Consider the following 104,623-nt stretch of genomic DNA (forward strand, 5'->3'; position numbering starts at 1 on the left):
TTTGCCTTGCATGCGTCCGACTTGGGTTCGATCCCCAGCATCCCATATGGTCCCCCAAGCACCGCCAGGGGTAATTCCTGAGTGCAGAGCCAGGAGTAACCCCTGATCATCGCTGGGTGTGACCCAAAAAGCAAAAAAAAAAAAAAAACCAAAAAACTAAGACTGTAGTTTCCAAACAACCCAGTGATTTCATTTCTTGGCATCTGCCTCAAGAATACAAAAATGATAAGTCAAAAGATGTGTGTGTTGAAAAAATAAATGAGTAAAGAAGTGTGTGTATATATATATTTATATACAAATATAAAATATTCCAGTTTTCACAACTTGAATGGCAATAAAGGGTATTGTGTCAAGCAACATTGTCAGAGGGAGAAAGACCAATAGAGATAATTTCACTTAAATGTGGTATAGAGAGAAAGAAAACAAGGGAATGGACAGTATCAAATAGACAGTAACAAACACTCAACCTTTGATTACAAAACTGAGGTGACCAAGCAGTGAGAGGATAGGAGAACTGGAAGAGACATAAGAATCATGGTTGAGGGACTGGAGCAATAGCACAGCGGGTAGGGCGTTTGCCTTGCATGCAGCCGACCCAGGTTCGATTCCCAGCATCCCATATGGTCCCCTGAGCACCGCCAGGGCTAATTCCTGAGTGTAGAGCCAGGAGTAACCCCTGTGCATTGCCAGGTGTAACCCAAAAAACAAACAAACAAACAAAAAGAATCATGGTTGGGTCAGGGGATTTCTCAGGCATTTTGGTCGTGGTGATGTGCAGTAGCTTTGTACAGTGTCACTGTCACTGTCACTGTCATCCTGTTGCTCATCGATTTGTTCCAGCGGGTCAGCCACATGAAAGGCGAATGCCCTACCGCTGTGCTATAGGTCCAGCCCCTTTGTACACGAGGGGGTCTATAAACATTAGCATGATTGTTACCATCTAATCTGCAGTAAGTCAGATTTACAGTGAAAGGAGGAGGGAATATCTGTGATGAACTCTCCTGGGTCTAGGTTATAGCTCCCAAGCATTTTTTTTTTTCTTTTTGGGTCACACCTGGAGATGCACAGGGGCGACTCCTGGCTCTGCACTCAGAAATTACTCCTGGCGGTGCCCAGGGGACCATGTGGGATGCTGGGAATCGAACCTGGGTTGGCCGAGTGCAAGGCAAACACCCTACCCGCTGTGCTATTGCTCCAGCCCCTCCCAAGCATTTCTCGTAGCCTGAATTACTATCATTCAACTGAGACACAAAACAAGGGGGCACAGTGAAACTGTAAAAGAGAACTTTCTCTGGAAGCACTCCACTACAAAAAAAAAAAAAAATCACCAAAGGAATGTGTGTGAGAAAGCTGTTGGCCACGAGGGGCTGCTACCAGCACTGGGGGCTGACTGACTGATGCTGGGTGGGAAGCGCTGTGTCTGAGATTAGAGCAGCAGAAACAGAAATCGTCCATTTCTCTTGCATCTCTCGCGCCCTCTAATGGCAACGCTCAGTAGTGTCAGAGGGTTCAGGGAACAGTACGAAGGACTCGTCTCCATGGTTAGAGAGCTGGCCGTCAAGGCTGGATTAGGAGCTAAATGACATGATACACAATTTCCACGTGCCAGAGAAAGAAGGAAGGAAAGAGTGTGGCTGAAATAAGGAAAAGGAAGCTGGTCATTCCAAGTTTGCAGACCCAGGCTGAAGAGGGAAGAAGCAAGACCCTTAACAACACAAGTATTGAACCACTGTAACTTAATGGGGGTCATTTTCACTGGGCACTTCATGTCTCCAAGGAGGTTCTGGTATATCTGGAGCCAGGCGCTGCTCTGTTCTTAACCCCATGTGCCCCTCACTATACTTAGTGACCCCTCTGCCACTTCACAAAGACTCAGGCATTCTAAAAATAAACTCCCTCTAGTTTTGCTCTTAAATTAATATTCTATCTTGTGTTTTATTTGTCCTCTGCTTATAAGTACTAATTCCTTATCTGGGGAATCTTTTTCCTATAGATTTACTTGTCGATTTTCTTCCAGTATCATCTCTTTTCCTTCTGTCCTCCTAATAACTTTGGGGACTTCCAAAGCATACTCAGAAACCAAAAGCCGTTCCCAGGATGACTGTAAACTGGGTTGACATCTCACTGATCAGGTCTGGGGATGTGATGCTGCTGAGAGTCATCATAGGCCCCCCCCAATGATATTTGGGGGATCATGAAGTACCATAAATGGAACTCAGAGCCTCCTGCATGCAAAGGGTGCTTTCCAATCCGTCCAGTTTCCCTATTGGCCCTGTTAGTATCTAAACACCTTTGTGACCTTAATTTAATTTAATTTTTTTTTCTTTTTGGGTCACACCTGGCTATGCACGGGGGTTACTGCTGGCTCTGCACTCAGGAATTACCCTTGACAGTGCTCAGGGGACCATATGGGATGCTGGGATTCGAACCCGGGTCGGCCACATGCAAGGCAAATGCCCTACCCGCTGTGCTATCGATCCAGCCCCTGTGACGTTCATTTTAAAGAACCTTCCCTAGATGTAGGGAATTCCCCCTCTCTTTCCTCTACCTCCTAGCCAAAGTCTCTTCAACAAATCCTCTGCTCTTCCTGGTTTGATCCCTAGGGCCACATGGTCCCTGAGCTGCCCACTGCTGCCCCCTCCCCTTCCAAATTGAGACTTTGATGGAGGAAGTTTTGTTTTTGAGCCACACCCGGCAGTGTCAGGGCTGACTTTTGGTTCTGTGCTCAAGGATCACTCCTTGAAGGGATAAATCAAAATGAGATGTGGACTGTGGGCTCTCCACTCCCTAGAAGCCTGTGTTCCCTTGGGTATGTTTCTTTACTTCCCCCTCCTTAACTCCTTTTTATTTCCTAATAAACGGTTACGCTTCAGGACCCGAGCCCTGGGTACAGAGGGCAGGGTGTCGGCCTTGTGTGCAGTCAGCCAGGGCTCAATCCTGGGTGCTCCTTGTGGTCTCACCAACACCGCCAGGAGTGACCTCTGAGTACAGAGCTAGAGGTCAGCTCTGAGTACTACTGGATATGTCCCCAGAAGTACATAAATTTGTTTTACTTCAAAAAGAAATTTTAGGGGCTGGAGTGATAGCACAGCGGGTAGGGCGTTTGCCTTGCAACGCAGCTGACCCAGGTTCAAATCCCAGCATCCCATATGGTCCCCTGAGCACCGCCAGGGGTGATTCCTGAGTGCATGAGGCAGGAGTGACCCCTGTGCATTGCTGGGTGTGACCCAAAAAAGCAAAAAAAAAAAAAAAAAAATTTCATTTCTTTTTTTAAAAAAAAACCATTTTATTTTATTAGCATTTGGGGTCACACCCAGCGATGCTTAGGGGTTACTCCTGGCTCTGCACTCGGGAACTATTCCTGGCGGTGCTTAGGAGACCATATGGGATGCCGGAGATTGATCCCAGGTTGGCCACGTGCAAGGCGAACACCCTACCCGCTGTATTATTGCTCTGGCCTCAGAAAGAAATTTTAAAATGAAAGGACCCAAATAGAAATACTCCACAACACAGCCTAATCAAAATGAGAGCCATGAAATATTGAAAGCAGCAAAATCAAGTAAGGAAATGACACCCAAAGGAGCACCGTTAAGATTCAGAGCAGATTTGGCAAGTGGGGCCCTGTGGGCCTGAAGACAGTGGTGAGGCCGAGTGAAAAGCAGCAGCTCAGTGATGAACTTGGTCCTTCCCAGCAGGGGGGTTTCTTTTCCTTTCCCTTCCACTTACCAAAATAGAAAAGGCTCCATGAAACAAACACCTCACCAGGAATACTCAGCCAGACTGTCCTTCAGATCTGAAGACTCAAAATGAACGTTGAGGGGCTAGAGCAACAGTGTAGTGGTTTATCTTACACGAGGCCAATTCAGGTTTGAGTTCTGATACCACATGTGGTACTCCAAGCCCTGCTAAAGTGCTCTCTGAGCAGAGCCAGGAAGAGGCCCTGAGCACCACCAGGTTAGACTGAAAACAAAAAGTAAAAGAAAAGGGTCACACCCTGTGATGCACAGGGGTTACTCCTGGCTCTGCACTCAGAAATTACCCCTGGCGGTGCTCAGGGGACCATATGGGATACTGGGATTTGAACCCGGGTCAGCTGCGTTGCAAGGCAAACGCCCTACCTGCTGTGCTATCGCTCCAGCCCAGAAAAAATTTTTTGTAAGAATAAATGAAGGGGTTTCTTTAAGACAAGGCAAATTTCAAAAGCGCACTAAATTCCTACAGAAAGATGACCAAGAAATCTCCACAGTAATAATCTCACTCACTGTCAACTGCCTTATGCACCAATTAAGAGACTCAAGAGACCAGAAATATAGTACAGTGGGGAGGGTGCTTGCCTTATACACAGTGACATGGGTTCAATCTCTAGCATCCATGTTACCACCAGCAGTAATTTCTGAGCACAGAGTCATAAATAACCTCTGAGTATTGCCGGTGTGACCCAAAAACCAAAAAAAAAAAAAAAAAAGGAAAATCTTGCATAAGGTCACACACAAGAATCCTGGCTGAGGGCCAGAGAGAGTACAGAGATCAGGCACTTGCTTAGCTGAACTGAATATAAATATAAAACTGAAAAATGAAATTAGATTGAATAATGGAAATAGATAACACAGAATCTTAAAAATTCAAGAAAGAGCTTGGTCTTCACATACACTGAAGACTTTGTATATTCTTTTTAATCATGGTAGTGGTTTGGGTTTGGGGCCATATCAGGGGATGCTGGGGTTACTCTCTGCATGGTGCTCAGGTAATGTTCAAGGGAGCATGCCCTGCTGGGGATTGAGCCCTCAGCCCCCAGCCCCGCTTCTTTCCCACCTCCCATGCACTCCAGTTCTCTGAGCTGTTTGATTGATCCCTATTACACATTCTTAAACCAGAGATTGGACTATCTGACACAAATAATGAAAAAAAAAATTTAAACATGAACAAATTAGACGGGTACTGTGAAAGAAACTTGGATTAAATAAAAACACCAGGGCTGGAGCGATAGCACAGCGGGTAGGGTGTTTGCCTTGCATGCACGCGGCCGACCCGGGTTCGAATCCCAGCATCCCATATGGTCCCCTGAGCACCGCCAGGAGTAATTCCTGAGTGTAGAACCAGGAGTAACCCCTGTGCATCGCCGGGTGTGATGCAAAAAAATAATAAATAAATAAATAAATAAAAACACCGAGTGGGGCTGGAGTGATAGCACAGCACATATGGCATTTGCCTGGCATGCAGCTGACCCAGGTTCGATTCCCAGAGTCCCATATGGTCCCCTGAGCACTGCCAGGAGTAATTCCTGAGTGCAGAGCCAGGAGTAACCCCTGTGCATTGCCGGGTGTGACCCAAAGAAGCAAAAATAAATAAATAAATGAATAGATAGATAGATAAATAAATAAATAATAAAAACATCAAGTGCCACTGCAGCCAAGTCCTCCCAGGTAGCTCTGGTCTCAGGGCTGAGGTCACTGAAGCCTTTCCGGGACGGAGGCCAAGTCCCCACCTGCTGGAAGACCCAGCACCCCACCCACATCTGACTTCCTCCTGCATATAAACGGCCCAGCTTTATGACTAATCTCACAGAGATGCCACGCTGCTCATGATTCAGCAGTTCCACCGCTCCAAATTCCACAGTACTGACAGTCCAGTAGGAACACAGAAAATTAGGTGGAAAGTTGCAGAGAAACCCACTAAGTTCAGTGAGTGAAAACATTAACGCGGAAGGCCAAACTAGCACCTAGCAGCTCCAGAATACCTCAGACAATGACTTTAGTAACACTATTGAGAGATATAGCCTGTAACAAACAATATAAAGTAAATTATTTTGTGCCTGCTAAGGGACTAGGTTAGGTGGGTGGGCTGGAAATTGGGGCTATTGGTCGAAGGAAGGTCACACTGGTGATGGAACAGTGCATACCTGAAACAACTATGTTATGAACAACTTTGTAAATCATGGTGTTGAAAATTTCAAACATGAAAAAAATGTTAAAACAAAAGCACACCACACTGAAAGGGAGAAAATATTTGCACATTATATATCTGGCAAAGAATTGATATCCTAGATACATAAAGAAGCCTCAAAACTCAACAACAAAAGAGCAAAATCAATAAAAATACCTGGGAGAAGAGTTGAAAAGACACTTCCTCAAAGAAGACATGCCAACAAACATAAAAAAAGTGCTCATCATAACTGATTTTCAGGGAAATTCAACATCAAAACACCAATTAGATATCACCAAACCAGTGAGAATGGTTTGTATCAGAAATCTTGGTAACAGCCTTTGCTGGTGGGATTTGGTGTAAAAGAATATCCTCATTCACAACTGGTGAGAATGACCCAGGTCAAAGCAAGCACCAACCCTCTGCACTATCTCTCCAACCCGTGTTTATTATTATCATTTAAATTTTATTTTAGTCACTTTGATTTACAATCCTGTTAATGACAGGATTTCTAGCACACAATGTTCCAACGCCACACCCTCCCACAACGTGCCCTCTTCTCTACTTCCCACCAAGCAAACTTTTATCTATCCCTCTGAATGTATGATATTTATTCCCTATGACAACTTCTTTTATTTTTTTTCTTGTTTAGTTTTTGGGCCACAAAGGTAGTGCTCAGGTTTTCTGTCTCTGTGTTCAGGGATCACTTCCGGTGGTGCTTTGGGGACCATATGTGGTGCCAGGGATCAAATAACTGGGGCTTTGGGAGAGCATATGATTTGGGTGGGTTAGGGCACCCCTCGCAGTACTATGCCAAGGACTGGAACCCGGACAGCTGGGTGTGAGATAAGCACCTTGCCCACTATACTTACTCTCTCTCTGGCCCCAAACCTCTGTTATTATTATTATGAGGCATGTACGAACAGACAGGTAGAAATTCTTTTTTTGGGGGGAGGGTGGCACTAGGAATGCTCAGGGTTCCTCCTGGTTCTGCACTCAGAAATTACTCCTGACAGTGCTGATGCCAGGGATCAATGCCAGGGATCAAACCAGGTTGGCGTGTGAAGGCAAACACCCTCTGTGCTGTACTATTACTCTGGCTCAGGAATTCTTATTTTTATAGTTCCTTATACAAGCATTAATCAAATAAAAATTGAAAATTAAATATACCATAAGACCAATAAAATGTAAATGAACAGTATTAGTTTAATTTGATAGATGTTTTTGAAAAGGGAAATATAAATTACACCCGCAATGAGATCATTTCCTACATACGAGAATGAGTAAGATTGAAAACAATGACAATACTTATCTCTAGCTGGCAAGAAAGAGGAATGATTGAAACTGTCACACTACTGGAAAATAGAAAATAATGAAACACTGGGAAATTTTGGATAAAGTCAAAAATTTGACAGCTTCCTTTTTCCACAGCGTTTTTATTCACTGGGGGCAATACTCAGGGTTTACTGCTGATTCTCTGTTCAGGGATCCCTCCTGGAAGTGTTTATGAAATTCCAGGGATCGAACTGGATTGTACTATCCCTCCAGGTCCCAGCGTCTTTATTATTAATAGCTCGAAATTGGGAACACCTCATGGCCTATCACCAGGAAAATGGATGAAGTACAGTATGCTAATATGACTTCTACTCAGCAACAAAACTTAGAAGAATACCAAGTAAATAACTGCCAGAATAGTTGAATATACTAATAACATTTTTTAACTCAAGTAAAGGGCCAGAACAACCGTAGACTGGGTAAAGCACTTACCATGCAACCCAGGTTTTATCCCAGGCACCCCACATGCTCCCCTGTGCCTCGCCAGGAGTAGAACCAGGAGTAAGCCCTGAGCACAGCTGGGTATGGCCCAAAAACCTAAAAAGAAAGAAAGAAACAAAACAAAACAAAACAAAAAACTCAAGTGAATGAGTACTTAATGGTGCTTTTGCGTTTTATCGTATAAAATGCACTGCCAGAAGTGAATCCTGAGTGCAGAGCCAGGAGTAACCCCTGAGCACTGCCGGGTGTGATCCAAAAAGAATATATATATATATATATATATATATATATATATGTGTGTGTGTGTGTGTGTGTGTGTGTGTGTGTGTGTGTGTATTTCAGAAGAAGCAGTCTAAACTAGCAAAATGTTTGTGTGACTGTCACTTTAACATACACAGCACTGTGGATGCAGGGAGAAAGGGACCCTCATTCATTGCTGGTGGGAATGCCGACTGGTACAGCCTCTTTGGAAAACAATATGGATGTCCCTCAAAAAAACTAGAAATTGAGCTTCCATATAACCCAGCAATACTACTTCTGAGAATATACCCTGAGGGCACAAAAACACACAGCAGAAATGCCACCTGCACTTTTATGTACATTGAGCACTATTCACAGTAGCCAGAATTTGGAAACAACCCGAGTGCCCAAGAACAAACGACTCATTAAAGAAACTATGGTACATCTATACAATGGAATACTACACACCTGTTATGAAAAATTGAAGTCATAAAATTCACTTATCAGTGAGGGGCCAGAGTGAGAGTACAGCAGGTAGGGCATTTGCCTTGCACATGGCTGACTCAGGTTCAATCCCCAGCATCCCATATGGTCCCCTGAGCACCTCTAGGAGTGATCCCTGAGCACAGAGCTAGGAGTAAGCCCTGAACACCACCTAGTGTGACCCAAAACCCCAAAGCAAAGGAATAATATGATTGATTTTTTGAAATTTCTGATCATGTTGCAAGAAAAATGAAAGACACAGACAGTACAGAAGATATTAGAGAATCAAGCTATGTTTAGTAAGAATGATACCAGCAATGTTAACGAAGCATAATAATATCACATGATAACACAACTTAGAGAAAAGTTAATACATATGAAAGGTTGATGAAATAATCAGCAGTGCATATATTCGTAATGAAAACCACATAAACTATGAAGAAACTGCACAAATATCAGCAAAGTATATCTTTGCCCATGATCTATTGACATTCCTGAGTGACAACAAAAAATTTGTCTTTTGAGTCACACCCGGTGATGCACAGGGGTTACTCCTGGCCCATGTACTCAGGAATTATCCCTGACGATGCTCAGGGGGCCATATGGGATGCTGGGAATCGAACCCAGGTGGGTCACATGCAAGGCAAACGCCCTACCCGCTGTACTATCGCTCCAGCCCCGTTTTTTCTTTTTTTAAAAAGAATGTACCCAACCTGTATCATATTAATGGACCCTCACTACAGTTCCTGATGCATATGACTACACCATTTTAAATTTTCACCAGCACCGAGTGAGAATTTCTATTTTCCCACATCCTCACCAGTACTTTGTGATGTTTTGAAAATCAGTCTTTCTTAAAGATGTGGATTGCTTCTTTGTTGTTTTCATTGTAATGCCATAATAGCAAAAGAGCATATTTTATGGGCATATTGGCATATTTTCTTTAATAAGGAGGGTTTTATATATATATATTGCTTTTGGGTGTGCTCAGGGCTTACTCCTGGCTCTGTGCTCAGTGATCACTTCTGGCATTGCCAAATGCTGTGTGAGGAATCAATCAAGGGTCAGCGTCATGCAAGGCAAGAGCCTTACTCCTATCCTATCTCTTTTTCCACTCTTAGATTGTCAAATTTATATAATTCTTTATATATTTTTCCAGTCAATACTTTATTAAACATGTTTTGCAAAGATTTTATCCCAGTCTTTGGCACGAACCATGCTTTCAATAGTATACCTAAAAAGTCATTGCCAAATCCAAGTTTCCTAGACTTTTCTCCTATGTGATAGGAGAATCTGTGTCTCCTACGTCTCCTCTAGTTTTGCCAGCAGCAAAGGACAGAGAATAATAGATTCGCCTGCTCGAGTAAATCGATGAGCAATGAGATGACAGTGACAGTGATAGGATAAAAGAACCATGCTCTGTACACTATAATAATGGGCACATCTTAAGACATTTGTCAAAACACACAGAATGGTCTTTACAAAGAGCTAACCCTCCAAGAGAAACTACTGGGCTGTAGATAATGATAATAGATCAATAATAGTCACTTCAATTATAACAAATGCGAGATGGAAACTGAGGGGAAAGGGATGTGGAAACTAATTTCTAACTGGTTTTTATGTAAACCCAATACTGTTCTTTAAAATGTATATAAATGTAAGCATATATAAATATATACATATATAAACATATATCATGAATCACGAAATCCCCATTAATCGTCGATTTCTTGAGCTGGCTCAGTAATCTCTCCATTTGTCCTTTCCCTGAGATCTCTTGACTCGGCCCTCCCAACGATGTCGCACTGGAGGCTCTTTCAGGGTCAGGGGAATGGGATCCAGCTTGTTACTGGATTTAGCATATGAATACACCATGGGAAGCTTGCAAGGCTGTCCCATGTGGGCAGGAAACTCTCAGAAGCTTGCCAGTTTCTCCCAGAGGGAGAAGTAGGCTACAAGATATCGCTCTGGGAGCTTGCTTTTAAGTCTCTGGGTACTGACCGTTGATGGAATTACACACTCGTGGGTCCCTCTGCCGGTACCTTCATGCGTGAGGCTTGTCCGAACGTGTGGAGAGGGACCTCGAGCATGGCTGTAGCTAGGTTCCAGTGGTCTTCGGCCGCTGGGAGCTCTGCTCAGGGTGGGGAGGGAAGCTGGAGCCCATCCCCTCCAAGGGACCGTGGGTAAGATAGCCAGGTGTGCGGGCAAGAGACTATATATATGTATATAGCTGCTTGCAAGCCAGATTGATAGTACAGCAGGGAGGGCATTTGCCATGAATGTGGCTGACCTGGGTTCGATCCCCGGCATCCTATATGGACCCCTGAACACTGTCAGGAGTAATTACTGAGTGCAGAGCCAGGAGTAATGCCTGAGCATTGCCGGGTGTGAATCCCCTCCCCCCCCCAAAAAAAATAGCAGCCAAAGCAATAGTGCAGTGGTTCTTACGTTGCCCAAGCCTTGCCTTGCACACAGCTGACTCTAATTTGATCCCTGTCACCACATATGGGCTACTGAAAACTTCTGAGTATAGCCCAGAACTAAAATAAACAACAATCATACAGCAGGCAGACACACTAAGCCAGATTTGATCCCCAGAACCCCATAGGACCTCCTACGCCCTACCAAGAGTGACCTCTGAGCACAGAGCCAGGAATAAACCCTGAGCACCGCTGCTTGTGCCTCCTTCAAAAAGTAATGTTTTAAAATTACAGGCATCTTCAAAACTACCACAAAATAAGCTGTCACTGTCACTGTCATCCCATTCTCATCAATTTGCTCGAGCAGGCACCAGTAACGTCTCCACTGTGAGACTTGTTACTGTTTTTGGCATATTGAATACGCCACAGGGAGCTTGCCAGGCTCTGCCATGCAGGTCAGATTCTCTCAGTAGCTTGCCAGGCTCTCCGAGAGGGACAGAGGAATCGAACCCAGGTCGGCCTCATGCAAGGCAAATGCCCTACCCGCTGTGCTCTTGCTCAAGCCACCACAAAATAAGCAAGTACTATAAAATGATAATCAGTTCAAGAGGGGGCTTGCAAATAATTGTGAGAATATGTACTTCTATCCAGAATTGGGAGCACTGCACACACACTATTTTTGAAAGTCTATTTTAAAAGATAAACTCCTATTACCTTAGTGCCCTATCCACTGTACTATTACTCCAGCCCCGAGAGACACTGCCTTCTGTGATTGTTTACCATATTCAGCTAACAAAGTTCAGTATTGTGCCAGTTGACAAAGAAAAAAGAAAAAGTACTGGGGGGGGGGCACGGCTGGAGTGATAGTACAACAAGTAGGGCATTTGCCTTGCATGCAGCCAACCCAGGTTCGATTCCCAGCATCCCATATGGTCCCCCGAGCACTTCCAGGAACAATTCCTGAGCAATTCCTGGCTCTGAGCCAGGAACAACCCCTATGCATCTCTGGGTGTGACCCCCCCAAAAGAAAGAAAAAAAAGTACTGAAATGCACACCAGATTAATTTTTGCACAAAGAGTAATGAGGGGTCAGGGTTGGAGAAATAGTACAGTGGACACATCCTTGCTTTATGTGTATATGACTTGGGTTTGCTCTCTGGCATCCCATATGGTCCCATGAGCACTGTCAAGAGTAATTCCTAAGTGCAAAGCCAAGAGCAATCCCTGAGCATCACTGGGTGTGACCTAAAAAACAAAAAAAGGAGGAATGAAGAGTATATTGGAAGTCAAGGGACAATAAATTGGTAACTGTCACAGACCCCACTGTGAAGAAATCAAATGTTTATATGATTTCTCCTTCTTCTATCCAGAATTGGGAGCAGAAAAACAGGTAGATGAAAAGTCTAAACCAGCAGCTGGTAAACTTAAATCTATCAGCCAAATTTGGCCTTCTGCCTGTTTTATGAGTAAGCCTTAATGGAACATATACATTTTCTTTTTTTTTTTTTTTTTTTTGCTTTTTTCGGTCACACCTGGCAATGCACAGGGGTTACTCCTGGCTCTGCACTCAGGAATTACTCCTGGCAGTGCTCAGGGGACCATATGGGATGCTGGGATTCGAACCTGAGTTGGCCACGTGCAAGGCAAATGCCCTACCCACTGTGCTATCGCTCCAGCCCCAGGAACATATACATTTTCATTGTTCACTGTCTATACATATTTTTATGCGAGGGTGTGGTTGACTAGCTATAGTCAAGATGATGGTTCTCTCTTTTCCCTTCCTATCATATGACTGGCCACCTTTTCAAAAATTACTTTTTGGGACCAGAGCAATATTTTGGCAGGTAGGGACAGGCACATTACAAAGTTCCAGTAGTTGCAGGTTGGAGCTCATGTTTTCAGTTTTCTTGAGTGTGTTCTGAATATACAGCTATACTACTTGCTCATATCACCAGTATAACTGAAGCCCTGAGGCCTGTTCTTCTGTTATTTCCCTTTCTCTGCTTTCACACTAGATTTCTTTTTTTCTGCTTTATTTTTATTTATTTATTTATTTTTTGCTTTTTGGGTCACACCCAGCAATGCACAGGAGTTACTCCTGGCTCTGCACTCAGGAATTACCCCTGGTGGTGCTCAGGGGACCATATGGAATGCTGGGAATAGAACCCGGGTCGGCTGCATGCAAGGCAAATGCCCTACCCGCTGTGCTATCGCTCCAGCCCCTCTCGCTAGATTTCTTTCCTTCTCTGTCCTTCTCCTCCCTAAACATGGAGTCCAGAGTATTCTAGACATCCTCCTTTTACTATGTTTCCTCTTCTGGTATTCTGCATTCCACAGATAAGTGAATTCATCCTGTGTTTGTCTTTCTTCTTCAGGCTTACTTCACTCAACATGATATCATGACATCTTCCAATTCCAAACATGTTACAGCAAGTTGCATGTTTTCATCATTCCTTGCAGCTGCATAGTATTCTATTGTGTATCTATACCACATTTTCATAATTTATTCATCCATCATTTGACGTTTAGATTGATTACATATCTTAGTTACTGTATTGAGTGTAGCAATGAATAATGGTGTGCACATGTCCTTTTGAGTGAGTGTTTTTATTTTCTGGGGGTAGACGCTCAACTATGGAATTGCTGGGTCATATGACAGTTCAGTTAACTGAAAACTCTCCATACTTTTTTCCACAGGGGTTGTACTAGACAACATTCCCACCTACAGTGGATGAGACTTTCTTTTTCCTATTTCCTTAGTTCTTTGGGGCTTTTTTCTCCGTAGCTCTTTCAGCATACTTAAGAGAGCTTTTTTTTTTGTGGTGGGGGGGCTTTACTCTTTTCATGGTTTACTTTTAGTTCTGCACTCAAGGATAACCCCTCTTAGAGGTCAGAGGACTGTATGAGGCTGTGGGGATCAAATCCAGGTTGGTTCTATGCAAGACTAGTGACCTATCCCCTGTACTATCTCTCCAGTATCTTCAAGATAACTTTTTTTTTTTAGTCACACCCAGTGTTGCACAAGGGTTGCTCCTGGCTCATGCACTCAGGAATTACTCCTGGCCGTGCTCAGGGGACCATATAGGATGCTGGAAATCGAACCCAGGTCGACCACATGTAAGGGAAATGCTCTACCGCTGTGCTATCGCTCCAGCCCTAAGATAACTTTTTTATAGTCACTGTTACTGTCATCCCATTGCTCATCGTTTTGCTCTAGTGGGCACCAGTAATGTCTCCATTGTGAGACTTGTTGTTACTGTTTTTGGCATATTGAATACGCCATGGGTAGCTTGCCAGGCTCTGCTCTGCGGGCGAGATACTCTCAGTAGCTTGCCGGGCTCTCCGAGAGGGGCGGAGAAATTGAACCCGGGTTGGCCACGTGCAAGACAAATGCCCTACCCACTGTGCTAGTATGTTTAATAAGTTTAATGTCTGTATTTCTTCAGAGATGGTTTCTACCTTTTTTATGTGGGGAGGGTCTCTTAAATTGTTCTTTAGTGGTCTAGGGGCCACTCGCAGAAATACTGGGTCAATTAGGTCAGTGGTTCAGTCCTGGAATCTGAGGTTGAGGTACTGCTCAAGTGGGACAGGGCCACACCCTGTGGTGACAGGGCTTCCGGGTCTATGCCAGTGATGCTCGAGAGACTGTACGGTGTGCGAGAGCAAGCCAGAACCAGGTGTATGCAAGGCATGTACACTAATCCCTGTATCATCTACTAGGCCCATCACGGCTCTCTCTGGCACTGTGACAAAGAAGAGCTTCTCACGGCCTCCTTTTACTTACTTTCCTACCGTATACATCACTAATGAATTCAGTATAGGGAGGGAAATCATTAACAGAGAAAAAAGGAGTTTACAGGATAAGCATATCACCAAGATATCAAAGCATACATTGTCCTATCAGATCTGTGAACCAAATGGCTACAATCTCCCGGGAGAAACACAAGGTAGGCTCCATATGTCACCACCTCTTCACACCTGGAGTGATAAGTGGGAAGAGAGAATGTTTGCATTTAAAAGCTAAGCTGGGGGTTGGGGCTGGAGCAATAGCACAGCGGGTAGGGTGGTTGCCTTGCACACAGCAGACCCAAGTTCGATTCATCCCATAGGGTCCCCTGAACACCGCCAGAAGTAATTTCTGAGTGCAGAGCCAGGAATAACCCCTGTGTGTGTGTGACCGAAAAAGCAAAATAAATAAATAAATAAATAAATAAATAAATAAATAAAAGCTGGGGCTGAGTGATAGCACCTCGGGTAGGGCATTTGCCTTGCATGTGGCCAACCCGAGTTCAATTCCTCTTTCTCTCTCAGAGAGCCTGGCAAGCTACGGAGAGTATTCCTCTGCCCCGCATGGCAGAGCCTGGCAAGCTACCCTCGGTGTATTTGATATGCCAAAAACAGTAACAACTGGGGCTGGAGAGATAGCACAGCGGGTAGGGCGTTTGCCTTGCACGCGGCCGACCCGGGTTCAAATCCCAGCATCCCATATGGTCCCCTGAGCACGGCCTGGGGTAATTCCTGAGTGCAAAGCCAGGAGTAACCCCTGTGCATCGCCAGGTGTGACCCAAAAAGCAAAAAAAAAAAAAAAAAAAAAAAAACAGTAACAACAAGTCTCACAATGGAGACTTTACTGGTGTCTGCTCGAGCAAATCAATGAACAACGGGACAATAGTGCTACAGTGCTACAGGCACCAACACCTATCTGCCCCTTTATTATTATTTTTTTATTTTGTCATGTGTTTTTGTTTCTTGGTTTGCCTTGTAATATTTTTTAATTATTAAAAAATAATTAGGAGTTTGAAAGCAGACTGCTAGACTGTTCTGGAGCAATCTTTTATTACTCACCCAAGTTTTCTCTGAGCCTTAGAATCAGGCTGCGGCTCCCAGATCATTTTTAAACACATGTCTTCCCCAAACCTGTGTAGTTCATGATGACATTTTCATCTGCACAGCTACTTTTTTTTACTTTGTTCGATTGGTTGGTTTGGGTTTGGGGCCATGCCCGGCAATGTTCTGGACTTAATCCTGGCTCCTCACTCTGGAATCACTCCTGGTGCTCGGGGGACCATACAGCGTGGCAGGGTTGGCCATACGTAAGCGCCTACCTACAAACCTTGTATTATCATTCTGGCCCCCTACACTCTGCTTTTGAATGTCTTTTTTGTTTGTTTGTTTGTTTGTTTTTTGCGTCACACCCGGTGATGCTCAGGGATTCCTCCTGGCTCTGCACTCAGGAATTACTCCTGGCGGTGCTCAGGGGACCATATGGGATGCTGGGAATCAAACCTGGGTCGGCCGCGTGCAAGACAAATGCCCTTTCCGCTGTGCTATCACTCCAGCCCCTGAATGTCTTATTATTTCCAGAATTTCATCCAACCTCTCCTTATGTTCCTTAGAACATGTAGTTTTTCCTTATTTTTTTTAATTTTTTTTTTTAGTATCTCTGATTCTCTTATGGCCCTGCAGCTTTCCTGAATGCTCCCTAATATCGTCTACCTAAACTTCAAGTTAGATGAATCACATCAGTCCCTGAGCCCCCATGAAGGTTCCAAAGTGGCAAATAAAACACACTCCCTCTAGTATGAGAGAGAAAACTGAAAACTGAGCTGCCACTTTCTACACCCTGAAATCATCGCTGTGCCATGAAAGAGTCAGATAGAGCAAACAAAACAGAACAAATTTTCCTCCTGCTGTGAAAGTGACTTTTTGAATAAATATCTGCGTGGCTGTTGCAGATCGTATCTTCTCGGGGGCTATTCTAACCAGTTGCGGGTTGTTGGACAATTTGTGTGGAATCAAGGACTGAGGTTTTCTCACTCCCCCTTAGCGCTCTTCATTTGGGCCTTGGATGTAATGCACCTTCTCAAAAATATCTTCCAATTTTTCTGCCTGAAATATCATAATCATTATATTGCTGTACTTCATATTGCATTTACCACCCAAAAACCTATTTTTTAAATTGTATGCTTCTTTGTTTAATATGTATCATATTTATGAAAGCAGGGAACTTTATCCAGAAAGTCAAAAATAATACTGGTACATGGCACATGCTTAATAAATACATTTTGGATGAATGAGACTTAAACGGCTCCTTAAATTGACCAACTTTCATTACTATTTGAATGTGGTAGGGAGGTCTCCCAAACAGTGCTCAGAGGGCACTTGCCACTCTGAGAAGCACTCAGTCTAGTACTGCTTAGGTCCAGGAATGCTGGGATTTGAACCTGGGGCCTCCCCATGCCAAACATGCGCTAAAGTCCTTTGAGTTATCTCCTTGGCCTTGTTTTGCGTTTTTGTATATTTACCTGTGTGTATATTTAGCAAGCATTTATTTATTTGTCACAATTATTTTGTCATTGCTTTTGATGCTCAGGAGACCATATAATGGGGCTGGAGTGATAGTACAGCAGTTAGGGTATTTTTCTTATATGCGGCAGGCCCAGGTTCAATTCCCAGCATCCCATGTGGTCCCTCAAACACCGCCAGGAGTAATTCCTGAGTGCAGAGCCAGGAGTAACCTCTGAGCATCACTGGGTGTAACCCCAAAAGCAAAAAAAAAAAGAAAAAGAAAAGAAAAGGAGACCATATAAGGTGTCAGGGACAGAAATGGGGTCAACTGCATGCAAGGCAAGTTCCTTAACCCATAATATCTCTCTGCGACTCACCTCACCCCCCCCAGTATTTATTTTATATTTTGCTGGAAACACAAATCAAGAAGAAAAAGTGTTTATAATCTTATAGGGAGCTAGAGAGATGCACTATTTGTGCAAAGATAAGCATAAATGGGGATATGAGAGGAATGTTGAATGCAGACACTATCAGTTTACAAATGAGCACCGTTAGCTGGAGAGATAGTATAATGGGTAGGGTGCTTGCCTTTCACACTGCCAAACTGGATTGATCCCCACCATCCCATATGGTCCCCTGAGTACTTCTGGGAGTACTCAGGAATGAGTACTGAGTGAAGAGTAAGGAGTAACACCTGAGCATCACCAGGTGTGGCCCAAAATCAAAAAACCAAATCTACGTCTTTAAGTCTGACCTGAAAGATCTAGCAGACAGTTCCAAGCTGTACTAAGGCCTACATGCAAACACAGGAAGTCACTTCACTAGGGAACATGACCAAGTCATATGCCCTTACATGAATATGTTCCTCTTTTTCTTTTTTTGCTTTTATTTGAGTGGAGGGGGGTGGAATCACACCTGGCGATGCACAGGGGTTACTCCTGGCTCTGCACTCAGGAATTACTCCCTGGCAGTGCTCAGGGGACCATATGGGATGCTGGGAATCGAAGTTGGGTCGGCCGCATGCAAGGCAAATGCCCTACCTGCTGTGCTATCACTCCAGCCCCCGCTGTGCTATCACTCCAAAAACAAATAAATTTAGGAAAGCTGCTAAATTATTGCCTCATCTAAAAAAATTGGAACAGTAATATTTCACACAATTCTTTTTCTGGGTTGAGGGCAGGGACGTGCTATACCTGACTGGGCCCAGAGCCTACTCCTGGCTCTTGACTCCAGAATTAGGTTTAAACCCAAGTCAACTGTGTGCAAGGGAAGCTCTCTACCCACCATACTCTCTTCAGCCCTTAATAGTTCGTGAAAAGATCAAGAGACATAAGACACTTAGTAACAGTACTCTTGTCTTTATATTCGCCACACTAAGACGACTCAGGGCTCTTTGAAGAAATAACTGATTCCATATCTGGGGGTTTCCGAGTGGGGTGGAGGAATCAAACCCAGGTGGGCCACATGCAAGGCAAACGCCCTACCCACTTGCTATTGCTCCAGCCTGGCAAGCTACTGAGAGTATCCTGCCCACACGGCTGAGCCTGGCAAGCTCCCCGTGGTGTATTCGATATGCCAAAACCAGTAACAACAAGTCTCACAATGGAGACATTACTGGTGCCCACTTGAGCAAATCGATGAACAACGGGATGACAATGATGACAGTGATATCTGGGGGTTTATACACAGGATACACAGGCATTCCACGTCTAGAGTACTATGTCTAGAACATCTTGGTTTATTGGAAAACAAGGACTTCCTCCCAAACCACTCAGTTCATTCTAAAAGAACAAAGGAAATGAGTCACCACTGGCCAAAGATAGAAGACTGAGCATTGAAACAGAAGAATGGGGCTGGGGGAAGGTGGGACTGGAGAGATGGTACAGTGGGTAGGGCACTGGCCTTGCGTATAGTCATTCCAGGTTGGATCCTTGACGCTCCATATAATCCCTCATCAAGTCAGGAGTGATCCCCAAGCACAGAGCCAGGACTAAGTCCTGAGCACTGCCTGGTGTGGCTCAAAAACAAACAGAAGAATAAAATGAATGAGGGGCTGGAGCGATAGCACAGCGGATAGGGCATCTGCCTTGCAAGCGGCCAACCTGGGTTTGAATCCCAGCATCCCATATGGTCCCCTGAGCACCGCCAGGAGTAATTCCTGAGTGCAGAGCCAGGAGTAACCCCAGTGCATTGCCGGGTGTGACCCAAAAAGAAAAAAAAAAGTTAAAAAAAAAAAGAATAAAATGAATGAAACTGAAACTGATCAGAATACAATGACTTCGGTTTTTGTTTGTTTCTAAATTTTGGGCCACACCTGGCTATATTCAGGGCTTTTCTCTTGCTCTGTGCTCAGGGGTCACTTCTGGTGTGGCTTGGGGGAGCCACATGGGGTGCTGGGGATTAAACCAAGGTCTGACGTGTGCAAGGCAAGTGCCCTGCCCACTTACTATGTCTCCACCGCCCGATGTCTGTATTTCTAAAAAATACACAAATTCAATATAATTGTTGAGAAAAAATTGAAATCCATTAGAATCCTAAAAACCCACTCCAGGGAAGAACTAAGCTTCTGTTTTACCTTCTTGTCAAAGTATATTTAAATTAATAAAATAGTCTTAAATCATGAGGGGAAATTCTAGCTGATTAATAAATATAGAAACAATGATTAATTGGAAAATTAGCATTTCAAGCCCAGGAGCTTATAGCCTAGCTTCTTAAAATGTGGGTCATAGCCCTAAATGGGGTCTTATAACTAAATATGGCAGTCCCACAGAAACCAATCTCGGAATGCAGCGGCTGCTGGCAGAAATACCTCTGGACTTAATATCAGAATTCCAAAACTGGGCGGCTGCCTTCGCGACCGTGCAACATCATATGCTCTTTGTGACCAACAATAGAAAACATACAATCTAATGATGCCATTCCGACAGGTCTGACTGTTCGGGGGAAAACTCCAAATAATGATAGTGAGTTTCCTGTCGAAAATTGAATGTAATCAAAGTAAGGAAAGAATAAAGTGAAAATCATCTGCCACACAGGCATGGGAGGAGTGGGAGGTGGGGGTATGCTGGGGTTATTGGTGGTGGAACATGTGCTCTGGTGAAGGGATGGGTGTTTGAGCATAGTATGACTGAGACTCGATCCTAAAAGCCCTGTAACTGTTCTCACGGTGACTCAATTAAAAAAATTGTTTTGAATTTTTTAAAATTTAATTTAAAAAAATTTTAAAATAAATATGGCAGTCAAAAAGAATTGGCAACAGTATAAGTTTTCTGAATATTCAACAACCATAAATTAATTAAAATCAGGGCCAAAGCAATGGTACAGGGGGCATGGCATTTTCCTTGCAAGTGTCTAACCTGGCTTTGGTCCCTAGCAACCTATATGGTCCCCTGAGCATTGTGGGGAATAACTTCTGAGTTTGGAGTAAGGAAAAACCTCTGAGTGTTGCCAGGTGTAGCTCCAAAACAAAACAAAGTCAAACACTAAAGAATCTGAGGTGCTGGGGCTGGAGCTATAGCACAGCGGGTAGGGCGTTTGCCTTGCACGCGGCCCACCTGGGTTCAAATCCCAGCATCCCATATGGTCCCCTGAGCACTGCCAGGAGTAATTCCTGAGTGCAGAGCCAGGAGTAAACCCTGTGCATTGCCGGGTTTGACCAAAAAAGAAAAAAAAAATCTGAGGTGCTCTGGCAGCACTTGTCTCTGTTGCATTTCTCAGACAAAATGGGGTTGTAAGAGTGCAAAAGGTTTGAGAAGCCTTGGCTCTGAGTGCCTGCACAGCAAGTCTAGTTCAGTCTCTTCAGCACATGCAAGCACGATTCTGACGTCTCTGCTGTCTGAGCCTCGCATGTCTGCTGTCGTGAGCCCCGGCACCAACCCAAGTCAGCTAGCTGTACGTGAGATCCCTGGTGAGCACCATAACCAAGAAGTGAGACAGACTCCTGAGGAACTGCTGTGTGAGCACAAAAGCACCCCCCGGTGACCACTACAACCAGAATGTGTGTGAGCAAGATAAGTTGTACAACCCTGCCAAGCACTGACAGAGGGCCTGCCAAGCACTACGAGTAAATGTGAGAGAGCACCCCAGTCGGGCTGTGTGCGTCTGTGTATATGCATGGTATCTCTACTAGCAACAAAACAATAGAGAAGTGGGGTGATCAGCCTTTCACAATCTCTAGTTTATGAACACAGTCATAATAAAGCAAAGGGCTGGAACAAGAGAGTTAATGCAGAAGTTAAGGTGGTTAGGACAGCCTTGCACACGCTAGTTCTATCCTCAGCACGACTGGCTTAGCCCCTGAACACAGTGGGTGTGGTCCAAACAAGCCCCAGATAAATAATGAAGTATGGGTAAACCCATAAAAGTTTAATGTGAAATTTTACAGGGAGAGACCATGTCCACAATAGATCTCACTGAGTAGAGAGTGCCACTAAAATTGGAAAATAGGGACTGGAGCAATAGCAAAGTGGGTAGGGCGTTTGCCTTGCCCGCGGCTGACCCCGGTTCAATACCCAGCATCCCATATGGTCCCCTGAGCACCGCCAGGGGTAATTTGTGAGTGCAGAGCCAGGAGTAGCCCCTGAGCATTTCTAGGTATGATCCAAAAAGAAAAAAAATAGAAAATAAAGCCAATACATAACTTCTTAGGAAGTTGGGCCAGTGCAATAATACAGAGTAAGGTGCTTACCTGGCACATGGCTGAAAGGGGTTTGATCACTATGTCACATAGAGTCCCTTGAGCTCCACCAAAGGACAGAGTCAGAAGTAAACTCTGAGCACAGTTGGGAATGGCCAAGGAAAACAAAAAAAGAAAACAAAGTTTTCTTTCAAATTCAATATGAATATGAACAAAAAATATAAAGAGAGGCCAAGAGATATTACAGTGGGTAGGGTGTTTCCCTTGCAAATAGCCAATTCGGGTTCTATCCCAAGCACCCTATATGGTCTCTCAAGCACCACCAAGAAGTGATCCCTGAGCACAAAGCCAGGAGTAAGCCTGAGCACAGTCAGGTATGACCCCAAAATCCAAATATATATGATAGGAACAACTTAAATAACACCACCACAATGAAGCAAATGAATCCACAAATTGGGACATTTTATAGGACAGCTGACCTAGTTTCTACAATAAGTCATTGTCAAGAAAAATATAAATGGACAGGCAGACTGTCCTGGCATAGGAGAGATATAAGAAGCCATACAAAAAAATTTCACGTATAGATTTTTGTATTCTGTGTTGTATATATTCTGATGTATTTTAGGCAATCAGAGAAATTTTATTCTGAACCGGGTATTTGACAAGTTGATTTTGTAAGGTGTGAAAACTGAGTTGTGATTATATAATAAATAAGCATAGTTTGTTTTTTTTAGAGCTGTATATTGAGAGATGGGAAGAATGATGATACCACCATTTGATCTATAATGCTGACATAGAGGAAAACAGAAAAGTAGAACGGAGCAATGTGATAGCATCTTGATAATTTTTTAAATCCTTGTGGAAGAGTATAAAAGTTCTTTACTCACTTCACCTTTTTTTGGGGGGGGGGTCACACCCAGCAATGCACAGGGGTTACTCCTGGCTCTGCAGTCAGGAATTACTCCCAGCAGTGCTCAGGGGACCATATGGGATGCCGGGGATTGAACCCAGGTCGACCGCGTGCAAGGCAAATGCCCTACCCACTGTACTATCGCTCCGGCCCTCACTTCACTTTTGTGTTTGTTTTTTAGGTCACACCCAGCTGTGCTCAGGACGTCAGAGCTGAGAGCTATGCACTCATGGACCTCTCCCAGCAGGGCTCAGAGACCATACGGGAAGTGAGGGATCCAACCCGTCAGCTGCATGCAAGGCAACCACCCTACTCACTGTACCCCCTCATTTCATTTTGAAGAATGAATATTTTCATAACAAACTCTAGAGCTTTTTCAGAAATAGAATGTGTGGAAGATTGGGGTAAAGGATAAATTTTCATTTCTTTCATTTCCAGCAACAGATTTAGCCCATTGGAATGGAACAGAAAATATTATTACATTTTTAAAAATATTTAAAACATAATTACTTAAAACATGTTCATTAAAAACATTCTCATGTCAGGGAGAGAGCGCAAAGGGCTAAAGCTCAGGCTTCACATGAAGGAACACGCAGTTCATCAGGCTTCTGCTACCCGCATCAGGTGATCTAGCAGACAATATGTCATTTTAAATCTCACCAACGTGAAGGACAGTCAGTCAGAAAGAAGATGGACATGGCTAAGCAGTGGAATTAGTAACACTTTAAAGGAGAACACAGTTCAACCAATGTTCTCTCTTTGATGCCTTACCTGTGTCCAGAAAGCAGCAGTTCTCACACACTGACATGTGGCCTCCCGGACAAAGCTGCTGATCTAAGGATCTAAGAGAAAGGCTGCTTCAAAAACCTTCATAGCCCAATTAACTGCCACGCTCACGGCCAATCTCCACAGGCTCTGATGAGCCTCATCCATGAATGAATTTGTTGAAAAACTCAGGTTTTGTGACCAAAATCTCGCAATTCTCATGGGCAAGGTGACTCCCCCCATCTCCCTGTTCTTCCAGTAGCCTGGCAGTCATGCCCATGAACTTCCTCTGGTGCGAATAAGTTCATTAACCTGCCATGGTCCAGAGACTCACAGATAAATCTCAGAAGAGATCAACAAGCTGCAGAGATGCCTCCAGACCCCTCCAGACCCCAAAGTCACCCCAAAGTCACCATCCAACTAAAAATTTAACTCCAGCTCTATCACCTTAGCTAAAATTTTAGAATTCCTGGAGCGCAAGGCCACATATCATAAATGTGCGCAGTAGCACACACTGGATAGAATGTTAAGTAGAAGGCAACCAATCTTGACTAAAAACATATTATCAAACAAGGCTCAACCTGTAACAACATGTTCTTAATCTCTTATACAAGGGCTCAATGGCTCCAGGGTGAGATACAACAATCTTCACATTCTTCTAAGGAAATCTTTTTTGATCATTCTTAGAGAATTCCTCATAACAAGCAATACAAAATAAATTATTTAGGGCCTGCTATTGGGGCAGCGTTGGGTGGTGGTTGGAAAAATTCAAAATAATGTTACTGGGAAGGTGTAATGGTGGTGGGATTGGTGTTGGAATATAGACTATAATAACTTATTATTAATGATTTTATAAAAATTAAATAAAATTTGGGCTGGAGCAATAGTACAGCAGGTAGGGTGTTTGCCTTGCACACGGCTGACCAGGGTTCTATTCCCAGCTTCCCATATGGTCCCCTGAGCACTGCCAGGAATAATTCCTGAGTGCAGAGCCAGGAGTAACACCTGTGCAATGCCAGGTATAACCTAAGAAGCAAAAAATTAAAAATTAAATGTTTAAAAAAGAAAGAAACCCTCCTGAATAAGAGGAGATTAAAAATAAAAGTGATGGGGCCAAATATACAAATGATGAATAAAAGTGGAATACACACAGACACACACATAAAAAGGAAGCCTGCTGGAGTCCCAGCACCAGACTCCAAGCACTATCAACAGATCAGGAGAATAGCAGTGGGCTTGGAGAAACAGAACCATAAAGTACCAATGGACTCAGAACCAGAAGGAACCAGTGTGAGGCCTGAACTGTGTACATGAGAGAGTCAAACTACCCTCTTAAAAAAACTGCTTTTGGGCTGGAGCAATAGTACAGCGGGTAGGGGTGTTTGCCTTGCATGCGGCCAACCTCGGTTCGATCCCCAGCATACCACATGGCCTCCTGGGCACTGCCAGGAGTAATTCCTGAGTGCAAAGCCAGGAGTAACCCCTGTGCATCGCCAGGTGTGACCAAAAAAGCATAAATAAATAAATAAATAACTGCTTTTGGAAGCCAGTGATAGCACAGCGGGTAGGGCGTTTGCCTTGCACACGGCTGCCCCAGGTTTGATCCCTGGCATCCCATATGGTCCCCTGAGCACCGCCAGGAGTAATTCCTGAGTGCAGAGCCAGGAGTAACCCCTGAGCATCGCTGGGCATGACCCAAAAAAGAAAAAAAAAAAACACTGCTTTTGTAAATTAACTAACTTCATAAACATCTGGAGTTTTGTGTGCTAATTTTACATGCAAAATTCAAGGACCCAGGGATCAGAGAGAGTACAGCTGGAAGGGCACTTGCCTTATCTGGAAACCCAGGTTTGACCCCTACACTATGGTCCCCCAAGTTGTGACAGACATGATCCCTGAGCACAGAACCAGGGTTAAGTCCTGAGCACCACTGGGTGTGCCCCTCCCCGCACCAAAAACAACAGTAATAACACCCAGCACCAAGTACCCAGCCAGGAGTAGCCTTATTTGGTGTGACCCCAAACAACAAAAATAAAAAGAAATAAATAAGAATGAAATTACTCTCCTGGGACTCACTGATTTAAGAAATCACCAGAATTGCCCTCAGAGTGTGGAATTCAGGCCATACTGGAGGAGGACTCTGTTTCAGATGGAAAAACTCAAATCAGCAACTTACTCAGAGATAGTATCTGAGATCTTATTATTTTTTGGTTCTTTATGAAGTAGGGAATTGTTTCCAACCTATTAAAAATAAATACCAGAGGGGTGCAGCTACAATTTTTGTCGGAAGACAATTATCTGTTAAGCCAAAGCAAAACAAAGGTTTTCTTTCCGAGAACTCCCGGAGAGCCACATTTAGGGCGCCGTAATTGGGTAATTAGGGCGGCGCCCGGAGTATGCTTAGTAGCATAATGACTCCCCGGACTCCCGCTCCGCCTTCAGCCACACTTGGGAGCCCAGCCCAGGCGTTCCCCTTCTCGCCTCCTCTGCCACGACAGCACAGACTGCAGGGCGCGCTGCCTGGCTTACTCGGTGTCCTCTGCTCCCCAGCTTTGCTCTCCAAATAACCTTGTTTGTGCATCTCCTGACAGGAGGGTTTTGAGCACCGTGATGAACTGAGTTTGTGTGTGGTTGCTTGCAACAGGCAGGATATCTTCTCCGGGTTCTTGTTGCTGCTGTTGTTTTAGGTCTTTTGGGAGGTATTTTGTTTGTTTGGGTTTTGGTTTTGGTTTTCGACCACACCCTGCTGTGCTTAGGGCTTGCTCCTGGCTCAGCACTTAGGAATCATTCCTGGTGGGGCTCAGGGGGGTTATAGGTGGTGTTTAGGATTGAACTCTAGTCCACTGATTGCAAGGCAAGCAATTTACCCGCTGTACTGTCAATCCAATCCCTACTTTAAAAAAAAAATTAGAAGCTACTTGGGAGTGAAGAGATAGTACGGAGTTAAGGTGCTTGCAATATACGCAGCAATACACCTGGTAAGCTTCCCAGCACCCTGCACCCCATATGGTCCCTCAGTAGCACTAAAAATGATCCCTGAGCAGAGTCAGGAGTAAGCCCTGAGCACAGCCAGGTGTGCTTCCCTCCCCCCCCCCAAAAAAAAACTAGGAGCCACAAAAAAAAGTAGGGGCCACACCAGCAGTGGTCATAGGGTAGCTGCCAGGACCAAGCCCATGGCATCAGAACTTTGCACTTGCCAAGTTCATCCACTGCCATTTATTTGGGGTACCAAAGATCGTGACCCAACAAGGGACCCAATGCATGCAAGTCATTAGCTTTACCTTTGAACCATACATCCGTCTTGTATGCTGGATCTGTCCTAACTGCACTCAATACAGTTGAGATTCCTTGCTGGAAGGAACTGTGTATAGTAACAGATGAGCCCCAAACACCGTTAGCATTTTGAAAAACTAATCTAAATCTTTTATAGACAGCGTGTTTTTTGAAATATGGTGTTGATACCTCTTCAGAACAGTTTTCCCTTTACGTCAACATTGGGCTTTCTCATGTTCTCAAGTCCCCTAGAGAATATTTATTGATGGTGCATGTCATTCGAAGAACGCACAGTTCCAGTTCTACACTTTCTGTAAAGTAAAAGCAGCACTTAGCTGTTGTATATTCGAATAGTTTGTTGTTGTTGTTGTTGCTTTTTGGGTCCCATCCAGCGACACTCAGGGTTACTGCTGGCTTTGCACTTCAGAAATTATCCCTGGCGGTGATCGGGGGAACACCTGGGATGCCGAGGATTGAACCCGGATCGGCCGCTTACAAGGCAAACGCCCTACCCGCTCTGGCCCCCCGAATAGTTTTCAACACAAAGTGCTTGGCGTGAATTTGCCAATTTTGCCAGTTGCCACCCGACCCTGGTTCCAGCAGAGGAACTGCCCGAGGTTCTCTGGAGCCTTGGGGCTGTGTGACGTCACCCATAGCCCCGCCCCGGGGAGGAGCCAATCCAAGCGCGGGGCGGGGCCGGCCAGAGGCGCGGCGCGCGGGCAGGCGGCCCCGCGGCCGGCGCGATGCAGCCGGCCGAGCTCTGCAGCCCGTTTTTGTCCCAGCAGCCGCTACCCGACTCGTGGCCGCCCGTCGAGGAGGAGCTCTACGACTGCCTGGACTATCACTACCTGCGCGACTTCCCCGCCTGCGGGGCTGGGCACAGCAAGGGCCGGACGCGGCGCGAGCGGGAGCTGCACACCAACTGGACGGTGCCCGGCGGCCACGAGCGCAAGGTCGCGCAGAAGCTCCTCAACGGCCAGCGCCAGCGTCGCCAGCGGCAGCTGCAGCCGCGGCCGCGCACTCGGCTCACCTGAGTCAACGCCTCCCCCAGGCTCCACGCCCCCAACGCCCCGGCGATCGCCCTGACCGCGGCTGCAAGACTGAGCCTTTGAGAGTTTGGGGTCTGGGCTAAACGGACTAACTCGGAAAGACAGAACCTAACGTTTAACAAATGCAAGTGAGAGATTTCGGACCTAACAGACTAACGTGTTTGTTTTTGTTGGATTTCCTGCAGAACACCTGAAGGGCTGTTTAAGTTTTGTTTTTTTTTTTTTTTTTTTGTCTTTCTGGCTCCACCTGTAACTAGTGGCGGTCCGAATTCATGTTAGTCGACAGTTCTCTTTGCCATCACTTAATTTGACTGTTTCAGTGTTAAGTACCGATTGTTAATTTCTTAGCAACCAAGTAGGTATGCCTTTTGGGCGCTTTTAATTAAAAGAGAGAAGCAATAATAGCATTTTAACTCTTCTGGTTTTGTTCTGAGTTACTATCACTGTATCACTGTCATCCCGTTGTTCATCGAGTTGCTTGAGCGGGCGCCAGTAACGTCTCCGTTCGTCCTAGCCCTGAGATTTTTAGCGGCCTCTCTTTCTCGTCCTTCCCAACAGTGCAGCATTGGAGGTTCTTTCGGGGTCAGGGTAATGAGACCCATCATTGTATTTTTGGCATATGAATACACCACAGGGAGTTTGCCAGGCTCTGCTGTGCGGGCAGGATACTCTCGGTAGCTTGCCAGGTTCTCAGAAAGGGAGAACTAGACAATAAGAGGTCGCATGGCCACAAATGCCACACTCTACTACATACAATATATAATATTGCATGTTTGTGTAATATAGAGAACCAGTTGGGTAATATGCACACAATCTTCAACAAGGACCTATTTGTGGCATCAGTCATTCAAGAATAGGATGATAACAAGCAATACAAAACAAATTGTCTAGCATTGGAGTGGTGGTGGGACTGGTGTCGAAACATCGAATGTAACCAAAGTAGAGAGAGAGTACGGGGAAATTGTCTACCACACAGGCAGGGGAAGGGTTGGAATTGGTGTGGGGGGATGCTGGGGGTTTGGGTGGTAGAAAATGTGTACTGGTGAGGGGATGAGTGTTTGATGATTGTATGACCAAAGCTCAAACATGAAAGCTTTGTAACTATCTCATGGTGAATCATAGGGTGAAATTCAATTATGAGAAAAGCTAGTCTTTTTGCTTGTTTGTTTGGGGGGTTACACCTAGAGATGCTCAGGGGTTACCTGGCCCTGCGCTCAGGAATTACTCCTGGTGGTGCTCAGGGACCCCTATGGGATGCCGAGAATCAAACCCAGGTCAGCCATGTGCAAGGCCAACACCTGGTTACCCGCTGTACTATCACTCTGGCCCTGAGAAAAGCTAGTCTTACTAAAAAAATACCAATAAACCCACAATTTGGTGACTGCCCATCAGTATCAAGAACTGCTCCCATGTACCTCCCTAAGTCCTCGCTTCATTTGTGTAAAACTATCCTACGGGTAAGATGGCATCATCCCGTATTCAAGACAAGAAAAACGAAGCTTTGAGAGGCCCACAAGTGGTACACATAAAGTAGGCGGGGAACTGCACTAGGATGCTTTTCTTTTTAAAGGGGGGCAGCTGGAGGGAGTTGGAGGGTCACACGCACCCTGCGGTGCTCAGGGGCTATTCCTGGCTCTGTGCTCAGGAGTGAGTCTGAGCAGTGCTGGGGGACCACGTGGTGCCATGGATCAAAGCAGGCCTGTGGCTACAAGGCAGGTACCTAACCCCTGAGCTCCCTCTCCAGCCTCAGGGTAGGAGTCTATTATTTATTATTAGTAGTAGCAATATTCATTACTATTACATTACTATTATAATTACTATTATACTATTACTGAGTTACTATGGTAATTGAAATCTACAGTATGTTGAATTTTGTGTAAAGAAGAGGTCACAGAAAAAAAAAAAGAAGAGGGGGCTGGAGTGATAGCACAGTGGGTAGGGCGTTTGCCTTGCACGCGGCTGACCCAGGTTCAAATCCCAGCATCCCATATGGTCCCCTGAGCACCGCCAGGGGTAATTCCTGAGTGCATGAGCCAGGAATGACCCCTGTGCATTGCCGGGTGTGACCCAAAAAGAAAAAAAAATAAAAATAAAAATTAAAAATTAAAAAAAAGAAGAGGTCACAGGAATGGACAAAGGGAGAACAGTGATTAAAACATCCACCAAATTTCAACTTATGTCATAGATTATGGTGTAGGCGTTAGCTTTGTTTTCCAGTATAAGAATACTTTCAAATATGACTATTTTGAATACTTGCTCTCCACCTTAGCCTTTTACTATCTACTTTTTATAATTCAGGTAATGTTCCAGAGGTCACAGCTAGTTAGAAAGGCCAGACATTAGGGGCTGGAGTAAAAGCATTGCGTGTAGGTCGTTTACCTTGAACGCGGCCGACCTGGGTTTGATTCTCAGCATCCCATATGGTCCCCTGAGCACCGCCAGGAATAACTCCTGAGTGCATGAGCCAGGAGTAACCTCTGTGCATCACCGGGTGTGATTCCCCCCCCCAAAAAAAAAAAAAGCCAGACATAATAGATCTCAACAGTCTTCACTCTAGGGCCTGGAAACCTAGTATAGCAGGTAGGGCGCTTGCCTTGCAAGTGACCAACCCAGGTTCAATCCCCTGAATCCCACGTATGGGTCCTTGAGCCTTGCCAGAGCATCTGAGCAACTGCCTGTTATGGCCCCAAAACAAAGTCTTCGCCTCTTAGATGCATTCAATCTCCCAGCACCACATACGGTCCTGAGCACCACCAGAAGTGACCCCTCACACAAGAACCAGGAATAAGCACTGAGCACCACCAGATGTGATCCAAAAAGAAAAGAAAACTTTAATATCTACCTACATGAGCCTATGCAGCAGGCTAACCAAGTGTCTTTATGCTGAGATGTGCTAGCTATTTTTTCCCAGAGCAAGTGAAGTAAGAGCAAGGAAGTCACAGTACTGTTTATGACCTAGACTTCAAAGCTACACAACACCATTTTGCTCTTTTGTGTGTTTGGGGGCCAATCCCAGCAGCACTTGGCTGGAGCTCAGGTTCTGCTTTTAGTGTTATCCAGAGGACCTGAGATACCTCAGATTCAGCCTGGGGAGCACTCATGCAAAGCATGCCCCCCAGCCCTGTTTGCCGGCTCCACAATCCCCACTTTTACTTTTTCCTATTCATTATAAGTTCATTATAAGTGAGTTACTAATGGCCATGACCCACAGACGCAAATAAATCTTGGAAGAGAGTCACAAGTTGCAGAGATGTCTGAAGACCCCGCGCCAGGCTGAGTCTAATATGGCAGAAAGCATGTGATCAAAACAGTTATATTTGAAAGTATTCTTTTACTAGAAGACAAAGCTAACACCCACACAATAATCTATGACATCGGTTGATATTTGATAAACATTCTTCTTAAATTCTTAAGTTCAGAGCCATGGCAGCTGAAAAACCCCAGAGCCTTATCACCGCCATGCTCACAACCAATCTCCAACATGCTCGGGATGAGCCTCATGAGGCATAAGAACAAATCTGCTGAAAAACCCAGGTATGCGGGATTTGTGACCGAAATCTCCAGGCTTTCATGGAGTGGGGGAGTAGACGACCCCCATCTCCCTGTTCTTCTGTAGCCTGGCAGTAACGTTACACCCATGAGCTACATCTGGTGCCCTGTAAACCCTTAACGCATGACCCAAAGACTTGCAAATAAATCTTAGAAGAGAGTCACAAGCTACAGAGAATCCTACAGACCCCAAATTTGCCATCCAGTTGTGACCAGATAAAAATTTGACTCCAGTTGTATCACCCTATCTAAAAGTTTAGAATTCCTGGAGCATGCAGCCACTTGACATTTCATTCTCTAAGCCACTGATATGCCAGGTGTAGCACACCGCATTTGATGGGGTGTAACGTAAAAGGCAAGCAATATCGATCAAAAAATATATATTAGCACACAAGACTCAACCTGTAACAACATGTTCAGTAATCTCTTATACTAGAGTTTAATGTCTCTAGGGTGAGATACAACAATCTTCACACACTTTCCTCTAAGCAAGTGTCTTTGGGTCATTTTTAGCAGATTATTCATAACAAGCAATACAAAATAAATTATTTAGAATCTGCCTTTGGGGCAATCCTTGGTGGTGGTGGTGAGAAAATTCGAAATAATGGTGGTGGGAAGGTGTAATGGTGGTGGGACTGGTGTTGGAATAAGGAATATAATAAATTATTGCGAACAACTTTATAAAAAAAATAAATCCCGTCCACACTGAGAAGGGGAGAAGAATTAAGCTTTATCTCTTGAAGGAAATGTCAAGAATTTGTGGACATACTTTTAAATCACCATAGTATGTTGTTAGAGAAAAAAATGTATTATAGAAAAATTGGAGGGGGCTGGAGCGATAGCACAGCGGGTAGGGCGTTTGCCTTGCACGCGGCCGACCCGGGTTCGAATCCCAGCATCCCATATGGTCCCCTGAGCACCGCCAGGGGTGATTCCTGAGTGCAGAGCCAGGAGTGACCCCTGTGCATCGCCGGGTGTGACCCAAAAACCAAAAAAAGAAAAATTGGAAAATATCAACAAGCTGAAAAATAAATAACTTTCTAACTTAGTTATTTAACCTAAGTAATCTAATTACTTCCTAACAGCATCATCATTTGGGTATAGGTAATTCCCACTTGTAAACATACTTTCTTAAAATATAAACATACTATGTATTATTTTAAGAGTTTTTTGGGAGGCTGGAGCAATAGCATAGCGGGTAGGGCATTTGCCTTGCATGCAGCTGATCCAGGTTCAATTCCCAGCATTCCATATGGTCCCCTAATCACCGCCCGGGGTAATTTCTGAGAGTATAGCCTGGAGTAACCCCTGTGCATCGCCAGGTGTGACCCAAAAAAAAAAAAAGTTTTTTTCACTGAATCCTGTGAAGATACTTATTTTGATTTTGGGCCACATGTGGCAGTGCTTAGAGCTTACTTCTGGTTCTAAGCTCAGGGAATATTCCTGGCGGTGCTCCAGGGAACATACAGGAGGTGGGGATCAAACCCAGCTGCATGCAAAGCAAGCACCTTATCTGCTCTACTTTCTCCCGATACACATCCTCCCAATATTACACAACATTTTAAATACCCAAATAACATTTAAAATATATGTATGTGTTATAATTCTATATTGTAGGACACTTAGTTTATTTATAAGTTTCTCCTGATTTATCTATTTGGTAAAGCAAACATCCTTATAACTAAATTTTTTGTATAAGTATGATATTTCTTAAGTTCCTAGGTATGGAATTTCTTTTATGGGGCTTACACTACTTTATTTTATTTATATATTTTTTACAATAGTCTTAATGTTGTCCACCCAACCCTTCCCCAATCTCTAGTCAGTTTTTTTTTCTGTAAGAATCTTTTATTTTATTTTATTTATTTATTTTTATTGAATCACTGTGAGATAGTTACAAGCTTTCATGTTTGGGTTACAATCTCACAATGATCAAACACCCATCCCTCCACCAGGGCACATTCCCCACCACCAATATCCCCAGTATACCCTCCCTTGCCTACCCTCCACCTGCCTTTATGGCAGACAATATTCCCCATACTCTCTCTCTACTTTGGGGCATTATGGCTTGCACAGACACTGAGAGGTCATCATGTTTGGTCCATTATCTACTTTCAGCATGCATCTCCCATCCCGACTGATTCCTCCAGCCATCATTTTTTTTAGTGTTCCCTTCTCTATTCCATCTGCCTTCTCCCCTCCGCTCATGAAGCAGTCTTCCAGCTATGAGGCAATCCTCCTGACCCTTGTATCTACTGTCCTTGGGTGTCAGCCTCATGTGATGTTGTTCTGTACTCCACAAATGAGTGCAGTCTTTTTATGTCTGTCCCTCTCTTTCTGATTCATTTCACTTAGCATGATACTCTCCATGCCTATCCATTTATAAGCAAATTTCATGACTTCATTTCTCCTAACAGCTGCATAATATTCCATTGTGTAGATGTACCAAAGTTTCTTTAACCAGTCATCTGTTCTAGGGCACTTGGGTTGTTTCCAGATTTTGGCTATTGTATCTATTCAGTTTTTAAACTTCTGGGTGGAAGTGAATGAACAGCGGGTAGGGTACTTGCCTTGTACAAGGCCAACACAGGTTTGATTTCTGGCCTCTTATTTGATCCCCCTTGCCCTGAGCATCACTGGGTGTGTTATCCCAAAATAAAAACCTTCTGATACCACTAAATTGAGTAGAATTCTTTCCCATTTCACACCCTTTGTTGTGTTGTTGCAATGTCCGGGGTCCCATATTTTGATGTTGGGAATCACACACTTACAGTGTCAGGGATCCCAAGAGCAGAGCAAGGCATTTGGCAGTGTGGTGAGGTGCCAGGGATCAAACCTTAGGCTTCACACAGGCGTTCTTGCCACTGAGCTGCATCTTTGAGACCCTTGTTCAAATTTTGGTCACCATTCTGTTACAGTGTGATCACTGAGCGTTATGAAATGAGAGCTGTTATATAAATTTTACTAATGAACTTCAGCATATCTCTGAAAAGTACACATATATAGCAGAATTCTAGTATTTTCTTTCAATTCTGCTTTTAAATTAGTTTTAGCTAACCGTTTATACATACTCATAATTTATTCTCTGAAATATTAACTTTCAAAATCCAAAATAGACACAAGCTCTCCTGCTTGGAGGAAACAAACTATCAGCTGCAGAAATTTTATGCATACATAATCGGTTTTTTTCTCACAATTTTATATAAGTACATACTATATTTGATCCTGCCCTGGGTTGTTTTTTTTTTCCCTCTTCACAGTTTATTTTAGAGATAATTTCAGTAATAATATGTAGAGAGGCTTTTTTTTTCTACCTAAAAGAAAAGAACTGGTGTGCCATTATTACTATTTTTTTCTTTTTTTAATTAATTAATTTATTTTTTAATTAGTGAATCACTGTGAGGGTACAGTTACAGATTTACATATTTTCATGCTTGTGTTTCCCTCATACATAGAGAGTCTTCTTATTTTATTTATTTATTTATTTATTTTTTGCTTTTTGGGTCACACCTGGCGGTGCACAGGGGTTACTCCTGGCTCTGCACTCAGGAATCGCCCCTGGCAGTGCTCAGGGGACCATATGGGATGCTGGGAATCGAACTCAGTTCAGCCTCGTGCAAGGCAAACGCCCTACCTGCTGTGCTATCACCCCAGCCCCCCCCCCCAGAGGCTTCTTTATTCATTTTTATGACTTAAAATTATGTGTGAAGATGTATCCCCATCCTTTCCCCCTCTGGTGCTGGGGAATAAACCTAGGGCTTCAAAAAGCAAGGCATGTGCTCTGCCACTCAGACATATTTCTATCCCCGATACACCCCCCCACTCCAAATCAGTATTTCCAGTAACAATGTTGTAACAATAGCAACTGTTATTTCCAGATTTTCTAACGATCACAAATTAACCTTATAAGCCGCTATTAGGGGGCTGGAGCAATCATACAGTGAGGAGGGTTTGCAAATGCCATGCACGAGGCTGACCAGGCTTCAATCTCGGGCACCATATGGTGAGGCCCCAAAGCAGGTTCTTCAGAAGCCAGGACAAGCTCCAGCCAACATTCAGTCTCAGCGAGGCCTCAGTTTCTGTTTTCCCCAAAGCAGGATTTGCAGTTTCTGGTAAACTCCCAATTGAGTCATTCCCCTAGATAAGAAACTGGGCAATCAGATCTGGCCCGTCATGAGGGGTCCCCGCACCCTTCTTGGAAAGAACCCCAAACCGTTACTGGTACCTGCTGTTTAATTGCTGACCACTGTTGCCGTAGGGCAACGCTGAAAATAGACCAGTATATAAACCGCTTCTTGACTGAACCCTATATAAACTGCTTGTGATTCAGAGTCTGGGGTCCTTGTCAAGACTCCACTGCGTTGGATAAGACTCGGACCCTAGCTCGAGCTAGCGCTGGCTCTGGCTGGTAATAAAGTTCCTTTGCTTTTGCATTATCATGTGTGGAACTGGGTCTCTCTGCAATTGGGGATCTGAAACTTGGGCACAAGATCTGGTGCCTTGGCCGGGAATCCCTAGCGGTTGAGATGCCTCCCCATACGATATAGGAACTATATCCAGGTTTGCCAGATTTAGAAAAACTGGACTGAGCAGGATCTTTCTTCCATAGAAAACTAGCAGGACACTAGTCAGGGGGACTCTGGGAGACGGCAGAGGAACTAGGCGGACACGCCCAAAAGTCACTGGTCGTTAGCGTGGGAGATGTCCCCATTACTCCTAAAACGCCCTGAGGAAATAAAATACAACCCAAACAGCTATTAGACACTTAAAAGTAGGAACTAATGACAGATAAATATGATTAAAATGGCCTCTTTTGATACCGGTGGGGTCCCTGGGTAACGTGAAGTGGGGAGGAGAGGCAGCAGCCTCGAGAAGGGAATTTACCTTTTTCTCTCTATCCACCTCTGCTACCGAGAGCCAGAAAAATCTAGTAACTGTGAGCCTTGCTCCTTTCAGGAAGGGAAAGTCAGTCCTACACCTTACCCTGCCTTTCCCTCACAGGAAAGGATTTCAGAAGACAAGCAGTGAAGTTAAAAAAAATTTTTTTAATTAAAAAAAAGGTTTTATTTGGAATGGAGCAATAGCACAGCGGGTAGGGCGATTGCTTTGCATGCAGCTGACCCAGGTTCGATTCCCAGCATCCCATATGGTCCCCTGAGCACCGCCAGGAATAATTCCTGAATGCAGAGCCAGGAATAACCCCTGAACCCCTGAGCATCACTGGGTGTGACCCAAAAAGCAAAAAAAAAGCGAGAGAGAGAGAGAGAGAGAGAGAGAGAGAGAGAGAGAGAGAGAGAGAGAGGAAGGGAGGGAGGGAGGGAGCCCCAGCACACACCCAGCATTATATGAAAGTCCACATCTCAAGAAGAGGGGAGATGAGGGTGATACATGTGTGCTCGGGCACCACATGTGCTCAACAGCAACACACGGGCTCAGGCAGCATCTGCACACACTTCCTTAGGTGGGCTTCCGTAGGCTTCCTCCCAAGCTGCTCGAGTGGGCTTTCCCCTGAATCGGGAGTCTGGTGCTAGTGTGGTTACAGATGCTGGTGGGGCAGAAGCGGCGGCAGCGGGTCTCTGTGTTCGTTGGTGATTCCCAGGTTCTTCCGTCTTTTCAAGAATGAGAATACTGAATCATAAAGATGCTCAGACTCAGAGTTGGAAAGTAAAAAAGTTTTTGGAAAGTCTAAAAGAAAAGAAGCTCTCCAAAGAGGGAGGAATTTAGCACCGGAACTTATAACAGGACAAAGTTAAAAGGGAGTTTTGTGTGTGCCCTTTTAAAGGCTCCTTGCATTCCTTGCCGGTTCCCAAGGATTTACAAAAGACACCAGAAATTCGCAAGGATGTTTAGCTGGTGTAAATCTCTGTGGGCGTGCTTGCCCCTTATCTTAGTTTCCCCATCAGCTGAGCCTCCAAGATAGAATTTTATGGTCCTGGAAATCCCTGACCACGAGGTAAGGACTTTGGGAATGAAATGTGTCAGATCAATAGGGAAAGGCGGTGAGGGGAAACTGGCTTCCGTCTTCACTGGCAAAGGGGAAACAGACCTTCCAGGCTAATGGCCAATGATCTCAGTTTCCCCGGCAGCCTAGATTCCAGGACTTTAGTCTCCCTGTTAGCCTAAAGTCCAGGGCAGAGTTTTATGTTCTTGGGAAGCCCCAGGAATGCTAGGATAGAACCTTGGGGGTGAAACGTGTGTGAGGTTGAGCGGGGAGAGATGGAACATCCGGAGAGAGAAAACTGGCATTTTTCTCTCTCTGTTACTGGCAAGGGGAAACAGAGGCTTCCTGTTTCATTGCCAGTGGGGTAGAGTTGGACGTGGTAGATGGTCTTCTTCAATATTCTATTTTTAGGTCTGTTCCTGCTGAACCCCACTGAGAGAAGCTTCTCTGAGAGCTTCGTTAGCACCAGCAAAGGTCTAAACAGGCCTTAGTTTCAGTGTCCCCAAGGCAGGTTCCTGACATCCTTAGGGCTAGTTGGTTTTATTACTTCCCAAGAATGCACGGCCATGGGGCGTCCCTGTCTCTTTCACCTGTCTTCCTGCTTCATTGTTGATTTCCCTTAGTTCTGCTCTCTCGGGCCAGGCTCTCCTTGGTATGTTCTTTTCATCTCTATGAATTTTTATACAAAGTTTGTCATTTGTAAAGCTTTCATTTTAAGTTCTGCAGAAAGGTCTTTTGCATTATGAACCCGCACAGACTGTGTCTTGCTGTTGTATGGAAAGGCAGAGTTTAATTGCCTCTGGTGGAAACAAGAAATTTCTAACACCTGAGCAGAAAGGGAGATTTCACTTTAACTTTATCTCCTTCAAAAATCCCACCCCACCCCCAAAGACCTTCCCATGGAGCCTCACATGATCGCTCTCCGAGCCACGCGCTGGGCAAGCACCCTACCCGCTACACTGCCTATCCAGCCCTATCTTTTTCGTTCCTGGATCTTCTCTGTTGAAAGCATTTCATAGCAAGTACACTCGGACACAGATCTCTGGGGCCTGCAATTGCAGTTCTCCTCCTGGGGCACCTTTCCCCTGGACACATACATGGCTTTGCTTAACCTCCCCTGCCCCCACGACTTCCTCACGTTACTGCCTTGCAGTCACATGCCCTCTCCAGCCAGGCATCCCCCCGTTTCTTTACCCAGTGTGTGTGTGTGTGTGTGTGTGTGTGTGTGTGTGTGTGTGTGTGTGTGTGTGTGTGTGTGTGTGTGTGTGCTTCCTGGCTCCACCTTCTGACGTACACAGAGCCATCATCTGTCCTTCGCGGGATTCAACCCCCGCAGTCACATGCCTTCTCCAGCCAGGCATCCCCCCCGCTTTCTTCACCCAGTGTGTGTGTGTGTGTGTGTGTGTGCTTCCTGGCTCCACCTTCTGACGTAGGCAGAGCCGTCATCTGTCCTTCGTGGGATTCACCCCGGGAAAGTGGAGACTTAAGTGGAGCTTATCTCCTGCGCTTATCACTGCATTTAAATCAGTGAGCAAATCCGATCATGATTATGCGTCACCAGTAACCGAAGTCTAGTCCAAATAAAGATACAAATTAGCCTCGAATGGGGCCAGTGATAGCACAGTGGGGAATTTTGCCTCCCCATGTGGTCCCTTGAACCCTGAGCACTCGGGTATGGCCTCAAAACACACATATTCGGGGCTGGAGCGATAGTACAGAAGGTAGGGCATTTGCCTTGTATGCGGCCGACCCGAGTTTGATCCCCAGCATCCCACGTGGTCCCCCGAGCACCACCAGGAGTAATTCCTGAGTGCAGAGCCAGGAGTAACCCCTGAGCATCGCTGGGTATAACCAAAAAAAAAAAGGAAAAAAATTCTCTCAGATTAATCTCCACATGGATGTTGCCCACTCCCTATCCTATCTCCCGTTAGAGAAGCCCAGCATTAGACATGAAAGTACCCATGTCTAGAGGGGAGATGCAGGTGACACGTGTGCTTCAGGCACATGTGCTTGGCCACGTGGGCGCAAGCAGCACATGGGCTTGGGCAGCATATGTGTGTGCTTCCTTTGTTCAAGGTGGCCTTTATAGGGTTTCTCTAACCTGCCCCCACGCACGGCTTCCACCTAGATAAGAGTCCATTGCTAGGGTTGTTGCTAAGTGGGGAGAGTTGGGTGCTGCCTTTGAAACTCCTTTTCTTGACTTTTTGGTCCTGCTGGGTCTATTCGGTGCTGAATCACTAAAATTAATTAAAATTAAGGGAGAGGTCCGAGGGTTTTCGAGGAACGTCATGGGGAGGGGTCCAATCTCTTCAGGGTCTGCTGAAGGGCTTATCAGGTCTTTGTTTTCCATATCCACTGGGTGGCTCAGCCTTAAAATTTTCCTTCCCAGAAGTTTTGTTGACCTTAGTTTCATTGCCAAGGGCCTTTCCCTGTCTACCTGCCTATATCAATATGACCTACGGTATCAATAAGCACACAGTGAGGGCCGACCTCGGTCCTCCAGCCCCCGGAACCGAAGGACTCCAGCTTGCGAGTCCGCCCGGGGCGAGCGTCCGAACTTCCGGCCTCGTAATTCACTGGCTCGAGGGCTGATGACGCAATCGCGAGCCCCGCGCAGCCGCACCAACGCCTGTCTCTGTCGGTGACCTTCAGGCGGCGGAGCGCGCGAGCGGAGGGCCTTCGCGCTGATTGGTCACTCTGACGGCCGGCCCCGCCCCCCGCCTTCCGCCGTCCCAGTCTGCGGCCGCCTGTGAAGACCCCGAAGGCTTTTCAGTTTCGTGCTTGTGGACGCCGAGTCGCCAGTGTCGTTGTCATGCCGCGTGGAAGCCGAAGTCGCACCTCCCGCGTGGCCCCTCCGGCCAGGTAAGCCCGCGCGGGGGCTGGGGGCGCCCCCGAGGCCAGTGACGCAGCCGAGGCCGAGGTCGTCCGAAGGCCGCGGGCCGGGGCCTTGTCCCGCCATCCCTGTGCTGGCGATCGGCCCCGCGGCCACGGTCCTTCCTTAAAATACTCGCACGCGCCTTCGCTGGAAACCGGCCGCTCGGACCCCGGGAGATGGACAGGCCGAGAGCGCGCCGTGCGTGCGGGGGCCCGAGTGTCCCACGCAGGCGCCACGCGGCCCCGGGCCGGCCCTGACCCCCGCCGCCTGAAACCCGGGGGCCCGCGAAACGTCTAGAAAGCAGCGGGCGCTGGTGGTAACGGGCTGCAGCGCCGCGAGTAGCAGCAGAGGAGCAATAGGGTGTTGGTGGAGTCGGAGCTACAAGGCCTGAGCCCACCACCCCCCCGGGGGGGGGTCTCAAGTTCACTGGACACTCCCTGCTTTAATGAAGTACTTGGACTCGGTGGGGCCAGTGACAGAGCCGGAGGGTCGCGGGGCGTAGAATCCTCAGGATGAGCCTTTGGGCCGAGGGCAGGCCCGGCGGGGGTGGGGGCGGGGACTCGGTCGTCTGGTGACAGGTTCCGAATGGCTCGGGGCCCCCGACGCGCGGGAGCTGTGCTTGCAGTTAGGCTGGGGGCGGCGGGGAGGTAGCCCGGTGGGGGTGGGGTGTGCATACTAAATAGACTACGGGGTCTGGCACCGGCCTTGCGCGCGGCCATCCCCGCCTCGGGCCCCAGCAGTGATCTATCCCTGAGCTCAGCCGGGTGTGGCACAAAAACCGAGCAAGCGAAGATAAGAGAGAAGTGGAGAAGTGGAGCCCAGACGAGCTTGTAAACAAAGGAAAGGACCGATTCTGTAGTTTTATTCTGGGCCCACACCTGGCAGAGCTCAGAGCTTCGTGCTCAGGGCCCGCGCCAGGTGGTGCCGGGGGGCCTTTGGCGAGGTGCACCTGCCTTCAGCCCTCCCACCTGCAAGGAAGGGAAAGGTCCTTTCTACACGCCGGCTCGGAAGTGAAGTCAGACTTGTACACGGTCTGACGTATTCAGGGCAAGAGCAAAGAGCACAGCGAGAAAATGGCAGAGGGAGCGTGTAAATTGGAGGATTTCATTACTGGAAACATTCAGATGCCTCTCGGGAGGAAAATCGTGGATTTCCCTTGACATTTAATGCCCTGTGACTCGTTTTATTTTCCCCCTCTATAGGATGTCACTTCCATGAAGACACAGGTTTTTGTCCCTTGTTATCAACTCAGCACCTAACAGTACAAATATGAAGAATAAATATCACTAGTTCTTTTGAATTCTTTATTATTTTGTTATTTTATGAGGTTGTACATGGCTGACCTGGGTTTAATCACACACACACACACACACACACACACACACACACACACACACTCTATATGGTCCCCTGAGCACTGGCAAAAGAGAAGAGTGGCCCCCCAAAACCAAAATACTGTAGACTATAAGAACACAAGGTTCCAAGTAAAAAAAATTATACTGGTTAATTTCAACTGTTAAAGGTTACAGATCAAAGGGTGTAAATGTTTCAAGAATTGCCTTCTGTTGGCAGGGGAAGTGTGCCCTGATGGAGAGATGGGTGTTAGGACATTGCACCACTGAAAATGAGGAACAGCTTTGTAACTATCTCAGGGTGATTTTATTTTAAAAACTGTTTGAGTTGACAATGTGTAGACTTACTTAGAAGCAGGAACAAAGTTTCCTTTTTCTTTCACAGCCGGGCACCACAGATGAGAGCTGCGCCCCGGCCAGCGCCTGTAGCACAGCCGCCAGCTGCAGCTGCCCCATCCGCTGTCGCCTCCCCGGCGGCTGCCCCGAGGCAGCCTGGGCTCATGGCGCAGATGGCCAGCACTGCAGCTGGTGTGGCCGTGGGCTCTGCTGTTGGCCACACTATTGGCCACGCCATCACTGGGGGCTTCAGTGGAGGAAGCAGTGCTGAGCCCGCAAGGCCTGATATCACTTACCAGGTAAGATTTGAGATGGCATTTTTCTTCTTTCTCTTCTGTGGGAAGTGATTTTTATTTATATGTACCGTAAGGGATCAAATCTAAGGCCTTCCACTTGTGAAGCAAATGCCCTCCCACATAACCATATAGTCATCCTCAATGTTTGTTGTTTCATTTAGAAGATACTTGGTAGAGACTGGAGTGATAGCACAGTGGGTAGGGCGTTTGCCTTGCACACCACCAACCCGGGTTCAATTCCCAACATCCCACATGGTCCCCCAAGCACCACCAGGAGTTATTCCTGAGTGTAGAGCCAGTAGTTAACCCCTGTGCATCGCTGGGTGTGACCCAAAAAGCAAAAAAAAAAAAAAAAAAAGTACTTGGTAATTATGTAACAGCTTTTAAATAATTTAAACTTGTAAGTTTAGGAACAGCCTGTAAAATTTTAATCTGTTGTGCTGTTAACAGAAAACTGGTTATCAAAAGTCACATTTGGCTCTTGAGGTAATGTTTTAGGCCTGCAACTTCAAATTAGGTACAAATTGTATTTATTACCAAAAAATAAAAATGTAGTAGTTCATCAAGATTTATTACAAAACAGCTATTTCACCTTTATTTTTAATTTTATCGTGATGACTCAATTCAATATCAGTTTCTTTAATAGCTCTTGTGTTCTCAGATCTCATAAATGCCTTTGCCACTCTTTTGGGGTATATGAATTTTCTCTTTCATTAAACTTGTACATACTTTGGTGTTTCAGATATACTTTAAACTCAGCTATTTTTCTTTAAAATTTAGTGACATTAAAACAGGTTCAGCAGGCCAGTGGAGACTGTTTTTACTTTTTTTAATAAATTTTTTTGTTTTACCATTGCCTCATGATATGTCCAAGTGGAAATGCGTAAGACCTAAGATTATGAGGGTGTAGCTTTATACCTCAATATCTGTGTATACTACACCGAGGCCACTGCCATCCCACTGCCATCATTCTGGTTCCATTTGCCATTACAAGTGAGTAAAGGCTATTTTACTTTGGTAACTACAATATTTTTCTAAGAAGTCTGGTTTTTTTTGGGGTTTTGTCTTTGATTTTGGGGGGCACACCCAGTTGTGCTCAGGGCTTACTCCTGGCTCTGCACTCAAGGATCAGTTACTGATAGTGCTAGGGGACCATGTGTAGTGCAGGGGATAAGACTCCGATCAGGCTGCTGTAAGACAGCCTTAGCCCTGTGTTTTTGTTGTGGTGTGCTGGGCAGCAGTACTTGGGGGCAAAGCCTTTTTGGGGATTGAACTAAACTTTGCACATACTGGACAACTGCTCTAGATTTATCTATTGATCTGAGTTCTAAGAATTTTGTGTGTATATTTGTTCTTGGATTTTCCTAATTAAAATTAGAATTTTATTAAACTTCATTTTTATTTTAAATGGTTTAGAGATAAAAACTTTCATTTGCTTTCTGTTTCCCCAATGAACAATAGTATACATTTCGTCAGGTATAAATGTGATTTCCTTACTAACTCTGAATGTTATCCCTTGCAGGAGCCTCAGGGCACTCAGCCAGCTTACCAGCAGCAGCAGCAGTTTGGGCCCTGCCACTATGAAATGAAACAGTTTTTGGAGTGTGCCCAGAACCAGGGTGACCTTAAGCTTTGTGAGGGTTTCAGTGAGGTGTTGAAGCAGTGCCGATTTGCAAATGGTAGGTGATATACTTATTATTGTTCAGTGTACTTTTGTTCAGTATACGGTTCACCAGATTGGATTTGGATCTATAGAACTCACAGAGTCTGTATTTTATAAGTTAAACTGACAAGTTAACATTTTGTTTAGGGGCTGGAATAATAGGACAGCGGGGAGGGAGTTTGCCTTGCAAGCAGCTGACCCGGGTTTGATCCCTGGCATCCCATGTGGTCTCCCAGCATTCACCGGGTGTGACCCAAAGAAAGCAAAACAAATAAATCATTTTTTTTTTTTTAAAAAAGAAGAAATTTGTTTAAATTGGACCAGAGTGATAGTTCAGCGGGTAGGAATTAGCCTTGCACATGGCCAAACTGGGTTCACTCCCCAGCATCCCGTATGGTCCTCCGAGCCTGCCACGAGTGATAACCTAAATACAGAATGAGCACCACTGGGTGTGGCCCCAAAACAAAAAGTACTCAAGAGGTCTCTTCTGGTGGTGCTAGGGAGACTGCAGTGCTGGGGATAAAGCCCCGTCTACGTGCAAGGCACGCACTCCTGTGGAGTTCACTCTGTGCTCTCCTAATCTAAACCAAAGAAACCATCTTTTAAAATGTTACGGAGCTGGGGATGGTATGGAGAGAGAGTACAACAGGTAACGCCCTTACCTTGCATGCATCCTACTTGGGTTTGGTCCTGGGAACCACATAAGGTCCTCTGAGCCACCAGAAATGACCCCTGAGCACAGAGCTAAGAGACTTAGGTTATGTTCCATGTACTGCAGGGAAGTGGCTCCTGAACCATGACCTATGTGGCCCAGAAACCAAATACTTGTGGGGAAGGTAGGGAGGGTGTGGTTTTGGGCCACACCAGATGATGCTCAGGGCTTACTCCTGGCTATGTGCTCAGGGGTCCCTGCTGGTAGGACTCAGGACTGTAGGGTTTATCAGGATTCAAACTCAGGTTGGCCACATGCAAGACAACAGCCTAGGTGCTGTACTATCTCCAGCCCCTCGGTAACGTTTTTGTCTCTCATGCACAGTGTTATGAGCTATTTTTAACTTGAAGCTCAGGGGTGACCTCTGGCCTACTCAGGGGAGCCACCTGTGGCTCAGGGGATTTGAGCCAGGGTAAGCTGCATGCATGGTAAACTTCTTACCCCTTATACTATCTCTCTGATCCCCAAACATTTTTAAAAAAAATTTTTGGGATTGGACTGAGAGTACAGCAGCTAAGATGTTTGCCTTGCACACCACCAACCCAGGTTCAGCCCACAGCACCCATAGGGTCCCCCATGCTACACCAAAGCAAGGCCTGAGGATGGTCGGCTGTGTCCCCAAAATAAAAGAAAAGTGAATAACCTTGGACATTTTTCTTTTTTTCTTTCATAAATTGGAGAGCTTTAATTTTTTTAAGAATAAATAGGCTGGAGTTGGAGCGATAGTACAGCGGGTAGGGCGTTTGCCTTGCACATGGCTGACCAGGTTCAATTCCCAGCTTACCATATGATCCCCCGAGCATAGCCAGGGAGTAATTCCTAAGTGCAAAGCCAGGAGTAAACCCCTGTGCATGACCGGTGTGAGTCCCCCCCACCCTCCCCCCAAAAAAAAAGTTAAAAAGAATAAATAGGCTGTTAAAAATAGTACAAGGGGAGCTGGAGTGGTAGTCCAGTGGGTAGGGCATTTTATTGCACGAAGCCGATCCAGGTCGATCCCTGACACATCCCATTACCCCTAGCACAACCAGAGGTAATTCCTGAGTGCAGAGCCAGGATAACCCCTGAGCATCACTGGTATGATCCAAAAAGCCAAATAAGTACAGTACAAGAATTAAAGTCACTTGCCTTGCACGCAACTGACCCTGATTTGGTTCTTGGCACCACATACAGGCTCCCGGACACTTCTGAGTATAACTCTAAAACTTAAAATGATAAAAATGTATATAGCAAGTAGGGGCCAGAGTAAAAGTACAGCAGGTAGGGCATTTGCTTTGCAAGTGCCCAACCTGGGTTCAATCCCATATCCCCTGAGCATTGCCAGGTATAATCTGTGTGTATGTGTGTAGTATTTTCTAACCTTTTGCTTTGTTTTCTTTTCTGTTTGTAGGATTAGCCTAATCAAGAAGGTGAAGACTGGAAAATCACCACTCATGACCAGTTAATTTAGCATAAACATGTAATTAGTAGAGAAATGCAAAGAGTGAAGTCACCGATAAAGCCTATTCTCAGTAGCTTCCTTGCTTCCGAAAATTTGCATGGAATAGGTATTATTCCCTCACCCACAGACTGGCTCATGAGTTGGTACTGAGTTTGGGGCTGAGCAAATGGTTGTGTGGCTTCCCTGAACACCATTACAAAAACCAGCTTTTGTAATGTTATAGTGTATTGATTAAAATAAAGTGATTTTCTTCCAGGATGAACTCTCTTGTAAATATGTGGTGATAGATTACATATGTGCTCGAGGCCAGAGCGGTAATACAGCGGGTAGGGTGTTTGTCTTGCACATGGCCGACCAGGGTTTGATTCCCGGCATCCCATATGGTCCCCCAAGCGCTGCCAGGAGTAATTCCAGAGTGCAGAGCCAGGAGTAACCCCTGAGCATTGCTGGGTGTGACCCAAAAAGCAAAAAAAAAAAGAACATGCTGAACATGTGCATTTTTCAAGGAAATACAAATAGATAAGCATCGCAGAGGATCTGACAGTGCTATCTGAGGAATGTTTGTAGAGAAATTTTGGTAAGGAATTTACTACAATTCTGGTAAACATGCTGCTTCTTGAAATGGTAATAGTTGCTGTCTTAATCAAGTAAGAAGTAAGGCCCGGGGGCTGGAGAGCTAGTACAGCAGGTAGGGTGTCTGCCCTGCACGTGGCCGACCCTTCAACATCTGGCATCCCATTTGGTCGTCAGAACACCACCAGGCATAATTCCTGACTGTAAAGCACTTCTGGGTGTAGCACACACAAACACAAAACACAGGTTGGTTTCCTCTCAAAAGGTCATCACTACATGTTACTATTGCCCTGGTATCTGGCTTATTGGTCAGAGGTGAAAATTATTCCCTTAAGGGCTAGGAGATAATACAGCAATTAGGGAGCATGTGCCCAACTGAGGTTCGCTTCCCAGCACCACACGGTCCCCAAAGCATCACCAGGTGCAGCCCTCGAGGCCCCCAACCAGCATCACACTGCTAGTACTTGACCTCCAACCCAAAATGATTTGCATTTATATTTTACAGTTTTCCCATTTAAAAGTTCCCTTTAGGGGCTGGAGCAATAGCACAACGAGTAGGGCATTTGCCTTGCACATGGCCGACCTGGGTTCAAGTCCCAGCGTCCCATATGGTCCCCTGAGCACCACCAGGAGTGATTCCTGAGTGCAAACCAGGAATAACCCCTGTGCATCACCAGGTGTGACCCAAAAAGCGAAAAACAAAGTTTACTTTAGAACCTGAGGGCGTGGCAAGTGAGACCTCCATCATACTGCAACGAAGAGTATGAGCCCTGCATGGGACAAAGAGAAGTAAGGGAGATATTTTTACAGGATTTTTCTGGGTTTCACTTTGTTTCATGCTTTTACTACTTCAATCCATGGTGGCACTATTGAATTCGGTTTCAATTGAATTATTCTCTTAATTATTCCCTTAAGTGCTGGGAGATATATAGTTTTCCCATTTAAAACTTACTTTTTTTTCCCATTTAAAACTACTTAATGCACCCCACTCGGTACCTAATCATTTGGTTCCTGGAAGTGAACAAACCACTTTGCCCTGTGGAATTAAATGGCCATAGACAAGTCACTCCTCCTGATCAGTGCTCTGTGATATTTTTTCCCGGAGGTATGTGCATTTTTCTGGGAGACTCAAATCTCTAAGTTCATAGTGTTAATGCCCAGTATGAGCGCCCAAATGGTGTATCGGAGGGATGAACTGGTCTAGAGAAGTGGCACTGTGGGTAGGGTTCTTGCCTTGCATGCAGTCGACCTGGGTTTGATCTCATGGTTTCCAGAGTCTAATCAGCAAAGTGCAAGATGTGGTAGGAGAGAATACAGTGACTCGGTGAGGCCTTGGTGACAGCCAACCTGGGTTTTATTCCTGGCACTGCAAATGGCCCGAGCACTGCCAGCAGTGATCCCTGAACACCATGAGGTATAGCCCGAAAATCTAAAATCCAAGAGTTGGACTGGCCTTGTCATTTCCTTGATAGATGTGTTTGCAAAGAAAAGCATGCAGGGAATAATCCACTAGGTTCCTTGGCCTTTTGCCCGTAAGTCAAACAGAGCTTTGTCGTACACTGAAAGTATAAGGAGAATGAGTCTGTCTTAAGGTGGGGTTGGGGTGGTACTTTTTATTAACCAGGAAAAAGGAGATTGCACCAGGGAGATAGCTCAAGGGCCGGAGCACACTCTGCATCCAGAGGCCCAGGTTTGATCCCAGTACCACTTGGCCTCCTGAGCACTGAGCCAGAGAGTAACCCTACCCTTAAAGGTTGAGTTGAATTCATCCTTTGATCTTTGGATATTGCATCTCAAACTGGAAGCATAAAGTGCTACAACTTCTGTAGCAATTCAGCAGATGATGAGGAAAGAACATTGGGCCCACATCTGGGTTTGACCCAGGCTCTTTCCTGCCTGGCAACCTTGAACAAGTGTCACCGTCTAAAATTCAGGCCTGAGTTGAAGGACTACGCACAGTTAAAAGACCTGCCTCGATGCTTCTAGATGCACTGAGCATGAGCCTTGAGTGCTGTAAGCCATTTCTGGCCACACTCATTCTGGCTGTATCACACAGCCAAGTCTATGTAATCACAAAGTATGACCACACATCACTTTTTTTTTAAGTTTACCACAATTAAAAAAAATTTTTTTTATTAATGAGTCACCGTGAGGGTGCAGTTACAGAGTTTCGTGCCTGTGTTACAGTCATACAATACTCGAGTACCCATCCTTCCACCAGTGCCTATTCTCCTCCATCGATGGCCCCAGGGTCCCTCCCTCCCCCCATCCCCCCGCCATGACAGGAAATTCCTTAATGTTCTCTCTCTCCTTTTGGGTGTTATGGTTTGAATGGAAATACTGGGTAGCTATCATGTTCAATCTCTAGTCTGCTTTCAACCCACCTCTCCTATCCTGAGTGGATCCTCCACTGCACTTTGGTTGGTGTTCCCTTCTCTGTCTGAGCTACCCTCTCCCCCAGCATGTGAGTTTACCACAATTTTAAAAAAAATTTGTCCGGGCTGGAGCAATAACACAGAAGGTAGGGCGTTTGCCTTGAACGTGGCCAATCTGGGTTGGATTCCCAGCGTCCCATATGGTCCCCTGAGCACCGCCAGGAGTAATTCCTGAGTGCAGGGCCAGGAGTAACCCCTGTGCAACGCTGGGTGTGACCCAAAAAGCAGAAAAAAAGATTTGTGAGTACTAAGTTCAGGGAGTTCATCCAGCAAGCACTATGAACACAGTGACCTCCAGTGAGCAGTATAATCAGAGTGATGTGTGAACTAGATTCTGAGTGAACGCAACTAAAAGAACAGCCTTGAGTGAGCACTGCAACAGTGTTGAGTACCTCAGCCGTGTGTGTGTGTGTGTGTGTGTGTGTGTGTGTGTGTGTGTGTGTGTAACATACCTGCTTATCCCAAGAAAATCAGTGAGACAGTGCTAGCCCTGCTTGCAGCAGACCGGGTTCAATCCCCATCGATATGGTCCCCTGAGCACCACCAGGAGTGATTCCTGAATGCAGAGCCAGGAGTGACCCCTGAGCATCCCTAGGTGTGGCCCCCAAACAAAATATAACCAAAATATCAAAAACCAAGAGACTCTATAAAAAGTAGTGTGGGACTAAAAGAGATAATACAGCAAGTAAGACACCTTGCCTACTGCTAACCTGACCAACCCTCAAGACCCGTCATTCCCTGGTCCCCTCGAGAACAATTCCTGAGTGCAGAGCCAGGGAAATAAGCCTTAAGCACAGCTGCGTGTAGCACGAAATAACTTGCAAAGAACAGAGCATGTGTCCGAAGTGTTTGTACACAAAAGTGATTTATCTGTGAAACCATCTCCATTTGATATTTAGAATTCGCATTTTTTAAAAGGTAGCTTTAGGGGCTGGATCGATAGCACAGCAGGTAGGGCATTTGTCTTGCAGCGGCCGACCCGGGTTTGATTCCCAGCATCCCATAGGGTCCCCCGAGCACTGCCAGAAGAAATTCCTGAGTGCAGAGCCAGGAGTAACCCCTGAACCCCTGAGCATCGTCGGGTGTGACCCAAAAAACAAACAAAAAAAAATAGCTTAGTGGTTACCTCAGTAGCAAAATGCCTTCCTTGCAACCACGAGGCTTCAAGTTCATTCCCCAGATTCTCAGCACTGCAAACGTGTAATCCCGGCCCACTGCATTTGATCAGGGCAGCTACACAAACTGACGAGAGTGGGTGCTGTTGACGCTGGGTTCCTGCATCAGGGCTTAGGGTGGTGCTGCCCATATCTGGAGCTTTCCAGGCTGTTTGTGTTGTAAGTGGGTCCCGGAGGAGCCAGTCTCCTCTGGGCCTGGACCCAAGGGGAGTCTAAAGATCACTTTCTGCTGTCCTGCCCGGCCCCAAGTCACCCAAACTTCCCTTGTCCGCCGCCAGAGGACACCAGCTGGTGAGATTTGGCAACAGGTCGTCTCTGATGAGCCTTGACCTACATGCCGGGTTCGCAGTTGTGCTTTATTTTTGGCATGTGGCAAAGGAGCAAAGCCTGTAGGAGAAGCAGCAAGATATTCTATCTGGTCAGGAGTGTCTGCTCGGGGCTACTTCAGTCTTCTGCTGTTTCCTCTCCACGGGCGACTCTGGAACCTTCAGAATTCTGGCCACTTGCACGCAAAAGCTTTGAAAGTCTGGTGAGTAGCTGGGCCAGGGACAGACGGTAGCCAGGTAGCAGGCAGGGAAAGGGGGAGTCTGGGGGTAGAGAAGAGAAAAACCCCCAATCCACAACAAGATCCTTCTCTTCTCCCCTCTAAGGACTAACTGCACCTGGAAGAGCAGCAGTTTTCTCTTAAGCACCCAGCCTGGGAGTTTGTTTACAGAAAGGAGTTTTCTTACGGTACACTTTAGAGCAAGGAGGTGGAGTGAGGTCAAACTTCCCCACCAACGCCAGTAGAGGCGAGTCAACGGGAACTTGGGAAGCTGGGGATGCAGCCTCCAGCCCAGAGAGCATCCGGGGCCATACAGACAGACCGCAAGCCCAGGGGGCTGCTTCTGGGAAGAAAGGTTGTAAGAAGAGACTCGGTACTACCCAACTTTGGGAATGGGTGGACGGAGCGGGGGCACAGATGCTCTCGGGAACTTCAAAGGACTTGCCAGGAAATGGGCTTTCTTTTCTTGGAAAAAAAAAAATGGTGTGTTTGGTTGCCGGGTGGGGGTTGTCGGCAAGGAGCCCCAGCTGGCAGGGGAGAGTGTTGTTATTCTGAGTCTCCCTCTGGTAACCAGGCACCCAGCAGCAGGCCCAGGAATGGGCTGCCACGTGACTGTTCAACACACTGGCCGCCCAGACGGGCCAAGTCTTACTGGGCCCAGAAAGGACGGTAAAAGCGGGGCTGTGGGTGGCCTGCTGGTGGATGAGGGGCTCCTGTCCTCATCTGCTCTCTTCTTTTTTTTTTTTTGGGTCACACCCAGCAAACCACAGGGGTTACTCCTGGCTCTGCACTCAGGAATTACCCCTGGCAGTGCTCAGGGGACCCTATGGGATGCTGGGAATCAAACCCGAGTCTGCCACGTGCAACACAAACACCCTACCCACTACGCTATTGCTCCAGACCCCTCATCTGCTCTTCAAGTGCCTCAGTGGCCTCTCTGTTCCCAACGCACAGCCACTGGCTCCTCCCCTCGGGGCCCATTGCGTAGTGTTACGGCTGGTGTTGCCCCTCGGACCTGCCCCAGCCAGTCTGGTGAAAGATATGAGACTTTCTGCTAGCAGCACCCTGGGCCAAAGGGTGACAACGCAACCATCAACTCACAGTTAGCGATCAGTACTGACTACATGCCTGTACTTGGGCAAAAGGGACACCCTAGAGTAAATCGGTGTCACGAGGAAGATGATGGCACAGACTGACGAATGTTACCCAAGACTGGGCCCAGGACTGCATCCTTCAGAACGCTCTGCAGAGTGTGAAGGAAAACGAGACTGACTCAGGGGCTGAGTAATGAGAATCCAGGTTAAGAATGAGTAGGGGGGCTGGAGCGATAGCACAGAGGGTAGGGCATTTGCCTTGCATGTGGCCTATCCGGGTTTGATTCCCAGGATCCCATATGGCCCCCTGAGCATGTCCAGGAGTAATTCCTGAGTGCAGAGCCAGGAGTAACCCCTGTGCATTGCCAGGTGTGACGCAAAAAAAAAAAAAAAGAATAGGAAGGGGCCAAAGCAATAGCACAGCGGGTAGGGCGTTTGCCTTGCACTCGGTCAACCCAGGTTCAATCCCCGGCATCCCATAGGGTCCCCTGAGCACCACCAGGAGTAATTCCTGAGTGCAGAGCCAGGAGTAACCCCTGAGCATTGCTTGGGTGTGACCCAAAAGCCAAAAAAAATTAAAATAAAATAAAAAGGATGAGTAGGAAGGAACATTGAACCTGGAAAGAGGGGGTTGCTCATGGTAGGACAATTCTCCCTGGGAGGTTGAAAAGAAGCTAAGCACGTGGTGTACCTGGGTTTGATCCCTGGCACCCCTGAGCCTGCGAGGGGTGATCCCTGAGCACAGAGCCAGGAGTAAGCCCCGAGCACTGCCAGGCATGGCCCTACAGCCAACCAAATAAAAAAGAAGTTAAGGGAGCTGTATTTTATTTAGATAGAATTGTGAGATTTCTCACTTGGGGCAAGTTTTTTTGGGGGGCATTGCACCCCAAATGCTTAGAAGTTTTGTTGTTGTTGTTGTTATTTTGTTTTGTTTTTGGTTTTTTGGAGGGGTCACACCCAGCGATGCTCAGGGGTCACTCCTGGCTCTTCACTCACGAATTACTCCTGGCGGAGTTCAGGGGACCATATGGGATGCTGGGGATCGAACCCGGGTTGGCCTCGTGCAAGACAAACACCCTATCTGTTGTGCTATCGCTCCGACCCGCTCAGAAGTTTTTGTGGCTCACTGCTTGAGGGACTCTCCTATAGGGTGAGGGCCCATACTATGCGTGTGGATCGGAGCTGGGGCTCCCACATGCAACGCATAGACTCTCAGCCCCCCGAGCCACCTCCCTGCCCCAGTTTCCCACATTTTCTACAAGAGTAGGCAGAGGAGAATCAGAACCAGCATATCTCGTCAGAGTTGAAAACAAACGGTACTTTAATCTGCTGCATGCAGTTTCTCTGCGGTTCTTCCTGGCCTGTCAGGCTCTGTGGTACGCTGCTGCCTCCGCTTCTGCATCGGGCAGAGGCCTGGCTGACCAGCTACCAGGATGAAGCAAGGGTGGCATTTCCCAATGCACTTTCTCAACTCTCAGTGCTTATTTTAAACATTCACTAGAGGTCTCAACAACGAGTAAGAAAGTTTCAGCTCCCAAAGAGCTCAAGCCTATAAATAAAATGCTCTGTGTAAGAAAGTTTTATTTTTCAGAATCTGAGGGCTTCCCAGAAGAAGAAACCAAGACAGAAAATTTGGGGAAACTACATTAAAGTAAGGAAGCATTTTTCTCTGATGGACTATGGCAATCCCTAAAACCCTGGTGAATAAGACATTGCATGTTAATTTATTTATTAAAATTTATTCTTTTATTGAATCACCATGTAGAAAGTTACAAAGCTTTCAGGTTTAAGTCTCAGTTATACAATGCTCGAACACCCATCCCTTCACCAGTGCACATATTCCACCACCAAGAATCACAGTATACCTCCCCCTCTCCCCCCCAGAAATTGCATATTTAGATCCTTAAAAGAAACATAAAGATTTTAGGTGCGAGGAAATGCAAATTAAGAAATGAATACTTGAGGGGCTAGTGGATAGAGCACTTGCTTTGCATATGACTGACCAGAGTTGATCCCTGGCATCCCATATGGCCCCTCAAGCACCATCAGGAGTGATTCCTGAGTGCAGAGCCAGGAGTAACCTCTGAGTATTGCCAGGTGTGGTCCAAATGCAAGAAAGAAAAAAAGGAATGGAAGGAAGGAAGGAAGGAAGGAAGGAAGGAAGGAAGGAAGGAAGGAAGGAAGGAAGGAAGGAAGGAAGGAGGAAGGAAGGAAGGAAGGAAGGAAGCAAGGAAGGAAGGAAGGAAGGAAGGAAGGAAGGAAGGAAGGAAGGAAGGAAGGAAGGAAGGAAGGAAGGAAGGAAGGAAGGAAGGAAAAATTTTTCTTGAGGGGCTGGAGAGAGATTATTGAGGGTAGGGTGCTTGCCTTGTATGCAGCTGACCCAGGTTCAATTCCCAGCATCCCATATGGTCCCCAAGCCCACCAGGAATTATTCCTGAGTGCAGTTAGGAGTAATCCCTGAGTATTGCTGGGTATGATCCCCAAACAAAAAATACAAAAAAATAAATCAAAGAAATAAAAAACTTGAATCAGAGATGTGATACAACAGATAAGGCTAAGGCCCCAGCTTTGCATATAACTGCCCTGAATTATGAGGTCCCAGCACCTCCTCTGGTCCCCTGAGCACTTCCAGGAATGACCCTGATCATAGATCCCTGAGCACGGCCTGGTATCACCCCAAAACACAACAATAAAAAATTTTAAAACACAAGGAGCCAGAGAGATAGAATGGAGGTTAAGAAGGTACAGGCGGGGGCTGGAGCGATAGCACAGCGGGTAGGGTGTTTGGCTTGCACGCGGCTGACCCGGGTTCGATTCCCAGCATCCCATATGGTCCCCTGAGCACCGCCAGGAGTAATTCCTGAGTGCAGAGCCAGGAGTAACCCCTGTGCATCGCCAGGTGCGACCCAAAAAGAAAAAAAAAAGGTGCAGGCGGCCAACCCCAGTTTGAACCCCAGCACACAGGAGTCCGCCAGCACCACCAGGAGCCATCCCTGAAGATCAGGCCATGGAGAGCGCCCGTGCCCTGCAGGGTGCACTTCCCCTCAATGCTAAAAAATCAAAAAACAAGAACAAAATCTCCTAAGATTTTTGGCCAGCTGAAAGTTTGCTTAGTCTTCATTTTATTTTGTCTTTTTGGGTCACACCCGGTGATAACTCCTGGCTCTACACCCAGGAATTACTCCTGGCAGTGCTCAGGGGGCCATAGGGGATGCTGGGGATCGAACCCAGGTCGGCCGCACGCAAGGGGCCAGAGTGCTAGTACGCCCTCCCCTGGTACTATCGCTCGGGCCAGCACACAGGGCCTGGGACGGAGAAGGCTACGGCCACAGGACTTTGCACGGCTGTAAAGGGAAGAGATTCCCCCCCCAAAAAAAAACCACCCTGAGATACACCTCCTCTGTGAAGTTTTTATTTGATTGATCCCGAGTATTCCATACGGCCAAGGTCGGGAAGGCTGACGCTCCTTTCTACCTCCCTCAGGGCGCTTCCGAGTCCCCCCCAGCCGCTGAGCATGACGTGGGACGAGGCCCTGCCGGACTCACACTCTGCACAGAGCTTCTACGAGAACTATGAGCCCAAGGAGATCCTGGGCAGGTCAGCCCGGCCTGCTGCTCACGGCCACCCCAGTCCCGTCCCCTCAGCACCGTGCCCCTGGCGCAATCCGTTTGGGGCTCCCGCCTCCCTGAAGATGAGTGGGATGAGCCTGGATAAGCCCCGCAGAGCTTCCCAGTGCTGTAAAACAAACCCACGTAAACCCACCTCGGTGGGGTCTGGGGGAAGGCCGTGGCCCCGGGAGCCTTTGGCTTCTCCCTGTGTGACAAGGGCACATGGAACTCGGAGGCCAGAGAGAGCCCCGAGATCAACCTTGCCACCAGCTCCCTCTGCCCTGCCTTTGTTCATTCTCCCAGCCATAAACGCTCCCAGGTTGTAAGGAGGCGGGTGGGAAAGGCAGAACATCTCTTCTGTGGCCTAGACCAGCTGGGGTTCCTCCTGGGGTGACTCCCCCCCACAGCCCCCGTGTCTACTTGGCCCCTAGGGGTGTTAGCAGCGTCGTCAGGCGCTGCGTCCACAAACCCACCCGTCAGGAATATGCCGTGAAGATCATCGACGTCACCGGTGGGGGCAGCTTCAGCTCCAAGGAGGTGCAGGAGCTGCGCGAGGCCACGCTCAAGGAGGTGGACATCCTGCGCAAAGTCTCGGGTCACCCCAACATCAGTGAGTGACTGTCTGTGGCTCAGCCTTGATGCTGTTCTCGCGAGCCTTGGGTGGGCACCAACGGGGGAGGGGGTGGTTGAGATTTACAGCTCACCTCAGTGCTCCAGGCCTCCAGTGCCGTCCCGACAGAGAAGAGCTTCCAGGAAGGGCCTGGGGTGTGGCGGGGAGTGAGAGCATGAAGCCCCTCGGCCCCATGGCCACCCCAGGAACCTCCATTGGGTACCATCCTGGCATCCATTGTGGCTTCTGCTTCAGTTCCCCGGCCCCGGCCCCCCACGCCCCTGACCAGACTCCTCTGTGACCTGAGACACCCTACCTGAAATTTCCATTTCAGTCCAGCTGAAGGACACTTACGAGACCAACACTTTCTTCTTCTTGGTGTTTGACCTGTAAGTACCCAGTCCCATAGCCAGCCACGTTCTGGGGTCTACTGGAGAAATTCCTGTTGTGTCCCTCCCTCGGTACTTTCTAGGGACCAGCATCGGTTGCCTATGCTTTAGATAGGATCGCGCTCTTGGCAGATGAGCCCCTGAGGTCATTCGGCACCAATGGAGTTTTTGTTTTTTCTGGGTTTTTTTTTTTGGTTTTGGGGTCACACCCAACGATGCACAGGAGTCATTCCTGCACTCAGGAATCACCCCTGGCTGAGGGGACCATATGGGATGCTGGGAATCGAAACTGGGTCAGCCACGTGCAAGGCAAATGCCCTACCCGCTGTGCTATTGCTCCAGCCCATAAATAAGAATCTTTTTTTTTTTTTTTTGCTTTTTGGGTCACACCCAAATGCACAGGGGTTACTCCTGGCTCTGTGCTCAGGAATTACTCCTGGAGGTGCTCAGGAGACTATATGGGATTCTGGGAATGGGATGCTGGGAATCGAACCTGGGCTGGCCGCATGCGAGGCAAACACCCTACCTGCTGTGCTATCGCTTGAGCGCCCCCTGGAGTTTTAATCCTTGGTCCTTCAGTCCTGGATCAGATCCTCGCTCTCAGTAGCAACTTTCTCACTGGCATTACGGGGGTAATAATAGCACAGGGATTGGTGCAATATAAATGCTAATTATTAACTACAATGATGATGGTGGTTATTCATTACTTATTCTATATTCAAGCAATAAGCAAGAATGCTAAAATCCCTAGCCTCATGTAATAACTTTCACAGGAAATAGATAAAGCAATTCGACCACATTTCCTAATTTCAGTATGAATTCCTATACAGCCATATAAAGTAGAATAGGGAATGAGATGAGGCTTTAGGCACAGTGGTCAGGGAAGGCCTGACAGGATCAGCCTGGACAGGATCGAAGCCAAGATCTGTCTTGGAGCGCAGGCCCCAGGAACGTAAGCACCAGGGTCCTGGGGATGAGCCTGGCACGTCTGAGAACCAGCCAGGATGCCAGGGTGAGGGAGGCAGAGAAAGCCTGTGACGGCAAGATGCAAAGTCCAGATTCAGCAGGCACTTAGGGTAAGAACTCCAGGGGCAAAAGAGGGAGAGTGATAAAATCTGACTTTGAAAAGAATCCTGCAAATGTTAAGAAAGCGGGAGTGGAAAGTGGGGGGCCAGCACTCTGAAACAAGAGGTTCCAGCCAGCGAGACAGTGGAAGAGGTTTTATGAGCATCATCCTTTCATCAATGTGTCTATGACACTCCCTCACTTCTGTACCATCGGGGTTTCTATTACCCAAGATTTTTGCCCCAGGAATCCGTGGGTCCCTTATTAGCTTTAAGAGTCTTTTGGGGGGGCTGGAGCAATAGCACAGCGGGTAGGGCGTTTGCCTTACATGTGGCCAACCCAGGTTCAAATCCCAGCATCCCATATAGTCCCCTGAGCACCGCCAAGGGATAATTCCTGAGTGAAGAACCAGGAGTAACCCTTGTGCATCGCCGGGTGTGACCCAAAAAAAGAAAAAAGAAAGAAAAAAGAGTCTTTTGGACCCGGGGCTGGAGTGATAGCACAGTTGGTAGGGCGTTTGCCTTGCACGCGGCCGACCCGGGTTTGATTCCCAGTGTCCCATATGGTCCCCTGAGCACCACCAGGAGTAATTCCTGAGAGCAGAGCCAGGAGTTGCCCCTATGCATCGCTGGGTGTGACCCAAAAGCAAAAAAAAAAAAAGAGTCTTTTGGGCCCAGAGCAGTGGGCAACGTGCTTGCCTTGCACACAGCTGACCTGAGTTTGATCCCCAGCACCCAATAAGGTCCCTTGCATACCATGAGAGCTCCCTGAGCACAGATCCCTGAGCACCATGGGGTGCGGCCCCCAAACACACCAAAAATTTTTTGTTGAGATAAGGGATACTGACAGCGCTATCTCTAAGCATCACAAAGTACTCAGTGAATCATACATCCAGACTTCGTATCTTTATTTGAAAGGGTTGCTAGGGCCAGAGAAATAAAACAAAAGTTAAAGTGCTTACTTAGTTTTGATAATCCCCCACACTGCACAGGCTTGATGTGGCCCGTAAGTACTGCTGGGTGTAGCCCAATAAACTCCACACACCCCCACTCCCACCCCTTGACCAAAAAAAAAAAAGCAACAACAACAAATAAAAAGGTTTCAGGGGAGCTAGAGAGATAGCTAGAAGGGCTAACCTTAGCATGTCTTAACACGGAGAAGCCCCAGATTTTTTTTGGGGGGGTCACATCCAGCGATGCATAGGGGCAACTCTTGGCTTTGCACTCAGGGATTACTCCTGGTGGTGCTCAGGGGACTATATGGGATGCTGGGAATCAAACCCAGGTTGGCCGTGTGCAAGGCAAATGCCCTACCCGCTATGCTATTGCTCCAGTCCCAGGAGCCCCAGATTTGATCCCCAGTATCACATGGTCCCTGAGCAAAGCCAGGAGCAACTCCCAAGCACCAAGCCATGAGTAACCCCTGAGCTATCTATGCTGAGTGTGGCCCAAAAATCATCAACAAAAAAACTGTCAGGGAGGGGAACTTCCCCCATCCTCAGCCACCCCCCGTCTGCACTAACAATGTAAAGCCTGCTGCATGAGTCACTGGGGAAAGGGTGGTTTGATTCCTCCATAACAGGATGGGGGTTACTGAGTCCATTGCTCAAGCAGATTTCGTATTGTTATAACATTTCACACTCTCACCATACTGAAAGTGAACTTTGTTCTTTTTGGGTCACACCTGGCGAAGCACAGGGGTTACCTCCTGGCTTTGCAACTCAGGAATTACTCCTGGTGGTGCTCGGGGGACCATATGGGATGCTAGGAATCGAACCCGGGTTGGCCGAGTGCCAGGCAAATGCCCTACCTGCTGTGCTATTGCTCCAGCCCCGAGCTGTGTTCTTATACTCAACATAACATAACCTAATTTGGTGCGTGCAAATTTGGTGCAGGCATAACCTAATTTGGGAAGGCAGGGCCCTGCAGTCAGCAGGATACACTGGCAGCTCTGGCTGCTGGGCTGGCGATAGTACAGGGTTAAGACACTGTCCTAGTATGTGTCCACATGTGGTTCGACAAGCAGCGCCAAATATGGTCTCCTGAGCCAGGAGTCAGCCCTGAGCACCAAGACAAGAGCAGCTTCTGAGCATCGCTAGGTAAATCCCTGCAACCAGTCCCCCTCCCCAAATTGGTTTTTTTTTTTACTTTATTAAAGCATTGTGAGTTACAATATTCTTCCCCAGTATCAACTTTTCTCCACCAGTTCCCCTCAAATCTCTTTGCTGCTACTGGTAATATCTTTCCTAGGGTCTTTTTTTTTTTTGGCAAGGGGACACAGCCTGCTATGCTCAGGGGGTTATTCTATGCTTCTGCAGTCAGGAATTACTCCTGGCAGTGCTCAGGGGACTATATGGGATGCCGGAGATGGAACCTGGATCGGCCACGTGCAAGGCAAATGCCCTCTCTGTAGTATGATCACTCTGGTCCCATCTCTCCTAGTGTCTTTAAAATAGAGTTTAAGTGACAAAAAGTGCTGCATGCATTACCTTTGAGGAAGGTTACCTCTGTAATGCTAGGTTATATCCTCAAAATCCCCTCCCTGGACTCATGGAGTGTGAACCCTGGCACCCAGGAGTCTCTCTTCTTCCTCTGGAGGGTGGGCAGGCAGGGACAAGGTGTACTTTTCCTATTTAGAAAGGGTCACGTGGCCAATAATATCTTCAGACTTGACAGCTGCCCTCGCTCTGCTTAGCGTCCCCGGGGTAGCTCAAATATCTCTAACCTTCAGAGAACTTGCTTGGAAAAGCTATTTTTAATGTGGCCCTGTTTTGCCCTCTGTGTCTAACCACCTTACTCTAGTTGAGAGCTCTTCTAGATCACCCCAAGGAGTGGGATGGTTGAAATGCTTTTTGTTTTGGGGCCACCGCCAGCAATGCCTAGGGTGTTACTCCTGGCTCTGTGCTCAGGAATCACTCCTGGCAGTGCTAGGGGGACCATGTGGGATGCTTGGGATTGAACCTGGGTCTGCTGCATGCAAGGCAAGTGCCTTACCCACTGTACCATCACTCCAGCCCGTTAACACTTTATTTTTTTGACCATGCCTGGTGATGCTCAGGGGTGACTCCTGGCTTTTGCACCTGTGTGCAAAATTACTCCTAGTGCTGAGACCATATGGGATGCCAGAATCAAACCCAGATCAGCCATGTGCAAGGCAAACACCCTCCCCACTGTACTATACTTTCAGCCTAAAACATTGTTTTTTGGGGTCACAGCTAGTGGTATTCAGGGCTTACTCCTGGCTCTGTACTCAGGATGACTCCTGGTGGAGTCAACGAACTATATAGGGTACCAGGGATTGAACCCTGGTTGGCCATGTGCAAGAAAAGTGCCCTGTCTGCTATACTATTGTTCTGTACCATCCCACCCAACCCTACCCCCAATTTGGTATTTTTTTTTGTAGTTATTGTTGCTGTAGATCAAACCTGGGGACTTACACCTGTGAGGCATATGTTCCCCCAGTGATCTACCTCTCTGCCCTGAGAGACAATTCTCCATCCTGGTTCAGCCAACTTTGCTCCTCAAACACTTGCACTGCTACTTCTTTCCATATTTTGTCATGGGCTGAAGTGAGAATACAGCAGGGAGAATGTTTTCCTTGCACACTGCTGACCCGGGTTTGACTCCCAGTATCCCATATGGTCTCCTGAGCACTGCCAGGAGTAATTCCTGAGTGCAAAGCCAGGAGTAACTCCTGTGCATTGCTGGGTGTGACCCCCCACCAAAAAAAAAAAAACCCAAAACATCCATATTGTGATGGAGATTAGGATACTCCTTATCTCCTAACCCTTCCACACCTGGGGAGCCCCTCAATGCGAGACCATCTCACTTCCCAAGACTCTCCTGCTCCTTCTGTCTTTTGTCCTCCAAGACATGTTATTCCCCTGCCAGGCCTTGGCCTTTTGTGAGTAGTGGCCCACTTTGCTTCTGGCGGCATTAGAATGGGAAGCAGGAAAAGAAGGTCTTACAACCCCTCTAACCTCGCAGGATGAAGAAAGGGGAACTCTTCGATTACCTCACTGAGAAGGTGACCCTCAGTGAGAAGGAAACCAGGTAAGGTTGCAGTTCCTCTCCCCCCCGCTGGGGCACTGGCAGCGCTGTGGCAAGCAGCAGGCTGACCAGGAGTGTCCCCTGTGACCTTTTATGGCCTCCTTCCGTCTGGCTCAGTCGAGATGGTCCCCCACTTCTATTCTGGCTGGCCCAGGTCTTCTCCCTGCCTGTCATCTAACCCGGAGAGTAGGGGTAACATTTCGGGACTGGGGAGATAGCTCAAAGGGCTGGAGGCCCCAGTTTGATTCCTGGCAACAGAGTCCCAAGCACCATTGGCAGTGACCCCTGGGCAATGCTGGATGTGGCCCCCAGACAATCGTGCCACCATCCTTCCAGGAAGATCATGAGAGCCCTGCTGGAGGTGATCTGCACCTTGCACAGACTCAACATCGTGCATCGGGATCTCAAGCCTGAGAACATCCTCTTGGACGATGACATGAACATCAAGCTCACAGACTTCGGTTTTTCCTGCCAGCTGCAGCCAGGAGAGAAGTTGCGAGGTCTGGTTGGCATGACCTTGGCCAAGTCTGGGGCTCAGGCTCTCGTCAGCTCTGTCGGGCACAGAAAGCGCCAGGGCTTCTCTCCCGGTCTCACCCCACCCCCTCAGAAGTCCCGTCTCAGGTGTTTCTTGGTGTCAGAGCAGGGCGGCAGGAGAAGCACTTGGAACCCACGGGAGCCAAGTGGAGGAGCCGGGAGTCAGGGCTAGGAGAGCTGCGGCCGACTGCGTCTCTGTGGCCCTTCCTCCTCCACGCTCCCTTTGATTCTTGCAGAGGTCTGCGGGACCCCCAGTTACCTGGCCCCGGAGATCATTGAGTGTTCCATGAATGAGGACCACCCGGGCTACGGGAAGGAGGTGGACATGTGAGTGCACTGACGGGGGAGGTGACCAGTGGGGAGAGGGGTGTTCCCACTGTCAGCAGCCCCTGGCTGGGGATGGGGGCGGGTGCGAGGGCCTAGTGTGACCCCGTCCCCGCCAGGTGGAGCACCGGGGTCATCATGTACACCCTCCTGGCCGGCTCCCCGCCCTTCTGGCATCGCAAGCAGATGCTGATGCTCAGGATGATCATGAGCGGCAGCTACCAGTTCGGCTCTCCGGAGTGGGACGATTACTCGGACACCGTCAAAGACCTGGTGAGGCTCGGGGGCGCGCCCAGGCCCCGGGGGTGGGGGGAACGGGAGTGCTGGGAACCGCTGTGGACCCTGCTTCCACGTTCGCCCAGGTTTCCCGCTTCCTGGTGGTGAGCCCGGAGGGCCGCTGCACGGCAGAAGAGGCCTTGGCGCACCCCTTCTTCCAGCAGTACGTGGCGGAAGAAGTGCGGCACTTCAGCCCCCGAGGCAAGTTCAAGGTACTGAGGCCCAGCTGGCGCCCAGGGGGCCACTCCAGTCCCTTCTGAGCCCCGGGGCTGTGCACTCCCAAGTGCTCCCGGGGCCCCTGCACCCCCTCCGTCCCTGAGGATGCTGGTGGTGGTGGGGGGGGTGGAAGGGGGTCCTCGGCTCAGCACCGCCCCAGGCCACGGCACCGGCCGCCTCCCCCCTGCAGGTGATCCTTCTCACGGTGCTGGCCTCCGTGCGCATCTACTACCAGTACCGCCGCCTCAAGCCTGTGACCCGAGAGATCGTCATTCGAGACCCCTATGCCCTCCGCCCGCTGCGGCGCCTCATCGACGCCTACGCCTTCAGGATCTACGGCCACTGGGTGAAGAAGGGGCAGCAGCAGAACCGGGCAGCCCTGTTCGAGAACACACCCAAGGCTGTGCTCCTCTCCCTGGCCGAGGACGACTACTGAGGGGCGGCAGGCCAGGTGGGCTGGGGGCGGTGAGAGGGGTGAGGCGGCTGCCCCGCGCAGTGCAGGACCCGCACGTGGGGTGAGAATAACAGACTGGGGGACCCGCCCATACATGATGTGCCGGACCCTGGAGGAGACTGTATGGCTCCAGCACCCGGCGTGGGCACAAGGAGGACCTTCTCCAGGACTGCGTTAGGAGAATCACAGGGAAGCCCCTCGGGGGTCTTTCGGGAGCACTATTCGAGACTCCTCCGGACACACAGTTCTGCCTGGTAAAATCTTCAGTTCTGGAACCTTTTAAATAAAATTTTATTTTTTTGCTTTGGAGTCACATCTGGCGATGCACAGGGTTTACTCCTGGCTCATGCACTCAGGAATTACTGCTGGTGTTGCTCAGTAATGACCATATGGGATGCTGGGACTCGAACCCGGGTCAGCTGCGTGCAAGGCAAACACACTACCCGCTGTGCTATCGCTCCAGTCCCAGTTCTGGAACTTTTAAAGACTGACATTGCATTCTTATCCTTTGATTGTTGTGGGGGTCGTGAGAGCTATACCCAGTGGTAGCTGGTGTGTTTGCGTGCGCGTGTGTGGCACGCAGAGCTGGGGACTGAACCCAGGACCTTGCACATGCAAGAAGGTGCTGTAGCACTTCAGCCACACCCCTGGCCCTGACACTTCTTTAAAACACCGGTGGCACTAGATGTGACAGAGATTTTAGAAACTAAATTTCTTCAGAAGTATACGAAGCACCACAAATAAGGCAAGTACAAGCAAAGACTGTCCTTTTGCAGCAATCTGCTGGGAAAACGAAGAGAAATCCTGCCTTGAGAAAAGACCTTTACAGTTAATATTTGACAACTCAGAGGAACACTCAGCTCCCGGCCGCAATCCGTGAGTCACGCATCTTGTCCAAGGTCAGAGTCCTTTGCCTCCTGCCGAGAGGGGCCACCGCAGAGGGATGGTCAAAGGGGAAGGTCATTTCTGAGACTGACGCATTTGGAGATTGGCTGTGTCTGGAATAAGGCCAGGAAAGGTCACGAGGCCCCTGCGCGGCTGCTCACAGCTCCTGTCGGCTTGCATCAGAAGCACAGCGGAAGCCCAGGTTGTCTGAGGCGGAATCTGGAGTGTTGCCCATCCTGTCACCAGAGACAGAAAGAGACAAGGGACTTTTTGAGAAAACGGTGCTGGAGCCTTACCCAATTTCCTGCTCAGGCCTCTGTGGTCGGAGATCCGAAGCCGAGAGGGGGCATGATCTAGAACGCCACCTGGTGCAGACATGTGCCAAGCATGTGTGTGCTACTCCCGAGGAGAGGGGATGAGAATGGATCATGGGGGGCAGGGGAGAGAGTTCGGAGGAGAAGAAGGTTCTTGCTGCACCAACCCTGGTTCAGTCCCTTGCACCACATGTGATCCCCTGAGCATAGAGCCGGGAGTAAGCCCAGAGCACTGCCACGGGGTAGGGCTCAAAAATAAAATAGCAAATAGGAAAAAAAAATTCCTGTGGGAACGGGTGGAGCAACTGAGAGTGATCTGGAGAGATTCTACTGGACAGCAGGAAAAAGAGTAGCTAATCCCTTAGAGTGACTCTCTGGGAAAAGCCCAATCTATAAGAAATGAGAACACTGGGGCACCAAACAACACCGCAGCTTTCCCAAGGCACTTCCCTACAGCTCTTCTTGGGAGTACCGGGAGGTGGGGTTTGCCCACCCAGACAGAGAGGAAGATTCCCGAGCCCTGTGTGAGGCCCGTCGCTGGCCCCAGCACCACCGAAGGGGCAGTGGAGCTGGTATTTTTTTTTTTTTTTTTGTGCTTTTTGGGTCACACCTGGCGATGCACAGGGGTCACTCCTGGCTCTGCACTCAGGAATCACCCCTGGCAGTGCTCAGGGGACCATATGGAATGCTGGGAATTGAACCCGGGTCGATCGTGTGCAAGGCAAATGCCCTACCCGCTGTGCTATCACTCCAGCCCCAGAGCTGGTTTCTAAGTCAGACTTTTTCATTACTGTGTTGTGAAAAAGAAAAAAAAAAAAAAAAGAGGAAAACTAGGGGCTCCGTGTGTCAAAGGAAAGGCCTCTCCTGTCATTAGGGAGCTCTACCATGTGGCGTCACCATCTGCGGGGAATGAGCAGAAAACTAGATTCCCCCAGAAGTAAATGGAATACTCCAAGTAAGACAAATGCAAGCACAGACTGTCCTTTCACAGCTGGAAAAATAAAGACAAATCCTGCCTTAAGAAAATGATCTTTCCAGTTAATATTTGACATCTCAGAGGAACACTCAACTCCCAGACGCATCGCGGAAGGGCCTTCCTGAGCCTATTTATCCTTGACTGGGAACAAGACAGTGATGGAAAATGATTTTTCACGTGTCTACTTAGTTTCAACAGTCAGTGTCTCCATGACGCCTGCCCGTAACTGGCTAGAGTAGACATTACACCTTCTTCCTTCCACATACCCAGTTGTGAGAACAAGAGGAGAAACCCAAATAGTTAAGATACTGAACACCGAAACATAATTAAGATACTGAATACAAAGTCTCCTTTGGAGTTAAGAGCCACCAGCTGCCCAGGGCTCTTTTGCTCTTCCAAGCAAGTGCTACTTGCTTTAGTTTCTGGACCCACAGCCTGTGATGGATCTGGCAGTGCCAGAGGTGACCCCCAAGACAAAACCAAACCACCGAAAGAGCGGAAGATGCAGAAAGTAGTCCGGGAGGCCAGGACTCAGCCCCCAGCTCGGCAAACCCTTACCTGGTGGTGACTCGGGCCCGGTGATTGGCAGAGCCATCTGCGGTGTCAATCCAGGATGCGCCCCGGAGGACACGCATGTCCTGGGCAGCAGGCACATAGGAGGAAGCTGTCCACTCCCAGACGTTGCCCACGAGGTCATAGAGCCCTGAGCACAGCAGGCGAGTCAGCTCGGAGGAGCACCGCACCCACCTCTTAGCGCCATCCAAAGCCCCCGGGTACGACGCTCCCCGAGGGGGCTTCTCTCTGCCCGCCAATCAGGTCCCGAACACTGACAGCGGCCCGTGAGCGACCTTACCGTAGGCATTCTGAGGGGGGAAAGCGTTCACGGGGGAGACGCCGTGGAATCCATCCTCAGCCGTGTCGCCTCGGGGGAACTTGCCCTGAGGGGAAGAAGCTTAGATGGAAAGGCCAGTCCTGTCTCGAGGGGCTCCGTTCCGTCCCGACGGAGACCAAGGTCACCGTGCTACCTCGTGTGGGAGGTGGGAGGGGACTGGGGGAGCTTCTCAGCCTGTTGCCTGGTGTCCCCTGCTATGGCCCCCTGACCGGACCACCCCCAGGGTCCCTTAGGAAGAACCTCACCCACCCTCCCTCCTGTGGGCCTGTTCCCTCGACCACCAACGGGTTTCACTTTCCTTCATCTCTGACTACTTCCCACATCTTCTGCTCCTTTTGCTGTTTCGGTTTGGGTTTTGGGTCACAGCTGGCAGTGTTCGGGGCTTGGCCCTGGTTCTATGTTCAGGAATCATTTCTGGCAGTGCTGGGGGCCCGTCCAGTGCTGCTTTGCGACAGGCGTGCACTGACCACACCCAGCGGTGCCTTGGCCCTCCCTGCTGTACCGGCTATCTCTCGGGCCCCAACAGTCTTTCTTCTTCATTTTTTTAATTCTTTTTTATTGAATCACAGCAAAATAGCTCATTACAGAGCTGTTCATGACTGGGTTTCAGTTGTGTAGTACTCCAACACCCCAGGGTACATTTCCCAGCACCAGTTTCCTACCCTGCCCCCGTCCCCCAAGCCCCAGCCTGCCTTCTTTTCTTTTTATTTCAAAATTTTTTTTTTTTTTTGGCTTTTTGGGTCACACCCGGCGATGCACAGGGGTTACTCCTGGTCCTGCACTCAAGAATTACTCCTGGCGGTGCTCAGGGGACCATATGGGATGCTGGGAATCGAACCCGGGTCAGCCGCGTGCAAGGCAAATGCCCTACCCGCTGTGCTATCACTCCAGCCCCTATTTCAAAATTTCTTGAAAAAATCATCTATATTTGCTAATGTAATTCGTTCAACTGTTTATTCTTCTCCTAAAGTTGGGGCTCACACCCACACCCAATGACATGTAAGCTTATCCGTCGGCCCAGCTTTACAGACTCCCACTTAAATTTCAGAAGAAATTAATTAGCTGCAAAAATTCAGAAGTACACTGCTCTCCTGGCTGAAAACTCGGGGGTCTTTTGGAAGTGGGTCTGGGCAGTCTCCTCCCTCCACCTCTTGTACATCTGGAAGCCACAGCCACACCCCACAACTGCCGCCATGTAAACTCATGGCCCAGTTAACTATTCCTGCAGCAAACAACTTACATCCCAGTAGGAGCCCACCAAATTAGACGGGAAAGTAACATAGAAACCTAAGCTCAATCAACAGACACATTAACACAGAAGGCTCAAGGCTCAACTAGCAACAACAGACCCGCAGACAAGGACTTAATGACCCCCTTGTGAGTAATAACAATTTCACAAAGATTTTTTTTACTTAAGTTGTTTTTTTTTTTCTTTTTTGGGTCACACCCAGCGATGCACAGGGGTTACTCCTGGCTCTGCACTCAGGAATCACTCCTGGCGGTGCTCAGGGGACCATATGGGATGCTGGGAATCGAACCCGGGTCGACAGCGTGCAAGGCAAACGCCCTACCCGCTGTGCTATTGCTCCAGCCCCCTTACTGAAGTATTTTTGATAATCCTTTTAGCCATCCACTTGTAACAAGCAACAGAAAATGAATTAGTTTGTGCCTGCTAAGGGGGCAAGTCTGGGAAGTGGTTGAGAAAACGGGGACAATGGTGGAGAGAAGGTCACAATGATGGTGAGACTGGTGCTGCAATACTGAATGCCTGTAACAAATGTATCACGAACAACTTTGTAAACCATGGTGTTCAGATGAAGTGAGGAATGAAACCCACTGGGGCTCAGAGGCCTGGATCCCTGAGCACAGGCAGCTATGATCCCCAAATAAACACAAAACCAAATCAGTCAGGAGTTGGAATGTAGCAGTAGCAGTAGCAGTAGCAGACACCTTGCCTTACATGAGCACAGCCCTGAATTAAATCCCCAGCACCCTGGGAAGAAAATCAGGAAACTAGCAAAGGACACAGAAACAGTTAACAGTTATAATGATCAAACAAAAGTAAGTCAGATATCCCCACTTCTAGCCCCTTTCAGGGCTTCCCCTAAAATGCTGGTGGTGGTCGTCCCTTATGCTAAAGTCTTCTCAATATCCTTCCTGCCTCAGCTATTGTTTCTAACTATTCAATCACTTGCTCTGATGCAGACCTCTGTCTTAATCGCCCACCTCTAACTGAGCTTAGAATGACCCACAGGCACTTAAAACTAAGTTGATTCAAAAGTGATCAAATTCAATTCCTCTGACACATAAAATGCATAGTATCTGTTTTGTACCACCATCAAACCGATTGTCCAAGCTTGAATTCATACTTAAATTATCATCAATTGGGGGCTAGAGCAATAACACAGCGGGTAGGGTGTTTGCCTTGCACGTGGCAGACCTGGGTTCAATCCCCAGCATCCTATATTGTTCCCCGAGCACCACCATGAGTAATTCCTGAGTGCAGAGCCAGGAGTAGCCTCTGTGTATGGCCGGGTGTGAACCGCCCAAAAAATAAAAAAAAAATTTTTTTCATCAATCTACCATTTGGTTTCCTCTTGAGTTCACTCTCACTTAGTTCAGGCACTTCATTCCCCTACACATTGTCCCAGACTCAAATTCAGAGTTCCGCCCCCACCCCTAATGGGCATGTCCTTAAACCAAAAGGCTGCTATTACTCCACTGTTCGAGACAGCTCTGCCAAGGTCGGAGGGACAGTACAGAGTTTGTCTTCCATGAGGTTGACCCCAGGCATTGTATATGGTTCCTTGAGCATTGGCAGGGTTACTCTAAACAGAGCCAAGAATGTGCCCCTCACCTCCCTTCCCCAGATCCCACTGCTTAGTGGGTAAAACATAAACCCTTATCCCGGCACAACAGGGCCTTCATGATCTGCCTTCAACCTACGGTCATTCCCACACTTTGAACCTCTGTTGTATCTGAAAGCAGGACGCTTCCTCCACACAAGGACTGTATTTGTGTCACTTCTTCTGCCTGAAATGCCTTTTCCTCCACTTTCCTTTTTTCTTTTTAATAGAAAATATTTATTCAATACTGAAAGTAGACTCCATCCCTCTCGGAGAGCCTGGCAAGCTACTGGGAGTATCCTGCCCGCATGGGCAGAGCCTGGCAAGATACCCTTGGCGTATTCAGTATGCCAAAAACAGTAACAACAAATCTCACAATGGAGACGTTACTGGTGCCTGCATGAGCAAATCGATGAACAACGGGATGACAGTGCTACTGAAAGTAGGAGAATACTCTAGAAGTCAGAGTGTGGGCACACTCCAGAGAAAGTAGCCTTCCTCCACTTTTCACCTGCCTAAGTTTTACTCAATCAGTTAAATGTTACTCCTTTCCCTGTCCCCGTTCGTTCTCCTTCATTTCCCTTAGCTGTGGCGGCCCCACCTGACATTCCCTGCAGGACCATGTGGTGCCGTGAATTGGATGCAGGGCCCGGAATATGCAAGACTGCACCAATGCCCCCAAATGTCACCTTCTCTGCAGTACTCAGTGACTTCTCTTGAGCACGCTCTGCGAATGCTCAGGGGAGCAGGTCACACTGTGCTGGTCTCGCGGTCTGTCATTCCACACAACCCCCTGAGGTGCAGCCAGGTCCTGCTTGTGAAAAGACAGGATTGAGAAATGGATGTCTTACCTGCCACAGGTTGGTGCGGTTTGGCTGGAAATGGTTTCCCCATGGGTAGACCTGACCTGCCAGGAGGGAAAGGAAAGAGCAGAGGAAGGAGAGGTGAACAGCCGGGAGAGACCATGCGACTGAGGGGGCCAAAAGGTAGTTGAAAGGTCAGGAAAGATTACTGACTCCCCAGACCTTCCCCTCAGTGAGCGCACGAGGCGTCCTGGTCTCCCCTAAGCCATAAACAGTTCTAGTGTGGTTCCGAACAACGCCAGTATGCCAACTGTCTGCTACTAGCTTTTACTGAGGAGAGTACCGAGATTGAGAGAAACGAGAATGCAGCAAAGCAGCTGCAATCCTTGGCACCACCTGTAAGTGTCAGGAGTGATCCCTGAGCACTGAGCCAGGAGGATGCCCTGAACAGAGCCAGCTGTGGTTCAAACACCCAAAATGGACCTAGACCGGATAAAAAAACCAGCTTCACTTATCACGTGGATAGCTTCGAATATTGGCACAATCAATATTCAGAGGGCAGAGACGTTTACCTCTATCACTTTAACTGTTTCTAAGTTATGACTTCGAGACTCTGCTGCTGAGCTACATCCTTGACCCCAAACAGTGATTTTTTTTTTTTTTTTTTGCTTTTTGGGTCACACCCGGTGATGCACAGGGGTCACTCCTGGCTCTGCACTCAGGAATTACCCCTGGCGGTGTCCAGGGGACCATATGAGATGCTGGGAATCGATCCCAAGTCGGCCGCGTGCAAGGCAAATGCCCTACCCGCTGTGCCATCGCTCCAGCCCCAACAGTGACTCTTTTTGATTTGTTTTGGGGCCACACCCAGTGATGCTTGGGAGTTACTTCTGGCTCTGCGCACAGGAATTACCCCTGGCAGTGTTTGGGGACCATATGGGAAACTGGGAATCAAACACCGGTCAGTCACAAACAAGGCAAACACCCTACCTGCAGCACTATCTCTCCAGCCCAATAAGTGATTGTTCATCTTAATCGCTACACTCCTATTAGAAAAGGAATGTAGTTTGGTAATCACATTTTTAAAATGCTATGCTGCTTGAATTAGGTTGACTGAAATGTAACATGTCTTTGGAAACACCAGCAATGAGGAATTTGCCTGGTTTGGTTTTTGGAACACACCAGGCAGTGCTCAGGGCTTATTCCTGGTTCTGCACTCAGGGAACACTCCTGGCAAGACTTGGGGAACCATAAAGGGTGCCAGGGATTAAAGACGGGTCGGCTGCATGCAAGGCAAACTTCCTACCCACTGTACTATTTCTCTAGTCCCCCGTGTCTTTTTTTTTATTCAATATGTTCAATTTTTTAAAATTTTATTAATTAATTAATTTATTTGCTTTTTGGGTCAAACCTGGCGATGCTCAGGGGTTACTCCTGGCTGTGCACTCAGGAATCACCCCTGGCTGTGCTCAGGGGACCATATGTGATGCTGGAAATCGAACTCGGGTTGGCGCGTGCAAGGCAAACGCCCTACCTGCTATGCTACTGCTCCAGCCCCCCCCCTTTTTTTAATTATTACTTTTATTAAAAACAAATGCTTTTGGGGGTGGGGCACACCTGTGTTCTGGGGTTCCTCCTGGCTCTGCACTCAGTAATCACTCCTGGCGGGGCTTGGAGGACTATATGGGATGCTGGGGGATTGAACCTGGCTGCGCTGGCCACGTACAGGTAAGCGCCCTACCTCCTGTACTATCTCTCTGGCCCCCTGAATATGTTCAATTTCAAGTTTGTCTGGGGCAAGGCCTGGGGCTGCCAGAGCCATACCTGCTGATGCTGGGTGCCACATAGTACCAGGATCTGAACTCAGGACCATGTACAGGCCAGGCGTGCGCCTACATTTCTAAGTAGTCTGATATTTTACAGAGCACTGATCTGAGATGGATTAGAAATGAGACAAATGGTCCTCCACCATGAAGGTTACGGCACTGCTCTAGAGCACTATTTCTCTTCTCCCTTCCAACTCTGTGTCCTTCCTGTGTCCCCCACCCCCTGTCCTACCTGTTGGCCCCCCTAGCCTTGTGCTGTGGCTCCCAATGGAGCCCACTTTCACCTGTGACCCCCTTGGTTGAGAAACGCTGCTCTAGAGAGCAGAGACCCCTCCCCCACTCCTGAAAGCATCCCGAGAAGGAGAGAGGAGAAATGGGCGTGGTGGCCGCTGGGTACCTTTCCGCCCTCCTCGGGCTGCGAACTCCCACTCCTCCTCGGTGGGCAGCCGCCTCCCCCGCCAAGCGCAATAGGCCTGCGCATCGTTCCAGCTCACGTGGACCACCGGGAACTCCAGTCTCTCTCGGATGCCAGAGCCGGGACCTGCAGGCTGACAGCCAAAGGGAATGTGAGACAAGTTTCGGGAGCTTGTGCGAGGTGAAGGCTGAGTCCAGCTTTTACCACTAGATGGAGCCAGGGAGTTGGAAGAGAAAGTCTGGTAAGGTGAGGTCCAGAGCGGGCATAAAGGGAGAAACGGGATGGGCGCCGGGACAAGGAATTAGGGAGAGGAAACAATATTGCTTGGCTGTTCCCTGGAATTTCACCCCCATCCTCTTAAACTGAGCACTTCTGAAGAACTTCAGAGTAATCAAAACTGCGGAGTGAGGAAAACTAGGAAAAAAGGAGGTGCGAGCAACCCTTACCTGCCTCCAGAAGGCCCTTTCCACTGGAAGCCACCAGAGGACCGACTGCAAAATAGAAGGAGTGGGGCTGGAGCGATAGCACAGCGGGTGGCGTTTGCCTTGCACGCGGCTGACCCGGGTTCTATCCCCAGCATCCCATATGGTCCCCTGAGCACTGCCAGGAGTAATTCCTGAGTGCAGAGCCAGGAGTAACTCCTGTGCATTGCCAGGTATGACCCAAAAAAGATTTTTTTTTTTAAAAAGGAAGGACCATGATTGTGACATGTCCTGATCCAGCACAGTACAGACTTAAGGCTGAGACACTTGAGGGTCCAAGGAAGTGGGGTTACCTGTAACCTTACAGTTTTCTTTTTTGGGCCATACTCTGTAATACTTAGGACCTCTCCTGGCTCTGTGCTCAGGTGTTGCTCCCTCTGTGCTCCAGGGACGGTGCACGCAGTGCTGGGTCATGAGACCCGGGGCTCCCCATGCACACGGCATGGACTCGCCACTGAGCTCTCTTCCCAGCTCTCGTCTTGGGGGGCTGGGACGATAAGGAACTTATCTTGCATGTGGCCCCAAGCACAAACCTGGTGTGGTCCCTACATCTCTCCCCCAAACTACCCTGACCAGAGGGAGGTTTATTAAGACGTTCTCTTCCTGGTTCTGGCTAGATGCTATGTGGGGACTGTTAGAGTATCTCTGCGGAAAGCAGCCCAGAGGTAACTTCCTGGCTGTACACATTCAATCTGACTCTTCCAGCTTGGGTTTCTCTTCTTTCCTCCCTTCCTCAACACTGTTTTTTTGTTTGCTTTGGGTGGCAACACTCAGGGTTCTCAGAGTCTACTTCTGGCTCTGTGCTCAGAGACAGGCCCGGCAGGATCAAAGAACGTATGTGGTACCCAAGATCAAACCTGGGCTGGCTGCGTGCAAGCAAAAAGTGCCCGACACACTAGACTATCTCTCTGCCCCCTCCCTGCCTCCATCCTTGAGACCTGTTTCTCACACCCAGCAATACTCATGGGTTACTCTTGGCTCTACTCAGGAATTATTCCTTGTGGTGCTCTAAGGACCATATGGGATTCTGGGGATCACACCAGGTCGGACGCGTGCAAGCCAGCTCCGTACCAGCGCTGCTATCTCTCCAGCCCCTAGCTTTGTTTCTGCGTTGTGGTCCAAGGGACCGTGCATCTCACAGGATTGCTGTCCAGGCCCCAATTCCATTCCCTCAGCAGTGAGTCCAGGCTTTCTCACCTTCATGTGCTGGCTCGCTTTGTTTTTAAGCTCTTCAGAGACCAAATCCTCAAAGACAAAGCTCCAGCCGAACACCTCGGCCTCCGTCCGGTACTTTTTCTCCCGAACAAACTCCCTGAAAAGAGAGATTTTCCCTGGTACTGAAAGGGTTCTATACTCCACCCTCCCTCATCTTCTCTGCCCCAGAAAATCTATATCCTTGTCTTGCAAGTCGAATAATACAGAGTTTTCCTGAAAGTCAAGGAAACTTGAAAGTTTGAGCAAATTTTCTTTGACGTGCAAAGTTATGGAAAAGACCCGTGGAACAGGGTCGTGAAACAGGGCTAGGAATAGCCATGGAACAGAACAGAGCCATGGACCGGACCTGGGACAGAATAAAGGGGACAGACCCACAGAACAGAGCTGCGAGCAGAGAATCAGAGAGCAGAAACAGCCTTTCCCAGCCTCCAAGATTCTGGCTGGTCCATAGAGGGTGTAACATGTTTAGAAAATCTCCTTGTCATCATTGAAAAGTCAGAAAAGATTTGTTTAGGGCCATACCAGGCATGCTCAGGGGTTATTCCTAGCTCACAACTTACTCCTGGCAGTGTGAGGGGACCATATGGGATGCTGGGGATCAAACTGAGGTTGGCCACATGTAAGGCAAATGCCCTATCCACTACATTATCATTCTGGCCAGAAAACCCAGGAGATTTTATTTCAAAAATCCCAGTTGTCTGTTTCTTTGAATTTTGCCATGGTCTATGTGTACAGTTGGTTCCCCTGGTCACCAGCAATATTACTGCTGTTTCTGGCCATTCCAGCCATGTGGGTCATTAGTTGGGGTGGAATTCCCCATATGCGATGCCGGAGATCAAACCCGGGTCAGCCTTGTTCAAGGCAAGCGCTACCCACTGTACTATCTCTCAGGCCCTTAGAGGTGACATAACATACAACACAATTATCATATAACAGGCTATCATCTGCACTATGAAAGTATGCATACTGCACATCAAGCTAGATGGCTAGCTACTTCTGGTTATGAAACAGTCCAAACTTGATCAGAGATGATTAGTCCTCTTCGTAACTTTCTTGTTCAAAAATACTTTTAAGGGGCCACACAGTGATACTGAGGTTAGGTACTTCCATTACATGCAGCTGACTCCGATCTGTTCCGCCAGCACCGTATCATTTGAGCAATGCTGGGAGCAACCCCAGAGCACAGACACAAAGCTAAAAGTAGTCCCCAAGCAGTTTTCTGGGGGGAGGCACACCTGGCAATGTTCAAGGGTTACTCTGGCTTTGCATTCAGGAATCACTCCTGGCAGGGCTGAGGGACCATATGAAATGTCGGGAATTGGATCAAACCAGGGTTGGCCTTGTGCAAATGCCCTACTTGCTGAACTTTCACTCAGGCCCACACTTTATTTGTTTTTAGGCCACACCCAGAGTGCTCAGGGCTTACTCCTGGCTCTGCATTCAGGGATAGTACCCTCCACCCCCACAGCTGTGTTTTTATATATTTATTTATTAATTTATTTATTTTTATTTTTTTGCTTTTTGGGTCACACCAGGCGATGCACAGGGGTTAGTCCTGGCTCTGCACTCACAAATTATCCCTGGCGGTGCTCAGGGGACCAAATGGGATGCTGGGAATCAAACCCAGATTGGCCTCGTGCAAGGCAAATGCCCTACCCGCTGTGCTATCACTCCAGCCCCGTGTTTTGGTTTTTTAAACAAGGTATAAGCAATGTAGATTACACTGTCAAAAACAAGGTTGGTTTAAAAAAAATTTAAAAACCCAATATTCAGTATCAGTGTCTGAGATTCAATATCCTTCCAGAGTCTTCTTTCCTCTTCCCAAGAATTTTTATAATTTGATTTTGGGGCAACACCCATCTGTGCTCAGGCCTTTGTACTCAGGGATCTCTTGTGACAGTGCTCTGGGAACTGTATGTGATGCTGCCAAGGGGGGGAAAAAATAAGCCTCATTTACCACAGCAAAGATATGATGATCACCGCCTTAATTTTTTTTTGTTTTCTTTTTCTTTTTGGGTCACACCCGGCGATGCACAGGGGTCACTCCTGGCTCTGCACTCAGGAATTACCTCTGGCGGTGCTCAGGGGACCATATGGGATGCTGGGAATTGAACCCAGGTTGGCCGCATGCAAGGCAAACACCCTACCTGCTGTGCTATCGCTCCAGCCCCCAAGTCAATTTTTTTTTAAGAGGCAGAACCACTGACTCAAAAGACCTGATAGTATTTGACAATTTTATATTTCAGTCATCTCCCCAAATCAAAAGCTAGTTTCCTTTTAGATACCAGAATTTAAGATTGGAGACTTTCTTGGGGCTGGAGTTTTTGCCTTGCTGACCTGGGTCTGATCCCCAGCACCCCGGCTCTGGGCTCAGGGATTGTTCCTGGTCCCTTGAGTCCAACAGAGCATTCCCTGAGTGCAGAGGCAGCAGTCAGCCTTGTGAATCACTAGGTGTGGACCCCAAACCAAACCAATAAACTTAAAAAAAGATTAGACACTTTCTTCCTCTTGGAAAGTCTCTAGTCTTTCTGATATACCTGAAATCTTTGTTGGTGACAGGAAACATGTCAATGGCAAAGGGTTTTACAACCACGTCCCGAACAGGACCTTCACCATCCCTGGCATCCGGGGAATCTGTTCCCATCTTGAATTTGCCACCTGAGAGCTGCACCATGTTAGCAGTGTGCCCGTTCCCTGTAGAGAAAAAGAAGACTCATCAGAAATACATGAACGTATATATACACACATAGATAAACTATGTGATAATCTTTGGCTCACATATAAAATACTCATAATGATATATTTAAAAAAAAAAGACAAACATTTGTTATTAGGGAACCAGCAATGTTGCTCAGTGCTTGCCTTACAGGTGTGAAGCTCTAAGTTCCATCTATAGCAACACACACACACACATACAAACACGCGCACACAGACACATACTAAATTCTTCTAGAGGTAGTTAAAAGGCTGGAGCCCATGTTCTGCATGCAGGAGCCCCAGGTTTGATCCTTAGCACTGCATGGTCCCCCAAGTTCTACCAAGAGCCACCTCACTCCCCCCAAATCCTACTTACTGCTGGGTGTGGCCCAAATTCACAAACAAATTCTTGTTCAGTCACTTAACTTAGGCAAGTTACTTAATCTGAATTATCTTTTCATCTCTAAAATGAAGATAACATCTCAAAGGGCATGGCTGTATGAGTTAAATATGTAACATGTTGAGCGCATGATAGGTTTTCAATGATTGCTTCTTTCCTTGACCTCTCTATTGTAAACACAAAAATTCCCTTTTCCAGCTAGGTACTACACACTGAAACACATCTAGCATTTTCCTACCCAAACTTCTACTCATGCTTTTTCTGTTTTTACCTCTCCATTTGTTGAACTCATCAGTTTTTAAATGATTTTCACCATAGCATTTGCTCCAGAAAGTGTATCCCTGTCATCTAGAACAAATGCACAATAATTATCAAGTAATACCATTTGATTACCTTTGAAAATCACAGAATTAAAAGGATCTTAATCCATTCACTTTATTTAACAGGAAAGAGTTAAACAGCTAGCAAGCAAAAGGCAGGACTAGACAGCTATATTCCAGGTCAGACGTTTTCCAATAATTCACACTCCTGTGACTTGATGGTACTATAAGTACTTTGCATGTACTAGTTTATAAGCTTCTACATGATGGTGTCTAAATCCCCAAAGGCACAAGTTCCAGGTCTTTTCATGTTCAAGTTCCTATACCAACCTTCTTCTTAGTCTGATATGCTCCTAGATAATCTTATCTACTTGGGGGTAGAAAAAAGGGAAATTTGATCATGAAAATTTTAAGAGGAAAAAAAATTAATAGAACCATGGATGTGACTCACTAGCAGGGCACCAGCCTTCAGCATGTGAAGCCTTTGGGTTCAATTCTGGAGCCGCAAAAACATAAAAAAAGAAATTAAGAAACTGCATACAGGGGCTGGAGTGATAGCACAGCGGGTAGGGCGTTTGCCTTGCACGCGGCCGACCCGGGTTCGAATCCCAGCATCCCATATGGTCCCCTGAGCACCGCCAGGGGTAATTCCTGAGTGCATGAGCCAGGAATAACCCCTGTGCATTGCCTGGTGTGACCCAAAAAGCAAAAAAAAAAAAAAAAAGAAACTGCATACAATTGCAATTTATGACCTTCTTTCTTCTGACCCCAATCCAGCAAATACCGTAATGATACTAACTTTTATTAGGTAAATGAGTATTCTTTTTTAGGTAAGGCACTTATCTTGCATTGAACTCTGACTCTGGTTTTATCAGCCATCAGGGTTAACCCTGCAGCAATTGGAGAGGTCACACATAATCACGTGTGACCCATATCAGAACTTCCCCCAAAAAATTGTAGGAGGGAAAAACACAATGTTACTTGTGTGTTATTCCTATGTGAAACTGCATTTCGTTGTTGTTATTTAAGGTGAACATCTGCAAATCAAAGTGTGCAATGCCTGAATTAACTTAAAAATGGTCCCACTGAAGAGCCAGGTTGGAACGGGAGGTAAGGCCTCGCATGCAGACACTTTCACTAAGCCTGGTTTGATTTCTGCATCACCTGCGGTCGCCTGAGCATCACCACCTGTGTCCCGAAACAGAACAAACGGCGGCACAGGCAGAGAAGGTAGAAGGAATACCAAAGGTGCAAGATTGTTAAATCTTGTTAAAACAGTGTTTTAATTGGGTGCCAGGCACGTGAGGGGCTCATCATATTCTCTTTAATTTTGCTTGAGAGATCCCAAGTTATTAAGTACATCAAGAGTGAGCGACAACGATCTGAGCAGTGAATCCAGCCCGAGCTGACCGGGAAGCGCGCGAAGGGGCCCACGTCTCTCAACCCATCAGGGCGGGAAACGCCCCCTTTATTGATGCCCAGGGTACAAACGGCGAAGGGGTTGGGCGGAGTGCGGGCAGTCACACTGACCTAGTTGGAGCCACGGGCCGGACAGGAGCGCCAGCAGAGACACCAAGGACTGCGGGGACTGCGGGAAGCCCATGCTCGGCACGAGCCCGGGCGCACGAGCAGAGCGGGGGGCGGGGTGCTACTCTGCTGCGCATGCGCCCTCCCCTCTAGGAAGCTCCAGCTCTGACGTTGTGTGAATCCCGCGATACCAGAGCTGCGCAGACGCGACTCGGGGGACGAGGACGGGATCAGCAAATTGGAATCAATTTTCTCAGTCAATTGAGAAGCTATCATTCACAATGCCCTGGATTAGCTTGTGATCCATTTGGATTAGTTTCTACTTTCTTTTTTTTTTTTTTTGCTTTTTGGGTCACACCCAGCGATGCTCAGGGGTTACTCCTGGCTCTGCACTCAGGAATTACTCCTGGCGGTGCTCGGGGGACCATATGGGATGCCGGGGATCGAACCTGGGTCGGCCGCGTGCAAGGCAAACGCCCTACCCGCTGTGCTATCGCTCCTGCCCCAGTTTCTACTTTTTTTGAATTAGGATTCCCTTCGCTTCCTGGAACACCACTACAACATTACGGGTCTGTTTTCAGTTTACTATTTATTGCACATTCACTATGCAACTGACATGTCCACAATATATAAAGCTTAGCAACATTTCACCTTTGGAAGTGCAAGGATATACTAAGTATATGAAAACGAATCTTTTGAAATATGTAGAGAAACAAGATTTGGGGTGAGAAAAAGATGAGGGAAGAGGGGGTTGTGGTTTGACATCTTAGCGTTAAGACAAGTTCAGACGTGAAAACGTAGTCCGCTTGAAACTCGTTTCCTCTACATCATAACTTCAACCATATTCACCTGTTTCTTCTCTGCCACTTTGTATTTGTCGCTCTCTCAATTTCCTTTCCTCTAGTTCATTTTTCTACCCACTAACAACTCAAATTTTTCTTTTTTTCCCGCTTTTTGGGTCACACCTGGCAATGCACAGGGGTTATTCCTGGCTCTGCACTCAGGATTTACTCCTGGCGGTGCTCAGGGGACCATATGGGATGCTGGGAATCGAAGCCAGGTTTGCCACGTTCAAGGCAAACGCCCTACCCGCTGTGCTATTGCTCTAGCCCCTACAACTCAAATTTTCTGGGGAGAATTTAAGCAAACTTAATTGAACAGCAGGGCAAGTTCAACTGACCCAAAAATTTTACTCAGAATTTATACCAGAAACAGGGATGCTTTCGAAACCTAATGTTACTCAGGTGTCATTTATTTATTTTTTGCTTTTTGGGTCACACCCGGCGATGCACAGGGGTCACTCCTGGCTCATGCACTCAGGAATCACCCCAGGCGGTGCTCAGGGGACCATATGGGATGCTGGGATTGAACCCGGGTCTGCCTCGTGCAAGGCAAACACCCTACCCGCTGTGCTATCACTCCAGCACCCTTAGGTGTTATTAGCATAAAAAACTTAAATGCTTACATGAGGGACTACTGGATAAATTAAAATGCCCATTAGAAGAAACTATTAAACCATTCATTTATCAAGGAATTTTTAGTAACAAAGTAACATGCTTATCTAACGAGTATTTTTTAATCACTGAAGATAAAACAAAACATCCTACTGAGTAAAAGGGCCTGCTTTATGAATATACCAGTGCAATAAAAAAAAATACTGTAATTATATTTCAGAACTTCAGTTTGATAGGTGCCAGCATTCCTTTTTCATATGGGAAAAATTTCTTTGATAATCACTTGAAGCTTGGACAAAACCTTCATAGCTCTATTCTTAGAATAATTCCGTAGACTTTGTAACTCAGATGAGCTTCAATTCAACCCTTCAGAGAAGACATTCCAGCTCGCATAATCTCATCCACCAGGAGAATGTTGGTGGCAATCACAGTGCTAAAAGGGGGAAAAACACGCAGATTGATCAGACTGAGACAGAAATAATAATTCAATTTCCAACTGTTCTGTACACACTATTACCCAATTATACTTTCCCTTCCCCCTGCACACAAGCTAGTTGAGGTTTTTTGCATTTAGTTGATTATATCCTCTTTGGCTCTTCCTGGCAAGCTCCCTGTGGCATATTTGATATATGAGTAAGTCTCATATATCATAAATGAGTAAGTCTCATTTCCCTGACCCTGAAAAGAGCCTCCAGTCGTTGGGAAAGACGAATAAGGAGAGGCTGCTAAAATCTCAGTGCTGGGACGAATGGAGAGGTTACTGGGCCTGCTCAAGCAAATCGATGATCAACGGGATGACAGTGATACAGTGATCCTCTTTGGAGAAAAGTAACTACAGAAAACTACACAACTACTCCTGACAGTCCTTTGGGAACCAAGATTACCCTACCAACTGTACTATCTCTCCAGCCCAAGAAAATGATTCTCTTTTAAAGGTGGTTTTATTTTTGGTGTTCCCCAACTTACCACGAATGAAGAAGTTGTTTCTTTACACAGTAGTTATCCCATACACCCACTTCTGCTGCAACCATTGGCTCACCTGAAAATGACAGATGAATTCTTTTCAAAATTTTTAACACAGCAGAGATGCAAAGAATGTTACCAAAAAGAACAGTAACCGATTATTATTTCATGTAGCATTAACTATAAAAACCCAAGTTCTAACCTGGCAGGACATTTAGTTCAACTTTCTACTTTAAAACTATAGCTTCTTTCTACAAAACCAATTTTTGGTTTTTTTCTTCAGGCAACAACCTGTGGTGCTCAAGGCTTCTTCTAAGCTCTGTGCTCAGTGATCACTCCTGAGCAGAGCTCAGAGGACCATATGTGGTGCTGGAGGGCACTGAACCTGGGTTGGCTTTCGCACAGCTAATGTCCTGTATCACTCCAGCCCCTACCTACAAAAACAATTTTTATTATAATGGACCTCACTGAAGGTGCTCAGGAAAACACTAAGGTGCTGTGGAATGAACCCAGGGCTCTAGCGTGCAAGCCAGACCCTCTGATTCTTGAGTTATTTGCCCCTCTCTCCTTTGCACAACGTCTACTTGGAAGACTTCTACTGATAAGATTGCTCTATTTGGCTACCAAATGCACGGATATCTCCCTTTTTCTCAATACATTCTCCCTTGTCTATATTAAAATACATTATTTAGGACTTTGCAGAAAATAGACTTGTTTCTCATTCCAGAAACCTCTACTTTGTGTGAAACAAGATGATTTTAATTAAAATTTATTTAGAAAGATGTGAGGACAGAAGGTAGAAATGTAAATGTGCTAAAGAAAACACAGGCAGCAAGAGACAAGCAAGTGTTCAAAAAGAGCACGGGCTTGGAGAGCAAGCCTCTTCTACTACAGAGAATGTATTTACTGATTCTACTCACATATCCCATGGATGGATCTCAACCATCTTTCTTTTTTAAAAAATTGGCCTAAGACCAGAACTTCACTCATTTCACTGGATTTGGTTCCTATTACAGCATGTTTTCCTTACCCTTAGAGTTGTGGGGGTGGTGGGGGGAACCCTAGCGGTATTCAGGGCACCATGTGAAGGTGGGAATTTGAGCCAGTTAGGGCTAGTGCAGTTGAACGTGAAACAAGCACCTTACCTCCTGTATTATTTATCCAGTTCTAAGCCTTTGATATTAACCTGAACTATATTACCATTCAGCAACATCAGATCTGTTTGAATTCAAATGTTTGCTTTCATCCAATCACTCGACTAGACATTCCATTTTAAGAAATTCCAAGATTTTCAGTCTGTTTTTGTTCTTTCTTGGTTCCCCCTTCCCCTCCCGCTAACAAATAGTTGTAGTTTCTTACCTGTGTTCAAGTCCACACCGACAAGTTGACCAGACTCTGAATGTTCTGCTTGAACTTTAACTAGTGTTTCCTGAAGGTCAAAGCCAGAGTTCTGAGCAAGAACCTAAAGCAGACAAATGTAATCCTTAAACACAGGATCCTAAGAATGGTTACGTCTACAACACATAAAAAGTATCTTCATACTCCAACCCCCAAATCAGACAATAATTTTATTGTATATCCAGTATCTTCACTTCAAAGAATCATGACAGGTCATTATTATTAACTTTCTACCCATCCCAATCCTGGCTAAATTTTGTTTCTTTTTCTTTTTGAGTCACATGCAGCAATGCTCAGGGGTAAGTTACTCCTGCTCTGCACTCAGGAATTACTCCTGGTGGTACTTGGGGGACCACATGGGATGCCAGGGATTGAACACTGGTCGGCTGTGGGAAAGACAAATACCCTACCCGCTGTACTATCACTCCAGCCCTAAGTAACTTTTAATAACACACACATTAAAAGAATCATGACATATTGCTGCTGAACTCTCTACCCATCCCAAACACTTAATAACTCCCACAAAGGCACACAACAGAAAATAGTATTAACATAATTTAACCAAAACAAAAAGCAAGCTTGTACTTGCTTGGCCTACTCCTTAGGCCACAAATTCTGTAACAGAAATTACTTTAAAACCAAAGACTAACTTTTACTAGTAAAACTATGAGTGATTCAAAATGTGTTATAATTTAGATTACTATAAATCAACTGCCTTTGATTTTGATCCATAACATTCTCTCAGAATAATTCTCTTGGGTGAGGGAGATGGCTCAACAGCCGGAGCTTTGGGTTTGATTTCTTATTTTGGGATGATACCTGGTAACAATCAGGGAACCACATTCGGTGTTAGAGACTAAACTCAGGTTGGGAGCATGTATAGCAAGAGCCACAGCCCCCGTCCTGGATTTGATTTGTTTGCTCTTGGGCCATACTTGGTAGTGCTCAGGGATCACTCCTGCCTGGGCCTAGGGAACCATATGGGGTGCTGGGTCTATTAGAACCCAGGTCGGCCTAGTACAAAGCAAGTGCATTACCCATGTTGCCACCTGTAACTTCAGATGTCATTCAAGTTACCCTTCCAGATAACTAAATACATCTGGATAAAGACATAACCTGTACGAGTGTTAGGAAAAAAATAAGTAAATAAAACTTCATACAAAATTCACAGTATGGGGGGAGGGGGAACCCATTACCAAAAAGGTTTGTTGAGTTTTATCATTTGAGTGGCTTGAAAAAGAGGTCTGGAGCAACAAAGTCAACTAAGGCTCAATCCCTGGCACCTTACATGGTCCCTGAGCTCTGCCAAGAGTGACCCCTGAGCACAGACAGGTGTGGTACTGGAAATAAATAAAGTCCAAAACACAAAAACTGCTTTATAAGTATTCATACCTTGGGAATAATGAGTAATGCATCAGCAAACGCCTGAACTCCGAGTTGGGCCCTGCCCTTTATGCTAGGCTTATGTTTAATCAGGGCTTCTGCCATGGCCACTTCCACAGCTCCACCACCTGGAACTACGCATCCTGTTTGAGTGGGGAAGAGAGAAATGATAAGGCTCAAAATAAACTGTAAAAAATTTAAATTAGAAGTTAAAAGCACAAGTTACAAGACAAAATTGCATCTGAAAACAATATACCAAAATTTTAATTATTTTTCAATTTAGCAGTTGGAAACTAAGTATTAGCTCTCTTTATTTGTAGCCACTTTTAATAATGATATGCCACAAAAAGCAACATATCAAAAGCCTTTTCAAGGGAAAACTTTACTTTTGCATGGTGTCTGGCTGTGTAAAATATTGATAAAAAGAACACAGTATTCAGCCATGCTTTTCAGATTAGTGAAAAGAGATAGTTTAAATACACAAAAACTCTTACCGTCATCAATAGCATTTTTAACAGCTCTCAAGCCATCTCTTATCGCATCTTTGATTTGTGTGAGTGTGTGCTTATTTGGTCCTTTGACCAATAAAGTCACAGAGCGAGGATTATTACATTTCTCAATAAACGTAAACTTCTCTTCTCCCTTTGCAAAACGATTCAAACATTTTCAAAATCAAATTTTGTACAAAAAATGAATAGAGAAATATTAAGCAGCACTTAAAATTTAACTGCACATAGAAAATATGATCGTCCCACCATAAGTTGATCACTACACTAAACCAAAGCAGAAACCTGATCCTGATTTTAGTGAATTTTGGGGGCCGCAACCTGGTGCTGAGGAGAACATATGAGGTAACAAGAATCAAACGCAGGTTGGCCACACACAAGGCAAGCTATAGTACAATCAGTAGTAATTTTAAATAATTTGTAGTCATTTTTGTGAAGAATTCATGAACCACAGGTTATCATGGAAAGAAAATACTTACTAATGTATATTCATAGACAAGTCCTGCATGTCCCAGACAGTCAGGAGTTAGGTCGTCTAAAGAATTTAAAGCTAGCCCACCGCAAGCCAGAGTCAGCCTGAAATATCAAAGTTTTGAGATGTGAGTGGTATTATGACATTGGAAGAGAATAATCATTTTTAGGAGACAATAATTTTGAATTAGACAAAAACATTATATTCCTTTTTTTTTTTTCCTTTTTGGGTCACACCCAGTGATGCACAGGGGTTACTCCTGGCTTTGCATCAGGAATTACCCCCAGCAGTGCTCAGGGGACCATATGGGATGCTGGGAATCGAACCTGTGTTGGCAATGTGCAAGGCAAATGCCCTACCGGCTGTGCTATCACTCCAGCCCAAAACCGTTATATTCTAAAATGTCACTGGAGGGGCCAGAGGATGTTTGCCTTGAATGGCTGACCCAGGTTCAATCCCCGGCATCCCACATGGTCCCCCAAGCACCGCCAGGAGTAATTCGTGAGTGCAGAGCCAGGAGTGACTCCTGAGCATCACTGAGTGTGACCCCCACCAAAAAAATTACAGTAAAATAAAATGTCATTGGGGATGGGCCCACACCCAGCGGTACTCAGATTTACTCCTAGTGGTGCTGGGAATTAAACCCAGCATTGATTTCATGCCAAAGTAAATGCCCTACCCCGTGTTATCTTTCCAGCTTCTCAAACAGTCATTTTATCTAAAAGCCATTTGCCAACTAATTGAAAATTCTTTTCACACTAAAGTCTCCATTTAAACTTCTCTTCCCAAATTGGTAAACATTCCTTTGATAAAAAACTCAAACCTGGTCAACAGCTCTTTTATCAGGATGAGCTCTTATGGAGAAGTATTTCTCAGAAACTTATTTCTTGACATGTAAAAATACGTACATATATGTCACAGTTTAAAACAAAAGAAGTGTGGTCCGAGACAGTATGGGGTCAAGACAAGCGGATCACCCTCGTTTGATCCCCAGCACTGCTAGAAGTGACTCAGGGACATGGAGTCAGCAACAGCTCTTGAGCACTGACAGGTGTGTTCCAAACAACCCCAAGCCCCAAAGCCGGGGCAAGCAATTAAAAAGGGCTAGTGTGCACGTTTTGGTCTAGGGTCACTCCAGGGGACAATATCGTCTCCTGAACACCACAGGAGTGACCTTCCAAACACTGAACTGGGAACAGCTTAGGACTGCCGAGTATGGCCCCCAAAGCAAAAATAAGCATATACCAAAACTCGGAACAGCATTATTCACAAGTCAAAACATACACAGCTTATGTCCACAAAAGCACAAATAAAATTAACATAGAATTAGGAATGAGATTACGATAAATACAGATGAAAGACTAATTTTTAACAGAATGTTAGAACTTACCATAATGAAGACTTACTGTACTTTATCACAATAAAGAAAAATGCAAAAAATAAGGATAATCAGGTTAACTAAGTAAAATTTGTATCATATAGCTCTCTGCTACCCATACCTTTCCATATTTCTCCTTTTAGCTCTGCGCAGCGCTACTATGCCTTCTTTTGCAAGAGCATCTAAGGAAAAGGGGTCAATTCCCTGCAACAAAAATTAAAATTAGTTCCGGTCTCATTTAAAAAAACAAAACAGAGAATCTAGTTTGTAAGTAAAAATTTCACCCTCACCTTTTGATTCACAACAACAAATCCTTTATCTGAATCACCACAGACTTTCTTTTTCAATTCTATTATTTTTTTAACTCTATCTTCAATAAATTTTCTTTCAGCTTTTACTAGTTTTTCTCTCTCTTCTGCACTCTTGTAAAAAAAGCCAGAATTCACTTCTCTACCAAAAAAAAGTTAGAGAAGAGAAAATGTTTACTCTTTGAGCAAAAGAAGAGCCAGAAGTTAACTGTTAACAGTTGAAAACCAAACAAAATAAATCACTCTTTACAGTGGGGAAAACAAATCTCAAAAAGTGCCCCTAATACCATTCCGCGCCTCTATTCCATTTTTAAGGGATTTAAACTCACGTTTTTTCGTATTCTAATGACACATTGCAGGTGAGAATGAATGCATTTTCTACTCTTTTCTTCATATCAGGATGCCGTGCCCCATGGTCCAGAACAAGACCTCTGATTAAGCTGTTAAACAACAAACAAATATTACCTCCTGTTTCATGGGATTTAGCACAGGCTAAAACTTAACACTACATTGGGACTAGACAGCTAATTTCCCCATAATTAGCTTTAACTTATCAGAATGACTCCTTCAAAACCATTCAAACCAAACAACTTTGTTAAAATGTTAATATTGATAATTAGTTTTACTTTTTTTTTTTTTTTTTTTGCTTTTTGGGTCACACCCAGTGATGCTCAGGGGTTACTCCTGGCTCTGCACTCAGGAATTACTCCGGGCAGTGCTTGGGGGACCATATGGGATGCCAGGGATCGAACCCGGGTCGGCCTCGTGCAAGGAAAACGCCCTACCTGCTGTGCTATCGCTCCGGCCCCTTAGTTTTACTTTTGTCATAATCAGATTTAGTTGATTTTTTTTTGGCCACACCCAGCAGTGCTCAGGGCTTACTGGTATACTCAAAGGACTGTATGTGGTGCCGGTGCCAGGGATCAAACCTGGTTTGTGGCAGGCAAGTAAAGGCCCTCCCTGACATATTCTCTGGACCCCTTAGCTTTTACTTGGTACCTGAATACTAGCAAATATACTTACTACTCAAACGTAACAACCTTATCTTCCACAGAAAATTTAGCAAGGATCCCCTCAACTAGTATAGACTTGATTTTGCAAGGCTGGAGGAAAGTACAGTTTGATCCCCAGCATCCCATATGGTCCCGAGTAGTACCAAGTGTGATTCCTGAGTGCAGAGCCAGGAGTAACCCCTGAGCACTGCCAGGGGTGGCTCCAAAACCAAACAAAAAAGAATGATCCCCCGCACTCACATGATCCCTCAAGCCCACCAAGAGTGATAACTGAGTGCAGAGCTAAGATATAACACAAAGGGAAAATATTCTGGAAAAGTACTTTGGCCTTTTGGCATTTATGAAACATTTAGGTGCAAAGCACATATCGGAAACTCAAAAAGAAATCTTTAAATTATTTTAAAGACCTAGACTGAAATCATTTATTTTTGTTTTGGGGCTCGGCACTGGTGTCCAGGAAACCACGCGATGCCGGCATTCAAATCCAGACTTCCTGTGCGCAGAGCATGCCCTCGACCTATTAAGCTCTCTGGCCCACTGAAAATGTCATGATTCTGGGCCATACCTAGCAGTGCTCACGATGGAATCCAGGTTTGTGGCTTGCATGATAGTACCCTGTTCACTGTATTGTAACCCTGCCCCCCAGAAGAATTTTTGTTTTCTGTGCTAGGAACTGAATCCAGACTCATGCATGCAAGGGGTACATGCTTTACCACTAAACCATCGATGTGGCTTTCAAAATGGCTAACAATAAGCCCACTGTTTTCAAGAAATAAATGTTAAGAGAGAATACACATTTATATACATTACTACACATTTATTAAGGATAAAAAACAAATGCATAATAGGAAGCATACTTTACAATCTCGTGGCATTGTGCCACCTACCTTGTATCAGTTTCAGATTTATGTTTCATTTCCATTATCTCAACCATGAAGAGGTCAATAGGTTCATCTTGTTTTTTAATGGCCAAAATAGAGTCCACTACAGCCTAGAATAGAAACATAACTATTAAATCGACAGTGTTACTTGCTCTTTTTGGGGGTTGTTTGACAGCAAAAGGCAGGACTTACTCCTGGTTGTGGTGGGGGAATCAGAGCAGGCACCTCAAACCCTGGCCAAGCAATTAAAAAGGGTTTGAGGTGCCTGCTTCTTGCTCTGCAGTTTAGTTTCTTAACTTTATTTATAAAGAATTAAACTCATTTCCATCTCTGGAATCTTAATTCACAATAACCCAAGCACAGCTATCCCTCGTATTATCAAACATAATGGGGCCAGAGCGATAGGACAGCAGGTAGGAAATTTGCCTCGCAGCAGTACACCCAGGCTCGACCCACCCAGCAACCATGATGCCCCCCCCAACCCATCAGGAGTAATCAAGCCTTGATTGAGCACCACTGGCTTTAACAACCCTTCTTCTCCCCGTCTGCCCCCACCCCCCACCAAGACTTCAAGTGAAATCTTCCCTTTGGTAAAGAAATCTCCATTTATATACCATTTGGTTTGGGGGCCACATATGCTGCAATGCTCAGGAAACAATATGGATGCTAGGGATCAAACCTGGGTTGGCCACATGCAAGACAAGCACTGTACCCACTGCACTCTCTAGCCCCTCCATTAATATATATTTTATTTTTGCTTTTTGGATCACACCCAGCGATGCTTAGGGCTTACTCCTGGCGGTGCTCGGGGAACCATATGGAATGCTGGAAATTGAACCCGGGTCAGCCATGTGCCCTACCTGCTGTGCTACCACTCCAGCCCCAGTATTATATATATTTTAATAGCATCAATTATAGTTTCATAACCTCGGTAGGAAATAGTTACTTGATGCTTTCATTTAATCTTTTAGAGAAAGAGATCAGGTTCTCATTCCCACACAAAGAACCTATTTCATACAACATGATACTACACAAACTAGATTGAGGGGCCAAAGTCATAGTACAGCGGGTAGGGCATCTGCCTTGCATGTGGCTGACCCATGTTCAATCCCTGGCATCCCATATGGTCCCCCAAGCACCACCAGGAGTAACTCCTGAGTGCAGAGCCAGGTACCCCTGAGCATTGCTGGGTGTGACCCAAAGAGGGAAAAAAAAAAAGCCCAATTAACAAAAACTTTAGATTGAAACCTGCAATTAAAATTGGTAAATAAGCAGAAATGCTTCTAAATTGGTGATTTTCTCTACCAGACAGATACAAACACATACCTCTGTTAAGACATCAGCAAGTTCAGCATGAACTTTAGTACGTAGAGATGTTCTGGCCACATCTATAAGTACTTCTCTGTCCATTGGCTTGCTTACTTTAACTTGTTCCAAAAACTGAAGTGCCTTTTCCTTTGCCGCTTCAAATCCTTCTGTTACTATTCTTGGATGAAGACCCTGTAATGAACATACAATTATAAAACCACCATCAATCCTAAAATTCTCCAATTTAAAAAACATACAGTTCCTTATAATGTGCTGACTTTCTGAATACACTTAAAAGGATAGTCCTTTCAGTGCAGAGGAAAAGAACAGACATTGCTCTAGCACAGAGTTAAAACCAAGGGAACTATAAAGAACACTTGGGTGTTCACTGTGCAACCAAGAATGTCACAAAATCCTCAGAACATACCAAATTGTGGTTAGTAGGAACCATTTTATGTTTTCCATAGGAATCAAACCTGGGTCGGCCGCGTTTAAGGTGAACGCCCTACCTGCTGTGCTATTGCTCCAGCCCCCAAACCGGTGACATTCTTGAACCACAGAGTACAGCAGGTAGGGAACCTTCCTTGTACACAGCTAGCCGTGGTTCAACCCCTTGCATCCCATACTATCCCCCAAGCCTCACACCATAAGTGATCCCTGAGCACAGAGCCAAGAGTTAAGTGCTGAGGTGAGGACTGCCAGATATGGTCTCCAAACATAAGCTGTGAAAATCTTTTCGTTCGCTCTTTTCTTTGTAAATATGTCTGCCTAGTTCTTAACCTAGTCCTCATTTTAGCTATTACTAATCTGTGCTAAGGACAAATACTAATCATACATGCAATGCAACATGTGCTTTCACGCCAAAGAATGATAGTTATTCAGAATCACAACATATCAGACCAGGATAAAAATTCTGGCTCCCACATTTAAATCATTTGCACTTAATATTCTGCTATATGACCTCTGCTACAGGTCTCGGATTATTTACTAGAAATAAAAAATATCACATAAACATAGAAGCATGTATACTTCAGAAATATAGAGATCCGCCTGTTTCAGCAGCTCCCCGATGATTAGGACATTAGAAGTGGTACCATCACCAGTTATGTCATCCTGGGCTGTTGCCACTTTGGCTATTAAGGAGGCTGTTGGATGCTGAATTTGCTAGAAACAGAAAAAGAGAAAAAAAAAGATAAAGCAGTACAAATACATTCTAAACAGAAATTATAAATACATTCTAAACAGAAATCATAAAGGGCATTCTTAACTGCAATTTGCAAAATCTGTCCAAGAGTCCAACAATATTATCTTAATCAAATCAACCCAAAATTAATTTTATCCAAAAATTTTCTATTATCAAAACCTTTGTTTCGAAACCCATGCAGTGATACTGGGGGCAGGTAGGAATCCATGTTCTGACAAGCCATATGGCAAATTCCCGGCCCCCCCCCCAGGCCCTCCACATCTCACATAAAAATTTGAATTCTCTTGGGGGTGGGGGGAGGCTGGAGTGATAGTGCATCAGGCATTATACTGAGAACAGAGAGGTCTATCGAAGGGTGTGGCCCATAAACCAAGCAGGAGTCCTTTAAAATGCAAGTCCAGGGGCTGGAATACAGTGGGTATGGTACTTCTCTTGCACACGGCCCAGACACCACCAGGATTCAATGCCCGGCGCAGTGCCAAGAGTTAGTCCTGAGCACCAAGGGGCACGCTGCCCCCCTCCTCCACTGGATAAAAACCAAGGCCCAGCAGTCTACAGCAGTACAAAAAAACCCCACCCTTCAGTAATGATTATCCAAGGATGCTTAATCCCTACGTAGACTAATAAGGTCTTATTGGAATCTAGTTCAGGAGAAACCCTGTAGGAGCATTTCCTGTTCTTGTTTTGTGAACCACACAAAAAAACCCAAGGATCACTCCTGGACGGGTCTGAGGGAACCTATGTGGTGGGGTGGGGGGGAGAGGGGAGACTGCGGACTGGATGGGGATCGGGAACCAGAGATAGTACTGCCACAGCCTTGCACAGGGCTAGCCAGGTTTCAATTCCAGCACGCACTACGGTCCCTGAGCCCAGGAGTGATGAGTGCGGCCGTGTGATCCAAAACTCAGGAAATACTCTAAATTTGAAATAAAAAAGAAAAATGATAAAATAGATAATGGAATGAACCGTCCTTTAATACAGAAAATTTTATCTCGTTGGAAACAAGATTTTCAGCTTCTAGGTTAGTCATCTTGCAGATTATCTCATACCTAAATTTGTGGCTCTATTTCTGGGCAACAACACTACATTGATGATGCTACTTAACGGGGAATTTAAGAACGAGTAAAAAAAACCGCTGCTCTCAAGTGATCTAACTCTTGGTCAGTTAAAAAACTGCAGCTGTCTCCTCTACAACGGGAGATTGAAGGGAAGAGATCTGAGAGTTGTACGTGTGACCAATCCTGCAGCACGGTCCACCTGGCCCGTGGGAAGCCTTAAACGCACTAGTGTCATTTCCCTGTAATTGCAATCCTCTCATCAGGACCGCAAATGCGAAAAGCACAACAACAACTAAAACAAAAACACAGCAACTGCCCAAGACTCCCGCACGCCTCGCTCTACGGCGATTACTGCCCACACCCCTTCCTATGCCCCCTCCAGAAACGTCTCGTCGGAGAAGCCACGGGTCTGATTTCCTCCTCCCGCGATAACAAACCTTTCTGATAACTCAAACGTACGACGCCGAGGACGCCGGCTCCGGGCCCCGATGGCGGCCACTCACCATTTCGTGAAGCAGCACGTTGCCATCTTTCGTCAGTTTGATGTCCCCGGCGCCGGAGACGAGCCTGTTTAACGGCCAGAGGGCGATCAGAACCACGCGTGGGGCCTGACCCAGATCCCCGGGAGCCGGGCCCGCGGCCGCGTCTCCCCCCTCCCGGGACCCGATGGCGGCGGGGCCCGCCCCAGCCCCCGCGAACGCCCCGCCCGTGTCTGCGCGCTCAGGCGCGGCGCGCACGCGGGCGGCTTTGTTCGCGACTCGGAGGAAGGGCCGGGGCGGGCGGGCGCCCGGGCCCCGCAGGGCCGGGCCGGGGTCGGGGCCGAGGGGGCCGCCGCCGCACGCGCGCGGGCCCGGAAGTGACGGGCCCGTTTCAGGCCCGCGGAAGCGCGAGGCTCCCGGGGCCGGCCCCGCGCTCCCCAGCCTTACATCTTCATGGTGCCTTTAGGCCCCAAGTTGGTCCTCAGCACGTCCTGCAGCCCCCGCGCCGCGCTGATATTGACCGCCAACGCCGCCTGCGCCCGCGCCACCTCGGCCTTGGGGTTGAGGGTCTTCACGGCCGCCATTGCCCGGACCTGCAGAGGAAAAGGAGGAGACAGCCGCGCGCAGCGCCCACAGGCGGTTCAGCGTGGTGGCAAAGGCGCTCCACGGGTCTTCTGGAAAAGTCGGCGCGCCCGACACGCCCCCTTCTCCCCCCAGCGCTCCCTTCGCCGCCGCTATTGGGCCGCGGGGTGGCCGGCGCCGCTCATTGGCTCACGGCTGCACGTCGCCAGCGCCATCACGCTCGGGAGGAGCCTGTCGCTCTTTAAGGGCGCGCGGCCGGATTCGGTGGCGCGCGAACCGGGGCTAACTTTGAGAGCCAATCCGGAGCCTGAGGGTCGGCGTGGGGCGGGGCCTAAGCGCTGGCGGCCGCTCCTCGCGGGCTGTGGCCGTGAGGCCGCCGCGCGCGCGTGTTCGCGCCCCTTCCGCACTTTCCGCTTCCGGCTCCTTTCGCCGGCAGATTTCTAAACCGTGCGGCGTGCTTCTCGGCGTCCTGGGGGGCGTGGCGGGGCGGGGGGATACGGAAGCGAATCTCTCAGAATCTTCGTTCATTACAGGAAGTACCACAGAATGGGTGCTAGGGGTACGGGGGACGGAATACTCGGAACCTCAGAGCAGGCTTGAACCCACACTTCATTGAACCTCATGGGACTCCTTTTGGGATTAAAAATTCCCAGAGTGGTGAAGTTCATGCCCAATTCAATCAGCTTAATGGATGGCTGAATAAATAGCAGTACTCTTACATTATTAAAAAAAATTCTCAAACTGACCCCCCATACTGGGTATTCAATAATACTGTTTTCTTTTTGGGTCACACCCAGCGATGCACAGGGGTTACTCCTGGCTCTGCACTCAGGAATTATTCCTGGCGGTGCTCCGGGATGCTGAGAATGGAACCCGGGTTGGCCGGTTGGCCGTGTGCTATCGCTCCAGCCCCCTGTTTTGTTTTGTTTTATTTTTAAGGAGAAAATAATAGGATTTTATTTATATGGGGGAACGGGTATGGGGGGGGGGCATTGGGCCACACCGCAGAGTGTGTGGCTCTGCCTACTCCTGGCTCTGCACTTAGGACTCACTCCGGTGGTGTTGGGAGGCCCTATGGGATGCCAGGAATCGCCACGTGCAAAGCAAGCGCCCTCCCCACTGCTAGCGCTCCGCCTCTGTATTTTAAGCATGAAATTGTTCCCGGCTTAGAAAATGCCACTGGGGAAAGCTAGAGATACGGTTCTGTTACATGCCTACACACCTTCCATCGGCCGAACCTAATAAGATTCCACGAGCCCCACCTGGAGGGACTCCTGAGTGCCGCTGGGGGTGGCCCGACCCCCTCACAACCACCCACCAAAATGAACAGAAATTAAGGTGGTGGGATTTCAGACATCGGCCTGAATGTGAAAGTCCACTGTTTTGAGGTGTGGATTGTAAGGAGGTCCCAACATTTTCTAAATTGAAATAGTATCCCAGTAACATTAATGCAAAATGTGTATACAGGGGCTGGAGAGATAGCACAGCGGGTAGGGCGTTTGCCTTGCACGTGGCCGACCCGGGTTCGATTCCCAGCAACCCATATGGTCCTCTGAGCACCGCCAGGGGTAATTCCTGAGTGCAGAGCCAGGAGTGGCCCCTGTGCATTACCAGGTGTGACCCAAAAAAGCCCCCCCAAAAAATGTGTATACAGAAATACATATTATAGGGTTTTGGAGGGTCACACAGTGATGCTCAGCAGCAGTTCCTAAATTCAGTGCTCAGGGATTGCTCCAGGTGTGGTACTCGGTGCCAGAGATTGAACCCCCAGGGCCTGCTCATGCATAGCGTGCACACCAGCACTTCAAGCTATTTCTCCAGTCATTGATGCAATATTTTAAAAACAGAATGAATGTAAAATTAATCCACAATCACTGTATCACTGTCATCCCATTGTTCATCGATTTACTGGAGCGGGCACCAGTAACATCTCTTTTCCTCCCAGCCCTAAGATTTTTAGCAGCCTCTCTTACTGTCTTTCCCAACGACTGGAGGCTCTTTCAGGGTCAGGGGAATGAGACCTATTGTTACTGTTTTTGGCATATTGAATACCCCACAGGGAGCTTGCCAAGTTCTGCCCGTGTGGGCAGGATACTCTCGTTAGCTTGCCGGGCTCTCTGAGAAGTTCCTCCGCAAAAATCCACAATAAATATGACATTTTGCAAATGTGTCTAACATTTAAGTAGGTGCTATTCTCTATAAATAAAATAAATGGGGAAAATGGCAGTCAAGTTCAAGATTTTAAGCAACAGCATATGCATTATCAGGGTCAGGGGACAGAAGTAAACACCCTTCATCCTGCTTGCGCCCCACACATTATTTTTATACAATGAAACCTACTGTGTCTTTTTTTCTTCGTTTTTTCTTTTCCTTTTTGTGCCACTCCCAGCAGTGTTCAGGGGTTACTTCTGGCTCTGCACTCAGGCATTACTCCTGGCAGTGCTCACGGTATCATATGGGATGATGAGAACCAGGTTGGCATGTGCAAGGCAAAAACCCTACCCACTGTTCTATCGCTCAGACCCTGAAACATTGATTTTATATATCAGTTTTATAGGTGAAGAATTTAACTTAAAGACTGGGAGGTAGCTCAGTGGTACAGCACTTGCCTTGCATGTATGACACCCCAGACTTGGTCCTGTCTCTGGGTTAAAAAAAAAGCAAGAAAAATGTTATCTAAAATTTTATTAAAAGTGAAATTTGGGGGGCTGGAGCGATAGCACAGCGGGTAGGGCGTTTGCCTTGCATGCGGCCAACCCGGGTTGATTCCCAGCATCCTATATGGTCCCCTGAACACCGCCAGGGGTAATTCCTGAGTGCAGAGCCAGGAGTAACCCCTGTGCATTGCCAGGTGTGACCCAAAAAAGCTAAAAAAAATTATAGAAAAGTGAAATTGGGGAGAGGGCTGATGGATAATATAGCAGTTCACTGGCCCTGGTTCAAATCCTCAGCACAATATATGGGCCTCAGAGCACCACCAGGGCTTATTCCTGATCACTGCTGGGTGTGGCTCAAAACCATTCCCAAGAGGGAAGTTGGGCATATACATATGTATATGCATATACATATACACACACATATGCACATACACATATATGTATATATGCACAGGTAGACATATATGCATATATGTGTGTATGCATATATACATATATAAAAGCCATTTGTAAATTTTTTCCTATAACTTTCTATTAATCACTTTTTTCTTTTTGTATTGGTTTCTTTTCAGAACAGTTGATGTTTTGTGTTACAAGGAGTCCAAATATTATTTATGTAATTTCTCCTTTCTCCAATTTTTATTTCATTTTTGTTTTGTTTTTGAGCCATACCTGGTATCTCTCAGGGGTTACTTCTGGCTCTGCACTCAGGAATTACACTTCAGGGACCATATGGGACATGGGACCAGGTTCGGGGATTGAACCTGGGTCTGCCATGTGTAAGACAATGTCCTACCTACTGTACTATCTCTTTAACCCTAAAAATCTCACTAATCATTCTTTTTTGGGGGGAGGGTGTGTGGGCCCATACCTGGCAGTGTTCAAGGATTACTTCTGGCTCCGTGTTCAGGGCTCACTCTTGGATAGGGCCTTGGGGATCATATGTGGTACCAGGAATCAAACCAGGGTCAGCCACATGAAAGGCAAATGCCTTATCCACTGTACTTTTATCTGTCCCCTCTACTTTTTAAAAAATTTTATTTATTTATTTATTTGCTTTTTGGGTCATACCTATCGATGCACAGGGGTTACTCCTGGCTCTGCACTCAGGAATTACTCCTGGCAGTGCTCAGGGGACCATATAGGATGCTGGGAATCGAACCTGGGTTGGCCGAGTGCAAGGCAAACGCCCTACCCGCTGTACTTTCGCTCCAGCCCCTACTTTTTATTTTTAACATTACTTTTCTTCAAGGAATGGAGTGATAGCACAGCGGGTAGGGCACTTGTCTTGCACGTGGCCGACCTGGGTTCGATTCCTCTGTCCCTCTAGGAGAGCCCGGCAAGCTACCGAGAGTATCCCGCCCGCACGGCAGAGCCTGGCAAGCTCCCAGTGGCATATTTGATATGCCAAAAACAGTAACAACAAGCCTCACAATGGAGACGTTACTGATGCCCACTTGAGCAAATCGATGAACAACGGGACAACAGTGCTATTTTTCTTCATAAATTCATGTTGTTTACCAGTTCATTTGTCTGGTTTGTTTTTGATTTGGGACCACAGTCTGGCTGGTGGTACCCAGGGATTACTTCTGACTTGATGCTCAGAGATCCCTCCTGAAGTGCTTGAAGGATCATATGCGGTACCAGGGTTTAAATCCAGCTTGCCCACATGCAAGGTAAGTGCCCCACCTGCTGTAATATCTCTCCAGCCTTTAATGTCTTTATCTCTGCTTCCTGTCATAGAACTCCTAGAACCACTGCTTTTTTTTTTTGGGGGGGGGTGATATAATGTTTTTTGTTATACATATAAATCCTTCCTACAATGTACCTGAGGCTGCTAATGAGGTGAGTTAAGTAGGTTAAGTTAAGTTAAAGTAGGTCTTCTAGTTTCCCTTAGGTCATGAGTTGGTATCTAGAAAGACAAAGCAAATGATTATAGGATAGAATAAAACTCTCAGCACCGTGACCCAGGCTCTGGGGAGGAGCAGGGGACTGGAGCTAGTTTACAAAGTGCTTGAACATCCTGAAGAGGACACGGTGGGAATTTATAACCTAGTTCAACAGATACATGAGGACTTGGGGCTTGCAATTGGTAGTTGATTTCCCACACCTTTGAGTTTTGTTTGTTTGGGTTGTTGAGCCAGTTTTCATCCTCAATGCCCACGATGACCAGGATATTCTTACCCATCCAGCAGGTCCTAGGGTACATAGCACATCCTGTGGTGCTGGCAGTGACATAGCACACAGCATCAGTGGAGTCTGTGATTGAATGGGGGTTGGGGAAGAGGGCCTACACAGATAGTACAGCAGGTAGGGTGCTTACCTTGCACATGGTCCACCTGGATTGATTCCGAGCATCTCACATGGTCCCCTGAGTCCACCAGATGTGATTCCTGAGTGAAAAACCAGAAGTAACCCCTGAGCACTGCTGGGTGTGGTCTAAGAATGAAACAAAAAAAAACAGTACTATTTAAAAATTTAATATAGGCTTATAATTTGCTTCAAAGTTTGGTATTGCTAAATTTTCATTCGTTTTTTGTGTTCGTTTGTTTACCAAGGACTGGGGTAGGTAAAAGTGGGAAAGTAGTATTTTTTTGTTATTTTGTTTTATCTTAGTGCCAAGAATTGAACCCAGGACCTCATGAATGTGACTTATGCATCTACTGCTGAATCTCAGACCCATTTTCAATTATTTTTTGCCCAGAGATCTTCTGGCTATTTGCATGTTCCTAGTGAGTGATATAATTATCTAGTTAAGAATTTTATTAAGGGACTTCGATTTACAAAGTTATCCATAATTGAATTTTAGCACCAATCCCAGCACCAGTGTCATCCTCTTTCCACCAGTGTCCCCAAGTTCCCTTCAATCTCTCCCCACAAGCCTGCCAAACTGACAGGCATATTTTTAAGTTTAGTTGTTATGGTTTGGGACTCATATTTTCAATGTTATTGACTCTTGATGCCACTCAATACCATCGATGTACCTGAGACACTTGATCCTTGCTCTTGTTACTTCCCATTCAGCTCTTCTTACGACACGCCCCCCCCCCCGCCAATTTATTTTCTTTTTGTCCTCCTCCCTTTATTCTGAGGTCAAGGTTGATCTAGGCATCCTCCCTTTAATATGTGTTTTTTCTTGTCCAGTTTCTCTGTAGACCACAGATAAGTGAGAGCATACTGTTTGTCCTTCTGACTTACTTCACTTAAAATGATATCTTCCAGTTCATCCAAGTTGCAGTGAATTGCATGATTTCATTGTTCCTTACAGCTGCATAGTATTCCATTGAGTGCATATATATACCACGTCTTCATAATCCGCTCATCTGTTGAACACCTAGGTTGCTTCCATATTTTAGCCATCACACTAAGTGCTGCAATGAATATAGTGTACATCTCATTGTCTTGATTTGGATTTCCCTAATAATAAGTGGTGATGAGCGATTTTCCCTGTGCCTATTGACCATCCATTTATCTTCCTGAGAGAAGTGCCTGGTCATTTTTTGATCTAAAATTCTCTATTGTGGTTAATCCTAGGTTGTTTTTTCATTTTTGATTTTTGGGTCACACTCGGCGATGCTCAGGGGTTACTCATGACTCTGCACTCAGAAATTACTCCTTGTGGTGCTCAGGGGACCATATGCGATGCTCAGGATCAAACCTGGTTTGGCCATGTGCAAGGCAAACACCCCACCCGCTGTACTACAGTTCTGGTTCCAACTCAGTTCTGTTATTTTTAAACATACCTTAAGCCTATTTTTTCAGTAAAGCACAATTGATTTTTTAAAATTGTATTTGAGATATGATTACAATAGTGTTAGTACCAATATTTGTTTTTTGTTTTGGTTTTGGTTTTGGTTTTTTTTGCTTTTTTGGTCACACCCAGCAATGCTCAGGGGTCACTCCTGGCTCTGCACTCAGGAATTACCCCTGGCCGTGCTCAGGGGACCATATGGGATGCTGGAATCAAACCCGGGTCGGCTGCGTGCAAGGAAAACGCCCTACCCGCTGTGCTAACACTCCAGCCCCAAGTACCAATATTTGTACACAGTAACTGTACCGCCACCAAAGTGGCAAAGACCCTCCACTACTGTTTTTATGTCTCTTTTAGACCACCTCTGTTCTCATCCTCTATCCCCATTCCCTCAACTCTTGGTAACCTTGTTTCTGTAGTCTAAGTTCAAGAGTGGGTTATCATTAGATCCTGTCTATTCCTTTCCTTTGTTTCTTTATGTATCACATATGAGACAGATCGTCTGGTATGAGTTTTAATTATTTCACTTAACACAAACCCCTCTAACTTAATCCACACTGTGAAAAAAGATAAGCTTTATTCTTTTCTTGTGGCTGAGTAGTATACTGTTGTGTATATAAAACTCAGTTTATTTTTTCCCCTGGCTTTGGTACCTCACCCAGCAGTGCTCAGGAGCTGTCCTGGCTTTGTGCTCAGGAGTGATCCCTAGTGGTGTGGGGACCATCTGTGGTTCTCGGGATTCAAACCCTAATGGAATACAAGACAAGCATTTTAACCCCTGTACTATCTCTATATTCAATTTTCCTTCCTTCCTTCCTTCCTTCCTTCCTTCCTTCCTTCCTTCCTTCCTTCCTTCCTTCCTTCCTTCCTTCCCTCCCTCCCTCCTTCCCTCCCTCCCTCCCTCCCTCCCTCCTTCCTTCCTTCCTTCCTTCCTTCCTTCCTTCCCTCCCTCCCTCCCTCCCTCCCTCCCTCCCTCCCTCCCTCCCTCCTTCCTTCCTTCCTTCCTTCCTTCCTTCCTTCCCTCCCTCCCTCCCTCCCTCCCTCCCTCCCTCCCTCCCTCCTTCCTTCCTTCCTTCCTTCCTTCCTTCCTTCCTTCCTTCCTTCCTTCCTTCCTTCCTCCCTCCCTCCCTCCCTCCTTCCTTCCTTCCTTCCTTCCTTCTTCCTTCTCTCTCTTTCCCTCCTTAATTCCTCCCTCCCTCCCTCCGTTCTTCCCTCCCTCCCTCCCTCCCTTCTTTCCTTCCTCCCTCCCTTCTTTCCTTCCTTCCTTTTTTCTTTCCTCCCCCACTCTTGCTTCTTTAGGGCCACACTCAGCCAGCCATGCTCAGATGTTGCTCCCACCCAGGTGTTCAGACTCTGCTTTTTTTTTGTGGGGGGTTGGGTCACACCCAGCAATGCTCAGGGGTTACTCCTGGCTCTGCACTCAGGAATTACTCCTGATGTTGCTTGGGGGAACCATATGGCATGCCAGGGATTGAACCCGTGTGGGCCACGTGCAAGGCAAATGTCCTACCTGCTGTACTATCACTTCAGCCCCAAGATCCTGTTTTTATTCTAGTACTTTATGGGTTTTGGTCACTTTACCTTTAAAGTGTAGTTCAAAGCCAGAAAATATAATGGCTTCCATTTTTATTTTTCCCAACAAATTGCTGTGGTGATTGGGAAGTTTATGGTTCCATACAAATTAAAATAACATTTGTTCTAAGTTCTTGAAGAGTACCATTAGAATTTTCTTTTATTTTTCTTTTTGGGTCACACCTGCCAATGCACAGGGGTTACTCCTGGCTCTGCACTCAGGAATCACCACTGGCAGTGCTCAGAGGACCATATGGGATGCTGGAATTGAACCCGGGTCGGCCGCGTGCAAGGCAAACGCCCTACCCGCTATACTATTGCTCCAGCCCCCTAGAATTTTGATATTATTGAGTTTGTACAATGTTTTAGGATGGTCTTTTTTTTTTTTTTTTTTGCTTTTTGGGTCACACCCAGTGATGCTCAGGGGTTCCTCCTGGCTCTGGACTCAGGAATTACTCCTGGCAGGGCTGGGGGGAACCATATGGGATGCCAGGTATTGAACCCAAGTGAGCTGCATGCAAGGCAAATGTCCTACCCACTGTGCTATCACTCCAGTCCTGGGATGGCCATTTTTACAATGTCAATTCTTCTAATTCATGAACATGGAAATATTTTCCATTTTCTTGTGTCTTCTTTTTCTTTTAATAATTAACTGATTTTCTAGGTATAAGAATGTCACCTTTTAAAATTTTAACTTTTTAAGCTTTTTAAAGTTTTGAAGCGGGTGTGTTTGATTGTTTTTGTGCCACACCTGCTGTTCTCAGTGCAGACTCCTGACTCTGCACTCCAGGATCACTCCTGGCAGACTCAGGGGACTGCCTGGGATGCTGGGGATCAAATACAGGCCAGCGGTATGCAAGGCACACAAGCTATGTGCAAGACTTTATCTACTAAACTATCTCTCTGGTCTCAATCTGTGCCTTTCGGTCAGTGAGTTCAGGCCTTTGCCATTAAGGGAAATTATTGAAACAAAATAATTTAATGCCATATTGGTTTCCTTTCTTTTGGAGGGCCACACCTGGAGTTGCTGAGGGCTTATGTCTGGCTCTGCACTCAGGATATACTGGCTGGCTCAGGGAATCATATGGGGAGCTGGAGATCAAACCCAGGTTGTCAGCATGCAAGGCTCGACCTCTTTGCTATACTCTTTCTCTGGCCCATAATGCCATATTTTTGTATGTGTCATGGTTATTTCTATAGTTAGTTAGTTGTTTTTTTTTTTTTTTGGCTTTTTGGGTCACACCCAGCAATGCTCAGGGCTGAGTCCTGGCTCTGCACTCAGGAATTACTCCTGGCGGTGCTCGGGGAACCATATGGGATTCTGGGAATCGAACCCGGGTTGGCCGCGTGCGCTCCAGCCCCTCTACAGTTAGTTTTTGTTTCTTTGGTCTTTTATTTTGGAGGAGCCACACCCAGCCGTGTTCAGGCCTCACTCCAGGTTCTGCGCTCAGGGATCATTCCTGGCAGGGGAGTGATCAGGGGACTACATGGGGTGTGGGAAATTGAACCCAGTTGGCTGCATGCAAGGCCAGGGCCCTACCTGCTGTATTATCATTATGGCACCACTATTTCTTTTGGTCTTTATATGACATGTTTTTTTTTTTTTTTGCATCTTGCAGCACAGATTTAGTACCCATAAACTTCTCCCTTTTTAAAAAATTTTATTTTATTTTTATAAAACTGTTCACAATGATTTATTACATTCAGTATTCCAACACCAATTCAAAAACCACCATTACACCTTCTGACTACCATTATTTCCAATTTTCCCAGCCATCTCCCAAGCTTGCCCTAATAGCAGGCTCTAAATAATTTATTTTGTATTGCTTGTTATGAATAATTCTCTAAAAAAAAGCTTTCCTTAGAATAAAATGTGTGAAGATTGTTGTGTCTCACCCTGGAGCCATATGCCCTTGTATAAGAGATTACTAACATATTGTTATAGGTTAAGCCTTGTGTGTTAACGTTTTCATAATTGAGATTGGTTGCCTTCTACTTTACATCCCATCCAATATGGTGTGCTACTCCTGGTATATCAGTGGTGTAGAGTATGAGATGTTGTGTGGCTGCAAATACGGCCACGCACTCCAGGAATTCTAAAATTTTGAATGAGGTGATACAGCTGGAGTGAAATTTTTTTTTCTTTTTGGGTCATACCCAGCGATGCTCAGGGGTTACTCCTGGCTCTGCACTCAGGAATTACTTCTGGCAGTTCTTGGGAGACCATACGGGATGCTGGGGATAGAACTCGGGTCAGCCGTGTGCAAGGCAAATGCCATACCTGCTGTGCTATCACTCCAGCCCCTGGAGTTAATTTTTTTTTTTTTTGCTTTTTTGGTCACACCTGGCAATGCACAGGGGTTACTCCTGGCTTTGCAATCAGGAATTATTTCTGGCGGTGCTCAGGGGACCATATGGGATGTTGGGAATTGAACCCAGGTTGCTGCATGCAAGGCAAACGCCCTACCCGCTGTGCTATCGCTCCAGTCCCTGGAATTAAATTTTTAACTGGATGGTGACTTTGGGGTCTGGAAGCATCTCTGCAGCTTGTTGATATCTTTTGAGATTTATTTATGAGTCTCTGGATCATGGCTGGGTAATGAGCTTATAAGGCACTGGAGGAAGTTCCAGGCTTCCAGAAAAACAGGGGGTTGTATATCCTGTTGGGGAAATCTCCCCAACTCCGTGAGAGTCTAGAGGTTTTGGTCACAAAGCCTGCACACCTGAGGTTTTCATCAGACACATTCCTGGATGGGGGTCATTCTGAGCCTGTGGAGTCCAGCCATTAGCATGGCGGCGATTGGGTTATGGAGGTTTTCGGCTGCTGGGGCTCTCTTTGGGTGGGTGTTGGGCTCACCTGGAGTGCCCCAGATGAGAGTCAGCCTCGCACGGGGGTTTGGAGGCATCTCTACCCCACGAACTTCGTTTTTTTAAAAATTTTTATTATATCACCATGTGGAAGGTTACAAAGTTTTCAGGTTTATGTCTCAGTTATACAATATTCAAACACCATCCCTTCACCAGTGCCCATATTCCACCACCAAAATACCCAGTATAACCCTCGCCCCCGCCCCCCACCCCCAACTGTATAACTGATGAATTTCACTTCATTTTCTCTCTACCTTGATTACATTCCATATTGCAAAACAAAACTCACTATTGTTATTGGAGTTTCCCCCCAAGCAAGACAGCCCTACTAAGGAAGCATTTGATAATTGGTTTGCCATTAAAAGATTGTATGTTTTCAGTTTTTAGAAAAGATCGAGCGGCCACGCAGCTCGGATGTGTTCCAGTCCCGCAACCCGGAGCCGTGTTAGTTGCTGCTTAGTGTCGACAGGGCTCCATCTGGAGAAGGTGTACCTGCTGTACCTCTTCCTTCTGGATCCCTG

At 46.7% G+C, this 104,623-nt stretch overlaps 5 protein-coding genes and 2 non-coding genes across 9 annotated transcripts; 3 read left to right on the plus strand and 4 right to left on the minus strand.

The window, feature by feature from the left end:
* Window positions 1-27,413: 27,413 nt before the first annotated feature.
* Window positions 27,414-28,160, plus strand: NUPR2 (nuclear protein 2, transcriptional regulator). Its single transcript, XM_004615974.2, has one exon. The coding sequence runs from the start codon at window positions 27,456-27,458 to the stop codon at window positions 27,744-27,746; it is 291 nt and encodes a 96-aa protein (XP_004616031.2). The 5' UTR covers window positions 27,414-27,455; the 3' UTR covers window positions 27,747-28,160.
* An 11,757-nt stretch (window positions 28,161-39,917) lies between these two features.
* On the plus strand, window positions 39,918-46,181 carry CHCHD2 (coiled-coil-helix-coiled-coil-helix domain containing 2). The gene is made up of 4 exons (XM_004615973.2): window positions 39,918-40,113; window positions 41,864-42,113; window positions 43,633-43,789; window positions 45,873-46,181. Exons 1-4 carry the CDS (start codon window positions 40,064-40,066, stop codon window positions 45,881-45,883), a joined length of 468 nt encoding a protein of 155 aa, XP_004616030.2. The 5' UTR covers window positions 39,918-40,063; the 3' UTR covers window positions 45,884-46,181.
* A 4,125-nt stretch (window positions 46,182-50,306) lies between these two features.
* On the plus strand, window positions 50,307-63,520 carry PHKG1 (phosphorylase kinase catalytic subunit gamma 1). Of its 2 annotated transcripts, XM_055136917.1 has the most exons (11): window positions 50,307-50,635; window positions 53,336-53,395; window positions 55,228-55,341; window positions 55,784-55,962; window positions 56,297-56,351; window positions 61,403-61,468; window positions 61,802-61,965; window positions 62,236-62,326; window positions 62,443-62,596; window positions 62,686-62,811; window positions 63,006-63,520. In XM_055136917.1, exons 3-11 carry the CDS (start codon window positions 55,259-55,261, stop codon window positions 63,249-63,251), a joined length of 1,164 nt encoding a protein of 387 aa, XP_054992892.1. In that variant the 5' UTR covers window positions 50,307-50,635; window positions 53,336-53,395; window positions 55,228-55,258; the 3' UTR covers window positions 63,252-63,520. The 2 variants fall into 2 exon arrangements, with proteins under 2 accessions (XP_054992892.1, XP_004615970.1); XM_004615913.2 differs by lacking the exon at window positions 53,336-53,395 and having other exon boundaries at window positions 63,006-63,519.
* Window positions 63,521-63,652: 132 nt separating this feature from the next.
* On the minus strand, window positions 63,653-78,943 carry SUMF2 (sulfatase modifying factor 2). Of its 2 annotated transcripts, XM_055136918.1 has the most exons (10): window positions 78,871-78,926; window positions 77,292-77,368; window positions 76,461-76,617; window positions 73,906-74,020; window positions 72,673-72,717; window positions 72,209-72,359; window positions 70,034-70,089; window positions 66,298-66,382; window positions 66,003-66,147; window positions 63,656-64,390 (listed from the first exon to the last, which is right to left on the minus strand). In XM_055136918.1, the coding sequence occupies exons 3-10, from the start codon at window positions 76,595-76,597 to the stop codon at window positions 64,312-64,314; spliced, it is 813 nt and encodes a 270-aa protein (XP_054992893.1). In that variant the 5' UTR covers window positions 76,598-76,617; window positions 77,292-77,368; window positions 78,871-78,926; the 3' UTR covers window positions 63,656-64,311. The 2 variants fall into 2 exon arrangements, with proteins under 2 accessions (XP_004616029.2, XP_054992893.1); XM_004615972.2 differs by lacking the exon at window positions 77,292-77,368 and having other exon boundaries at window positions 63,653-64,390; window positions 78,871-78,943.
* A 494-nt stretch (window positions 78,944-79,437) lies between these two features.
* On the minus strand, window positions 79,438-93,363 carry CCT6A (chaperonin containing TCP1 subunit 6A). Its single transcript, XM_004615911.2, has 14 exons — window positions 93,120-93,363; window positions 92,697-92,760; window positions 90,961-91,095; window positions 89,950-90,123; window positions 88,630-88,733; window positions 87,059-87,169; window positions 86,712-86,871; window positions 86,543-86,625; window positions 85,051-85,147; window positions 84,560-84,707; window positions 84,075-84,208; window positions 82,644-82,746; window positions 81,288-81,360; window positions 79,438-80,754 (listed from the first exon to the last, which is right to left on the minus strand). Exons 1-14 carry the CDS (start codon window positions 93,254-93,256, stop codon window positions 80,682-80,684), a joined length of 1,596 nt encoding a protein of 531 aa, XP_004615968.1. The 5' UTR covers window positions 93,257-93,363; the 3' UTR covers window positions 79,438-80,681.
* On the minus strand, window positions 84,378-84,511 carry LOC129404673 (small nucleolar RNA SNORA15). Its single transcript, XR_008630042.1, has one exon. It is a non-coding gene; the product is annotated as a small nucleolar RNA SNORA15 (small nucleolar RNA).
* On the minus strand, window positions 90,198-90,327 carry LOC129404684 (small nucleolar RNA SNORA22). Its single transcript, XR_008630053.1, has one exon. It is a non-coding gene; the product is annotated as a small nucleolar RNA SNORA22 (small nucleolar RNA).
* Window positions 93,364-104,623: the final 11,260 nt, after the last annotated feature.

This window comes from Sorex araneus, chromosome 4, assembly GCF_027595985.1.
Source record: "Sorex araneus isolate mSorAra2 chromosome 4, mSorAra2.pri, whole genome shotgun sequence".
In the NCBI taxonomy this organism is placed as follows: Eukaryota; Metazoa; Chordata; class Mammalia; order Eulipotyphla; family Soricidae; genus Sorex; species Sorex araneus.

What these genes read in the sequence shown, in the direction of transcription:
- NUPR2 (XM_004615974.2), top strand. Translation starts at nt 27,456, where the DNA reads ATGCAGCCGGCCGAGCTCTGCAGCCCGTTTTTGTCCCAGCAGCCGCTA.
- CHCHD2 (XM_004615973.2), top strand. Translation starts at nt 40,064, where the DNA reads ATGCCGCGTGGAAGCCGAAGTCGCACCTCCCGCGTGGCCCCTCCGGCC. An exon ending in CGCGTGGCCCCTCCGGCCAG is followed by an intron (nt 40,114 to 41,863) that starts GTAAGCCCGCGC and finishes TTTCTTTCACAG; the next exon opens with CCGGGCACCACAGATGAGAG. An exon ending in GGCCTGATATCACTTACCAG is followed by an intron (nt 42,114 to 43,632) that starts GTAAGATTTGAG and finishes TATCCCTTGCAG; the next exon opens with GAGCCTCAGGGCACTCAGCC.
- PHKG1 (XM_055136917.1), top strand. Translation starts at nt 55,259, where the DNA reads ATGACGTGGGACGAGGCCCTGCCGGACTCACACTCTGCACAGAGCTTC. An exon ending in CCCAAGGAGATCCTGGGCAG is followed by an intron (nt 55,342 to 55,783) that starts GTCAGCCCGGCC and finishes CTTGGCCCCTAG; the next exon opens with GGGTGTTAGCAGCGTCGTCA. An exon ending in GCCCCCGAGGCAAGTTCAAG is followed by an intron (nt 62,812 to 63,005) that starts GTACTGAGGCCC and finishes TCCCCCCTGCAG; the next exon opens with GTGATCCTTCTCACGGTGCT.
- SUMF2 (XM_004615972.2), bottom strand. Translation starts at nt 78,943, where the DNA reads ATGGGCTTCCCGCAGTCCCCGCAGTCCTTGGTGTCTCTGCTGGCGCTC. An exon ending in AAGCGAGCCAGCACATGAAG is followed by an intron (nt 72,718 to 73,905) that starts GTGAGAAAGCCT and finishes TCTATTTTGCAG; the next exon opens with TCGGTCCTCTGGTGGCTTCC. An exon ending in ACCGCACCAACCTGTGGCAG is followed by an intron (nt 66,383 to 70,033) that starts GTAAGACATCCA and finishes TCTTCCCCTCAG; the next exon opens with GGCAAGTTCCCCCGAGGCGA.
- CCT6A (XM_004615911.2), bottom strand. Translation starts at nt 93,256, where the DNA reads ATGGCGGCCGTGAAGACCCTCAACCCCAAGGCCGAGGTGGCGCGGGCG. An exon ending in TTGCTGATGTCTTAACAGAG is followed by an intron (nt 88,734 to 89,949) that starts GTATGTGTTTGT and finishes TTTCTATTCTAG; the next exon opens with GCTGTAGTGGACTCTATTTT. An exon ending in TTGTTGTTGTGAATCAAAAG is followed by an intron (nt 86,626 to 86,711) that starts GTGAGGGTGAAA and finishes TTTTTGTTGCAG; the next exon opens with GGAATTGACCCCTTTTCCTT.